The 144179-nt window shown below is 29.4% G+C and overlaps 32 protein-coding genes across 32 annotated transcripts in view; 18 read left to right on the forward strand and 14 right to left on the reverse strand.

Annotated features, from left to right (window-relative positions):
* Window positions 1–15981: 15981 nt before the first annotated feature.
* GO595_007713 (uncharacterized protein) lies at window positions 15982–17832 on the forward strand (the record flags this gene model as incomplete). Its single annotated transcript, XM_067921207.1, has 1 exon — window positions 15982–17832. One exon carries the CDS (start codon window positions 15982–15984, stop codon window positions 17830–17832), a length of 1851 nt encoding a protein of 616 aa, XP_067772089.1.
* Window positions 17833–22716: 4884 nt separating this feature from the next.
* On the reverse strand, window positions 22717–24552 carry GO595_007714 (Dynamin central region family protein; the record flags this gene model as incomplete). The annotated part of the gene is made up of 1 exon (XM_067921208.1): window positions 22717–24552. The coding sequence occupies one exon, from the start codon at window positions 24550–24552 to the stop codon at window positions 22717–22719; it is 1836 nt and encodes a 611-aa protein (XP_067772090.1).
* A 128-nt stretch (window positions 24553–24680) lies between these two features.
* Window positions 24681–25013, forward strand: GO595_007715 (40S ribosomal protein S25; the record flags this gene model as incomplete). The annotated part of the gene is made up of 1 exon (XM_067921209.1): window positions 24681–25013. The coding sequence occupies one exon, from the start codon at window positions 24681–24683 to the stop codon at window positions 25011–25013; it is 333 nt and encodes a 110-aa protein (XP_067772091.1).
* Window positions 25014–30002: 4989 nt separating this feature from the next.
* GO595_007716 (ribosomal protein L21e) lies at window positions 30003–30488 on the forward strand (the record flags this gene model as incomplete). The annotated part of the gene is made up of 1 exon (XM_067921210.1): window positions 30003–30488. The coding sequence occupies one exon, from the start codon at window positions 30003–30005 to the stop codon at window positions 30486–30488; it is 486 nt and encodes a 161-aa protein (XP_067772092.1).
* A 184-nt stretch (window positions 30489–30672) lies between these two features.
* GO595_007717 (AGC family protein kinase) lies at window positions 30673–31893 on the forward strand (the record flags this gene model as incomplete). Its single annotated transcript, XM_067921211.1, has 1 exon — window positions 30673–31893. The coding sequence occupies one exon, from the start codon at window positions 30673–30675 to the stop codon at window positions 31891–31893; it is 1221 nt and encodes a 406-aa protein (XP_067772093.1).
* A 457-nt stretch (window positions 31894–32350) lies between these two features.
* Window positions 32351–34375, reverse strand: GO595_007718 (serine/threonine-protein kinase Nek1-like; the record flags this gene model as incomplete). The annotated part of the gene is made up of 1 exon (XM_067921212.1): window positions 32351–34375. The coding sequence occupies one exon, from the start codon at window positions 34373–34375 to the stop codon at window positions 32351–32353; it is 2025 nt and encodes a 674-aa protein (XP_067772094.1).
* A 311-nt stretch (window positions 34376–34686) lies between these two features.
* On the reverse strand, window positions 34687–35361 carry GO595_007719 (small GTP-binding protein; the record flags this gene model as incomplete). The annotated part of the gene is made up of 1 exon (XM_067921213.1): window positions 34687–35361. One exon carries the CDS (start codon window positions 35359–35361, stop codon window positions 34687–34689), a length of 675 nt encoding a protein of 224 aa, XP_067772095.1.
* Window positions 35362–35468: 107 nt separating this feature from the next.
* GO595_007720 (small GTP-binding protein) lies at window positions 35469–36104 on the forward strand (the record flags this gene model as incomplete). The annotated part of the gene is made up of 1 exon (XM_067921215.1): window positions 35469–36104. One exon carries the CDS (start codon window positions 35469–35471, stop codon window positions 36102–36104), a length of 636 nt encoding a protein of 211 aa, XP_067772096.1.
* Window positions 36105–39451: 3347 nt separating this feature from the next.
* Window positions 39452–39853, reverse strand: GO595_007721 (uncharacterized protein; the record flags this gene model as incomplete). Its single annotated transcript, XM_067921216.1, has 1 exon — window positions 39452–39853. One exon carries the CDS (start codon window positions 39851–39853, stop codon window positions 39452–39454), a length of 402 nt encoding a protein of 133 aa, XP_067772097.1.
* A 1175-nt stretch (window positions 39854–41028) lies between these two features.
* On the reverse strand, window positions 41029–42735 carry GO595_007722 (IBR domain containing protein; the record flags this gene model as incomplete). Its single annotated transcript, XM_067921217.1, has 1 exon — window positions 41029–42735. The coding sequence occupies one exon, from the start codon at window positions 42733–42735 to the stop codon at window positions 41029–41031; it is 1707 nt and encodes a 568-aa protein (XP_067772098.1).
* A 6625-nt stretch (window positions 42736–49360) lies between these two features.
* GO595_007723 (PSP1 C-terminal conserved region family protein) lies at window positions 49361–50170 on the reverse strand (the record flags this gene model as incomplete). Its single annotated transcript, XM_067921218.1, has 1 exon — window positions 49361–50170. One exon carries the CDS (start codon window positions 50168–50170, stop codon window positions 49361–49363), a length of 810 nt encoding a protein of 269 aa, XP_067772099.1.
* Window positions 50171–56309: 6139 nt separating this feature from the next.
* Window positions 56310–56924, reverse strand: GO595_007724 (small GTP-binding protein; the record flags this gene model as incomplete). Its single annotated transcript, XM_067921219.1, has 1 exon — window positions 56310–56924. The coding sequence occupies one exon, from the start codon at window positions 56922–56924 to the stop codon at window positions 56310–56312; it is 615 nt and encodes a 204-aa protein (XP_067772100.1).
* Window positions 56925–61993: 5069 nt separating this feature from the next.
* On the reverse strand, window positions 61994–64855 carry GO595_007725 (XRN 5'-3' exonuclease N-terminus family protein; the record flags this gene model as incomplete). Its single annotated transcript, XM_067921220.1, has 1 exon — window positions 61994–64855. The coding sequence occupies one exon, from the start codon at window positions 64853–64855 to the stop codon at window positions 61994–61996; it is 2862 nt and encodes a 953-aa protein (XP_067772101.1).
* A 1358-nt stretch (window positions 64856–66213) lies between these two features.
* GO595_007726 (uncharacterized protein) lies at window positions 66214–67434 on the forward strand (the record flags this gene model as incomplete). Its single annotated transcript, XM_067921221.1, has 1 exon — window positions 66214–67434. One exon carries the CDS (start codon window positions 66214–66216, stop codon window positions 67432–67434), a length of 1221 nt encoding a protein of 406 aa, XP_067772102.1.
* Window positions 67435–67617: 183 nt separating this feature from the next.
* On the forward strand, window positions 67618–68316 carry GO595_007727 (transformer-2 alpha; the record flags this gene model as incomplete). Its single annotated transcript, XM_067921222.1, has 1 exon — window positions 67618–68316. The coding sequence occupies one exon, from the start codon at window positions 67618–67620 to the stop codon at window positions 68314–68316; it is 699 nt and encodes a 232-aa protein (XP_067772103.1).
* Window positions 68317–82004: 13688 nt separating this feature from the next.
* Window positions 82005–83813, reverse strand: GO595_007728 (RhoGAP domain containing protein; the record flags this gene model as incomplete). Its single annotated transcript, XM_067921223.1, has 1 exon — window positions 82005–83813. The coding sequence occupies one exon, from the start codon at window positions 83811–83813 to the stop codon at window positions 82005–82007; it is 1809 nt and encodes a 602-aa protein (XP_067772104.1).
* Window positions 83814–84883: 1070 nt separating this feature from the next.
* GO595_007729 (rRNA 2'-O-methyltransferase fibrillarin) lies at window positions 84884–85801 on the forward strand (the record flags this gene model as incomplete). The annotated part of the gene is made up of 1 exon (XM_067921224.1): window positions 84884–85801. The coding sequence occupies one exon, from the start codon at window positions 84884–84886 to the stop codon at window positions 85799–85801; it is 918 nt and encodes a 305-aa protein (XP_067772105.1).
* A 204-nt stretch (window positions 85802–86005) lies between these two features.
* GO595_007730 (putative alpha-actinin) lies at window positions 86006–87957 on the forward strand (the record flags this gene model as incomplete). The annotated part of the gene is made up of 2 exons (XM_067921226.1): window positions 86006–86923; window positions 87085–87957. The coding sequence occupies 2 exons, from the start codon at window positions 86006–86008 to the stop codon at window positions 87955–87957; spliced, it is 1791 nt and encodes a 596-aa protein (XP_067772106.1).
* Window positions 87958–88370: 413 nt separating this feature from the next.
* On the forward strand, window positions 88371–89336 carry GO595_007731 (putative alpha-actinin; the record flags this gene model as incomplete). Its single annotated transcript, XM_067921227.1, has 2 exons — window positions 88371–88509; window positions 88576–89336. 2 exons carry the CDS (start codon window positions 88371–88373, stop codon window positions 89334–89336), a joined length of 900 nt encoding a protein of 299 aa, XP_067772107.1.
* An 8207-nt stretch (window positions 89337–97543) lies between these two features.
* GO595_007732 (actin) lies at window positions 97544–98554 on the reverse strand (the record flags this gene model as incomplete). Its single annotated transcript, XM_067921228.1, has 1 exon — window positions 97544–98554. One exon carries the CDS (start codon window positions 98552–98554, stop codon window positions 97544–97546), a length of 1011 nt encoding a protein of 336 aa, XP_067772108.1.
* Window positions 98555–101795: 3241 nt separating this feature from the next.
* On the forward strand, window positions 101796–102791 carry GO595_007733 (NAD-dependent protein deacetylase sirtuin-2; the record flags this gene model as incomplete). Its single annotated transcript, XM_067921229.1, has 1 exon — window positions 101796–102791. One exon carries the CDS (start codon window positions 101796–101798, stop codon window positions 102789–102791), a length of 996 nt encoding a protein of 331 aa, XP_067772109.1.
* A 267-nt stretch (window positions 102792–103058) lies between these two features.
* Window positions 103059–103283, reverse strand: GO595_007734 (histone H4-3; the record flags this gene model as incomplete). The annotated part of the gene is made up of 1 exon (XM_067921230.1): window positions 103059–103283. The coding sequence occupies one exon, from the start codon at window positions 103281–103283 to the stop codon at window positions 103059–103061; it is 225 nt and encodes a 74-aa protein (XP_067772110.1).
* A 259-nt stretch (window positions 103284–103542) lies between these two features.
* Window positions 103543–103959, forward strand: GO595_007735 (histone H3.2; the record flags this gene model as incomplete). The annotated part of the gene is made up of 1 exon (XM_067921231.1): window positions 103543–103959. One exon carries the CDS (start codon window positions 103543–103545, stop codon window positions 103957–103959), a length of 417 nt encoding a protein of 138 aa, XP_067772111.1.
* A 1452-nt stretch (window positions 103960–105411) lies between these two features.
* Window positions 105412–106041, forward strand: GO595_007736 (UDP-N-acetylglucosamine transferase subunit ALG14-like; the record flags this gene model as incomplete). Its single annotated transcript, XM_067921232.1, has 1 exon — window positions 105412–106041. One exon carries the CDS (start codon window positions 105412–105414, stop codon window positions 106039–106041), a length of 630 nt encoding a protein of 209 aa, XP_067772112.1.
* Window positions 106042–106499: 458 nt separating this feature from the next.
* Window positions 106500–108242, forward strand: GO595_007737 (uncharacterized protein; the record flags this gene model as incomplete). The annotated part of the gene is made up of 1 exon (XM_067921233.1): window positions 106500–108242. One exon carries the CDS (start codon window positions 106500–106502, stop codon window positions 108240–108242), a length of 1743 nt encoding a protein of 580 aa, XP_067772113.1.
* A 306-nt stretch (window positions 108243–108548) lies between these two features.
* On the forward strand, window positions 108549–109520 carry GO595_007738 (uncharacterized protein; the record flags this gene model as incomplete). Its single annotated transcript, XM_067921234.1, has 1 exon — window positions 108549–109520. The coding sequence occupies one exon, from the start codon at window positions 108549–108551 to the stop codon at window positions 109518–109520; it is 972 nt and encodes a 323-aa protein (XP_067772114.1).
* A 219-nt stretch (window positions 109521–109739) lies between these two features.
* On the reverse strand, window positions 109740–110291 carry GO595_007739 (Thioredoxin family protein; the record flags this gene model as incomplete). The annotated part of the gene is made up of 1 exon (XM_067921235.1): window positions 109740–110291. The coding sequence occupies one exon, from the start codon at window positions 110289–110291 to the stop codon at window positions 109740–109742; it is 552 nt and encodes a 183-aa protein (XP_067772115.1).
* A 3504-nt stretch (window positions 110292–113795) lies between these two features.
* GO595_007740 (metallophosphoesterase domain-containing protein 1-like) lies at window positions 113796–114554 on the forward strand (the record flags this gene model as incomplete). Its single annotated transcript, XM_067921237.1, has 1 exon — window positions 113796–114554. One exon carries the CDS (start codon window positions 113796–113798, stop codon window positions 114552–114554), a length of 759 nt encoding a protein of 252 aa, XP_067772116.1.
* A 3537-nt stretch (window positions 114555–118091) lies between these two features.
* On the reverse strand, window positions 118092–118700 carry GO595_007741 (Pkinase-domain-containing protein; the record flags this gene model as incomplete). The annotated part of the gene is made up of 1 exon (XM_067921238.1): window positions 118092–118700. The coding sequence occupies one exon, from the start codon at window positions 118698–118700 to the stop codon at window positions 118092–118094; it is 609 nt and encodes a 202-aa protein (XP_067772117.1).
* Window positions 118701–124576: 5876 nt separating this feature from the next.
* On the forward strand, window positions 124577–129571 carry GO595_007742 (uncharacterized protein; the record flags this gene model as incomplete). Its single annotated transcript, XM_067921239.1, has 2 exons — window positions 124577–124657; window positions 124763–129571. 2 exons carry the CDS (start codon window positions 124577–124579, stop codon window positions 129569–129571), a joined length of 4890 nt encoding a protein of 1629 aa, XP_067772118.1.
* A 345-nt stretch (window positions 129572–129916) lies between these two features.
* Window positions 129917–130552, reverse strand: GO595_007743 (uncharacterized protein; the record flags this gene model as incomplete). The annotated part of the gene is made up of 1 exon (XM_067921240.1): window positions 129917–130552. One exon carries the CDS (start codon window positions 130550–130552, stop codon window positions 129917–129919), a length of 636 nt encoding a protein of 211 aa, XP_067772119.1.
* Window positions 130553–136681: 6129 nt separating this feature from the next.
* Window positions 136682–144179, forward strand: part of GO595_007744 (Serine-rich repeat protein) — a gene marked incomplete at both ends in the record, with an annotated part of 7613 nt that continues 115 nt past the window's right edge. Inside the window, 2 exons of the mRNA XM_067921241.1 lie at window positions 136682–136792; window positions 137242–144179. The exon at window positions 137242–144179 is cut by the window's right edge and continues 115 nt beyond it. Of these exons, the coding sequence (XP_067772120.1) occupies window positions 136682–136792; window positions 137242–144179 (7049 nt within the window). The remainder of the gene's footprint in view (window positions 136793–137241) is intronic.

A 144179-nucleotide genomic window follows, 5' to 3' on the forward strand; every position in this document is an offset into this window, starting at 1 on the left:
TTTTGCGATTAGAAATTGTAATCTATTAATTAAAGTTTGATTGTGTTCGGTAAACGCTTTAATTACTTTTTGTGATGACTTAGTGTCAAATACATTTCGTATAGTTTTTTCGTATTTGTTTCGGCTGATTTCATCAAAAGCATTTTTATACATGTCATAGTATTCATCCAACAATTCCGTATAATTCTTATTGACAAATTCATGAACAAATTCATTAAGATTTCTTATAACATCTTTGTTTGAATGAGGAATCGACAAAAACTCAATCAATCTTTTTCTTTCTTCTTCTTGCTCTTTCTGTAAACATTTTTTCTTTCCATTCAACTAATGTAAATTTTTGTTGGTGAGCTAATCGATCGTAAACTACTATTTGCTCTTGGAGTTCTTGTTCCATTTCTTTGTATATGTGATTCTCACGATAATATTTATTTATTAATCTATCTTCAATTATTTCGGGAAGGTTCTTTTGCATGTTCTTTAAATTTTCAATATCTTCTAAATCATCTTTATCTAATTCATATTTTCCGATAATAGCGTCGTATTGTTTTAATTTCTTTTCGATTTTATGATCTAAAGTATCGTATTGTTCATCAAAGTTTTCATTAACGTAAGTTTCAATTGCTTCTTTGTCGAATAGTTTTAATTTCTCTTCACTGTGTTTAATGACGCTTTCGAAATGCTCTATGTTCCATAAAAGAGAATTATAATAATTTGATTGTGGTTTGAAAACCTCAATCGGACAATCATTAATAGTACATTTCATTAAACTTTTGATTTTTTTCTGAGCAAACAAGCGTTTTTCTGAACTACAACATCAAGAAACAGCACTAAATACAACATTCAACATAAAAATAAGCCTTTTCCGTCAATTAATCATCATCAGCAGCAGTAAACATGTAAAATTCACGTCATATCATCAAGTTAGAATTCAACCTCAAAAATATATGGACTTTTACGAAAAGGCTTTCTGAATTTTTAATGGTAGGTTAAGTTAAGTTAGGTTAGGTTGTTAAGTAGCAGTAGAAATATTTTAACAACAACACACAACTTTCCACATAGGATTAACATCAAAAACACAACATTCAACATAAAAATAAGCCTTTTCCGTCAATTAATCATCATCAGCAGCAGTAAACATGTAAAAATTCACGTCATATCATCAAGTTAGAATTCAACCTCAAAAAATATATGGACTTTTACGAAAAGGCTTTTCTCGAATTTTTAATGGTAGGTTAAGTTAAGTTAGGTTAGGTTGTTAAGTAGCAGTAGAAATATTTTTAACAACAACACACAACTTTCCACATAGGATTAACATCAAAACACAACTTTCGACATAGAATTAACAGCAACTTTTCCGTGAACTTATAGTTAGCAGCTCCAGTAAACATGTAAAATTCACGTCATATCATCAAGTTAGAATTCAACCTCAAAAATATATGGACTTTTACGAAAAGGCTTTCTCGAATTTTTAATGGTAGGTTAAGTTAAGTTAGGTTAGGTTGTTAAGTAGCAGTAGAAATATTTTAACAACAAAACACTAAAATCCACATAGGATTAACAACAACTCAGCCGGATTCATGCATCACACATTTTAAATATAAATGTCATCATGAATTTAAATATATTTTATTACTTTCAATCAAAACCAACCGATTTATGATAATTCAATCGATTTTAGCCGTTCATCCTTTAGTTTATGTAGCGCGAGTGGGAGCGAGTGCGTAGCACGAAGCTCACATAGCGCTGTGTGTGTGTGTTTAGAGCAATAACTGATACATTAAGTTTTCAAGCAAAAGGCGGTAAAACAATTATTTTTAATAATAACGGCAATATAACAACAAATAGTATTAATAATATATCTGTTGACAGTTTTTCTTTAATAACACATAATCATGATGATAGATATTCATTAATAGATCATATACATAGTGATTATTTAACAAGTGCTAATTTAGATAATATTAATAATAAATTAACTGGTATTTATTATAACGAAGAATTATTAGAAACTAATGAGGAAGAAGAAGAGGATATTTATGAAAAATATACATTAATAAATCAAGATCTTATTGTTAACGGTAAAATTAATGAAATTGATACTAATAATATAGCACTTATTGAAGACGGTATTTTAACTATTTCTGATGTAATATTATTTGAGAATGGTGTTAATATATCAACTTACGATAATATCACCGATGAAGGAATTACTGAAAACAATTTATTAATTAATTTTCCAAACGGTAATAGTATTATGTTAGAAGACAGTGGACATACTTATGGGATAGTTAATGTTGATGGAGTATTAACATCAGAATACTATTTAACAAAACAAATGATTATAGATGATGATGAGATACAAGAATTATTAACAGGAGCGCCTGGAGAAGATGGTGAAGGATATAAGAAGAACTGGTTAGAATACTTATTAGATGCCTTTTCTTTTGCTATGTCATTAGCAGAATTTGCTGAACTGGCAAGTAAAGTATATAACAGTATTAAAAACAGTTCTTGGGCTATGTCGTTAATTAGCAGATTGAAGAATGTGGTTACAGGAGCCAGGGGTTACATACCTATACCTACAGTAAGATCCGTTGTATTTGATGAATATGATATATCAACAGATGAAAATTTAGATGATTTAGAAGGTCCTGATGATACTGATATCGATAATGATTTTAATGAATATAACTATTTAATAAATCTGTTTCCTGAAATGAATACTATATTTAAGAACTTAAAATATTATTATAAAGATGTTTCTAAAGGACAGAGAACTAATGAATTAGGTATGTTATTAGTTGACTGTCAGATATATAAACGTTTTATAAATCATACTCATGATAATTACTTAATAAGCTCTGATTTAAATAATTATACAGGAATTACTTATCATAAGGATTTATTAGAAACAATTATTAATGAAGAAGAGGAGGAAGAAGATGTTTATGAAATATATACTGATATAAATCAAAATTTAAAAATAAATGGTGATATAGAATGTAATTTAATTAACGGTATTGATTTAGATGAATTATCAATAATTAGTAATGATATATTTAATATTAACAATAAGCTAACAGGAATTACTTTTAATAAAGATTATATAGAAACTAATGAAGAAGAAGATGTTTATGAAATATATACTGATATAAATCAAGATTTAAAGGTAAATGGTAATATAGAAGTTAATTCTGTTAACAATATACCTGTTGATAATTTTTCATTAATAAATCATACTCATGATCAGTATTTAACTAATGATAATTTAACTGATATAAATAAGGCTTTAACAGGAATATCATATAATGAATACGGCGTTTGGACAAAGGTTGAACGAGATTTATTAGTAGATAATGATATTTCCTGCAGAATATTAACATCAAAACGAAATATAAATATTGATTGCAGCAAATATCCAGATGATACAAATATTTATAAAGGATTATTCATTTATAAATCTAATGCAGTAACAGGTAATTCTATCAGAATGGAAATAGGTGTATTACCATATGGCGATGATTGTAGTATAATAGAACATTACGTAGGTTCTGATGATAATATTGATACTTGTTTAAGATTTAAAACTTGTGGCGGTAATTATGTAAGTATATTTAGAAACGGTAATATTAGTTGTAATTCTATTAACGGAATTGATACTAATAATATTTCATTAACAACACATAATCATGACGATAAATATTCATTAATAAATCATACTCATAGTTATAATGATATTACTGATAAACCAACAACTTTTCCGCCAAGTTCTCATAATCATGATGAAAAATATGCTTTAATAGATCATTATCATGATGAAAAATATTCTTTAATAAATCATACTCATACAGAATTTGATAATGATATTACTGTTAACGGTAAGATTAATAATTATTATTTGAATAACGGTTCTTCAGCAGGAAATTATTTAAACACATTGCCTTGTATAGCTACTATTAAAAGTGATGGTGTTATGGAAGTAGGTTGTTATATAGATTTTCATGATAATAATGAATTTAACAGTGATTACTCTTGGAGAATAACATCTACTGATTCATTAGAGTTTAAAAGAAACGGTTCTAAATCAATTACTTTTAATAATAACGGCAATATTCAATGTAATACTGTTAACGGAATTAACTTAAATAATTTAGCATTAATAAGTCATACTCATGAACCAAATGATATAGTTCCTTATCAAAATGCTGTATTAAGAACAGGTAGATTTTTAGATTTCGTATATCATGATCAATCAACAGAAGCACCTGGAACATATACTTGGAGAATAACTTCTTATCAAAATGAATTAGGGTTTTGGCATTATTCTAATGATACTTATAGAAAAGCAATTATTAGCAGTTCAGGAGGAGGTCAAATTAATAAAACAATTATACATAACAGTCCTATTTCTGAAAATGATAATATTAATAATTTCACTATTGGAAAACCTGTGTTTATAACAGGAAATGTTTATAAATTAACTTCTGACAAAAATAATGTTAATAAATACACTTCTACAACGGATATTACTAACTGTATACCTTCTGTTAAAAGTACAGGTTCTTATAAAGAATTTATAGGAATATGTGTTGATAAAGCATGCTGCTAACAGTGTTTTTTCAAATAGGAGATACTATAAAACAAGATATTAGTATTAATCAAGATACTATAGATTTTGCTACTCATGGTGATTATTATTTTAACGTTAATGATTCTAGTAAATATTCTGTTGGCGATATAATATTATTTGACGGCAGTATTTTAGATGATGATACTGTATTAACAACAAAAATAAACAGTATGATTATTGGAAAAATAACTTCAATAATTGATAATAATACAGTAGCTGTTTTTAAAGGATAATTAAAAATAATATATTTGAAATCTCTTATTTTTAATCATTGTCAATATGTTCTGTTTGATGATATATATTTTTATACTCATCTTTTAATATATAATACCACTTTCTTTCACCAGAAGTTTGACGTTTTCTATAACACTTATCTTTTAATTGAAGTTGAAAAGACCTTTCTTTAATATCATATGGTTTATTATATAATACTTCTGAACATAACCAACCCTCACATAATTTATCATAATTATCACATATGAATTGTTCTACAGGGTTTCTAGAAGCTTCTATTAAATCTTGTTTAGATTCAGTTATAGGTATGATTCTAGGATTATAATTATTAATATCTCTGTTCATAAAATATGTTAATAAATGATTATAAAACTCAGTAGTAAAACTGTTATATAAATTATTCCAATAATCATGATTGTCCTTATATTTACCGTTACATAATAATACGACATATCTTCTGTCACCTGATTCTATTTTTACAGGATAACTGTTATTAGTAACGAATATACAATTAGCAACGTTTTCAGAAGTTCTTCTAGGTTGATTTTTTTCATTAATTCTAATAGTTTTATCAGTAATAATTGATTTTAAAGCATCAAAATTAGCAAGTCTGTCTTCACCAACATTTTTTAATTCATTTAATACTAATAACATCTTACTTTCAACAACGCTGTTAAAATTACCTGTTAATTCACCTATTTGATTAATATTTTTTTCACTATATCCGCTTAATAATTCACAAATAACGTCAGTAAATGTATTCTTACCAATACCTTGCAATCCTTTTAAAACAATTGCAGTTTCAGTTTTTTTACCGGGATTTTGTATTATATATGATACCCAATTTAATAAATAATTATATATATCATTATTATTATCAGCAATAACTTCATGAATAAGACTTAAGTATTTAGATATTATATCTATGTTTATTTTATCAACAGATTTGTATTTATATCCTTGAAATATAGAAAATATACCTTTATTGTTATTACTATAGAATCTAACTCCCTTTATAGTTAGTTTTGATTGATATGCTATAAAAAGCGTCGTAAGCAGTGATTGTTTTTCTATCATCTTTCCAAAGTTTAATCATTTTAAGCAATTCTTTCATATTAGTATTTGTCATATAACCAATAACATATTTATCATTATGAATATCAAACGTTTTAATAATAAACATTAAATTATTACTTTCTACAAATCTAATTACTTTGCTTAGATCTTCAACAATATCCTTAAAACATTTATATATATGTTTCTCAGCTTTCTCACGTATATTTGTCATGCTAAAATCGTCATTAAGTATTATATCATGTATAACAATATCGTCAACATCATTTTTGATGAATTTTTTATAAAAATCGTTATTATAAAGTTTGATTATTTTAATTAAAACTCCGTAATGAGTTTGTAAATGCATATATCTCTCTTTAGCATTATAAAAGTTAGATTTAGCATTAGGCGTTAAGTTACAATTATTATATATAAAGTCATATGCTTCATTTATTACTTCATTTGGTAAACTATTAATAGCTTGAAATAGTGGAAATAGTGTTATTTCTTTTGATAAAGGTATATCACCAGAATCATTATGTATTTCAAGACCTTCTAAACCATACATTAATGTTCTAGCAAAACCGACAGTGATATTGTCAGAGTTATTATACATCTTAATAATATTTTGAACTTCCTGTGGTTGTTCTATAGTTATTTTTTATATCTAAATCCTTTAATATATCATTAACATTTCTGATAATAATACTGTCATAATTACCTCTAATAAATTCATATGTTGAAATAGGTAATTTATGTGATGAATCTCTATATTTTGAACCCGCCATTACAATTAATGAACGTTTATTTTCATCATAACAATTAAATATATCTATATCAAATTCATTAGATTTATAACATTTAATCATTCTGTTATTATTAGCAATAAATTCATCAGTATTACAGTATATATGTAAACCGCCTGAAGCTGTTTTTTACAATAATATCATCATCAGATAACTTAGATAAAATATTATTACGTATTTTATCTTTAGTATCGTTATCTAAAGATTTATTTATATCAATATCTATTACTGATAAATTTTTAATTTTATTATTTAATAAAGCTTTGCCTGTAACAGTATTTCTTCCGGGTTGTCTTTTGTCGTGTTTATTGTAATTATATAAGTTGATGATATTATTACCAATACGTTCTTTTAATGTTGTCGGAGTCTGCGACATGATCTATTTTTATAAGAGGAAAAAAAATGAAATTATATAAAAACAATACTGTTTTTTAAAAGTAATATTTTTGATATATATTTTTCCAAACATATTAATATATATATATATTTTGAAACATAATACTTATGAAAACAATACTTATAAAAACAATACTTATGAAAACAATACTTATGAAAACAATACTTATGAAAACAATACTTATAAACATATTATTTTTCAACAATCAATATTACAGCAGATTTATAGTAAATCTATAGTATTTCTTCAAAGTCCTTGATGTCCCTGTCTGTCCGTAGACATATAACTTCTCTTAAAACTTACCCGCAACACGACAATTTACGCAATTACGCAACAAAAATATTATTAACAATATAATTACAAACAACATAAGTTTTAAAAAATGTTGTGTAAAAATATATGTATTAAAAGTATGTTATTTTTGGTTATTTTTATAGTATTTCTTCAAAGTCCTTGATGTCCCTGTCTGTCCGTAGACATATAACTTCTCTTAAAACTTACCCGCAACACGACAATTTACGCAATTACGCAACATAACAACAATAATATATATATATATTGCGTAATATATATTGCTAACAATTATTATAATAATAACCCTTTATAAAAGACGTAGACAGACAATATATATATATTATATTTTCAACAATTTATATTTCAACAATTTATATTTCAACAATTTATATATTAATAATATTATGTCTGACTATGTCTTTTATAAAAGGGTATTATTAAAATAATTTGTAGCAATATATATTATACAACATCATATGTTTGAAAATTGCGTGTTGCGTAGTTGCGTGTTGCGGGTAAGTTTTAAGAGAAGTGTTCGTCCATAAGACAACCGTGGACACAAGGACTTTGAAGAATATATTTTGAAAATTCAACTTTCGAAAACCTAATATTTATCATTATCATGTTAGGATATATATTTTGAAAATTGCGTGTTGCGTAGTTGCGTGTTGCGGGTAAGTTTTAAGAGAAGTGTTCGTCCATAAGACAACCGTGGACACAAGGACTTTGAAGAATATATTTTGAAAATTCAACTTTCGAAAACCTAATATTTATCATTATCATGTAAGGATATATATGTTTGAAAATTCAACTTTCGAAAACCTAATATTTATCATTATCATGTTAGGATATATGCTTTCAAAATTTAATTTTATTCTCGAAGCGAATGAGAATGAGCTGAGAGCACACACCGAGCGAAGCGAAGTGCACATAGAAACGAAGTGGAGATGTGCTGTGTGTGTGTGTCGAGAAATATACTTATATAACACCTAAAAGAATGAATAAATTTATAAACATATATAATAATAGTTATCATTCTGCAATAAAATGTTCTCCTAATGAAATGTTTAATAATAAAGACTTAGAAAAAGAGTATATATTTAAGTGTTTAAAATTAGCAGAAAAACAACAAAAAATTAAAGATTTAATTATTCCAGTAGGTTCTTATGTTAGATATATATTACCTAGAAATGACGGTATACATAAAAAACGTTATCAAATAAGTAGAGAAATGTATAAAATAGATGATCGTAAAGGTAATATGTATACATTAATTGCTAAAGACGGAACTGTTATAACAAAACCCAGATATCAATTAATTATTGTTAAAAATGATAAACATAAACCAAAGTTTGCTAATACTATACCTAATAAATGGAATGGTTCTATAGAAAAGATATTATCATATGATAAAGCTAAAAATAAATATACTGTATTATTTAAAGTTCCGGGTAGTAAACCTTATAAAGACATTATACCAGCAAGTTATTTACGTGGAAATACTCCTCAAAAAATAAGTGATATTGAAAAGCAATATTTCAAACAACAGCCTTGAAATGTTAAAATAAAGGAAGTGAATATTTTTGATATATATTTTTCCAAACATATTAATATATATATATATTTTGAAACATAATACTTATGAAAACAATACTTATGAAAACAATACTTATGAAAACAATACTTATGAAAACAATACTTATGAAAACAATACTTATAAAAACAATACTTATAAAAACAATACTTATGAAAACAATACTTATAAACATATTATTTTTCAACAATCAATATTACAGCAGATTTATAGTAAATCTATAGTATTTCTTCAAAGTCCTTGATGTCCCTGTCTGTCCGTAGACATATAACTTCATCTAAAACTTACCCGCAACACGACAATTTACGCAATTACGCAACATAACAACAATAATATATATATATATTGCGTAATATATATTGCTAACAATTATTATAATAATAACCCTTTATAAAAGACGTAGACAGACAATATATATATATATTATATTTTCAACAATTTATATTTCAACAATTTATATTTCAACAATTTATATGTTAATAATATTATGTCTGACTATGTCTTTTATAAAAGGGTATTATTAAAATAATTTGTAGCAATATATATTATACAACATCATATGTTTGAAAATTGCGTGTTGCGTAGTTGCGTGTTGCGGGTAAGTTTTAAGAGAAGTGTTCGTCCATAAGACAACCGTGGACACAAGGACTTTGAAGAATATATTTTGAAAATTCAACTTTCGAAAACCTAATATTTATCATTATCATGTTAGATATATATTTTGAAAATTCAACTTTCGAAAACCTAATATTTATCATTATCATGTTAGGATATATACTTCAAAATTTAATTTTATTCTCGAAGCGAATGAGAATGAGCTGAGAGCACACACCGAGCGAAGCGAAGTGCACATAGAAACGAAGTGGAGATGTGCTGTGTGTGTGTGTGTGCTTATAATGAAACCTTTTTGAAGTAAATTTGTGTCTACTTTTGAAGTCTGCAATAAAGCCATTTGAACAGCTGAATGACTTAATATCTTCATCTGATGCATGAATACTTAAATAGTATTCAATTGCAATTTCTTTGAAATCTTCGTTTGTAAATAAGTTCCCATCTTCAATAATGCCTGTAATGTACGATACAAGTTCGTTTTCTTCACAATCAGAAAATATCCTTTTATTCTTACCCAAATAATTATTTTGAGGAGACCAGGCGGGATCATTCCTATAGCATTTCCCTTAATGTATGAAGTGTTGAGGCAGGTATTCCGGTGCGCTTGCTAAGAGATGGAATTAATTTTTCTATTTCGAAACTCTACGCACATCAACATCCATATATCACTGTTGATATGTTGCTAATGATTCCTATATGGAGTTCTTGAGTATAACTTCGGTAAACGATTCATTAATAAAATCCGGTCAAAAACACAGATAAAATGATAAAGAATATGCTCCATTGAAAATTCTCAAAAATAAATAATGAAAATTAGAAAATTATAATTAATTATTTATTTATAATACATAAAATGCACAACATTTATTGGCGTTTATCGTTGTTGAAATCTTTTTTTTGTTGAATTTTTCTCGTTTGTTGATTTCTTCTGGTTGTTGATTTCTTCTTGTTGTTAAATTCTTCTCGTTTGTTAAATTCTTCTTGTTTGTTGATTTCTTCTTGTTGTTGATTTCTTCTGGTTGTTGATTTCTTCTTGTTGTTAAATTCTTCTCGTTTGTTAAATTCTTCTTGTTTGTTGATTTCTTCTTGTTGTTGATTTCTTCTGGTTGTTGATTTCTTCTTGTTGTTAAATTCTTCTCGTTTGTTAAATTCTTCTTGTTTGTTGATTTCTTCTTGTTGTTGATTTCTTCTGGTTGTTGATTTCTTCTTGTTGTTAAATTCTTCTCGTTTGTTAAATTCTTCTTGTTTGTTGATTTCTTCTTGTTGTTGATTTCTTCTTGTTGTTGATTTCTTCTTGTTGTTGATTTCTTCTTGTTGTTAAATTCTTCTCGTTTGTTAAATTCTTCTTGTTGTTAAAATCTTCTCGTTTGCTGAGATTGCTGATTTATTCTCAGTACACACTACAGCGTAGTCTCTGGGCCATGAGCAGACCGAGCCCCGGCACTCCGCTCTTACCCTACCACGAAGATCTCCTAGGGGTCCAGGACACGAATCGTGTGTTTACCGAGAGAACATTCATGGAGATGACCTCACACCATTTTTATCAATTTTCAATGCCTGAAACTTTTTCTTTTCATCGTTTATCTTTGAGTTAAAATCAATGATTTATAAATTTTGAATTAACGGTTGCTTTTTTCCACTTTCAATACCATCACAATCTTCTCAATTTTTTGTGTAGGCAATTTTTTACGAAAGTAAGCGACAGAAGGGTATACTCGAATCGTTAAATTTTGTACGTTAGTTTTTATGAGGTTTACTTGAAAAAATCGAAGATTTTTTGGAAAAAATTCAAAATTTTTCATTACATAATTTATTTCCAAGAACAAAAAGTAATTTCCGGAAAACTATAGATATATCTATTATCGAATATTATTATATATTGAGAATAGCTGTTGTGTAGGTAAGATAATGGTGAATCATTTATAATATATATTTTTTTACCTATAATTGCAGAATGTTTTAAAATTAATACTGAATAGTTTATTTTCATTCCAAAAGAATTTAGAAGGGCATTACATATTCTAACTTTATTAAAGTTTTATTGATTTTTATTTAACATTTAGTTGTAAAAATTTGTTTGATTAATGTTCGAACCAAAAATCATCCTAAATCCAAATGATCCACTTCATCTCAATGAATAATCGAGTTTATAATAAATTACATATATGATTTAATTACCCTTTGTTTGAATATGTCTGGAAATGCAAGCAAATTTTAAAATTTGTTTCATGGAGTTCTAAATTTCACTTTTTTTATCCATATATATTTTTGGGCAATCAGAAATGAACGATCAATATTTGAAAGGAATTGAATGTATCGTCTTTCTCAATAAATTTTGATTGATTTTTTATCGGACAAAGGGTAATTTCTTGTTGTAAAAAAATATTGTACTTGAAGTTACTGATAACAGTGAGTTTAACCCGGAACATAAAAAACAAATTATTTTGATAATTTGATATATGTTTTAATAATTTTATATATGTTTTAATAATTTTATATATGTTTTAATAATTTGAAACAGCACTTCATATAGCAGTTAGAAATAATAATATAGAAATAGTAAAATTACTTTTAGATAAAGGAATTGATGTTAATGCAAAAACTATTCATTTGAATAATTTGGAATATGTTTTAATAATTTATAATATGTTTTAATAATTTGGAATATGTTTTAATAATTTGAAACAGCACTTCATATAGCAGTTAGAAATAATAATATAGAAATAGTAAAATTACTTTTAGATAAAGGAATTGATGTTAATGCAAAAACTATTCATTTGAATAATTTGGAATATGTTTTAATAATTTATAATATGTTTTAATAATTTGGAATATGTTTTAATAATTTGACACAGCACTTCATATAGCAGTTAGAAATAATAATATAGAAATAGTAAAATTACTTTTAGATAAAGGAATTGATGTTAATGCAAAATATATTCATTTGAACAATTTGGAATATGTTTTAATAATTTATAATATGTTTTAATAATTTGGAATATGTTTTAATAATTTGGAATATGTTTTAATAATTTATAATATGTTTTAATAATTTGGAATATGTTTTAATAATTTGACACAGCACTTCATATAGCAGTTAGAAATAATAATATAGAAATAGTAAAATTACTTTTAGATAAAGGGAATTGATGTTAATGCAAAAACTATTCATTTGAATAATTTGGAATATGTTTTAATAATTTATAATATGTTTTAATAATTTGGAATATGTTTTAATAATTTGAAACAGCACTTCATATAGCAGTTAGAAATAATAATATAGAAATAGTAAAATTACTTTTTAGATAAAAGGAATTGATGTTAATGCAAAATATATTCATTTGAATAATTTGGAATATGTTTTAATAATTTGAAATATGTTTTAATAATTTGACACAGCACTTCATATAGCAGTTAGAAATAATAATATAGAAATAGTAAAATTACTTTTAGATAAAGATGGAATTGATGTTAATGCAAAGATATTCATTTGAATAATTTTATATATGTTTTAATAATTTGGAATATGTTTTAATAATTTGGAATATGTTTTAATAATTTGGAATATGTTTTAATAATTTGGAATATGTTTTAATAATTTATAATATGTTTTAATAATTTGAAACAGCACTTCATATAGCAGTTAGAAATAATAATATAGAAATAGTAAAATTACTTTTAGATAAAGGAATTGATGTTAATGCAAAATATATTCATTTGAATAATTTGGAATATGTTTTAATAATTTGAAACAGCACTTCATATAGCAGTTAGAAATAATAATATAGAAATAGTAAAATTACTTTTAGATAAAGGAATTGATGTTAATGCAAAATATATTCATTTGAATAATTTGGAATATGTTTTAATAATTTGAAACAGCACTTCATATAGCAGTTAGAAATAATAATATAGAAATAGTAAAATTACTTTTAGATAAAGGAATTGATGTTAATGCAAAAACTATTCATTTGGATAATTTAGAATATGTTTTAATAATTTGGAATATGTTTTAATAATTTGGAATATGTTTTAATAATTTGAAACAGCACTTCATATAGCAGTTAGAAATAATAATATAGAAATAGTAAAATTACTTTTAGATAAAGGAATTGATGTTAATGCAAAATATATTCATTTGAATAATTTGGAATATGTTTTAATAATTTGAAATATGTTTTAATAATTTGACACAGCACTTCATATAGCAGTTAGAAATAATAATATAGAAATAGTAAAATTACTTTTAGATAAAGATGGAATTGATGTTAATGCAAAAGATATTCATTTGAATAATTTTATATATGTTTTAATAATTTGGAATATGTTTTAATAATTTGGAATATGTTTTAATAATTTGGAATATGTTTTAATAATTTGGAATATGTTTTAATAATTTATAATATGTTTTAATAATTTGAAACAGCACTTCATATAGCAGTTAGAAATAATAATATAGAAATAGTAAAATTACTTTTAGATAAAGGAATTGATGTTAATGCAAAAACTATTCATTTGAATAATTTTATATATGTTTTAATAATTTGAAATATGTTTTAATAATTTAGAATATGTTTTAATAATTTAGAATATGTTTTAATAATTTAAAATATGTTTTAATAATTTATAATATGTTTTAATAATTTGAAATATGTTTTAATAATTTGACACAGCACTTCATATAGCAGTTAGAAATAATAATATAGAAATAGTAAAATTACTTTTAGATAAAGGAATTGATGTTAATGCAAAAACTATTCATTTGAATAATTTGGAATATGTTTTAATAATTTGGAATATGTTTTAATAATTTGGAATATGTTTTAATAATTTGAAATATGTTTTAATAATTTTATATATGTTTTAATAATTTGAAACATCACTTCATATATCAGTTAGAAATAATAATATAGAAATAGTAAAATTACTTTTAGATAAAGATGGAATTGATGTTAATACAAAAAACATTCATTTGAATCATTTATAATATGTTTTAATAATTTGGAATTTATTTCATCAATATTTTACCTCAATTGAAATTGCACAACAAATAGGTTACATAGAATTAGTAAATTTGCTTCAAGAAAAAAAAAAAAAATGAAAATTCCAATTCAGAATCATCTTCTATACTGATAAAGAATTCACAGTAGTAAACCGTATTCTTATTCTGAAAACCAGTCATGACTTGTAAATAGGATTTCCTATCCGCTGTCCACTTATTTTTGAAAATATCAGTAAACATTAAATCTTCATTTCCAATAAGAAATGGAAATGAAGCATGAATTGCTAATAATCAAAATCAGCTCGAAGATCAAATGTATATAGAAAAGATTAGAAAGAAAAATATCAAAACAAAAGCTGATACAAACATACAAACATATGAAAATCATCAAAATAACAATATACATTATAACACTTTACCTATTGCCAAATGTATTCATAAAACAAAATATAAATACATAAAGACGATAATATTATAAAGTGCACAACAAGAAAACCTCAATAAAAAATTGCTGGAAACAACATGACAAAGATCATGCAGGATTTTTTATAATAATTGCTTTGGGTTCAATGACTTTTTGATATCTGTACTTGTTTATTTAATGCTTTAAAAATATTTTTGGATCTTTTAGTTTTATATTATAATGTGGTCACCTTTCGGATGTTGAATTTTGTTTACAAACAACTAAATAATGTCTATATTTTTTGTTATGATATCATAAGAGCTGCTTTAAATGTTTAAAAGAAATTCCATAATTTTTGTTTTCGTTAATATGCATATATAAATTTTTGAAACTAAACATTTTATCTTTATCATTTTTATTAATATGTTTTAATCACTTATGTTTGGTAAAAATTCTATGCATTTCATCGTTAATATCTTTGAAATTACTATTAATATATCTTATAAAAGAATTATATTTCAAAATTCTACTCATATATTTATTTAAAAAATCTAATAATTCAACGATTTTATAGAAAATAAAAAAATGAGCTTCTCTGTAGAGCTTAATTCACTAATAATGTTGACAAACACACAAACCACATAATATTGTTTATTCCTTATCACCACAAATTCAACAATGGAAATAATTTTGAAAATTGAGATTTTTTATATTGTTCTTTATTAATCTTCCATGTAATATAATTTCTGATTAGAATTTCAATTTTTTGTATACAATCATTTCATTGTAATTAATTTTAAAATCATGTAGAAATGCCTTTTGTAAATTATTGTGAGGCTGAAATACATTTCTGATATTAATAAATTAAAGGCCTTTAATTTAACAAATGATAACATTACAATAAACCGTTTAAATTTTCAATGTCACTTTTTGCACGTTATTAAATCCAATAAATGCTTTTCTGGGAAAATGATGAAGCACAAACCCAGAAACGCATTTCAGCTCAAAAGCAATATGCAGAAGAACTACGCAAACAAATAGAAGAAAAACAGAAACAAACAAAAACGCCTGATTATCAAATTAAAAGAAATCAAACTCCACCTATATTGCAACCAACACAGCGTTCTAATCCACCTCAAACAACTCAAATTAAAAATCAATCATATCAAACGCGTACTCCAATTGAAAATCAAAGAGTTGCTTCTCCAAGATTAGATCCTCTTCCAAATTTACAACCAATTTCAGCTGATACATCACCATCAGTAATACGTTTTTCAGATCGTCTGAATTGGCTTGAAAAATCGCTTGATCAACATCACTCAATTCTTCAATCGTCTGTAGATATATCAACAAAAATTGAACGTTCTACAATTCCATCCTTCAACGATGCCATAGGACAACTTCGGTCTGCTGTTGATCGCATTATTTCAAATGACATTCCTTTAAAACTTAATCCAATAACAAATGAATTACAAAAACTCGAAGATAAAATCGCAACACACAATTCTAATTGCACAGCTTCAATGCAAGATCTTAAAGATTCATTTACATCCGCGACTAATACTTTTACTCAGACACAATCAAAATTTTCAGAATTTACAGATTCCATCAAAAACCTTATCATTGAGTTAAAAACGGAAACTACGCAAGTGCGCGACACTCGCGAGCATATAACCAATGACATTTCCAATGTTGATTCGATGATTTCCACAATTGATGAATCAATCAGAAGTCTTAATGCATCACTTCAAAGCCTCGAAAATAGTTCAGCAAATGAATCTTCAAATGCTGAACAACAAATCAATAGTTCAGTTCAATCACAATCACTTCAATTTGCGCAATCATTAAAAACCGAAACCGAGACACTTAATCAATCATTTTCGACTGTACACAGTCAAATTGCAGAAGCCAACCAACGATGTACATCATTGATTTCCACTCTCCAAAGTTCATTTAGCGAAATAACGAACAACTTTAACCAAAGCATTGAAACTCTTTCATCGTCCTTTCAAACGTCCATTGAAACAATTCATAGTGATTCATCAAAACAATTCAATGAAATTTCAGAGCGAGTGAATTCAATACTTAACGAAACCGAAACCAATTTCAATACAATTCAAAACGAATCTGCGACAACTTTAACTACATTAAATGAAAGCATCAAAAAGATTCGTACTGAAATTGAAGACGGATTAAAATCTGAGATTGAAATCCGTAAAAATAATGAATATGAAATTGTTCAACATTATGACAATTTCAAGTCATTAATAATTAATGAAATGAAACTTCAAATAAATCAATTAGAAAATGTTTGCATTAATGAAACGAAGAATTTTTCTGCTAATTGTTCGAACAATATTTATAATTTAATGAAAGAAATTAATGAGTTAAAAGAAAAGACGAAAATTATCGAAAACTTAAATCCGAAAGTTAATGCGACCGAAAATATGATAAATCAAATCAATAACATATTGATCAGTAAAGTCGGAGAAATGAGTTTGAACTCGAGCAAAATACAAAGCGAAATGGAAAAAATGGAAATCGAAAACTTAAACGAATTTAACGAATATAAAACGAAATCAGAAAATTTGTTAAAACATAAAATCGAATTGAATTTGGTCCCAAAGAAAACAGTCGAAGAAGAATTGGAAAGACTACAAAGCAAATGCGAAAATAAGTTAAAATATGTCGAAAGACAAATCACAATAGTGTTCGCTTGTTTGGCAAAGCTGAACGAAATTGCGAACGGTGACGCACAAAGCGGCGCATTGATAATTGAGGAAATGTCGAAAATGAAATTGTAAATGTTTTTATGTGTTTTTATTTTTGATTATTTGAAATGAAAAATGAAATAATTAAATCAAATCAGAAATTTAAAAAATTATTTCTCATTCTATGAATTACATACAAAAGCTTTTACAATGCTTCAAATCGAAGCGACGCCAAAACTTTAAACAGAAAAATTTGATTCCATAATATAATTTGGGAGTGATTACTTCATATATAAAACAGCTGAACACGATCATAAGTCGTTGAAAATGTTTATTTGCGTACTTTATTGATCGTCGCGATACATTTCGATAAAGTATACAATTCGATCGTCGCGCGACAATTTTTTTGAATGCTTTTACGGTACAATTGAATTATTTTTAACCGTTTTCGAATTAATTCAATTTTGAAAAAGGTTTTTTTTTGGTTGCCGCCAATTTTTTAGGGGAAGAATTCATGAGTCTTGAAGAATTACAAAAAAAGGAACTCGAATTAAAGCAAAAAGAAGAAGAATTAAACAAGCGCGAACTAGAAATCAAGAAAAAAGAACAAGAACTTCAATCAATTCCTATGAGCGGAAACACAAGTTCTGAAACCATTGGATTGAATTCCCAATTATTTAATGACTATGCAAAGATATTCATTCTTAAGACTATTAATGAACAAGATTCTGATATTTAATTTTACAATTTGGAATTTATCCACATTTTTTAATACTTTATTAATAAATGCATGCGCTAATGGACAAATAGATGTAGTTAAACTTTTACTAAGTCAAATGGGAATTAATGTTAACGCCAAAAATATTTTTTCAAACCATTTAATATTTGTTTTTAGTTTTTGATATTTCAACAAATTTTTTGGAATATTTTTATGTTATTTGAATCTGCTCTTCTGTGTGCAGTTTCCCACAACTACATTGAAATTGTTAAATTACTTCTTGAGTGTAATGGAATAAATATTAACATTTGCAATATTTCATTTTTCAATTTAATACCTTTATTAAACATATGAAATATCATTTTAATATTTAAAATTCCATTAAATAAAATGAAACACCATTTTTATGCGCAGCGAAATTTGGTTACGTTGAAATGGTGAAACTTCTTCTTCAACAAAAAGGAATTGGAATTAATATGCAAAATAGTGATGTTTAACATAAGCATTCGGATTATATTGCAATTGTTTAATACAGCAATTATCGAAGCAGTGATTAAAGATCGCTACGAAGTTGTGAAGTTCTTGAAGGATGTAAAAGGAATTAAACTTGATTTTGTTTTTTGATTTGTTTTAAAGTTCAATCTTTTGTTTTGGTATTTGTTTCAAATATTTAAATCTGCAATTGAAGAGGCTAAAAAAAGAAAGAACAATAGGATGATCAATTTGCTTCAAAATGCCGAAGCTAAAAAATAAGAGTAAAAAAAAATCTTAATTTTATTCTGTTTTTAAATAAAAATATGAGTGATTAGCTAAAAATTTTTATTTAAAGTAGGTACAAAGTTTAATAATGTAAAACAGATTACTTTAAATTTTAATTAATTATAATAAAATAAATATGTAAAAAAATTATTGCAATTATTGTTAACATTTTTGTTCTTAATTCAAATGGCTTTGTGGTCGCCAAAGATCTAATGAGTTTTGTTATTTTTATTTCTAATTTGTTGTAATGCATATATCCTTATAATGAAATTGATGATTTATCATCAATAGATAGGCCATTAATGTCCTTTGTTTAATAATACAACCAAATGTTATGCTATGGGAGACCCTGTATGTTGTGTAACTTGTTCCCTAAAGATATTTTCAGAACATCTTGAAAAGAAGTAAATTTTGAACTTTTTCATTAAAATACCCTCGCATTTTGATAAAAAGTAGATTTAATTGTTTTGTCACTTCACCCGTTTTGTGCTGGTTGTTTCCAAAAAATTATACAAATTTGACTATATTATTTTCAGATGTTTTGAAATCGTTAAAATTTTATCAACTGATATTACGAATCAATTTTTGTGTAAATATGATGCAAAGAAGTCAGAAGGAAAGAAGAGGAATTATTTACTAAATTTATTTAACAATTTACGAAGTCATCTTATGGCAGACAGCTTGTATATAGATAGTAATTATTTGGTGTTATTATTAAGTAATTACTTATTATAACGAAATATTTTGTTTATATTTTAGATTAATAATAGAGACAGGATCTATGGGATTTGACGTTTCTTCTTCGTTCAAGGATCAGATTATTTTTTCATATTAAAAATATATTATGATAGTTGAAATCTATATGAAACATAAGTATATCGTTTCTTGTTTTATCTGGAACTCAAAATGCAGAATATTGTACAATTTAGTATGAAATTTTATAGGAAAGATCAGGAAAAAACTTTTTTATTTTCATAGTAAAATCTTCCAATGCCATTGTGATTATTGTCCCAAAGCCTTACGATTGTGATTTCATGATGATTTCATGACAAAGAGATGACGAAACAACAGAAGAACAAAATCTTCAGTTGCTCTTTCTCTCAAATACATTGAAAAAGCACGACACAAATGTAATGTTTTCTGCTTACAAAAATGTCAAATTCATTGGTCAGTTGACTCAATATCTTCTCACACATAAATTCAAGTGTCAAATCATCTCAATTTTGAAAATTTTCTGGTAATCATTATTCAATTTTCCCTCTCACTCTCTGAAAACAAATAGCAAAACGCTGAAAAATTTTTCGGCCATTCTGCTTAGAGTAGATCTTAATGATTTAATGTTTACGTCTCCTACTTACTTATACCTATTAAAATTCGGTCCAAAAAATGTTGACAAATCACGATTATACATCAATTATCAAATTTGATTATTATAATTAAACCTTAAAATGGCCAAAACAAGAAGATATTATCCATGGCACTAGCGTAGACATGTTGTAATTGGCTTATTAAAAGAATTTATCTAAAATACATGGTTTATTCAAACAAAAGTTTTATGTAATACTTTGCCTTGCTTTAAATCCGGTTTCTTAAGTATAGAAGAAGAGCCATCATTCAGTCTACTATGAACAATTCTTCCATGAGATAATGAAGATGGAACCAATGATCTACTAAACATTGTATTTTTCATCGTCATTTCTTTATTCGAAGAACTGACTCCAATGTAACTATACTTTGGCACGTTTTCAAAAATCGGTTCTCTTGTTAGCATTGCCAAAGATTCTCTTTTCAATGGGTTCACATTAGTCATTGCACGAATCAGTTTACAAAATCCCGGCTCAGCATAAGAAGGAAATGAAAAAATACCAATTTTAATTTCCATTTCTAATTCTATTTTGTCGTGCACGTTCCATGGAAGTTTTCCAAATGCAATTGCATAAAATGTTATTCCTAAAGACCAAATATCAGCTAAAAAAGGATCTATGTTTTGTCTGCTTATTACTTCGGGCGCCATATATGGTAATGAACCTGCGAAACTATTATCATGTTCGCCTTTTTCGATCTTTTTACTCAATCCAAAATCTGCAAGTTTAGGTCTGCCGTAACTATCTAAGAGTATGTTAGCAGGTTTTATATCTCTGTGACTAACATTTTGTTCGTGACAATGTAAAAGTGCTTTTATTATTTGTGAACATATAGAATATAATTTTGGTGGTTTAATCGGTCCTTCCTTCTCAACCATTTCCTTTAATGATCCACCACTACAATATTCGAGTACAATATATAAATTTGTTCGAGATTCATCAAAAAAAAATTCATACATTGATATAATATTTGGATGACATAATCTAATTAATGTTGTAGCTTCATTTTTTGTCTCGTCAAATGAAGATGCAGGATAATTAATTCTTTTGATACAAAAATCCTGATTATATTTATCTGAGCTAACTAAAAAAACAGAGCCAAATCCTCCTTTACCAATCATCTTTTTATAATGGTAATGATGTTCTGGTAATGTTTCTTGTATTTCGATAAGGCTGATAATGGGATGTATCCCCATTTTCATCGTGCAAATTCTGGAAATTTCTTTTTCAAATTTGATAGTGTATATCAGAAATTCAGAATTTCAAAGAAACGATACTTTATGAAACCTAAAAACAATCACTTTTTGAATTAAAATTAATTTGCTTCGTCAGAAAAATCAAAATAATTTTATTGCTTTATGGTTTTAGAATATAGGAATATAAATATAAAAAAAATTACAAACCATCAAATGGTTGGAATATCTTCGAAATAAATCTTAACAATAATCTAATGTAAAAGATAAAGTTCGTCCAATTCAAAAAGATGACCAAACTATAACCGCTTGTTTCCTATCAATTTTTTGACAGCCTGTAACGTTATTATATTGAAATTAAACTGTATAAATTACTTTTTCTGATAAAGGTTACCTGAAGGTTATTTATTAAAAAATTCTCCATTTCAGACCATACCCATTGAGCCTTTTATCAAGACATTGAACAAGAAGCTGAATTATAAGATATAGAACATGAAATCATGGGGAACCTGGATACTTTGTTAATGCATATGGGATACGAAAATCAAAATTCTATTAGAATAAGCAAAGAAAACAATAAGACAACAACTACAACATAAAAATATTTTTTCTTATTATCAATTTGCTAAAAAAATTTTTTTAAATTTCTTTCAAACCATAAATTCGTCTCATACAAAAGCTTTAAAAGTATGTTTTAGCTATGGTAAATATTTCCATGATTTTAGTACAAACTATTTTGATTTTAAGAAAATACCTCGAAATCATATCAAAAGAAAAAACGAAATTACAATAAATCCATTAACGCCATGAACTAAAATACAATGTTTGAACATTTCAAACATCAAAATAACCAATAAAAAATTTCATTTTCTTCTTTTTTTATCAAAACGATAAAAAATTTATAAACCACAGAAAAATTCAATACAGGCCGATGATTCTTTATTTAAATGTTTACTTGCCTTACCTTGTTGAGAATTGTTTGAGCTTGTTTCAATTTATCTAAAACAGCCAAACATTTGTTTCTATTAGCTGTGATTCTTGGATCTTCTTTCATTATATCATCAGCTAAACCAGAACTATAAATCTTATTCAATAGTATATCATGAAGTTTCTTAGAGCTACCTTCGACTAACATCAAAACTATAGCTTTAGGTACCAAATCAGCGATTTGGATACGGATTAATTCGAAATATCTTGCACATCTTGACATTAAGATTTTCGTATTTTCAACCTCGATTTGATTTTGAGTTTTCTTCTTAGGCACTGATTCTTTTTGTTTCTTTTCTTGTAATACGGCGGCGCCTCTAAAGTCATGTCTTGCAGTATTGATAAATATCTTTTCATTATCAATAACGGTATTCACGAATTGAATTGTTGGTTCTACGCAGTTGTTAACAAGGTCTTCAACTACATTACGAATCGCATCTTTAACTTGTGGGTAATGTTCAAGCTCCGGAAATGTGACCTGAGAATGGATATTCAAAATTTCATTTGCCACTGAATTGATAGCTTTTAATGCTGGCGGTCGAAGTTTTTCAATGTAACGGCGAATAATGCTCTCAAATGCTTGATGCGGCGCATAGATTGGGACAGTGATACCGCAATGATTCTTCATTAAGAACCAGATCTCACGTGGGTTTGCTTTGGAAACTGATGGTACTTCAGAGATTTCTTTTTGGAATTGAGTGGTGAAGATATGTTGAATACGGGCACCACCCTTTAAATCATCATTAATCTCATTTCCAACTCTACCTGCAATTAAGTCTTCGAACCCAGACTTATATGATGTAATTATCTTAAGAACAATTTCTCGTGGATTTAATTGGGTACTTGATGGATCTGAACCATATTTCTTAAGTTCGTTTTCTTTGTCTTGAATTAATTGGTTAACACGCGTACGTAATGATGGAATTGATTTACGAATATGTTCAACTAAAATACGTGTTAAGGTATCAGAGAGTACTTTGGTACCGCAACGATCTAACATGTTTCGATAGATAGGATTACTTGAGAAGTATTCGGATTCGGATTTGAGTTGAGCGCGCATTGATTTATTGGAATCAATATCTCTTTGAGAACGATTAATAACAGCAATATAACCCATTCTAAGTGGATAAATGGAGTTATTAAGGATACTAGAAGCATCTGTACCGGCATCCATAAGATCAATTTTTGTGATGACGCCAATGGTACGTTCACCTTCTGGATCAACTTGATGAGCAATACGAAGGGAATCAGAGTTGGCTATATCTTGGTTAGCTGGAGAAATGGCAAGAATAATTGAATTCTTCGGTGTGATGTATTGAAGAACCATAGTATGGATTTGTTCAACAATGGCAGGGTCTTGGCCTTCAACAGCAACTTTGGTAAGACCTGGAAGATCAACCATAGTAAGTGTTGGAACATTTGTAGATCTAATGCAAAGATTAATTGGTTGTGGACTAACATTACGGCCTTTGCCTGTAGTTCTATCTGTTTCTTCGCTAATTTCTTTACACATATCCTTGAAATTAGTAAATTTTTGACCTTTCTTATGAAGGAATTCACCATATTCTTCTTCTCCATCTTGAATATGAACAAGCTGTAGGACAAGCGGTCTACGAGTGACAATACCAGAACCTCTTGGTAAGAAGTCATGACCTACAATTGATTCAAGAACTGAAGATTTACCAGAACTTTGAGACCCAACAACGACGATTTGAGGTAAATCTATAAGCTGGCCGCCGATTGTGTTGAAAACATCTTGGAGTTCATTGATAATTGCAACAAGTTTATTCATTATTGATGACGGTTTGTATCAAACCAAAGTAACCGGTGGTCGAACGTTAATTTTGACTAATTTATTTCGTAAAATGTGCCGAATTTTATCGTCGTGGGAATGACGGTTATGGTCATCCTTTTTGTAATATGCCTCAAGTAAAGAAGAAGTGGACAAAGACTACAAACAAGGAAAAGAGGGATTGGGCAACAGTCCTTCTTTCCGAAGTTGCAGAAGAAATCGAAAAGGCCGTCCCACGTAGTAAACTTATCACACCATCTAAACTTGCAGATCGTTATAAGATTTCCCTTACAGTTGCTCGTCAAGTTTTGAAGCAACTTGAAGCTGATGGTAAGATTGTTTGCTTAATCAAGCATTCAAAGCTTGTAGCTTATGGTCGTCCTGCTGGTGCTAAAGAAGAAGTTGTTGAAGAAGCACCAAAGGCTGAAGCAGCACCAAAGGGTAGGAAAGGAAAGAAATAAACAATGGTATCATCTAATCATTTATTGTTTTTTAAATCCGAAGCATGCTCCACCTTGTGAAACAGCTACTATAAGTTCTGCATCATTAGATATTGCAATACTATTCACAGTATCTTTAAACATTCCAATTCTTTGTTTTGGATTCCATTTAGGAAGATTAAATGCTTGAATAAATGAACATTCAGATCCACCAGCAACAACTAGGTCATGGCCCTTACAAAACTTAGCTGCATATAATTGACAGAAATCAGAATTACTCCAATCTGTAAAAGAGACACATTCCCCATTTCGGGTGTCCCATATCTCTAACGGTCGCTTTTGGCGCCAGGAGCCCGTTAAGAGAAACGTTCCTTTTGAATCAATACTATCACCACAAATAAATGGACCTCCAAAACTTTGTACTGATTCACCAGCTCTAATATCCCATTGAAGTACACGTGAATCCCAACCTGCGCTATAAAATATATTAGGATTTTCATCATTAACAACACTATAAATTCGTGATGAATGTAATTTGGAAGAATTATTCTGTTTTAACTTAATCAGATTCTGAGTTTTTGTTTCATATATTCGTACAGATTTGTCTTTACCTGCAGTAATGAAATGAGTACCATCAGATGAAAAATCTGTTGTATATATATTATTGTCTTCGTTAAAACTAAAAAGGGTTTTATTTTCTGTAAATTTAAATAAACTAATTTTTCCAAAAGATGATACTGATAATAAAATATTTGGTTCTTGAGGATGGAATTTTGATGAAGTAATAATAGAATCTTTATTAGATACTTTAAGAGCATATGAAATTCGTCCAGTATTTGGAGAAAGAATTTGAACCATTCCATTCCATAACGAAATTGCAACATCTGTTGATACTGAAGAAATTGAAACATGATGTATTGGTGTTTCATTTGTATTATAAATCCATTTTGGTGTTTGGTCATATGTAATTTTTTCCATTTTTTTAATGCATTTGAATACTAAACCGTTTATTTTTCTGGGGTTTAGAAATACGTTTTAAAATTTCAAAACCGTCAAAAATTGAATGCGATTGTACGTATCTCGAAAAATAGATTATCTTGAAAATAATGCATGACTTAAAAACACTTAATAACTAAAATTTAAGTCACAATTTAAAATAATTGTTGGTTTAATGATAATTAATAAAGATATTTGAATTTAAAAATTCTTTAGACCGTTTTGTTTCAATGAAATTATTTCTGTCACATTATTTCAATGAAAACAGATTCCTTTTTAGTGATGAAAAAATCGAAATTTTTTTTAACAACATTCGGTTCGCACTGGTTCGGCTAGCCGATGCCCATTTGGGAAACTATCTAATAACAACCAGCTCACCTCATGTTTTTGATATTTATTTATTAGAGATCTTCAAACTGAAAAATAAGCATATTCTGATGAATTTTTTGATTTTTATTAATTCCCTATCATCACTTAAGTAAAAATCTGTTTTTAAATTAAGAACAGATCAAAATGGGAATTTCGAAATCAATTTTTTTCAAAATCATGTTTCATTGTTAATTGCGAATTTTTGGACAAATTTCTGTGTTTTAAACTCAGTTACCGATCAAAAGTATTCAAAAAGCCACAAAGTATAGTTTCAATTCATAATTCGATATAAAGTTTCATGAAAAAATTATCATTGTCTTCGTTTTGCATAATCTTTAAATTCTTAAAAACAACTTTAAGTACTGTTGTACTTAGGGGATGCTTGTACAAAAAAATATTATTTTTACAAAAAACAAGTTTTTAGTAAGCATAATTCTTTGATAAATTCTCTGAAATAACATCAATTGTCCAATCAACTTTTTGGTTGTTCTCATATCTAAATGGAAGCTGTTCAATATATTGATGAAAATATCTTTTAATAAGGAAATCCATTACTAATGGTTCTTTTGATGCGATTACTAAGAAAACAATAAAAAATTGTGCAGCCTCAAAAGAAGTATTTGGTTCATATATATAATTTAAAATGTTTGCATAATAATCTGGATTACATTCAAAGTTTTCTATAGTTTTGATCATATACACATTAAATTTACCAATTACTCTATTAATTTTGTTTTTCTTTCTTTGTATTTGTTCAAGTAGTTTTTCAAATAATGTTTCATTTATTAACTTCAAAAGAGATTTTTCATTATATGATTTAACGATCTTAAATGCAGATATACAAAATTCTTCATTTTCATTTGTGAATCCTTCAATTAAAATTGGATCTAATAAAGAATGATCAAGGAAAGGATTATTTGATAATAAATATGAAATTGTATGAGCAATTTCTTTATTTTTATATTTTATATATGTATTTATTAATATTGCCCAAATTGTTTCTAAAATAGATTTTTGCGGAATTTTTAATGATTCAATTAACTTTAAACCATATATCATATTTTCCGTTTTTATTGATTCAATGATTAAATCCCAAAAATTTCCATGTGAAATAGATGTGCATAAAGTTTTTGATCTTGATAACACATAAAGCAAAGGAACAATTGGACCTCTTTGATTATATTTTAAACAATTAGTGATAATATATTTAAAAATTATATTTCCCATTATTAATGAGATACCAACTGATTGATTGACTAAAGCTATAGCAATTCTTTCCAAATGTTTTCTTAATGAACTTTTCTTTTCATTTTTTATTTCATCAATTCCTATAATTTCGATAACTTTCTCGTGATTATTTTCAGTCATTTTAGAAAGATATCTAAGGAAAATACCAATAGTAGTAATTGATAAATATGATATTTTTTCTAATTCAGAAATCGGTCCATATATTTCCATCATTGAAGAAAAGAATACTATTAAATATTGACCATGTAATTGATTAAATATTTTTAAAATTAATGATATTGGTATTCTATTATAATTTGATTCTATTAAGGAAATAATAGCATTAAGAGAACCATAAGATTGAGGTAAACTTAAAAATTTCTTTATCATGTTTTCAATATTACTAATTCTTTCTGCAATAATTTTTATTGATGTTTCAACATATTGAGGTTGTATATTAATTAAAGGTAATATTTCATCAATTACTTGTTCAGGAGATATAATATCAATTAAATCTTCTCTATTAAGTATAGTTTTAAATAAACCAAATGCAATACTTTGAGTTTTTATAGAAATTGTTTGACTCATAAAAGATAATAAATCATGAAATAATTCAATTGATAATGGATAATCTATTTGATAAAGTTGTTGAAGAACTTTTGGTGTTATTGGATCTAATGGATCAAGTGAATGAATTTTCTTTACAATTGAATCAGCTTCTTTTCTATGGAATTCACTTGCTTGTTTAAGAATTTGTAAATGTTTAGGTTTTGTATCCATTACCCACTCTTTAAATTCTTTCATATTTGTATCCCCAAATGTTATAACACCATTTTCTAATTTTTCTCTTATGATTGACATCTTTGGACGAGATCCTGGTTTTCTATCCCAACAACTTCTAATAAGTGATTCTATTGATTTTGGTGTATCATTTGGTATTTCTGGTCGAATGTTTTGATTATAAACAAGTGCTGCAACTTGAACAGAACTCATGGAATAATATGGAAGCTTTTCAGTAACCATTTCCCATAAAACAACTCCATATGAATATGTATCAGCTGCAACTGTATAAGGATTTGTACTTTGTATTAAAACTTCAGGTGCAGTCCATTGAACAGTTCCAAGTTCTGTTGTCATATTCATACCAATAATTCTTGATATACCAAAATCACATATAATTGCATTATAATCTTGATCAAGAAGTACATTTTGTGATTTGAAATCACGATGAATATATCTCATTTCAGCTAAATATTCAAGTCCACGAGCCATTCCTGTAGCAATTTTAAGTTTCATTATGTTTGTAAGTTTTACTTTTTTACTATGAAGTATTTCATAAAGAGAACCATTTCCTACATATTTAGTAGCAATACAAAAAGGAGGAGTTACAGTCACACCAATAAATTGAAGAATATTTGGATGATTTAGTTTTAATAAAGCATCTAATTCTCTTTGTAAACTTAATATATTACGATATCCAAGTTGAACAAGTTTTAATTCTTTTATTGCAATTGATTCTTTTGTTGGTTTAAATGTAGCTAATGAAACTTTTGCATATGCACCGACACCAATTTGTTTTATTATTTGGAATTGTTGATGTTGAATAATTCCATTCATTGATTTATCTTTGTATGATGATAGTTCACTAATAATTAATTTTATATCATCTATTTTATTATTTATTGCATTAGATATAGGAATTGGTAATGTATTTGTTAAAGAAGAAAATGTTTTTCCAATTTGAATAATATCAAGATAATGTGCATAATATAAGGAATTTATATCTTTAAATGTATCAAAAAATAATGATGTTGATTGTAATTCCCATGATTTCCATAATAATTCAAGATCTTTATATTGTTGATTAATAGAATTCATTAAAAAATAACTCAAAAAATTCTCTTTTGTATATTCAGAACAAAAAGATATAAACGCAGAACATGTTTGTAAAAATTCAAATAAAACAGGACCTATTGTTGGATTAAACTTATTTTTAAGTAACTCAAATGAAGTCTTGAATTTTTGGAGATTAGATAGAATAAGAGAAATTTTAGAAAGACCAAATGAAATTTTTGGAATTATTTTCTCAATACATCCATAAGTAACTTTAAAAGAATCAGACCATTGCTGGTAATCAAACAATAAATTCATCTCTTTATATAAAATCACAAAGATTTATAATTTTTATGATATAAATATGTTTTTTTAACATGGTTTTATTGAATTTAATTTTTGTAGAAGTTTTAAATGAAACTTATAAATTTCTTTTTTTAAAAATAGTTGTAATATTTCAAAATAAAAATTAATATGAAATGAATAAGTATTCGTTGATTAAATTGCTGTGTTTATTATAATAAGAAAAAGAAATATTTTGTAATTTGGAATAACGGTTTCGGCGGTTTGGCCGACCTTTTCCGAATGGGTCATACAGCAGGTCTTCGTTGGGGAACACGCTATCTTTTCGCTAGAAAGTTCAGGAAGCATGGAATGCCAGCCCCATCACAACAACTCCGTACTTTCAGAATTGGTGATATCGTTGATGTTCATGTCAACTCAGCTGTTATGAAGGGTATGCCACATCGTCTTTACAACGGTCGCACAGGTACAGTTTGGAACGTTTCACCACATGCAGTTGGTCTTTTAATTTACCGCCGTGTCAATAATCATATTGCACCAAAACGTATCTACGTTCGCACAGAGCACATTCAACACTCAAAGTGCAGAGATGATTTCAAGAATCGTGTTGCACAAACACAAAAGCTTAAGAAAGAAGCCAAAGAAAAGGGAATCAAGCTTGATAAATCAGCTCTCAAGCGTCTTCCAGCACAACCAAAGGAAGCACACGTTGTGAAACCAGAAGTTATCAAGGCTGTTTGCTTCACACCATTCCGTGAAACCTGGTAAAAAAAAAAATAATAATCTTATTAATATCTTTCCGAAAATTTGTAAAACCATTTTGTGTTGGATAAATTCGAATGAGTAAATGTTGAATTTGTTGATTATATTATTTGCTTTGAAGAGTTTTACAATTAATTTTTTATTTTGACAAATTTGCCAAATTAAACGTTCTGTCAATTCAAGCAAGAAAATGACTTCAGCCACAGAAGAAGTACTAAAAGAAGGATGGCTTTTTAAGCAAGCAGGCAAAATGTTTAAGACATGGAATAGAAGATATTTTAAGCTAACATCGCAAGAACTTCAATATGATAAAGCGCCAAAAACTCCAATGAAAAATTCCATCAAATTAACAAAAATCAGTTACGTTGCTCTCGCTCCTGATTGTAAAAGACAACCTGCATTTAAATTCGAAATTCCAGATGTAAAAACTTATTATTTTGTGACAGAAGCTCCTAGTGAAGCTACAGCTTGGGTAAATGCTATTGAGTGTTACAGAACATCTGATGTAGATATGAAGGATATTCAAATATCTGATTTTGAAGTTGATACTCATTTACATCAATCACAAAATTGTTCAATCCAACGTGTGAAGAACAAGCTCAACCAACAATTTTATGTCATCAAACGTTATGGGCGTTTTGCATTTGCAGGTAGAGTTGATGAAATAGTTAACAAAGAGAAAGAATTTTTATCCATTGGAAATCCATTTGTTACATCTCTTCGTCAAATCTTATGTAATGACATGGAAGTTTGTATGATATATGATTATGTACCAAATGGATGTTTATTTACACGACTCTTAGAAGAAGGCAAATTCGACGAGAAGTCGACTGCCTTTTACAGCGCAGAAATCTTATTAGCTTTATCTTATCTTCATCAACATGGAGCTCTTGCAGGAAAGCTCACTCCAAATAGTATTTTAATTTGTCCTGATGGCCATATTAAAGTTACTGAGCCTGGTCCACAAACAATAAATCCCATGGAATCGAACGAATACACTGCTCCTGAACTTCTTGATCCTCAATCATCTGATCCAACCGTTTTAGGGGGGCCCCAACAAGTAACCGCAAAAACCGATATATATAATTTCGGTTTACTTGTTTATTATATGCTTTGTGGAATGCCACCATTTTATGATGACGATAAAGAAATACAAAAGAAGCTCATACGAGAATGTCGTATTTTTTATCCTCATCATGTATCTGATAATGCACGATCTTTCATATCTGAATTAATGAATGTTGACCCTGAGAAAAGACCTGATTTAGAGAAGATTAAGACATTAAAGTTCTTCTCTGGCATCTCATGGGAAATGGCATCTGCAAAACAACTTGCGCCCCCATTCATCCCATCAAAACAATACTTAACTCTGAACGAATACGAGAGAAATAACTCAGAACATTTTTGTTGAATTGCGTATTTAATAAATTTAAGTAATTTCTACTTTTTTTTGGTATGGTACTTTGCCGATCAGGATTCAACTTTTTGAATACTATGGTCCAGAATGTTTGAATTGACTGTGCTTTGTTCGGCCGTATATGCATACAATTTGAATTCCATTTTTTTGAGACGCCTTGAGTTTCATCTGGTAAAAATTCATATCGGTTTGTCACTTTTCCTAGAATATTACTCTTAAAAAATTGTAGTCCAAAGAGAAATTTGTCAAAATTGAATTTTTTTAATTAATTTATTTTTTATTGATATGATTGTCTTCAAATTTAAAGGAAAAATCCATTCCGAATGAATTGTTTTAATTTTGATCAAAATTAATCTCTTTCAGTATTAACAGAGAAAATGGTCACTGGAACTGTTTTCAATGGGAAATCAATTTAATGTAAATCTAAATACGACCAAAGATTTCTTTATGCTTATTTATTTTCGTGTTTCTTTTGATTTTCCAATTTTGCTGCTATTTTTGCGGCTCCATTTAGCGCAATATAGTCGGAGCAAATACCGGAATATGGTTCTTTACCAAAGTATCTCTTTATCATTTTTTTAACGCAAACAATATGCGATGAACCTCCCGAAAGTAAAATTTCGTCGACGTTTTCTTTAGACATATTTGCCTTTCGAAGTATATTTGTAAGATGTCCTTCTAATACATCAACAATAGCTGTTTGTATTAATCGTTTGAAGTCTTTACGCTTAAAGTCTTCTTGGATGAATTCATCTTGCTGATTTTGCCAATAAATTTTTGCATGCTTTAAAGACGATAATTGTCTTTTGGCACTTTCGCATTGACTTAACAAATATTTTGATTGTATTGGGTCACTTTTCACATCGAATTGATGCTTTTCTAGGATAATTTTTGCGAAATGCTCAAATATTATTTGATCTATTAGATCACCGCCAATGTATTCATCACTTTCTATTGCTTTGATGAAATAGTTATAGTTATTATTGATGTAATTATTATTAACCACAGTTTTGTTTTCATTTATGAAATCAATGTTAACTAAACTAATCTCAAGTTCTCGACCAAAATCAAACACCAAAATATTTATATTCTCTTTGGTGATACGCTCCCATCGTGCATTAATATATGCGTCAATCGAACATATTGGATTTTCAATAACACGAAGTGGCATTAAACCTGCCATGTTGGCTGCGTCATTAACGGATATCTTTTGTTCTTGATAAAATAATGCTGGTATTGTTATAACAGCATATTTGACTTTCTGATCATTAAGATAAAGCTCAGCGATTCGTTTCATTTCTTTGATTAAAATCGCTAACAGGCGCTCAGGGTAAATATCAACTTGTTCATTGTTATATATAACACGAATTTGTGCTTTGCCACCGTCAACAACATCAAAACCCCATTGATCCATTTTTTCTTTGACATCATCATAATCTTTTCCTAAAATTTTCATTATGTCATATACAAAATTTTTTGGCGTTTCATGTAACATTTCCTTGGCAGTTTTGCCTATGTAAATGTCTTTGCTGTTATCAGAAAAATAGAAACATAATAAAGTGGAACGGCTTTGGTATTCATTTTGAACAACTACAATGGAATTATCTTGGTGTATGGCAACTGAACATGAATGGTTGGAAATTTGAATAGCAATAATCGGAGATACGTCTTGCTTGATTGAGTCAAAAATTGGGGTAGATAGTATCTCTTTTGCTGAAGGTCGTTCTTCAGGATCGATTACAAGCATTGATTCAATTAAATTACGAAAAACTTCGTTCACTATTTCGGGGATTTCGTTTAGATCACCACTAACAACTCTGTTGCCCAAAGCATATATATTTTGGGCATCAAAAGCATGTTTTAATGTACATAATTCATATAGAATACATCCTAATCCCCAAATATCGACCTTATTATTATATTCTTTACCTTCAAAAATTTCGGGCGATAGATAGAGTGGTGTTCCGATTTGTGTATGGGCTAATTCTTGTGTGGATTGAAGAGATCTTGAAATGCCAAAATCACCTAATTTAATTGTACCATCACTATTTAAAAAGATATTGCTTGGTTTAATGTCTCTGTGAATAACTTTTTTTGAATGGATATATTCAACTGCTTTCAAAATTTGAAAAAAATAATCGAGAATAATATTATCCGGTATCCTACATTTGTATTCCTTGAACCTTTTGATTTTTCCCAATAAATCTCCACCATCTACATAATCCATGACGATATGAAATGTGTGATCTTCTTTATCTTTAAAACTTGTGATATACTTAACAACATTTGGGTGGTCATCTAGAGACTTGAAAAGTTCGACTTCTTTTAGAATTTTTTCCTCACTAAATTTATCATTTTCGAGATTGAATGTTTTAAAAACGCATACTTTATTGGTTGATTTTTCTTTTGCAAGAAACGCTTTACAGGTGGCACCAAAGTTGAGGTATTTTATTATTTCGAAGTTATTTTTCATCATCTCCACAAACAATATAATTAAAAATGCCAAAACATAAATTGTTGTAACCGTTATCATTTCAGAAGTTTACTTGCAAATGCATCCAAGCTGTTTTTAGAAACAAGTTTTTTTTTAATAAACCTTATCAATACTTTTTGTTATCAAATCTATTATTTCCTTTAGCTTGTTCAAACGAAAATAAAGCAAAAATTAGAACTTTATTATTTGAAAAAAAAAATAATTTTGAACATGTTCAAAGAAGCCTATGATCTTGTGTGTGAGCTGTTCTGAAAGAACCAAAAAATTATCCACTATAAATTTTATGTATCTAATTAGCAGCAACGTTTCGTTTTTGTTTGCTCTTCAACAACAGGGCTACCCTCATTAGGATCAGTTGTTTTTTCATTTGTTTCCACCTTGTTCATTTTATATGTTTGGTAAACTTGTCTTGCAATTTTGTCAAATGCTTCAACAACATTTGTGTTGTTTTTAGCTGATGTTTCAATGTACTCTATTTCAAGAGAGTCTGCGAATTCTTGTGCTTCTTGGTTGGTAACTTTTCTTTGTTCGACTAGATCAACCTTATTTCCAATCAACATAATTTTTACACTTTGATCGCAAAGACCTTGTGCATCCTCAATCCATTTGCCAATGTCATCAAAAGATTTGTGATTGTCAATTGAAAAAACAACGAAAACTCCAACAGCATTTCGATAATAAGGCTTGCAAACAGCTTTGAATCTTTCTTGACCAGCAGTATCCCAAATTTGAAGAGAAACATCATCTCCAAAAATATTAAGAACTTTTTTGTAACAATCAACTCCAATTGTTTCAAAACATTCATCAAATGTATTTTTACATATGCGAGTTACAAGACTGGTTTTCCCTACTTGAGTGTCTCCAATGATTAGAATTTTAAAATTTGGAATGGACATTTTTGATTTTTGTGGTTCTTCGTCCTGAATGTTATCAACGGTAATTGAATATGCACATAGAATTTTTTGCATTAGAAATTCAGAAGTATAAAATTTATTGAACGATTAAAATCAAGTCAACCATCTTTCAAAAAGTTGCTTTGCACTATTCTCAAATTTTTTTTTACATTTGAACTCAAATGGACCAAGCAAAAGCCCTTTCTTTTAAATTCATTGTTATTGGTGAAACCAGAGTAGGTAAAACATGTTTGACAAAACGACTTATTAATAGTGATGCTGATTTCGAAGATATTGAAGGTGATACTTTTCAAACAGTAAGCGTTGATGTTTTTGAAAAAAAAATTGACATCAACAATGAAACAATTAGACTTGAAATTTGGGACACGGCTGGCCAAGAAAAATATGGTGCCATTGCAAAACAATATTATCGCGAGGCAAAAGGTATCCTTGTTGTTTTTGCAATTGATGACCATAAAACATTTGAAAGGGCCAAAGAATTTTATGCCGGTGTTGAAAACCAATGTGATACAGATCAAATAAGAGTCATATTAGTTGGAAACAAAGTGGATTTAATCGATAAAAGACAAGTTACATATGAAGAAGCAAGTGGATATGCGAATTCTATAAATGTAGACTACATTGAGACCTCTGCCAAAAACAATACAAATGTTGCAGAAGCATTTGAAAAAATTGCAAGGCAAATATATACTTTATATAAAGAGAATAACGTTGTGGTAAATAATAAAATTGATGATCAGGCTACCGTAGACCTAAAACAAGAAAACGAAAAAGAAAAGAAGAGGGAATGTTGCTAATAATCACATTTCACATGTAGCTGAGTAAAAAACACGAATTCGAAAGAAAATATTTCGGTAATTGTTTGTCATTAGTGAAAAAAACTTTTTAAATTTTGAAATACTAAAAAAGAATCTTCAAATTTTCATGATCAGTTCAAGTCGAAGAGAATTATTGATACAGTTACATAATAACAACAACACTTTAGAATGAAAAGCATATTAGCCATCGTTACTTACTTTAGAATGATCAAAAATTATATATTGAATGAATAAATATGATAGGAGATCACTCAATTTTTTGTCGTTCAAAATTGAAATGTTTATTTTTTACATTGGTTAAATCGCTTTAATAAACAACATAAAAATTAACTCTAATACATTCGTACACTCATCAAAATACTTAAATATACTACTTGAACTTCAACAAATAGTTTTTGATTTAAATGATAAAAACTTTGAATTATCAATTGAACAAACAATCAAAATTTTTGATATAAATTGTCCATTTTCATGTAATTTGATTATAAGCAAATTAATTTTTTTTTTGCATTTTATTCCCAAATAAAAGCAAATGATATTTATATAAGTTATTTAGAAAAAATTCAAACAAAAGAAGAAGAAATCGATAAAAATAATGCAATGATTATTAAAATTTTTAATGATTATATAAGTAGAATTGATTTACAAGAATCATGTTGTTTAATTGATAGAATGCTTCAAAAAAAATTAATTGATGAAAATATTGTTAAGTCCATCCCTTTAATATATTTTGCACACTATTAAACAGAAGAAGAAAACAAACGGAGGAAATACTCTGATTGCATTATTTTTGGATTGGGAACTTCATAAAAAATATGTTAAAGAAGGTTAATCCAAATAAAATTGCTGTAATAATTCGAAATGATGAAATAGAGAAACTTCAAGAAATATCAACACAAACAAATTTTGATTTTAATCAAATAATTGAACCATCACTTTATGAAAGTTGTTCATTTATTAATCAATATGATGTTAAATTAATTGATTATGCTGCATTTTTTGGATCAGTTAAATGTTTTAAATATTTGCATATGAATGGTGCAAATGTAAATAAAACAGGTAAATATGCAATTGCAGGTGGAAATGAAGAAATCATTCATTTATGTGAACAAAATCATTCATCATTTATAAATGCATATGAAATGGCAATTAAATTTCATCGAAATGATATCTTTAAATATATTTATGAAAATAATATCGGAGTTGGTGATTTGGAATATTTGGGAAATTTATGTATTAAATTTTATAATTTTGAACTTTTTAAAATTTAATTAATGAAGGTTTGAAAATTAATGATGATTTAATTAACAAATCAGTAAAAGTTGGAAATATTTTTCTTGTTAAATAATTTCTTCAAAATAATCCGATTCCAATGCAAATTTTAATCCATGCTTCATTATCAGCAACAGAGAACATTGAACTTATCAAATTTATTTTAGAGCAAAAAGACATTGATATTAATGCTAAAGATATTTCATTTTTTTATTTAATTTATTTTAATGTATTGAAACTCCAATATATTATTTGGATTTTGTTTAAATGATTTCATACTGCTCTTATGATGGCATCAAAAAATGGTTACTCAGAAATCGTTAAATTACTTATTGAACAAAAGGGAATAGATATCAATGCTCAAGATATTAAATTATATTATTTATAATTTATTATAGAAATTTAGTGTTTCAAAATGATATTTGGAATTTGATTAAAATATTTAATACAGCACTTATTTGTGCAACTGAAAAAGGAAATTTTGAAATAGTTAAATTACTTCTTGAACAAAAAGGAATTGATGTTAATGCTAAAGATATTTATTCGTTTTATTTAATATTTATTTTAATAATTTAGTGTTTCAAAATAATAATTGGATATTGATTTAAATATTTAATATAGCACTTATTTGTGCAAATGAAAAAGGAAATTTTGAAATAGTTAACTTACTTCTTAAACAAAAAGGAATTGATGCAATACAATCGCAGAATATTGAAACTATTAAATTAATGCTTGAACAAAAAAGTATAGATGTTAATGCTAAAAATATTCACTTATTTTATTTTTTATTTGTTTTAATAATTTCTTATTTCAAAATAATGATTGGAAATCATTTAAATTATTTCAAACAGTACTTATTAGAGCATCTGAAAAAGGTTATACAGAAATAGTTAAATTACTTCTTGAACAAGAAGGAATTGATATTAACGCTAAAGATATTTATTTGTTTTATTTAGAGTTGATTTTATTATGATAATGTTTCATAATAAAATTTGGTGATTATTTAAATTATTTAAAACAGCACTTATGAAAGCATCTGAAAATGGTAAAATAGAAATCGCTAAATTAATACACGATAGAAAATCCTTTGTTTAGATTATATATATATTTAGTATTAATTAAAAAATTAAAGCAATTATTAATATTTTATGTGATCTTTTATGAATTAATTTTATATTTTTAAATTAATGATAATATATACCAAGTTTTTAATAAATTAAATTATTACATTATATTCATAAAACCACCAAGTTTGCTATATTTAATATGCTTAAGGATTTTTTTATATTTTAGGATTATTATGTATTGACAACTTAATAAGTTGATCTTAATAAAACTTCATAAAGCGATGGCTAATTCCAATAAAACTATGGATTAAAAAGAAACTGCGAGAAAAGTCAAACCAAACATAATATCAACACAGTATTCCATTACTAAGCTGCAAAGCATCGAAAAAAATTATATTTGATTTAAGTGAAAGTAATATCGATAAGTCAGTTGAAAAAGCGCTCGATTATTTTGATGGGTCATTTACACTTTCATTTAATCTTTTAGTGTGTAGATTGTTATACTCGTGCTTTGTAGTACATTTCCAACAAGCAGATTCATATCTTAAATATTTAAAATCTTTTGAACTTGAAGAAGAAAAAATTAAAAATCTAAAGAAACAGAAACCAATAAAAATTTTCACAATGTTTCTCATATCTTTAAATTCTCAAGAAGCTCAATATCTACTTGAAAAGCTTGTTATCTTATGCATCGTTTTAAAGATAAATGTTTATGTGAATACTTTAAGTCCTGGTGAAAGAATACATGACAAGAAATTTATTGAATTAAACGAATGATTTCAATATGGAACAGATACTTATTTAAATGTGCATCAATTACTGTTTTTGGTGCTTCTTCAAATAGTGAAATATTAGGTTCATATAAATAAAGTACAGTTAAAATATAAATGAATTGAATTGTTAATTTTATTATTTCAAGATAATTAAAAATTATAATATAATACAGACAATTTTTTTAACACTGATTCGATAAGAATATGTTTGAGATTAATTTGTAGATGCCTTGATCTGTTCAAGAAAATTCCTCATCTCAAGAGGTTGCCCAAGGAACTCTCTCATGTCGTCTGGAAGTGATTGAACTAATGCAAAATTTGCAGTTTCTTCACATATAAACGCAAGATATAATGGAGAAGATGATATCAAAACAACAGAACAGTCTTCTCCCTCAATTACCATTGATTGTGATTCACCAAAGCCAAGCTTCCCAAGGCGATCGAAATATTTTGGAAAAGATCGTACTAATGTTATATCAGATTCTTTTTGTGGTCCAGAAGATTCAGCTAATATTGATCCTTGTATATCAGATATATAGATCTTTTTAATTCCAGTGACAGATTCGCATATTGAGTCTAGGAATGTTTTTGGCTGGATTTGTGCGCCTTGTTCCATTGAAATGAGTAAACTTGTCAAAAAGTGGCTTATCCAAAAATGAAAAAAAAGTTATTTGTTTTCCAGCTCCGATTTCATGTTCACATGATAATGGATTATTGATACAACTTACATGATATTGCTGTAATTTTATTTGTAATCAGAACTCTAAAATTAAATTATTTGAATTATTCATCAATGTTTTCTTCTTATTTTTATTAAAAAAATCATCTGCTATGTATGAACGCTATTAGCACATACTACCGGTATAATAACATTCATTATTAAAGCATTTTTAATGTTTACAAACAAAAAAAAAGTTTTTATTGAGAAAGTAACCAATCAAGATAATAGAATGTGCAATTTTCACCACATTCTGGTTTGATTTCAAAAGATGTACATTTTGGAATTGTTACCATATCAAATCTCTCAATAATCTTTTGTTCTTGTCCAAAATTAGTTGATGCTTTCCCATCGATTAGAATCAGTAAAATCATATTGTTATTATTTGTTTCAAAAGATAATGAATCTTGTATGGAATATTTTCGAAAACTGTTCATTTTACCTTCTGGGTACTGCCCTGCTGCAGCCATTACAAATTTTCTGATGTTAACATCATGAGAAGTTGCGGTATCTTTGATCTCAGCGAATTTTTTTATTGTGGCCATTTGGTGCTCTAGCAGCCGTTTAATGAAATTTGAATGAAGAATGGGGCGGGTCAAAATTTGAATACAACGATATTTAAAAAGTTTTAAATTTTATGGTTTTTCATTTGTTTTTTGTTCTTCAAATGCTTTTTACTTTAAAAACCAATAATAAAATTATGGTTACTTTGTGTTTTATAAATGTTAATACTTGTTTTTGATTTACTTCGAACCATTGATCAATCGTTTTTAGAAAACTTAACTTTAAAAAAATATTACATTATTGTTATAGCAGCAATATCGCCTTTCTTTATTCTGTCATTTGTCCTCCATTGTTTTTGCCAAAGTGATAAAAATAAAGAGACACCAGAAGCAAGTCAAAACATGGAATTTAATGAAGAAAAATATTCAGTATCAAGAAAAGATGAATTCATCAATTCCAATGATCAAGAAGACGAAGTTCACAGTGATTAAAACCTTTTAATAAAACATCACTCCAAATTCCTATAAATGAAAAAGTTTTTACTAATAATCAAATTAATTCTTTAATATTTAATGTGAGTATTGGTCAACATGCTTATTTAACACCTCCGTTGTTGATATCAACAAATTCACCGCGTCTCTTAACTCCTTTTGCGTAAGGACAACTTTGTTCTCTATCAGAAACGTCACAGTTTCGATGTTCTTTTCGACGTCTCTTTGCACAAACTCGAAAAGATTCAGTTCAGTTGAGCCCGGAACCATATAAAACGCGTGCGGATAACTCCAAATAAGAACTGAACGCGCTGTATCAATTGCGCGAAATGCATCAGAACATAGTTCGAATGCTTCATCGAAAACAAAGTTTTTATTATAGCTAAATCGTTTCATTAAGTTTTCGGAAATTTTCTCTCGGATTTTATGCTCTTGTTTAGAGCTTGTGATATGGTTCACATAACGTGCGTAATAATGGCCAAGGCGGCGGAGATTTAATTCGGGTTTGTCTTGTGGTTGTTTATCCATATCAGAATCAAAATCTGTATATTGATTACAAGAATAAGCATCGCCTGTATGGGTCTTCCAGTCATGGCCACAGATCCAACAAAATTCATAGCCACAGCCTCCAGCTTCTTTTCGACATGTCATATGATTACAGCCACCATTTTTTTCTATACGAGATTTACACTTGGGACATGGCTTTGTGTTTTTATATATCCATTCCCCTTGAACGGCATCTTGGTTAATTTCCCGCCATCTGATGAGATTTTCACATGAAAGTGGAGCATGTGCTTCTTCCCCACATTTCCAGCAAACCCGTTGTCCACATGTACATGTAGCGACATTACAAAGACCAACAGAATTGATAGTAAGAAGATTTTGGCAATGTGAATTAAGACAATGCCGATATTGATTACTTTTGACTATCTCACTTTCAAGGACAAATTGTTGGAAATTCTTTGCCAAATCAGGGCATAATGTTTCGACATCATGTGTGGTTACACGGCATTTGCAACCCAAAATCTGGCAAAATATTTCGGGGTGCCCCGTTGCGATGTTTTGTTTGATGTGAGTCTTCCAGCATTCGGTGCATATATAGTGATTACAAGGAAGAGCTAGAAAAGGAGAATCATCACAACAACAAATAGGACATTCATCTGGTGGGGGAACATCTGGAGGAACTGGATGAAGATGTATTGGGTCTGAAGCTTGCTCTGGAGTGATGCCAATAGTTGAAAGAACATCGTGATCTGAATAATCTTGAAATAATTGATTATCGTTATAAGCATAGTTTTGTAAGAGAATACTTGCTACTTCTGGATGAATAAATAATGTTTGTGAAACATTTTTTAAAATTTTTTCTTGATTTTCAACTAATTGAGATATGGTTACCACAGGTGTAATTTTTGTATATTCGATTTCTTCTTCTTCAATTTCACTGATAATGTCTTCTTCTTCTTGAAAATTTTGTTGCACATTTTCTTCAACGGGAAAAAATATTTGCGAATGTAAAAAATCATTAGTTTCGTCATAGTCAGCATTTGTAAAAATATTTTTGTAATTCGAACGTAATTGTTCTAATTCTGGATTTTCTTTACAGTGCTCATCGATTTCTTTTAATATGTCATAGAATAAATTTTTTGGGAACCAATTATTCTCATTATAATAATTAATAATGGATTGATAAAATTCTTCATTTGTACTTATCAAAAAATCACGTACTTCTTGAGCTACTTTGCGTATAAAATCAAAGTCACCATAAATATCGACATCATCGCTCATTCCAACGAATTCACCTTTTGTGGACGATACAAATTTTGTGTTGTTTATATTTGAAAAATAGCCAAAAAAACAAATAAAAAATTAAAGGCAGGGTTACATGTAAAATTCTTCTTTGTTATGTAATAAGAAACATATTTTAAGGAGATATGATTTTTTGAGGTACAAAGAATACAAAGACCCTCATAATTTTAAATTGCATGATTACTTATTGAAAAAAATAAAAAGTTGAAACTATACAAAGGTATAATTTTTCCTACAAGAATCCTTGGAATATATTTAAATTGTTCACTGCTCTGGAAGTTTCGAAGATCTAACAAAATCAAAAATTAAAATGTAACTTTTTGATAAATTTACTCGATGTTTCTGCGTTCACATGTAACAATTTTCCAAGGAAAGAATATTAAATCATTAGACTTAAAATCTAATCATACAAAAGACTTTATATTATTTTTCTATATACCATTTTGTGATCAAAAAAAAAAAAATCGAATTGTAATTATTTATAAATTTTTTTTCAAAACACAAGTTTTAATTTCTTTTGATTTAAAAAAGGCATTAGAAAAGATGATTAGTATATTTATATAAGTACAAGAATTAAATCGCTTTGTTGTACCCATAAAAGTGGATTGAATGCGAAACGATTAAATATAGTTCAAATTTTGGGCTTGACAAAATCTCTGATGAACAACCATACAATCATATTCGAAGCTGTATTTTCCAGACTAATTGAATCATTTGCGAGTAATGTTTATAGTGTTCTCAGCGATTTTGAACAGAAAAACCCATTAATTCCATCAGCAGCGAAGAGTGATCTCATTCTTGAGGACATTTTTCGACAGTTTCCGAGAGAAATTCCTTTATACATCGAAATAATTGATCAGCTAACTTTATTAAGTAAATGTAATACAGAAGTTATTTTACATTACCTATGCAAAATGACCAAGCGAATATTAAAAGGAGCACGTGATACACCTCTTGGTGTTTTACAAGGAATGTCCACAAGCTTTGATCCTAACAATCGGCACCACATATTATTATTTCATTATTTTTCATTATTTTTTCTTACAGATTTAATATGTCACATTTGTGTCAATTCTCCACCTCATGATCAAAAAGTATGTATTGAAATATCACGAGTAGGTTATAACATCGCTATATCTCAACCACTTTTACCCAATGTTTGGAAAACATTAATTAATCAATGGTCTGTCATTTACTCTATTCTTTCCGAAAATGCGTTTGGGTCAATTTCCACCATTTTTTCCATGTTTAATCCATCGCTGTCTTTTTCACTTCCACTCCGTTTAATGCGATTTGCACGATTTGATTCCGATGATTCGATGGGTCAATTTTTTTTCACAGAAGTCTTTACGATATTACAAAAACATGGGAAGAAACGAACTATTACAAACTCTATTTTAGAATCTCTTTCATATTTAGTAGTAACATTACCATTTTCTGAAAACATATTACAAAAACTCGCGTTAATATCATATGGACTTCGACATGACAAAAGTTTATATCTAAATGCATTTCTCCTTTTTACTGCCGTTGCGATTCGTTATCAAAAGATTTGGAGTCGTTGCATAAAATCATTTCAACGGAAAATTTTACCGAAAGCAGCAAAAAGAAGTAAATTAAAAACCGTCTTGCAAATATTCAAAATATTGATGTATGGTAGAGACGTCGATCCTAATTGGATGTTTTGGGTATGGGGCCGTAATTCACGTGCTTCACCATTATCTTATATCAAATATAACAGTTCGGTTCAATTCAATCAAGGCGAAAATTTCAATTTTTTTTCATCGTTCATAACGTACTTTTACCAAAAAAGTGACTTTTCGGTATGCCCCAAATCGTTTATGGAAGTTTTAGTACATTTTGCATCATTAGACTTTGATTCATTTATGAAGTTAATTGTACCCAAATTTATTAACTTACCTAGTAATGATTCACGTTTTTTATCATTTATGATGTCAGTTTCATTAATTAATTCTAATGATTTCAAACAAAATGCATTTAAATTATATAGTGAACAACAAATTAAACAATTTAATAACTTAATTAAACAAAGAGTTATCTCAATATTAACGTTATGTGAAGGACGAAATGAAAAAAAAGGAGTTTGCATAACAAATAGCGAAGTCTTTTTAGCTTCATTAATTGAAGAAGCAGATCAAAAGTTAACGCAATTGTTTTCTGATTGGGGCATTGAACAATTTGGTAAATTATTAATCAAATTAAATCGATGTGAACAAAACACAAATCGAATTCCTTTGTTAGAGAACATATTACCATCCGTACGCTTTGTTTTTTCGGAAGAAGATTTCATGAATCCGTCGATAATGCGAATATTAATTGAGTTAAGTTTCCATCAAAATATAAAAATTGCAACAGCTGCATATCATATTTCGAAAAATGTTTTATCGAATTTACCAAATGTATCACAATATTTAACAATTTTATGTTCATTTTTAAAATCGGACATTGATCCAGAAGCGATTTTTATAGTCTTGACATTAATATCAGATACATTTCAACATATTAAAGAAGAAATTAAAGATGAATTAATGTATGACATTGAATATGTTACATTTATGCAATTATCATCAATATATCCTAATACACGACATTTATCTTTTTTGATATTACAACAATTACATGAAATATTACAAAGTAATTGTATTTATCATATAATATTTAGTAAAATGAATCAAATCAAAAAAATAGTAAAAACTAAAGTGTTATTACATAAAATACCAAATTTACCTGACGTTAATCCATTACCTTCGAATTATATTAACTTCGAAACTTCATTAATATCACATTATTATGATATATGGATATTCTTTTTATCGGAGATTATGAATTGTTTAATATTATCGAATTATTATCAATTATTAAGTCGAATTGATAAATATAAAACTTCTTTCTTCGACTTAATCTTAAATGAATCGAAAAATCGAAATCCAAGTGACATTGGATTATTATTAATTATATTATCATCACAATATTATATATCTAAACGACATCGATTATCATTTGAAAACAAAAAAACTTCATTAAATATTGAAACTAAAAATACTTCACGTTCTTTAGTAATAAATGTATTAACACAAATATTACAAAATGAAAATGATCGAATTTGTCAAATGGGATTTAATGTATTACCACATTTAAATGTATTATTATATTCATTAGTGATTGAACTGATCTCAAAAGTATCTATTGATCGATTATCTGATGCTACATTTGTATTAACGTTAATATTACGATCACCAGATTTAGATAAACATTTTTTTAAGCGTAATATTCGAAAGATTATTCAATTCATGAGTATTATGCAATATTATTTCATTAAAAAGAAATTAAATGGTTCGAGAAATATACAATGGACACCTGAAAGTGAGACTAAACTTTCATGGGAATCTTCTTTATTAAGGAATTATTGTTTAATTGTTTCAGTGTCATTTAGTTGGTTCACTGATCCAATTTCTGATGATATATGGCCTTTATCATTACGTGAAATGGTTTTTCGATTTTTATTAAATTGGTCAATGACTAAAACTGTTTCATTAACATCATTAAGAGCTTATGCATCTAATGCTTTAGTTACTATAACAAAACTTGGTACATATTTTAATGATTCTTTAATATTCGATGAGAAAACAGTTTCATTTTTCGGTAAATTAGAATTCGATGGAATGCCAGTGTTAGCAAACATCTTAAATTTTCATTTAGATTTATTATTAGAAACTTATATCATTGCTTGTTATACACAACCTCGAAGTATAGCTGATTGTTTTTTCGAGGCTATAATTCAATGTATACAAGTGAAGAATAGTAAATTCATTTATCCTTCAAGTGGTTCATTATTATTATTAATTGGAGTTTTTTATATTAGAGAACATCCAAATGCACGTGAATTACTAAATAAATATATATTAATAATCGAATCGATAAATAAAAATGTCGATTTTAAAGTGTTAAAAGAATCAATACAAAAGAATCAATTCATTAATATATTACCAAAATATTTCACATTTGCAATTGAAGCAATTTTTTCATCATTTTTTAAGTTATTAAAAATGAAGAATTTACATGTGCCAATTAAAGAAATTATCGAAGCAATTCGTCCTTGGACATTAGTAATTCGATTATTACCTAAACAAAGTATATGTGCACAAGAAGTTACATCGATATTTAGTTATTTTACACCATATCAATTCTTACGTAATTTAATGGAAACAACAGAAATCGTCGATGATGATCAATTTAGAACTATTGCTTCAATATGGGTATCATTAGTTAAATCTCCTGATCATACTGATATTGTTCCATTATTTATATTTAATTGGAATAATATTGAAACAAAACAAAAACTTTTCGGAGTTCTTTTGGATTCGTATCCTGAAAATATAACAGAGAAATTATCTATACGTTGTTCTTTTTCTTTTTTTTATCATGTGACTAAATGTTTAAAACAATCGTTTACTTCTGAGTTATGGATATCCCCATTATTAGTACAAGTGTTTACTAAGAGTTGGGATATATTATTACCTTTAATCCCTTCTGTGATTCATTTTAGTATAATATTTAGAGATAATCAATTAGTTAAACCACTTTTCGAAGTGTTTTGTAATAAACTTGATATTGATTTACCTGATAATGAAATCTCTTTAACAATATTTAGAGATATTATCGATCAATTAATTATAAAAATAGATTCGATTTCATCCGAATATGTAATTTCTTGGGGTAATGAAGCATTAAAATGGATAATAGGTTCTTCCGACTTAAAACTTACAACAATTTCTTTCATTACTTATAATCGTATTAGAAAACCTAATGATATAATTGTGATAAATAGTATTGTACGTACTGTTTATTATTTTTTGAATTCAAATGAGAAATATGATTCGAAACTTTTGTCGGAATTAGTAACTGAATCATTTATATTTTATAATGAAGTCTTTTCTGGTAATGAGAAATTTGTTTTTGATTATGTTTGTACATTTTTGGATTGTCGTTTATTTGTTGAGAATAGTTTAATTCATGCGTTAAATATCTTTAAGAAATGTTTTTTATTTCCTGGAACACATAAAAAAGCTTATGAGAATTCGACATCTATAATTCGACCTTTATTACCTAAACTTGAAACTGATACTGAGATTCAAGCGTTAGTTGATGAAATAATTAAAGGTATTAAATCGGAAGAAATTATGATGATAATTGCACCTATTAAAATGAATCGGCCGCAATTATTTACTTCTTGTCCTAACGTTAATGAGCTTTTATCGAATGTTAGTGATAGTGCATTATGTAAATCATTATTACATTATTCAATGATGTTAAAATATTGTTCACGACCTGTAATGAATTCTATTTTCGAAATTTCGGCTTTAATAGTTTCGAAAATAATAAATGAAAATAATTTAACTTCTCTTTCGAAGATATATCAAAACGCATTACATTCGATATCGAAATGTTCTTCTGCGTTACATTTCATTCGTGTAATCGCAAATAGAGAACCGAAAGTTGCGACTTTAGGTGTAATTGATATATATGAATGGGATCGAAGTATTGAAGACGTAATTCGAGGATTACGAATTTTAATTGTTCCCGACGATTCACCAATTGTTACTATCACTGATTGTTATTCATATATAACTGTGACTCGATTTTTAAGTTCAGATTCTTCACCAAAAATTTTGCCGTTCGCTACACAAAGTGAAATTATCACCGGAATGATGCGAGTGAATAAGGCGCATAGATCTCATAAACAATTGGCTATCAGAAGATCACCGCAAAATTATAGACTAAAATCAACGAGTTTAATCGCAAAGGAAAAATTCGATGATAACTTAATAGGTGTAGAAGATAAATTGACGCCGCTGTTACACCCGAAAAAATTGATATTTCAGCCGGAAAAATTGACGTTCCATCATAAGAACTCAAGAAAATTGACTTTCGAAATGGATGTCATACATAAAAACAAAAGAACTTCAATTAATTTGTGAATAAAAATTTCAGACGTGTTAATGTTTTGTTAAAAATAGAAATTTTTGGAAATTAATAAGTCATTAAATAAATATTGAAAGAAACTTTTATATGAATTTCAGATTTACATGATGTTTAAAAAAATAACTGATAAAAACAAAAATAATTTGATTGCACATTATATTGATAAAAAAATATAGAAGTTATTAATTGGTTCAGAGATATTTTTGAAAAGCAAACTTACTTGATAAAATAATAATATCTCTCGAAACAATAAATTTTATTAAATAATTTCATATCGAATTTTGTTGGTGTTACTCCGAAACTGAAGTAGTGAGGTATTTTAAACAATCATTTCAATTTATGATAAAAATGATTAACAAACTAATACTCAGTACATGAGTTTATAATAAGATTCTAAAGTTTCAAAAAATTTATTCGAAAAAATATCGCAAAAAAGTGACATCGGCCTGTGCAAAAGTTTTTTATCGTGTATTCAGAATTGAACGCAGAAAACACGTTTATTTACTTCAATTTATGCCACTGTTGTAAAATTTTCAGCCGCGGGGAAGATGTTTTATCGTCTTTAAGTCATTCAAAAAGTGGGAAATTTAAATGTATTTTATCAAAAACGGTTTTTGAATGTGGGGCTGATAGGCCTTTGTGGCTGCATCACAAAAGAGTTGTTAACTGGTGTTGTTCCATCATGCCAAACCATCCAAATTCGTGTGCCATATATCTTAAACAAAGATCTAACTAAATTTCGAAAATCAACATATGAATCAGCTGTATAATAAAAAATTAATTTTTTCCCATCAAATTGGAAAACAGCTCCAGTGATCTTCATAGGAAGGCCCATTTCACGTGCTTTTAGTTGACATAATTCCATTGCTTTTGCTTCTCGTTCTGCTTTTTGTGGTAATTGTGAGATTTCGCTTTGAACTGCTTTTCGAACAATAGATTTTGCACTCTTTAAGTCACGTGCTGGAGGCTTTTGAACTTCGCTTACAATTTTACCTACATCATAACCTCTGTCTGCTTCAGTAAGAACATAATCTCCACTTTGGAGTGATAAAGTTGCTGGTGCTTTAAAAACAACAGTACGAAATGGGTGGAATTGAACCTGATAATGTTTCACATTCAAGGGGCCACCTTCTGGTTCGATTTCGCCAGTAAATGCCATATCTTCATATGATTCTTGTGGCATGTCCATAAATTGCATTTGCGGTGCAGATTCCGGAAATGGCAATGTTCTATTACTACGATAATTTTGCCCAATTGAAGAAGGAAATTGGAGCTGTGTTCTCTGATTTGAATCATTTGATATATCAGTATCCCAAATGTCTCTAAGGGAAGATGGGAGTAGTGAAAATTGAGGCTGTTCATTGGGCGTTTCATCTGGCTCCTCGCTATAGAAGCCCCAATCCTTGCTCATTGATATGAAAAGTGACCGCCTGAATTTCAATTCAAATTTACATCGTTTTCAGCCAATTTTGTCAGCAAATTGCTTCGATTTCAATAGAGTAAACTATACAAAATATGATTTGAATGCCTGCCACGACAGAACGTTCTGTAAATCGTTTGCACAGTTTATAAAAAGTTTCAGTTTCTGAACTATCAATTTTGGAGCAGGTGAAGAACTTTTTCAAATTATATTATCAATGGTTACATATTCGGAATCTTATTTTTACATTATTAAAAATAAAATGAATTATAAATAAATTTTTTTTATGATAAATATTATCATGATATAAAAAAGGCTTTTCAAATATCAGAGATTGATCATCTCGTGAATTTTATCTATCATTTCTGTATCTGTATATCATAGGCCAATGGGTGCATACATTAAGAAGTATGTAAGAGACTTATCCTTATAAATATGTTGTGAAAAATTGTCTCCGATGAACTGCTTGAAAGAATTATATGATGATCTTTGTACCAGATAATTATATCCAAAAACACATAAGATTTCAACTTTTACAATTGGAATAGATAGGAAATTGTTGAAAATGAAAATCTCTTCAAACAACAGATTCTTCAAAAAAGCATTTAAATGATATTATTTCACATTAATAAATATTTTTTGATAAACAAATACCAAAACGATTAAATATTTCACAATATTCCACTTTTTGATCGTTGTTTAATCGTATTAACTAATTACATATTTTTTTAAACGCGATTTACTCAATCAAAAAATATTGTCACTGAACCATTACATCATTTTCTACATGTCATCATCATCCCGCTGTAGCAAACATGTAATCACTTCGTTATCATTTACATATTTTGTCACATATTCAACGCTTCGGTTATGAACGAATTCCCAACTTCCACTTATGCAATCCAAACACGTGTAAAAATTCCAATTCTTTTCTTTGTTTCGCATCAACAAACCAAAAATGATTAAACGCATCACGTCACTTTGTAATTCGTAACAGCACAACTCTAAGCCGTCTTTTCCATCCGACAAACAAATTTGTCCTTCAACACTGCGAAAACCCATCATACATCGATGATAATCACTAAATGAGGGCCTTAAAAAAACGGAAACAACATTTGTTTTGTTTGGGATTTCATTTAATATAATCGAAAGCGTTGTCACATTAGAATGCCACGATGAAACTTTTGAAGATTTAATTACGTTATCTATTTTCCCAAACATTGGAACTAATTTTCCTTGTTTTTCTTCATAAAGAATATAACGTAATTCTATATTTGAAAATGTACATGCTGTTCGAATGTTTAATATTTCGATGATATCGACATAGAGAATATAATGTCAGCGGAGAATTCTTGTCGATGTAATATCGAAAATTGATGTGAAATGATTGTTGCAACTGCTTCTTTAATTGATGTAAATGAATTTGAGTTATTAATATTAATTGTTTCAAATGATCGTTTTTTGTTTCTGACATGTAAATATGTGGGAAATATTACAAAGTGGTCTGGTGTAATTTCGACTGTGCATGATGATATGATTTTACCAACTTGTTTGAGTTCGGATTCATAAACCCCATCATAAGGACCACCTAAAAAGTTAAGAGTAACATCTCCGATGTAACCTACTGGAGGAAGATGCAAAGAAAAATATCATGAAATCTTGTGAAATGAGTGAAAAGTTTCCCGGTTTAAATTTGAAGAGATTAGTAGGACCTGATGGACCTAGAAATATGTTTTTATTTGTGTCCGGTGCGCGACAAAAAACATTGTATTTTAGTGGATAGCATGTTATAGACTTAGGTGAATTTAAATCAAGTATATAAGAAAATATGGTAACTGGTTGAACAATGGAAGCTGGGAAATACGTAAGATAAGAAAAAAATATAATGGTAACTTTTGTATTTTGGATCAATGGGAAAATTTGTTGGTGGAAGACAATACTTTATTGTCATTTGAAATGGATGATTACAATAAGTAAATTCATAAGTTAGAATTTTATTACAATTTTCTGGAGTTAATTCAAGTTTAACCTTGACAATACAGAATAATCATTACAAAGAAATAATTCCAAGTTGTTAGAACAAACAAATGGTATAGATAAATTTTGAAAACCAATCGTTTCTCCCCATGTAAAAGATTTTATATCCCAATGTATCCGTGGTAACGCCCGCAAACCTTCAGAATCTGAGCAACAAGAAAGGTAAACTTCCAACATTCCTTCTTTTAATTAAACGATAGCTATTTGTTTGGCTTGCTTCACAAAAGTAAATATTCAAAATTGAGAAGTTTACGAATGCTCTTGTAAAAAAATATCTTGCTTAACATAATTAAAGTAAATTTACTTGTAAATTTCTGCATTTTTGAATTGTTTATTTTTCATAATTTATTTCCTTAAAGAGTGCATTATCATAATGAATACTCAATAAAAAAAAATCAAATTATATACAAATTATTAAACTATAATTATAAATCCTATGTTCATCGAAAAATATCAAAAAACCGAATTTATCAAAAAAATGAATAATTATTTGATTTTTAATTTTTTAAAAAAATCAATGCTCAAAATAATCTCTATATCATGGTAGATATGTTTTATGAATTTAAAATGTTTTTGCTAAAATATATGAAGAGAAAAAGTATATTTAATTTGGTGCTCATCTGTACCCATATAGGGTTTCATCTTTTAAGACATCATGTGAAAAAGGTTTAAATTTTAGAGTGACTGGCCCAAGTAATTGATATGCTTAAAAAACAACACTAAAAATTGAAACTAATCCCAAAAAATGGAAAGCACGATACGACTCAATATCTGTAAAAATTTTTACAGTTGAATATAATCGTACTTCACAATTTTTTTTCTCCGGAGTAAACTAGTCATTTGCTTTCCATTTTCGGGAAAATCGGTTTTTATAGTTTAAAATGGGAGAATTCAATCTTCATAAAAATAAAATGAGCAAAAATTGTCTGTGTAGGTGTTTTTTTTTTTGGTCTTTTGTCTTATTTTTATTGATACCAACCCATTTCAATAATTAATTAGTACATCATCATTGCATTGGGGATTGTGTGAGCGTCATTGGCTGATCCTGAGTAACGTGTATGCTTTTCAAAGCTAGTTGTTAGCTGCGCATGATCGTGGGAAAAGATTTGCTGTTTGTCTTTATTCTATCGTTCTCAATCGTGAGGGGTTTTTCATGCCAACCACATAAACGGTTTTTTATCAGAAAAATTGTTTCGAAATATGTAAATTACACAATTTCATATCGTTGTTTCAAAAATTTGTTTAAACAAAGATTTGAGGCAAAAAGTGTGTCAGTCCAATATTTTTTATGGCGGATACATTATCCAACCTTAACACATCTGGAGAAATAAATTATTATCAAAATGTTAATGATGTTTTCAGGGACAGTGTGATTGCATCTATTGATGAAAAAGATTTTATTTCTTATTCTGAACCTGACATCCAGGAACCTACAAGCAATTCTAATATATGTTCTGCAGAACAAACAAAAAGGACAGATCAAATTAGAAAAGAAATTAATGATTCTAATTTTAGTTGGAAAGAAACCAAATTATATCAGTTCCTTTCCGATTATAATATTAAGATTACACGTAAAAAATACCTTTTGTTAAAGGACACATTGAATAAAATCAATACGCCCATGTATCAAAAATACACATTTCGTGAGGGTACTAGAGATCAATTAATTCGCAATTATTTATTGAGTGATGCATGTGAAAAAGATCCACAAGAGTTAATTAATGCTATTTTGAATCTAAAAAAGAAAAATTTATTATAAATTTATAAAATTCATAGTCAGGAATCAACCCTTTATCATTACAAATATAACCTTTACTTAAGAACACAGTAGCTTATTCGTAGTGTTGATGAATAATGCTCAGCTCCGAGAAAAATTGGATTTGTCTAAAAAATAATTACCGATCAAAATTTCAATAGTTTAAATCGGTTAACATTGAAAAAGTACTATCGTTGATTTAAAAAAAATTTTAGCTCAAACCTGAAGAACTATTTTTGTACAGTATATTTATACTATAAAGAACCTGCAATTTGAATTACAGAAAATTATTAAATATTTAGTTTGTTTCATTTTTTGATGAATTTTTTTTCTAGAAATGACATATTTTAATAAAATAGTTCGATTAACTGAATGTAACATATATGAGATTTTATTAGGCGTATGTAAAATTTTGGGATAGAAACTTTTGCTTTTGAATTTAATTAGAAGCAAAATCCCAAAAATTAAATAAATTATAATACAGGTAATAAATTAAACCGTTATGTTTATGCATGAAACGGTCCAGACAATGGTCTAATTGCAAGTACAACACTTTAGCACTCTCTAAGGCCATTTGAGTTCGTCAAAAAAAATTGGATCAATAAACATCAACACCATCAAAAATTTCTATTTTCAATTTTAAGCACTATGTATAATGAGATATATTCGAAATAAAAAATTTCCGCACAATAAACTTCAGAAAATTGAGAAGCCCTTAACGTACAGGGGTTTTACAATCGGACGCGACCCTCAAGGGTCATTATTAAAAATGATAATATTATCTTTGTCTTATGCCAATATATTCTAATAAGACATAAAACTCAATTTTACTGATCTGAATATATTTATATAATTAGATTTAAAAAGAATTTATCGAAGAATTTATCCGAATTAATGAAAAAGAGTATGTTTTCATTAATATTATTTAATTTTTAACAAAAATATCTAGGCATTTTAAAGTAACTGTAAATTAGATTGTAATCATGCAGCTCAATTCATAATAATTTTAACATTGCATAAAAAAATCAAAAAATTAGAAAAAATCACATCTTAATTTGGCACTTCACCTTGTTTTGAAACAAAAATTTCTTATTCTTAACAATTTAAATAATGCTGATATATATGAAAAAAAATATCATTTATATTAATACATTAAAAATAAAATCACATCGCCATTCAATATATAAAGATTCATTTGAATTAACATTGAAATGTTTGATTTTTTCACATATTTTCACTTTTTCTCCAAATATTGAAAAACAATCAAGATAAAATTTTTGATGTTTACATTGGAGACCTTGAAGGGTTTTATTATTCAAAGGATTTTTGATAATCCTTAGAAAAAAGAGAAAAATTGATCAGATCGAGATCCCAAAATGATGCAGTCGAAATTGCCTAAAAATTTATATTTAAACTCAATACCCGAAGTTACCCATACATTTTGATTTTCAACGAAAAACTATTGAGGAAATTAGAGTTGAAGTGCCTCTGTAAATCATTAAAGCTGAAACTTTTTCTAATATAAAAAATGAGATCAAATGTAACCAATACAGGAACTTTCAAATTCTTGAAAGGATTGGAAAGAATTCCACAAGTTAAAGTCAATGTTGGTGTGTGGTCTGAATAATCATTTTAAAAAAACTGACTTTGGACATTTCCTGATGGTCCAAACCCTTCTCACATCAAATACAAACCTACAAAGTTTTCTATTTTTTCTAGAGAATGCGAATATAATGACAAAATTTATGAATTTCTTATTGAAGATTTAGTATTTTCAGAACATATGTGCACATGGGGTCATGCCATGATACTTTATATCTCGCGTGTATGTCGTGAAAGTTATACTTATGCAATTTCAGATATATTACCACAAATGATGGAACATGGTCCCACAATACCACGTGTTTTAGTGGTGGATGACTGTAAAAAAACCAAAGAAAGTTGGGTAGTTTATGAAGAAGAAATTCAAAAAATCTTTAAAGACGGGAAATTCAAATATTTGGTTAATTGTGATGTTGATGAGTTGTTTGGCTGTGAAGAAGTTATATTATATTGTGTGAAACGTATGAAAGATATGAAAAAAAACAAACAAATAAGCATCACATGTTTCAACATGAAATTTGTAAAATATCTTAATAAAATATAATCTACTTTAAAGTATTACAAAAATCAACTTCAAATGCTTCGAGTCATCATCATATACCCAAATCAAAAAGAATGATTCCAAAGAATAAATTGCAAAATCACATGAAGTATAAGAGAATCTTATGACAGCATCTTTAAAGAATGAAAAATATGATATTATGGTGAGATAATTTTTATGAAATTGAAATGAGATTATGAACCACCACAACAACCCTTAGATTTATTTGGTTCCGAGTTCGTAATATCCACATTAGTGGTTTCTTCTGCTGTTTTTGATTGATTATGAGTTTCCTTTGATTGAACAAATTCATGTGCTACCATTTGAATAAGTTCATTAACACCACTTCCAGTCTTTGCACTAATTTCATAGAACGATGCATGAATCTCTTCTGCTTTGGCTATTCCTTCATCTATTGGGACTCCATCTCCTTCGCGTGGCAGATCAATTTTGTTACCAATCAAAAATAATAGAACATTGGTTCCACTATTCTCAGTTAGGCTAGTAACCCAGTAATCAATGATTTCAAAAGTCTTCCTATCAGCTACTGAATACACGATAAAGCCTATTTGTGCATCACGACAATAAATTGGTGAGAGGCACCTATACCTTTCTTGTCCAGCTGTATCCCAGATTTGTAGCTTTACTTCTTTGTCATCAACTTCAATTGTTCGGTATGAATAACTTGCTCCAACTGTTGTTGAAATTTGATCATCATATGTGTCAGTTATAATCCGATTCAAGAGTGATGTCTTACCGACTGAGGTGTCCCCAAGAAGTACAACTTTTGCGCTAAAACTTTTTTTCATCTCTTCTGCAACGATTGGACGGTTATTTAAAATAACATTTTTCTCTGGTTTATTAAAATAAATTTTTGAATTTGAAATTTGACAATAACTTAATTTTTGCCAAAATTCAAATCATTGTGGAAACAATCAAGAAATGTGAGATGTATCCTTCATTATTATTAATTATAATCTTCAAATATTTTATTTCTATGTGAAGGAGAAGTTCATCAAATTTTTACCTGGTTTTATTATCAATAATTTAATCATTTTCAAAATTGTATCATTGACTTATATAAAAAATGTTAAATTTTTGATTTGACATAATCATATTTATATCTATTTTAATTTTTCCTCATTGCACGACCACAATTCATTTTGAACAATTTTATTTGTAATTAATTATTTTAGCTTTCGAAAAGCGAAACATAGCAAATATTAATTTTGTCTCTTTTTCATCTGCATTTAGTGTTTATTTAAATCTAGAATTTGTTTTTCATAAGTAAGATGCATAGATTTTGACGATTGAAATTCGACTTTTTAAGAGGATATTTCAAAGCTGGATAGCGGTTAGTATGTATCGTGTTATTCAAAAAGATCTATCGTAAAATTTATAAAAATTAAAATATATACAATATGAATTTATACTACAAAGTCATGACGGATCAATTACACAACCGCAGACCAAACCTCCAAATCCTCTCAATCGATTTTTAAAAAGTAAATTTCGAACGATATAAAACGATCCCACTTTTTAAAAGAAATTATTATTCTATCAATTTGATTTTCAATAAAAATATAAATGACACCTATTTTGAATGAAAATAGAAAATGAAATACAATTTGGCAAAATACAGTCCGATTAAAAGACATTAAAAAAGTGGTGAGTGTCACAATAACTTATTGAATACTTTATGAATGTGTAAACTATTCATTGATCAAAGTTGAAATTTGAGTAAAACTATATTACGTCATATATATACCTAAAGTTTATTAGAATGATTTAGATATGATTATGACCGAAATTTATATGATAGCATTAAATTCGAATCTTATATATAAATATTCATTATTTCTGATATTTTTTTTCTGTTGTAATGAAATATGATATAAAAATATTCTTCGATCCATCAAATTTGTATTTATATAATTCTAATAGTTCAAATATCATGAAATAATTATATTGTATTTAAACAAAGCGGATTTATAACAAGTCTATTTCGATAATTGGATATCATCCTTTTATCATTTCGATGAATTTGGATTTAAATAATATATCATTCGAATTATATCTGTATTTATATTTTTTGATGCTATCATATGCACTGTTTTACATGTTTATAAGTAATTCCAAATGTTTATATGAAATATCTATATTTCCGAATATAATTTGAAAATACCAAATGATTAAAATGAATACAAAAGAAAATAAATATCTATAGTATTAATATCATATTATTTTTGTTCCATAAGTAATTTAACTATTTATGCATGACCACTTGAAGATGCCCATTATGCTGCTTATAATATTTAAGATAAAATTACTAAAGTGTTTTTTTCATAGAATAAATAAATATCATTAGCATTTATACCACCGATTTCTTTTTGTACTTTTGCAACTGCATAATGACCTTGTCATATTGCACAATTTCATATAAATTACAAAAGATATAACACAGTAAATATTCATGAGGTACAAATAGGTTGAGCATTAATATTAATCCCTTCATGTTCAATAAGTAATTTAACTATTTCTAAATGACCAAATTCACATGCTCTCATTAGTGCTGTCCAAAATATTAAAAACAAACACCAATTATTTGATTGAAAACCAAAATTGTTAAAATCGACTTTAAACAAAACAAATTAAAACCTTGATCATTAACATCAATTTCTTTTTGCTCAAGAAGTAATTTAACAATGTCTATATTACCTTGTTGAGATGCCTAAATAAGTGCTGTTTGAAATAATTCAAACAATTTCCAAATATTTACCAAAACATCATAAAATTAGTCAAAAAAATCCATAACATCATGAACAAACTTCTTTATCATTGATTTTTATTCCTTTTTGATCAAGAAGTAGTTCAACAATTTCTCTATGTCCAAGATAAGATGCTGTTATATGTGCTGTATCAAATAATTTAAATCATTTCCAAATATAATTATAAAATATCAAATTATATAAATAAATTCGATTTCATAATTAAAAAATGTACTAGCATTAATATTAATCTTTTTTTGTTTAAGAAGTAGTTCAACAATTTCTCTATGTCCAAGATAAGATGCTGTTATAAGTGCGGTTGAAAAAACATTATATGAATATTGGAATAACGAGTGAAACATGAAAATAAAGAAAATAACAAGATTAAAAACAAATTATATCCTTTAGAATTAATGTCATATTTCTCATGATTGAGAATATATTTAATAAGTTCTATATTCCCTGAATTTGCAGCATAAGAAATGATATCTTTTGGTAATTTATTTTCTCTTAAAAAATCTTTTTATAAGAAGAAAATTACCATACTGCGCCAAATTATTGATTATTGATTCATCAATTTCCATCCCTTTATCTAGTAAAACTGAAAAAAGTTCATAATTATTGTATTTAATACATATCAGTCCTAAAATGTTCATATCTATTTCCGTAAGTTTCTCTTCATAAAGATATTTAAATATATCATTTCGATGAAATTGAATTGCTGTTTCAAATGCACTTTCAAATGATGAATGATTCTGTTCACATAAATGAATGATTTCTTCATTCCCACCTGCAATTGCATATTTACCTGTGTTTTCTACATTTGCGCCATTCATAAGTAAATATTTAAAACATTTGATTGAAGAAAAAAATGCTGCATAATCAATTAATGTAACATTTTCATGATTAATAAATGAACAACTTTCATAAAGTGATGGTTCAATTGTTTGATTAAAATCAAAATTTGTTTGTGATGATATTTCTTGAAGTTTTTCTATTTCATCATTCCGAATTATTAAAGCAATTTCATTTGGATTATATCCTTCTTTTAGTAATTTCTTATGAAGCTCCCAATCATTTTTTGAAAGATTTTCGATATTTTTAACAAATTTATCCCAAAACATAACAATGCTCATCGAATGAAACCCAGAAATACTTCCATGATTCTTTAAATGTTCAACTTCTTCAGCATTTTTATAATGAATAAAATATAAAAAATGATCATTATCTAATTCACTGGGTGAAATTAAATTTTTATCAATCATCTTTTGAAAAATATAACATATTCCATCGTGTTTATAAAAATTATTTAATGAATTTCGGAAAATTTCTATAATATTGATTTCATTTTTGATTTCTTGATTTAATTCAATAAGAAATTGTAGTATTAAATCCGCATTATATCCTCTTGAATAGTAAAAAGAAAAAATAATCATGCATATTATTGTATATAAAGAATTTTCTTGACTTTCTCCAATTAACGTTGTAATTATTTGAACCGTTTCCCCAATATTATCTTCTTTTAAATTATATATATTATTTTCTATTTTCGAAATTATATCCATTCTTTGCTTCGTGAAGTTATGAACTTTTATAATTATTCCCAAACCCGGGGCACCCCATATATTTATGATAAATCTTGTCTGTGTAATCGATACACTATTGTGTTTCTGCTAATTTGAAAGAATTTTTAACCTCATGATTATTTTTAGTTTTGATAAGAAACATTGAAAATAAATGGAATAATTACCAGTCTTTACATCACAATTCAATTGAAGATCGAAAAATTCTATAAAACAAAAGAGTAAAATATACAACATAATTTGTTCATTACCCTGATGTTCATAATTACAAATATCTCAATAAATTCAATCCTTAAATTCGAATTGCTTGATCTCAGCAAGCAGCTTCTTGTGAAACTTTTTGTGTTGTTTATTCCATTCATTAATAAAAATAAACCTTTTAATATTTACGTTTAAAAAAGTTTATGTCTCTTTCTGTTACTCAACAACTCCATATCATAAAAGAGCGACTTAGGGAATTTAGGAAAGAAATAGATGAATCAAGATTTTCAGCAAAACCAAAAAATAAAAATTACAATGAAATATATTCAAAGAAAAAATCACAATTCATAAATTTTTCAGACATGTCAAGTTCTAGCGATGTTTTTAATGACATAAAGTATAATAAATATTCTTCAGATTCAATACAAGAAGAAAAAAAGCCATATCCAAAACCACCAAAATCTAATAAAATTAAAAATGAAACCCCATATTTCAAACACCATAAAAGCACCAACAAAAACTCATATCTTTCTGATTCATCGGAAAGTATTTTATCATATCGAAAACATTTACCTCAAGCAATGTTTTCTTTCGACTCAAATTCAAGTATCTTTTCATCAAATTCAAGTACGTACTCATCAGATTCAATTGTTGAATGTCCAAATTGCGGATTTCGCTTCAAAAATTCGGATTATTCTACCACTTATAGCAGTTCATTTGATTCAGATTCTTCATTTTCAAGTTCGGAAGACAAATTTTTGATCTCAAAAAAAATTACATCATCTGATTCATCAATTGATGATAGTTCGACACTTCTATATGACCACAGGAATCGAATACTTTATTCTTCAGACAGTTTTTCATCATCTGATTATATATTTCCCAAAAAATCGTTCAAGCATATACATGAGTATTCGACAAAATCTTTTTCTAGCGATACAACTGACAATAAAACGAAACTTGAAATAAGTTATCAGCCGAAAAATTATTTCGAATTTAATGCTGAAGAAGATACAAATGATACAAATGAAAGTGATGACGAAGAAATCAATGAAATTCATGAAAAAATCAACAAATTGTACATCGAAGAAGAAGAAGAAACAAATAGTTCAAGTTCTGTTTTCAAGACGGACGAAGTTTCGTTTGATGTTTCAGATATATCAAATATTTCGATTGATGAAAATGGAGTTCAACAACAAAAACTTAATAATGAACTCGATTTCTCATCTTAAGACAGAGTAACGCGGAAACATTCTTTATAATGTTAATAAAATATTAAACAAATTTCTGTTTATTTTAATCTATAAAAGAACAGATAATATATTATTAGTATGGCGGATATCCGGTGTTCGGCTGCTGGTATTTGCCTTGGGGATATCCGTTAGGCGGATACTGGCTCATGCGCTGATATTGATCTGGATGCGGTGGCTGCTTACGATCATAAGGCGGTTGTTCAGAATTATAACCGTTGGTTGGGGTGCCCCTTCTATCGTAGCCATTATTTATTGGTGGTTGATTGTATGGGGGCTGGTTTTGATATCCGCCATACGGAGGTTGCTGTCTGTTATAACCATCGTATGGTTGCTGTCTCCTATCATAGTTACCGTTTACCGGCGGTTGCATTCTATCGTAGCCGTTATACGGCGGTTGTCTTCTATCGTAGCTATCGTTCATTGGTGGCGGTGGGTTATATGGAGGTTGATTTCCACCATAACCACCATACGGAGGCTGCTGTCTATTATAACCATCGTATGGTGGCTGTTTCCTATCATAGTTATTATTTATTGGAGGACCGTTTACCGGCGGTTGCATTATATCGTAACCGTTATATGGCGGTTGAACTTGATTATAACCGTCGTGCGGGGGTTGTCTCCTATCGTAGCCATCGTTCATTGGCGGTTGGTGAGTTCCTCTTTGCAAGTAACCGTTTGGATGATTGCGATGATTTTGTTCGCCCAAAGGCTTCGAGTCTATCATTGGCGGAGGGCGTTCCTGAATTTCTTGTTCTTGGTCATTTTGGTTTTGATGCATAAATTTCATTTTTTGTACGAGAATTGATCTTGAGTTCATTGTCGTTCCAGGCAAATAGCCCGGAATTTGAAGAGGCAGCTCAACAGACTCAGCGAATGTGTCCTCGTCGATAGTTCCTCTATCATAAAATGCGTCATATCGATTCAAGTTATGTCTATGCTCAATCGCAGAAGGAGGAAATACAACTCCGCGATTTAGGTATGACATAAATTGATTTGGTTCAACGTGTGGAAATTCGAATTCGAATTCGCACGAGACATTTTTGTCATAATCGATTCCTTGAATTCGATACATTTTCCCAAATGACGGACGATTTAAGTTTATAGTTTCCAAATGTTTCGGCGGCGCTAAATCTTTGTGCACGAATATTTTTGTCTTCCCAAATGTGTTTCTCTTTATTTCATCCGCTGTTAATGATAAATCGGATTTTTCCAAAACTTTTTTCATTTTAACTTCATCTATAAACGGCACATGCACAACTCCATGCCATGTTGCTGTACTCCCTCCTAAATCAACAGTAAACTTCGTTGGATAAAACTCATGAAGTTCAGACTTAGGATCCGTCATTAAATATTTCATCACTGGGGGTAAACAATGTGCACTTTGCGGCGGCAAAACCGCCATTAATTGTTCAAGCGGTTTGAACGGTTCTGACAGTTCGAATTGGAAATTTTTTGGATCCAAATCAATTGTATCGAAATCAGATGCTAAAGGAGCGTAATGATACGGGTAATACCAATTCCATGAGGGTACTCCATGTAAGTAATAATTTAATATCCACACCATTCCTTTTGCATATTCAGTCACTACTTTTGGTACACAAGTCATATAAACATCAGCATCGAATTGGAACTTCATACAGTAATACATTGGCTTTAACTCCTTAATCGAATGCAAAGGCGCGTCTTGATTTGGTTTTTGTCGCTTTTGTTCTTCATCTTTCTCTTTCTCGCAATAGACAGGATTATCAGTGTTACTTATCTTGTTGACATATTCTTGTGCTTCTTTTGCTTGCGGCGATGGATAAAGAATCGTTTCGAGTCCTTTCACTTCGCCCTTGTCGAATTCTTTCATTATTTGTGAGAACGCAGGGATGTTAACAGCGCCGTTCTGTGTTAAGTATCCTAACTTAGGTAACAAGCGTCGATATGTCGAGATGACGGCTTGAATAGCTCCGGAATGAATAGAGAACCCTGGAATCGATGGAATGAAATCGTTTCCAGCGCCAAAACATAAGAAAATAAAGTCATCAAGTGCATTCTCAAAGTCCCATTGAAACCTTAAGTTCGGTGGTTGTAAATCACGCTCTAAATATTGCCTTAAAACCCACAAAGAAACAAAATGAAAAAATTCAGGTCCAATATCTTCGCGCTCGGGATTCTTCTCACCACTCATATCAATAACATTCTCTCGTAATAAAAAAAAATACGGCTCATGAGATGCTAAGCCTAAAAAAATTAAATCGGCATCTAGTCCATAAATAACATGACGACAGTTCGGATCGTATTTCGGCTGAATTCGTTGGCTTCGAATAAAACTCATGATCTTGTGCTCGCCTTCGCCTGGAACTGAGGCATCGGAAAGAATTACCATAATACGATGCCAGCCAGGATCATCGCGTTGTTGTTTTGCGATAAAAGATCGAAGATGTGTTGTAAGACGTTCAAAAAATGGACTCCCTGGAGTAATAACATTGCTGTCATGCTTCTTAAGATAATCAGGGTCATTAAGTATCTCTAATTCTGCAGTATCATTGTTTTCTTCTGCATCATGTTTCATCTTAATGAGTTTATAAGCATTGTCTTTGGCTGACCGATAACGTCGCATACGTTGTTGATTCATCTTGGCACGTGGTGCAACACCATCAATGGCCATAAATAATAGCATGCGTGGTCGGACAATATTAAAAACACGTAAAATGTATCTGTCAATGTTGTCAAAAATTTCTTCCTCGGAACGTGGGGGAGCAACACCATCTGGATGAAAACATGGATGAATAATTCCATTCATATCCAAATATAAACAATCAAATTCACGATCTCCTTCTGTGTTAGGGTTAGGTTTCGATGAGTCTCTGTCGGATTTCTTTTCGATACAGTTAGAAATAATTGCAGGGTATTTCCTTTGTAGCCATTTGAAAAACGCGGGTACTCCCATCTTATGGCAAAAATAAAATATCAGAAAAATATTGACATTTATATTTTTAGAACGAAAAAAGAAATCAATTTTATTCTTTACTCTAATTATTAAAAATGTTACATAATGAAGAATTAAAATGTAAATAAAGAATATTTTGAAAAATTAAAAAAATGTGTTTCAAATCAATTTCAATTTTTTTTTAAATTACTAAATCTAAAAACATGGTAATAGTTAAAATAATTTTACAAAATATTATAAGTTAATCTGTTGCTGGATGTGGAAGATGAAGCTTAAAATTCTGACTTGAAATTATAGTGGATACAATTCCTTTAATAATTGGCCCAAGAAGTGGAACTCTTGAAGGAGAAAAATCTATTTTCTTAAAGAATATAATTGAAAGATTGAAATCAAAAATTATATTGTCAATGAATTGAACATCAATATCACTGTCACTGTTACCTGGCCAAGAAACAAGCAATTCACCACCAAATTTGATTAAATCAACTTCTATCTTTATGTGATTTCCAAATGAAAGATCGAAAGATGGACCAGTTTCCCATTCTATTGGAACAAGAATCCGTACGTCATCTGCTTCTTTCATTTCAAGGGTCGCAACGTGTTTAACTATGGGATTGTTTCCCATCGATAGTAACTTGAAATGATTGGGATGTATTTTTGAATTAACTAGTTCACTGATTTTATTCATAGCTTCTTCGGACTGGAGATGTGTTATGAAACGATTTGTTACAAAATTCAACCATTCAGTAGATTCAACTTTTGATTTATATGGGATTGATTTATTTCCAAATAACTTGGATTTGTATGGTACTGTTAATCGAAGGAGAATAAGAAGTAAAATGCAGCAAAAAATTGATATGCAAAAACCACTAAAAAATGAATCCATTTCTTTTTTCAAAAACAAATGGACAAAAAGTGACCAATAAATAAAAGTGGCATTTTAAGAAATTATTTGATTTCTTCTTGTTAAATTAAAATTAAAAAATTATCTAAATTCTAAATCTTTAATCTAGACACCTTCTTTTGTCACACATAAATATGTTTCCTATAGTTTTTAAAAACTATAAAAAAGATTTTATGTTCAATCCATACTACTCGTATTTTCCAACAATTATGATAAAGAATTTATTTCTTGTTTATTAACATCAATTTATTTGGTATATAATATGAATTAAAATAATTGATTAGATCAGAAATTTTTTTTTCATTTAAAAACTTATAATTAAAAAATGAATTTTTGGTGAATTAATCATATCCCATATAAAATTATTAATAATTATTAATTAGGAACTTAAATACAGCACAAAGATTGGTGACCGTTTAAAACACATTGTTTATATAACCGTTCTAAAATAAATATGGAGCCAACTCCAAATGAAGATAATCGGTCTGCAGAAGCATCAGTTCCGAACATCCCAATTCCAGAACCGGAACCAGAAGTCGAATCTGAGGTTTCTACGCAACAAGATTCATCATCTCAACAGATCTCAACACCAGGTACCATGGCTAATTGTACCAAAACATTAATTGATTATTTTTCTGTCAATAGCACTCAACGATGCACCACCGAGAATGCAATTTCATGTCTCAAACAACTTATCCAACACATGTCACGTTATTATTATTTTCATTTTCTTCAACTTAAGCTTCGTAAAATTCTTTTCGTCCTTACTGATTGCCCCAACGAACCTAGAACTGAGAAATACTGTTCACGTACCTTTCTTAACATATCTGATATTCTTTTGGATATTCCACATAACTTCAACAAAGATCATATGATCAAAGAACTCATTTCCTCAACTCCTTATGATCGTGACTCAAAAACCATGGACTTCCAATGGCGATTACAATATGCGTTCGAAGAAGCAATATTTAATTCCGACTCACAACTTGAAACTTTCTTACAACAGTTTTATTCCACCATAGATCTCAGTCAAATTTGGGCTCAATTTGTAGCCTTTACTGATCAATGTGAAAAATATTTTCGAAATAAATACAGTATCCCAGAAGATCTCCCACAAATATCATCGTTTTGTTCACGTGCGTTATACCAACGTTACATGTTAACACATCCTTTATTTCCAAAACCAATAGTAAATACACAATTTTTGACACAAGTCTCAAAATTACGCAAACTTACTGGCTCTGGATTTGGGGCTAAAGAGAAATTTATGCCACCAGGCTCATTTAATACACCTGTTACATTATGTCCCGGATTATATCGACGTTCTGTATCTGAATGTAATATGTTACCTTTTGCTTGTATTCCGGATGACTTATTCAGAATAATATGCAATATGCATGACTTTTTATTTGAAGAATTGGTTAGAATTATGTATGTCAGAGCTCATGTAAGAACTTCTTTAGCTGATTTTAGACCTACAGTCCAAGTTGGTCAAGAAGATATTTTACCTATAATGATATTAGTTTTGGTTTTAGCTGATATACCTAATTTACCGGAAATTGTAGATTTCTTTAATGAATATAGTACACATAATCAAGTAAATTCTAAAACAGGTTTATATATGGCCAATATTGCAATGGCTTTTGGCGCTATTATGAATTGGGAATTCGAATAAATAAACAATATTATTTCTTAAATAATAAACGCATATAAATTTACAGTTATTAAACGTTCGACATAACAATGACAAACGGTCAATGCTCTCAATTTTACATTAAAAAAGTTGAATGGAAAATGGTCGGTTTCATCCCGAAAGAGGTTAACTGCACTTTTTTCCTCAGTGGTCTAACATTTTGCAATGGAAGATCAAAAATATGAAAAGACAAAATCAGAAAAAGCAATTTGGGTAGGAAACCTTTCAAAAACAACAAATGAAGATGATCTTAAACAATATTTTTCCAAATTTGGTGAAATTCAATTGGTCGAAATTCCTTATGGCAAAAGACACGGACGTCGTAATTACGGTTATGTTCATTTTAAAGATACTGCATCTGTTCAAAAAGCTATTGATGAAGCTAACGAAAAAACATTAAACAATCAAACTATTCATGTCAAAAATGCTTACGATGCACATTTTGATATTGAGAGTTACCGAAAAAGTCAAGAAGCTAAAAGATCAGGTGGCTCAATGCCCCCAAGAAGAAGAGAATATCCATACGATAATTATCCTAGTAGGGAACGATATGAACGTAGGCCACCACCAGGAAGGCCAGGTGACTACCCAATGGATGACATATATATGAGAAGAGGATATTATGACGATTATCACCGAAGGGATCTCCCACCACCAGATTATCGAGAACCAAGGTATCTTGATAGGAGGCCTGAACCATACCTGGATGAACCAAATTATCCTTATCCTTATGAATATCGATCAAGGCCAAGAGAACAATACCGCGATTTACCGCCAATGGATCGACCCATGGATCGACCCATGGATCGAAGACCCCCTTACGATTCAAGACCACCTCGAGAATTTATGGGACCAAGATATTAAAAAACAAGAAATGTGACAATTCGTGTAAACTATTCAAATGACCCCAAACAATTTTTGATAAAATATCGATATTGTATTTGGTTATGAGTATTGATTCACTTTAAAATAAATAACATACCCTTTAAGGAATAACTTTTATTTAGTTAAATAGAAATCTTTTTAATCAATGATTTCAATATTTCAATGTTTATAATACTTAAAATGTGATTACATTAAGCCTTGGTTATCTTCCATATCAAATAATTAAAATTTGAGATGAAATTTTCCTAAATTATCATGTTAAAATCTGCTTTTGACAAAAATAAAAATGATGACATAACATCCATGGCATCACTTGTACTTGAACAAACGATTTCTTTGGGTTGTTTATCATCTTTTAAGGTTATATAGATTTTTGAATTATTGGGAAGGAAGTTTGATATGGTAGAAAAGGAAATAATTTGATCAAACGGAAAAGTTTGTGTATCTAAGTTTAAACCATGTTTAGTAAGAGTTAGCCTTTTTTTCTGTTTTGACAAATTCATAAATCCTGATGCTATTTCACAATCATATGATAGATCTTTTTTGAAATTCTTTGAATTGTATGAGTCAAGGAATTGTTTTGTTCCATTTTTAATTGTTTCATAAAGATGAAGTAATTCAACTCTATTTGTAGTTGTAAGTGTAAAAGAATACATTCCAACCGCACCTGATAATTCAATAAAAATGTTGTTCTGGAATCCATCTTCTGTTGTTGTTATAGACAAGCATTTTAAATGAAGAGGAAAAAAATACTGAATTGCTATAGATACTTTTTTATAGAAAAACATCCAAAACCCCTTGATCTCCACCCATAAGTTGTCTACATTGGCATTTGAAGTAAATTTAAGCGAAACAAACCCTTTAAAAGAATTTTCCATATTTTTAACATCACATTTCATATTGTCCCATTTGTGTTGTTTATTATCGTTCTTTCTCAATTTTGGTTGTGTATGCTATTTATTAAGCAAGAAGGAATATATTTTATGTAAAAAATAATAACAATAGCAAATCTAAGGGCATCATTGTCTGAAGAAAAAGCACACACTATGAAAACAGAATACATGTAGAAATTTCTAATGATACATATATCAATAGATAGAAATGGATATTTTTTGAACTTACTATATAATTTTTTCCTAAAATCTTGTAAAAAAAAATAATTTTTTTTGTTTATTCATAACTTTTCAATATTAAAAATGTGATAAATTTATTTATGCTCGGAATCTTGGTGAGAAACTGGGGATCTTGGAATGGAATATGAGATATGAAAACAAGCACCAAATTGGAGAAGTTAATGCAAATTTTGAAATAAGTAATTCTAAATCTGATTTGCTTCTATTATCTGGGAGAGACAAAGTATAGGCTGCAGCAATTAAAGATGCAGCAGTAAGAGAAAACATGAGAGAAGCTACAATACCTTCAGCCAAAAACTGATTACCCAAAGAATTTAAATCAATCCATGATGGAATTGGCCTACCATCTCGTCCACGAATATAACCGATCATTGGCATCCCGCGAACATGACAAAATATAAAACCTGCGCAAATGATAAAAAATGAAAAGAAAAGGATAATCATTGTTATCAAAGTATTTGGTAACCTAATTGTACTAAATGGTGTGTAAATTGGTGTAGGTCTAAACCATTTTTGAAATGGGTAAAGAGCAATTTCCGTAAAACCCATTAATCAAAACAAAGTTTTTCAATTTTTAATTTCTAACGGTCTCGAAATGAGTCAGCAAAAATATGAAAATGTTATCACGAAATTCGTGTGCTTTTTATGTCTTTTTTCATGTTTACATTTGATACACAAAATAACATAAATCAGATAAAAACAACGTAAATCTTGAAGAATTAAATCGGAGCAAATAAAATTTAATTAAATATATTTTAAAATTTAGATAATTTTAAAATTGATTGATTTTGAATTTTTAATTATTTTTTTTAATGAATTCATTAACATAGAGAATAATATATTTCAAACAGTTTTTACTAACATACATATTAAATTTGATTATATTCCTGAAAATCTTTCGCAAAAGGATCTTCTTCAACATGTGTGACAGGTGAAACCACCAAAAGGTCATTTGGTGTTTCCATTTCTTCTTTATTTGTACTACTTGATGCGAATGAATTTACATTTTCCTTACGATTTCTGACATGAACAATCAAAACAATGAGTAAACAAATCAAAAGCACTGCAATAACAACGCAGACAATTATAATGATCAAGTTCGTATTCTCATTTTTATCATTTGTGTTAACATTTGATTTATAAAACATTAAGAAAACTGAATAAAAGTTATAATATGTCGAATATCGAACAATTCCATATTCATAAAATATAAGTTCCGTGAATGTGGAAATGAATGTTGAATTAATATATGTAAACAAAAATGTGTCAGAGAGAAATGTGTTTATCGGAGCCATTGTCATTGTGACTCCATATGAATGGGTAAAAACAAAAGAATGTGTTAAATCAGCAAAATTTGTTAAATCAGATGAATGTGTTAAATCAGAAAAATTCGTTAAATCAGATGAAGATGTTGTTGGTTCGTCTTCACCATCGCTAACAATAATTGCAAATTCATATTGTTTTACAGATTCCAATTCTGATATATTAAAGAATTCTTTATTTGAATATTGGCCGTATGAACATGTTAATGAAAATCCATTATCCAATTTTTGTGGAAAGATGTACATTTTATATGTTTTTGAGTGAGCCAAAGTGTTTTCTTCAAATATGTTATTAGTAATATCCCAATCATCTAATTGCAATGATTCTTCATCAATTGAAGCAATCCCATTTAATGCATTGAATGTACCATTATGCTTTAAACCATTTATGGAAAATTTCCATAAATTCATTTGTTCTGTTTCATAAATTATTTTCAACTCAATATATGCCATGCAACTTTGGAATGCAAATGAAATGTTTTCTGACTCACTAAAAAGAGTCAAATTCGAATACATAAAATTTATCATTTGTTGTCTTTCATTAGTTTGCATTATACTTGTGTCCATTTTCATTAAATAATCTTCTGGTAAATCTTTCTGATATGGAAAATATGATGAAATTAAAACCTTTTCATCAATTTGTGGCTTTATAATATACATTGGGTTATCTAATGGCATGAAATTACTATTTTCATTTATAATGTATGGGATATTCCTATACAATTCGCACATATTGCTATTAGGTGAATTAGTTACTGTAATTCCAATAGTATCATCAATTTCCCAATTATGAGTTTCTGTTGTTGCAATTACTTTAGAATCTGTCGCGATTTTAATATTACCAGTGATCCAAAAATCATTTTCCATTCCATTATTTAATCCAACTAATACTTCTGATAAGTCCTCATGAATGTGTTGTGTAAGTCCATTTGTATATTCAATAAATAAATCAATGTATTGTGTGTCGCCAATAGTACCGAGAAGTCTTGTTTTAGAGATGAAAGTGTCGCTGTTGGAAGTAAAATTCAAAAAGATACTCATTGGTTCTCCACAGATTATTTCATTCCAGAGATCATATTGACCAGCTATTCCATAAATATTAGCAGTGAAAGAACAAATTATATTGGGATCGCCTTCCATTATTTCAAGATCAAATCCAACTCGTTGATTAATCTTGGAATTTACTTGTAAAATATCATCTGCTGGAATCAAAATTCTTTCAGTTCCTGAAAATAAATAGCCAGGAATTGGTTCAATAGTTCCATTAGAAGTGATGTTTACATATGCAATGTCATTAATAACTTGAAATCCATTAGGTAAATTGTAAATAAGTATGGTATATTCTCCAGGATCAAACAAATCTGGGCATAGAAAATAACTTGTTGTTGAAGTGTATTTTATTTCATCAACATTGACTATAAATAATTCAGGAATTTCTGATGATATATCAGTAGAAATATGTATTGATAATTCGCCTTTATCTGGATGTGGAGTACTCCAATTGGATAAAACAGTAACAGAGTGTGAAACATTCATGAGAGTTGCTAAAAAGAAGAAAGAAATCATTTTTCAAAAAATTTGAAAGACTTCATCTAACGGTTTATTTTTTGATAGTATTTGTTTGAAATCTCAGAGCTCGAAGTAAATATTTAAAACATTTAACTGAAGAAAAAAATGCTGCATAATCAATTAATGTAACATTTTCATGATTAATAAATGAACAACTTTCATAAAGTGATGGTTTAATTGTTTGATTAAAATCAAAATTTGTTTGTGATGATATTTCTTGAAGTTTTTCTACTTCATCATTTCGAATTGTTTTTGCTATTTCATTTGGATTATGTCCTTCTTTAACATATTGCTTATGAAGTTCAAAATCATTGTGTGAAAGTTCTTCATAACTTTTATTGCGATGTTATTTTCATTTTAACTCAATGGTAAGCAGCCATGTCTTGATGTTGATCTGGATGATGCAGTTGCATATGGCGCAGCAGTACAAGCAGCAATTATCAAAGGTGATAGCTCAGATACAGTGAAAGATATTTTGTCATTAGATGTTGCATCACTTTCATTTTGTTTCAAAAAAGCGGGTGGAATGCTAATTCCATTGAACACAACAATTCCAGTGAAGAAGTCAAATGTCTTCAGTCCTGTGTATGTTAGTCGTCTACAATCTTTTTTAAATCGGATGCTATTAGTGTCAGTTCGTAAGACATCATCTGGATATTATGATTCTTTCATGAAAATTTAGATTCATGTATATTAGATTTTATATTGACGAAGATATTAGAAATCTATTATTGTGATGTAAAAAATTAATCAGTTAGTGCTATAGAATTTAATCAAGTAGATTATATGACATTATTTGCTTCAATTGCAATTGAACATATCCGATAAGACTGAGATTTCTATCGTTTAATTTTGGGGTGGCCTAGCCGTCTTTCAAAAACATTTTCTCACTTATCCTGTTTCAATTATAAGATAAATGGGAAATAGTCAAACGCAAATCAAAGAAGAAAATATAGATTCAATAGGAATGTTACAACAAATAGAAAATTATATCTTTAAAATGAACGAAAATAATATTCCAGAAACAGTTGAATCAACATTATTTATTAAAACCCATCAATATCCATATTCATTTAAGCTTATAATTTGTCAATTACTTTATTCGTATTTTTTAATGGGAAATGAAAATATTCAATTAGTTTTTGAATATATAAAATTATTTAAAATGAAAGAAGAAGAATTATATAATCAAAAAAAAGATACAAATAATGAAACGAAAGAAGATAATATCATTAATATTTTTACAGATTTTCTTTTTAATTTTAAAACACAAGAATCGAATTATATTCTCGAAAGATTAATTGAAAATAAAATAATTGAAGAAAATAAGATTAGATATATAAACTCGTTGTTATTTATTCACTATAAAAGAAAAAGCGAAATTAAAAATATAAAATCTAATTTTCTACAATCAATTTTAGATAATTACAAAGAGCTTTCAAAGAATGATTTTGAACTTCATAAGAAATTAATTAAAGAAGTACATAATCCAAAAGAAATAGCAAAAACAATTCGAAATGATGAAGTAGAAAAACTTCAAGAAATATCATCACAAACAAATTTTGATTTTAATCAAAAAATTAAACCATCACTTTATGAAAGTTGTTCATTTATAAATGAAGAAAATGTTACATTAATTGATTATGCAGCATTTTTTTCTTCAGTTCAATGTTTTAAATATTTACTTATGAATGGTGCTAATGTAGAAAATACAGGTAAATATGCAGTTGCAAGTGGGAATGAAGAAATCATTCATTTATGTGAACAAAATCATTCAACATTTGAAGGTGCATATGAAGCAGCAATTATATTTCATCGAAATGATATTTTTAAATACATCTATGAAAATAAATCAGAAAATATTATGCATACTGATTTATTAATTGAATGTGTTTTTTATTATAATTTTGAAATACTTTCATTTCTAATTGATAAAGAAAATAAAAATTTTGAGGAACTTATCAAAACTTCGATTAAAACTGGAAATATATTTTTATTTAAATATTTTGTAAATAATAATATAGATAAAATCCCTAAAAATGTTTTAAGTTTAATTTTAATTGCAAGAAATAAAGAACTTTTTAAAGATATTCTTAAAAATAAATTTATATTGATTAAAAGTAATGATGATATTTAATTAATTTATTTATAGTTTTATATCAAAAATTTAATGTATCAAAAATTTAATTAACGTTTTATTTAATTATTTTATTTACAAATTATAAATAATTTTAATTTTAGTTCTACAGAAATGTATAAGTTCTTATTTGAGCAAAATAAAATCAAAATTAATGCTTACACAGCACTTATGGTAGCATCTTCAAAAGGTTATACAGAAATAGTTAAATTACTTCTAGAACAAGAAGGAATTGATATTAATGCTAAAGATATTTATTCGTTTTGTTTGAAATTTATTTTAATAATTTCTTATTTCAAAATAATATTTGGAAATGATTTAAATTATTTGGAACAGCACTTATTTATGCATCTGAAAATGGTCATACAGAAGTAGTTAAATTACTTCTTGAACAAGAAGGAATTGATGTTAATGCTAAAAATATTTATTTGTTTTATATAAAATTTATTTTAATAATTCTGGATTTCAAAATAATATTTGGAAATTATATTAAATAATTAGAACAGCACTTATATATGCTTCTATATACCATAAAACAGAGATAGTTAAACTACTTCTTGAACAAGAAGGAATTGATATTAATGCTAAGGATAAAATTTATTTTAATAATTCTGGATTTCAAAATAATATTTGGAAATTATATTAAATAATTAGAACAGCACTTATATATGCTTCTATATACCATAAAACAGAGATAGTTAAACTACTTCTTGAACAAGAAGGAATTGATATTAATGCTAAGGATAAAATTTATTTTAATAATTTTATGTTTCAAAATAATATTTGAAAATTATTTAAATTATTTTGGACAGCACTTATTTTAGCGTCTGCAAATTGTCATACAAAAATAGTCAAATTACTTCTTGGACAAGAAGGAATTGACGCTAATGCTAAAAATATTTGTTTGTTTTGTTGAATATTTATTTTAACAATTCTATATTTCAAAATAATAATTGGAGATTATTTAAATTATTTGATACAGCACTTATGAAAGCATCTGAAAAAGGCTATATAGAAATAGTTAAATTACTTCTTGAACAAGAAGGAATTGATATTAATATTAAAAATATCCAATTACTAAATAAATTATTTCTTATATAATTTTGATATAGTTTCATAAGATTTGGAATTTAATTTCAATAATTGAAACATCACTTACATTGGCATCAGAAAAAGGATATATAGAAATAGTTAAATTACTTCTTGAACAAAATGGAATTGATATTAATCCTCAAGATATTAAATTGAATAATAACGAATATCAAAAAATATTTTTATGATTTTATTAAATATTATATGAATAAATTATATAATCAAAACACCACTTATATGGGCATCAGAGAGAGGTTTTATAGAAATAGTTAAAGTTTTACTTAAACAAAAAAGAATTAATATTAACATGAAAGATATTTCAATAAATCAAGTAATGACTTAATTCATCATTTTGTAATTGAAAATAATATTTGGAGATTATTTATATTTTATAATACAGCACTAATTTGGGCATCTATTAATGGAAATGTAAAAATAGTTAAAATATTACTTAAACAAAATAACATTGATATTAATGCTAAAAATTTATATATTTTTCAAGTAATATTCATATAAATTATTTTTGATTTCGATATAATATTTGGAATTTATTTATATTCATTAAAACAGCAATTATAAAAGCCATTGAAAATGAAAGAATAAAAGTTATTAAATTACTATTAAAAAAAGATAATCTTGATATAAATATATGTGATATTAAAATATTTCATATTAATTTCATCTTAAATAATTAAAATCATAAAATATAATTTGGAATTTATTATGATTAAATGAAACAATTTTCAAATATGCATTAAAAAAGGGAAATAGTGAAATCATAAATTTACTAGAAAAATATAAATAATTTTTATAAACTGTTTTTTCTAAAATTCAAAAATATTTATCATATTTTTGTATAAATTTTAATACTCTCGTAATCTCAAATCCGTTTGGAAAGGTTTTCATCCCAGTAGGCTTGGGACAAGTAAATCATACAATTTTTTTTTGAGTGACTGTTGAAGTATGGATATATTGATGAGGGGAAAAAAAAAAAACGCTTACTCGCGCACCTCATATTTTTGATCTTTTATTTTCGAAAATTCTAATTTTTACTTTATTATTTATAAAATTGATTATTTTCATACATTAGCAGGACTGATATCAATTTTTAAATTAACATATTAACTAATTTTTTCAATCCCAATATTTATCTCATTCTACTCTTAACTCTTTTTATCATTTTATGTTTATATCTTAATGAGTTTGTTTTAAAGATTTCTTATTGTTTGCAAAGCAAACCAAACAGCATGAAGCGCATTCTTGTTCAAATTGAAATTAATGTTAAAAATTTTGGCATTATCCAATGTCTAAAGGAAATTGATTTATGATCAAACAATGGGGAACATTTTATCAATCAAGTAAATGATTTTTGATTTGGAAAAAGAAATCTCTATCATTAAACAAAATTAATTCAACAATGAATTTGATCAAAGCTATGAATTATATTTTAGTTATCCAATTCGATAAGCTATACAAACCAAAAATGAAATTCGAATTTCGCACAACATAAATTGGTGACTTTTTCTGTGTAATTTACGGTTATCAAAAATTCAATTTCTAAATAAATTTTATGTTTTTAATATAAATTAATTATTTCGTTTGTGTTTCTTTGATTCACAATGGCTTTACTATCATTATCCAATTTCCATTTCAGCCATCTTGTCGTTTTGAGGACACAATCGTTGTACTTCTTTGCACATATCTTACGCTCAAAAATTCTCGATTCGCTCGTACACTTATGCTTCCCATGATCCAAATGGAACACAGGAGGATTTCCTTGGTAATTGATCGCATAGTCCAAGTTCATCATCATTCCAATTATATAATTATCCCATGTACAATATCCAACTTCGAAATTCGGAATAGTGGTGAAATTCAACTTCTTTTGGTGCCGCGAAAACACATAAATGTCTGCACCAACAGTTAAAGGGTAATGTTCCCGACTTAAAAACACTTCTTCAATCTTATCATATGGTGTATCCAAAAGTGATTCGTTTTGTTCATCTAAATTTACGCGATGTATCCCGATAAACGTGTCTTCTTTGAATATGCGCGTTATATTTTTAGTTACTTCAAACCAGCGATCTGGTACAATTATATCGGAATTAATGAAAGCAACATAATCAGTGGTAGAATGGTTAAGCCCTTGAATAAACCAATCGCGAACAAGTGGATTTCCACGAGGGCCAACTTTTAGTGGATGATCAATTAGTTTTACTTCCTTTGGATATAACTGTTTTATCGTATCATTTAACTCGTTGGTAAATAACAAAACTTCAACGTCAGATCTTCTTGTCCAAGAATTTAATGCATATAAATGTAATTTTAGTTTGTATTTTGTTGAATAGGTGGGCGAGGGAATGGTTATTAATGTTAGAAACTTGTTGCTAAAATTAGAATAATTTTGATAAATTGAAAAATTCAAATATGAAAAGTTCTGACGATTAAGAAGTCCCAGGAAAACCAACAATACTATTAAAAACGTAAACGATATGTTTCCAATAACCATGAGGCCCGGAGAAGAAGTTGGCCGCATTTTTTATAACCTCTTTATTTTCGTTAAATTTTCCCTTTTCATAAACATTTTTGAATATGATTTTTTGATACCGGTGACTTTTTTAACCATATTAACATGATACACCATATTAACATGGTGTAAGCAACAATGAATACCAAGGAGAGGAAAACATAATAATGGCGTATTGGTGTTTTTGTTTTCAATTGAATTTTTCAGAAAATTATTGAAGTAATTAGGTGATGTGATCTCATTCAATTTTCCAAAGTGACAAAAATATGGAGAGCACAGAAAACAAGGACAAACTATTGAAAAATCTCGGGACTGCTTTTCTAATTGAGAAATATTTATTGAAAAATTTGGAGTTTTTTAATAGTTTATAATGGGTTTTTAAAACAGCTTACACAAAGCGCCGTAGTTTCTAAATTTTTACTTTTTTGAAAAAATGCTCGATATTTGGATGAAATATGATCAAATAACATCATAATCAGCACTTCAAATGACATTTCCAAGTCAATTAATAGATAACTTTTATTCAAATCATATTTCATGTTTTTTAATACATTAATTTCGAAACAATTTGCAAAACAAATGTAACCTATAACAAGACAAAAAAATTTTGCTCCATATTTGCTTCAAATAATTAAAAATTTTCCGAAATATTCTTAAAGTTTACATTAAATTCATATATTGCATGTTTTAATATCAAAATCAAAGAGCTTGATTAAACTTATTGTTCATATTTTATTACAGAAAGTATAAACTCAAATTATATTATCAAAAAATCAAACAAGTATTAATTCAGTGCTTCATATATAAAAATCACAATTGCAATATTCAATGTTCTCATAAGTGTAGCCTGAATTAATTTATATTCGTGAAATTGAATATTGCATTCCAGTTATTTAATTTAATATTTTTTGTATCGTATTTTCAAAAATTGAGTCAATGGTCGGCCATATCACCCACAAACATTCATACGAAAAATAACTTCTGAGTTCGAATTTTATATCGTCTCATTCAAAATTTTATTTCAAAAACACAATTTTTGTGCATCGACACTTTTTCGTTTATTCTGAATTTCCACAAATTTTATCATTCATGTCAGCCCCTTTACCACGTGAACAACTCGACATAATCAAACAAATGATAACTCTTCAACATATGAAAGAAGGGGAAAATGCGTATCTAATATCAACAGAATGGTTAAAATCATGGAAAAGATATGTTGGTTATGGCTCATCTGCATCAGGAGATCATCCCGGGCAAATTATAAATACGCATTTATTATTTCAAGGGAATATTCTTCATAAAAGTGTTAAAGAACATTTACATTTTGAAGTTTTGACCTTTCCAATTTGGTCTCTTCTTCATAAATGGTATGGAGGCGGACCTGAAATATCAGTTGAAGTTGTTACGCATCCATTTAAAGGACATTTAATACCATTAATTACATTAACCAATTTTATTATATATTATCAAGAAGAATATAAAAAAGTTTCGATATCAATTTTCAAAAAGGTTAAAGAATTAAAAGTGTTATCATGTAATGAATATGGTGTTGATCCTGATAACTTTGTCTTACGTGATTATTGGAATTTAAAAGTTGGGAAATATTTAAATGAAAACATTACAATTATCGAAAATGTTCTATCAGCAGATCAAGAATTGATATTAGAAAGAATTAATGAACAACGAATCAATGAGAAAACAATTTCAGCTGTTCCTGAAGCTATTACATCATTAACATATCAAAATCGGAATAAGATAACAATCACGAAACTAATTAATAATCAATCAGTCACTAAATCTTTATCACATCATATCGAATTCCAAACATCGACTTCATATTCTAATGCAAATGGCGTTTGTGGACTTCAAAACATTGGTAATTCATGTTTCTTTAATGCTTCACTTCAATGTTTATTTCATACGCAACCATTAATTGAATATTTTAATGATGATAAATGGAGAATTAAAGTTAAACATTCCAATACTTATGGGAACATTGTAAGTTCTTTTGTTTTATTAATGAAAGAATATTGGTCAGGTAACTTAAATGTAATAGCGCCACGAGAATTACGTAATGTAATTAATCGATATGCACCACAATTTGCTTCTTATCAACAACAAGATGCACAAGAAATGCTTTGTTTTATATTGGAGTCAATTCATAATGATTTAAATCAAACTTCTGAACAATTCATTGAAAAAAATGATCAAATAACACAAGAAAATGTTTGGGAAAACTTTTTGTTGTTGAATAATAGTATTATAATTAATTTATTTTATGGAATGTTTAAGTCACAAATTCATTGTCCAAATTGTAAAAATCATAAAACAAAATTCGAACCATTTATGTGCTTAAGTTTATCTGTTCCTTCTGATGACATTAAATCATCGCCTTATTTCTTATTCATTCCTTATGACCCACAAAAACCAAAACGACAAATGCGAATGAAAATTCTTTTAAATGAAAAATCAGAAGAAAAAATTTTGCAACGTTTAAGAGAAGAAACTCAAATACCAAATCTTTATGTTGTTTATGCGGAAATATCAAATACTAAACAAACAATAAAATGGTTAAATAAGCCTAAACAAGTACAATTTGATTATACATTAAATGTCTTCCAAATTCCAGATCCAAATAAATTTTATTCAATAGTTTTCTTAAATGGACCAAAGAAGAAATATATTGATGGACCATTTCTTATAGAGATAAAAAGAGATATGAATAAGAAAGAAATACAACGAATATGTATGAAACATTTTGATTATTTATGGGATAATAAATATAAAACTAAATTATATACAAATACAAAAGAAATTAATCAAATGAAAATATTTTTCGATAAATTTAATCATAAAAAGAAAAAGAAAACTCAAAAAATTATTATTTCAATAAGTTCATTATATCGATCTTTATCAAAACATTCTTCATTATTAAAACAAGATCAAAGTATTATAGCTAAACGACATATCAAAGCAAAAATAAATCCATTTTATACATCCGATATAAATTGGAATTGTTTATTTAGAGAAACAAAAGAACTTTCGATTCATGGAAGTGGTTCTGGTTCGATAACATTAGATGAATTAATCGAAAAATGTTTTAGAACAACGAAATTGGACACCGCAAATTTATGGGAATGTCCCCATTGTAATGAGTATGTACAAGCAGAGAAAAACTTGTGCATATGTAAAATGCCAAAGATATTAATGATACATTTGAAGAGATTCCAACAAACTTTACAAGGAATACATCGAAAGATAGAAACAAACGTGATATATCCATTGGAGTTGAAAATGGGTAAATATTTGTGCGATGGAAATGGAGTCGCAAATTATAAATTGTTCGGTGTCATAGAGCACATCGGATGTATGAACAATGGACACTACATAGCAAAGAACTGCATAAACGGAAACTGGTTCTTGTTCAACGACTCAAGCGCGAGAAGATGCAACGAAGCAAACGTCCACTCGCCGAAGGCGTATATATTGATGTATCAACTGGTGTAAAAAATGTTTTGTTTTGTGTTTGTTGTGAATGAAAATGAACTGAATTAAAGTGTTCCGTAATGAGAAATTTCGTATTGATATGAAATTGTATAAAAGTGGGAAAGGAAAAATGTTTTAAACATGTTTTAGGTGGATATGAATTCACTTTTCTAAAAAAAAAAAAAAAAAAAAAAAAAAAAAAAAAAAAAAAAAAAAAAAAAAAAAAAAAAAAAAAAAAAAAAAAAAAAAAAACCTTTCTTAACAAGATAAGTCTTTTATGTATTAAATACCCAAGCCTCCAAATGATATTAAATGCTTTGGCATCTCATGAGATCACATAAAACATTCCAAACATTTAATTTATTAATTGAATTACAAGTGCACTTGTACAGTACAAATTCTTATTTCACCTGATACATCTCTTCCACATTTTTACAATGATAAATTTCATCTGTTTGCCACGAGTTCATCAGATATTCCATGAAATCTGTTGCGAGTGTTTTCAGTTGCTCCAATACTTCTGGCGAACGAAACTTTTCAGCAGCAGACACAAGACACGGGCCAAATGTGCCCGATAATATTTGGATGTTTGCTCCTGTTTCACTTTTATGTTCCACAAGTTCTTTCAGGAATCCAACCAAATACATTAATGTGTACACATTTATCTTAGGCATTAAATCGATAATGTCATCAAACTTTTTATCTTGTGACATTCGAATGAACTCATCAAACAACGAAATCGGAATTACCGAATCGGGCAATAACTCAAACCATTTCAAAAGGATATTAGACAGCTCATGAACGCCAGCTGATGCGATTATTTCGATTGTTCGACTTTTCTGGTTAACAACTGAATAAACTAATTCTTTGTCGAACCCGTCATCCATAAACACTCCCCATGTTTCAAAGCATCGCTTTTCTTTCATAGAACTAACAACATAAAACTCAATAAATGGAATCGGCAATTTCGAATTTTGCGCTTTCTGATTCCACATTTGTTCAACTAATGTAACGTTGAAGTATTGCGTTTCAGCTTTAAGTATCTCAAAGAATCCGCGTTTCTTACCAACTAAAAATCGTGTTTCAAACCGAATAAGTGTTAAAACTGCAATATCAATGATTTGCGCTTGCTTACACTTTAAACATGTGGTCGCAATATGCGCAGCAATACGTAAATGATTTCGTGTGCTGACGGGAAAAAGTGAGGAGACCGTTAAGAAAAGTTCCCATGTTCGAAGTAAACAGTCGTTTGACGCGTTTGATGTCGTCTGCTTGACAAGCTGATAAAACATTTCGTCAACGAGATTCTGGTGCTTGTCGAGAATGGATATGATGGATTGAAGGGTAGAATCAGGTTGCTCGTTTTTCAGAGAATATTTGATGATCAATTTGGAGAGAGTCGCGGATTCTTTCTTAAGATTGTTGGGAGTGGACTTAAGAAGTGGCTTCTTTAATGGTGTTTGAGAAAAACTTATAAGTTCTTGAATTGGTATTAACTTCTTTTGAAGAACTCCACCTGTGGAATGTTGACGGAAATTGGCCTTGGCAAACTCTAAGATGTTATACTGGGCAAGATATGATAGAATACAACTTGTCTCTTGAATTTGTCCAAGATGAAATGTTTCTGAAATAATTGAGTTGATCGAAAAAACATCTTCAATATCAATGGCTGGATATGGTCCCTTTGGAGGAACTTCTTCTGTTTCACTTTTAAGTTCTGGAATTGGACATTGATTATCTTCAACACTTGAAGAAATTTTGAAAGTAGAAACTGCCTTCTTTTGAGCAAAAGTGTTATTCTTTAATTTAGAAGCGCTAGATTCATTTTGATTCGCTTGAAATAGAGCACTTTTTGAATGACTCTTTTGATTGGAATTAGAACCAATAAAATAAGTAGGACTTCCTTTGGTTATCTTTGGTTTTGGTGGTTTTCCATAAGAATTTTTCTCACCATCTGATATTATTTGTGCAGTTTTGCTGGAAATTTGTGGTCTTTGAAACACAGCTTTTTCAGGATCAAAGCCAACAACAGATGATAAAGGAGGCGGAACAAGGAAATTTTCATTATCTGAAAGTTTAAGACTATTATATGATGATTGATTATTGCTTGTATCATTTGTATCACTTGGAAAAACGGCATCAATGACTACATCTGAGTCTCCTTCGCTTTGTAAGCTATGAGGCTCAAAATCAAACCTTCTTTTGCTCATTTTTTTGACATGGTTTACACAAAGTAAACAATTGAATTGCAATTTTTCAATGCTTTTGAAAGTTTTCCTGCTCTTAAAAATGAAGCCGATATGAGGTGACTTCACTTCAGTACAAAATTTCGTTATTTCAATGAGAAGTTTTTCGTTAATTTTTTTAATTGATTATTTTTTTAATACACAAACATAAGAAATAAGTAATATTATGGTTAAAGAGTGCAAACGTTATCTATAAAATCGAATGTTTTGTATATATTTTGGCTACAAATAGAAAAATTGTGAAGGAGTCATCATGGTTTTTTTAATAAATTTTATTTATATTTTATATTTATAATAAACACATATTGGCTAACATGTTTTGCAATTTATACTCTATTTTATGTACACAAAATAATAATATTTTCATTTTATTCACTCATGTTTTTTCTGTCGTTATTTGGCTTTCAATTACACCAAAAGTGACTTTAACCTTAGCTAAGATGCTAAATATGCTTCAATTCGTTATTTTTGATTCAAAAAAGTTGCTAAGCAATTGAAATAATTAATTATTATTTAAAATGATTATATCTATGAATTAGGTCTATAAATCAAAATAAAACACAAGATCCAATATTATTGTTTTAAAGTTTCATATTTAAATTTGATAGGAATCTATTGATAAATTATCGAGAAATGAAGGATTTCATAAATAGAAGCTTTTTTGCTTTTTTCTTATTTTAGATACATTATTGTTTCAATTTTAATAAATATTATAAATTATCCAAATAATAAACACATTACAAGAAAAGTAAACGATAAATTATATTAAAGAAAAAACTTGAAATTTATGGTGATTATGGTAAAAATGTATTATTTTTTCAAAAATTAAAAGAAAGATATTTTAATTACAAATAAGTGTAACATGTTTATCTTGAGTAGTACTACTTTTATCTGTGATAATACCTTATTATTTTCATTAGAATAATAAAAACATAATTAACGTACAAAAAAGACGTTAAGTCACTTCAATTCCATATATATAGAAACCGTTTAATGTGGTCGATTCCTTAATTCCATACTTTACAAAATCCAAAATGGACCGAGGAAGAGGCCGTGGAGGAAATAGGGATAATGGATCACGCGGTGGTCGTGGTGGCGGCGGCCGTGGAGGATTTAAAGATAAAAAATTCAATGGTGATCGAAAAGGCGGAAATGGCGGAAAATTTGATAAAGGTCGTGGCGGTCGCAACGATCGTGGTGGCAATAATCGTGGCAATCGTGGATCACGTGGAGGAAACAATGATAATAACAATCGTCTTACAATTGAACCATCACCTTTTGAAGGTGTTTTCAAATGCCATTCTAAAGCTGATTACTTAGTTACAAAGAACCTTACCCCTGGTAAGAGTGTTTATGGAGAAAAACTCATGTCAGTTGATGGACCAGAAGGACCTGTTGAATATCGTGAATGGAATCCATACCGCTCCAAGATAGGTGCTTGCATTCTTAGTGGTTTGGAAAATATGGGTATCAAACCTGGAAGCAAAGTATTATATCTTGGTGCATCAACAGGTACAACTATTTCACATGTTTCCGATATTGTTGGTCTTAATGGCCGTGTTTATGGTGTTGAATTTTCTCATATAGTAGCACGCGAATTTGTTAATTTAGCAAAGATGAGACCTAACATAGTCCCAATTATCGAAGACGCAAGACACCCAGAAAAGTACAGAATGTGCGTTCCTATGGTTGATTGCCTTTTTGCTGATGTTGCACAACCTGATCAAGCGCGCATCTTCATAATCAATGCAAAACATTTCCTCAAGAATGGTGGATTCTTCATGTTTTGCATCAAGGCAAGTTGCGTAGACTCAACATTAGAACCTAAAGAAGTTTTTCAGACTCAGACAGAAGAGTTGAAGAAAGAAGGTTTCGTGCCTGAGGAAGAAATAGACTTGGAAACGTATCACAGAGGGCACGCAATGGTAATAGGAACCTACAGACCAAACTAAAATAAATAAATATCAGAAATTTTGCTAAAAAATTTTACGAATGTATTAACATTTTTTGTGCTCTAACGAAGATTTGTCAAAAATAATTAATCAATTTTCATCATATTATTACTTTTTTATGAGAAGATCTCTAATTGTTAAATTTGAAATCGGGTGCCCCAGAGTACGTTTAGACTCAAAATCATTAAAATTTTAATTTTCTAAATGGAACGCGGTAATCAAATTGCCGCACTAAGAAAACACTCAACAAAAATAAACCCTCAGGTTTCCGTCAAGCCAGTAACAAAAACTAATCCTAAACCACTACCAATTGAAATTGTTGATATACCAAAAAGCGAAACTCCATTACAATCTCAAAAACGCTCACTTACTCAAAAGCTTGTTCATCTTAACACTGAGTATTCAATTGAAGAGCGTAAGAAAGAAAAGCTTCAATCAGATCTTTCACAATCACGTTCCCGAACAAAAAGTAATTTCGACTCTTCCACTGAACTCCGTTTAAAAATGATGAGTTCTAGGCTTGACGATCTTCGTAACAATTATGACGAAAATCTTCATCAACTTGATCGTCTCCGCCATCAACTTGATACACTTCGCGCATCTCTTTACACAAAATCTTCTCCACCTAACAACGCTCTCCCATTTCACCACTGCATCACACCACTCAGCGCTCGTGAGCTTTCAATGCTTCCTCCTCGTCACACTCGCGCGTTAACTCTTCAACCTGCAACTTCACACGCATCGATGCGAACTGTTGACGTGAACAATCTGAGCCAACTGTTATATTTCACTAATACACTTGAGCATGAGAACGAATCACTAACGCAAATCATTTCTGCTCGTCGTACATCATTAAGCGAATTACGTTCTGAAGTCACACAACTCGAGTCGCAGTATGATGAGTTGTTGAAACAATGTAATGCAAATGAAAATGAGCAAATCAAAGAACTTGTGAAAATTTCTTCAGACATAAGCGCAGCACAAGAAGAAGTTAAATCGCTTCAAAGCGCTTTGTCTGATGAAAAGTCTCAATTTGAATGTGCAAAAAATAATATTTTGGATCTCGCAGCAGCGCTCAATTGCGATGGCTGCGAAATTAACTCAAACGACGACGTCATAAAAGTGTTATCAATAATCGAAAAATCTGTTTCGGAACTTCAGCAGCAATAAAACATTTTTTTGTTGAGTAAACATGGCTATTCAATACATCAAAGATAAGGGTATCAAGCTCACAAACATCCAAGCCGATGATATTGTCGATAAGAACCTTAAGCTTACATTAGGTCTCACGTGTATGCATCAACAAGTTCCAAATCGAAGATATCTCTGTTGAAGAAGCAACAGCACGTGATGCTCTTCTTATCTGGTGTAAGAAGAACACCCAAGGCTATGATGGTGTTAACATCACTAACTTCACCACATCATGGTCCTCAGGTCTTGCTTTCTGCGCATTAATCAACCACTTCCGTCCAGAACTTCTTGACTACAACTCACTTGACAAAGAAAACCATGCCGATAACTGCAAGAAAGCATTCGAAGCCTGCGAGAAACTTGGTATCACAGTCTTCCTTGATGTTGAAGATCTTGTTGACACAACACCAGATGACAAATCTGTTGTTACACAAGTTTCCGAATTCTTCCACTTCTTTGCTTCCGAAACTAAGGTTCTTGCCTTAGCTGAGAAGGCCAAGAAGATTGTTGGAATCCAAAAGCAAATCTACGAACTTAAGAACAACTATGATGAACAAGCCAAGGTTTTCATGGATGCTCTTAACGAAGCTAAGAACAACTTATTAGCTGATGATTATGAACAAACAGTTCCAAGCGTTAAAGACAAACTTGTCAAAGTTGTTAAGTTCGGTCGTGATGAACGTCCAAAGCTTGTTGAACTTCGCGGTACAGCCATCAGAACATGGACACAATTAGTATCAAACTGCAATTCACACAATCGTCAAATCCCAACACCACCAGAAGGCCTCGAACCAGAAACACTCACCAAGGCACTCGAAGAAACCGAACAAATCCAAGGCAACAGGAGCACCGAACTTAAGGAAATTTTTCATAACCTTCAAAAGTCAAAGATTGATGACTTCAATGAGAAGTGCGATGCAATTGCCAACAAGTGCAATGAAATCCGTGAGAAGTCCGAACAATAAGATATCCTTAATGATCTTCTTGAAGAAGCCAAAGGACTTTCAGCATCAGAACTTCAAGCACCATATGATGAACTTGTTCAACTTCAATTAAACACACGCGCCAAGTACACAGTTTACTCCATCCAAAGCGAAATCGATCAACTCGTTTCACTCTTAACACGTCTCATTGACCAAAAGAGAGCACGTGATATCGAAAAGGAGAACAAGGCTAAGATCGATGCATACAATGAAAAGGCACAAGACCTTAAGGTATCACTCGAAATCGAAGGCTAACTCGAACAACGCCGTGAACACTTCATCAACAAGATCAAGGAAATCACCGAAAAGAGAGAAGGTATCAACAATCTTACCATAAGCTTGAACAAGAAAGTCTTCACCTTGAAATCGAAAACACACCACAAGTTATCTCATCAATGTACGCATGTGTTCTTGCACAAGCTACAAACTCATTGAATGAGATCTACAACACAATGGTTCAAAGCTATGATGCTAAAGCAGCAGAATTCATCGAGCGCATCAAGCCAATCGAAACATCTGCCAAAGAACTCGAAGGTTGACTTGAAGACAAGAAGCAAAAGCTCGAAGAACTTCTTGGCCAAGCAAAAGCAATCACACCAGAAATCGAACAACTTGATGCACCATTCGAAGAACTTACACAATACAAACTCAACTACAAGGCTAAGGCATCGCCAACAGATGTACTCGCTTCAGCAGATGCACTTGTTGCTACAATCAATCACTTGATCCAACACAACGAAGGTGAAATCATTGAAACAAGAAACAGCTCAAAGATCTCAGAATACAACGAGAAGGCTAATGTCATTCTTGAAACCGCTAAAGCACTTGAAGCATCACTCGATGGATTTCCAGAATCTAACGAAGAGAAGTTAACAGCACTCTTCGAGAAGCAAAAGGAAGTTGAAGCCGAAAAAGGCAAAGTCGAAGAAATCCTTCCATTATACGAAGAAATTGAAAAGGATTCACTCGAAACTGAAGTCGAGAACTCACCGTCAGCCATTTCACAATTCTTCGCTAACACATTAAGACATAGATCCAAGAAGCAGACAAAGCAATTGCAGCTGCTAAGGGTCTCGAAATCTCTGAAGAACAACTTAACGAATTCCGTGAAACATTCGACCACTTCGACAAGGACAAGAGCAAGACGCTCGAGCCATACGAACTTAACGCGTGCCTTACATCACTCGGTGAGACTTCTACTGAAGATGAATGCAAGGAAATCATCAAGAAGTACACCGGCGAACAAGAGAAACTCGACTTCGATAACTACGTCAAGTACATGCTCGACAGATTCTCTAAGGCAGAATCAGCAGACGCAACTAAGGAGGTATTCAGAGCTATCGCACACAATAGCCCAATAATCAACGACGAACAATTAGCAAGATACTTCAGCCCAGAAGACGCTGAATACCTTAAATCTGTTATGACACCAGTAGAAGGAGGTTATGACTTCCAACAATGGGTTGACTCAATCTACCAATAAATTGATCACATACATTCAATCGTTTAATTTATTTTTTTCTCTTCAAAGTACTTAAATCGTCGTATTCAGATTTTGTTGAACTTTCTCAGAGAACTCTTAGAAGAATATAAATTTGATCTTTAGTGTTAGTGGATGTTAAGTCATTTTCGATATGTGGGACTGCTTTAATAAATTTATATATATGTAATATAAAATAAATTTGGTTGTCAAAAAGCAATTCTTGTGTTTTTTATATTATTTCAAACAGCACTTATTAGAGCATCTTTATATAAAATTTTGTATTTAAATTGATCCGACTTTAATTCAAAATGTTTACCAAAAAATTGTGAAGAATTGAAGTGATTTATTTTTCCACATGAAACCAAATGAACATTGCAACTGGGAAACACTTCGATCAATAAATCAAGCAATTTTTAGTTTGAATGAAGAAAATTTGTCTAAATCTTTAGGTTTAATAATCAACAAATTTGATGAAATCCATATTTTATCTTATGATTTAATGATTATTCAAATGATATATTATTCCTTTGTAATTAAAAACAATGATGTAGATTTATTTTTTAATATTATAAAAGAAATAAGAACATTTGAAGAGAGTCATCAAATCAAATCTAATATATTTGATATATTTGGTCGATTTCTTAACAATGAGCATACACATGAATCATATTATCTTCTTGAAACTATGATTGAACATAATTTTCTTGAACCAAACATTGTAAAAAACAAACAGGATGTTTATTTTGCACATTATATGTCTAAAGAAGAATTAGCAATTTTAAGGGAACATGATTTTGTCAATTATGAAGAACTTTCAAAGAATGATTGGGAATTACATAAGAAATTAATTAGAGAAGGACATAATGCAAATGAAATTGCAAAAATAATTCGAAATGATGAAATTGAAAAACTTCAAGAAATAACATCACAAAATGATTTTGACTTTAATCAAGAAATTGAACTATCACTTTATGAAAGATGCTCATTCATTAATCGGTATAATGTTTTATTAATTGATTATGCAGCATTTTTTTCTTCAGTAAAATGTTTTAAATATTTACTTATAAATGGTGCAAGTGTAGAAAATACAGGCAAATATGCTCTTGCAGGTGGAAATGAAGAAATTATTCATTTATGTGAACAAAATCATTCATCATTTCAAAATGCATATGAAACAACAATTAAGTTTCATCGAAATGATATCTTTAAATATTTTTATGATAATAAAATTATTGAAATTAATAATTTAGAAGATATAGGAGAAAAATGGGTTTCATATTTTAATTATGAAATTTTTACATATCTAGAAAAAGAAGGAATGAAAATTAATGAAAATATCATTAACAAAGCAGCAATAATTGGAAACATATTTCTTATTAAACATTTTCTTGAAAGTAATAAAATTCCTAAATATATATTGGTATTTTCAGCAGGATCAATAAATATTGAACTTGTTAAATATATTTAAATACAAGAAGGAATTGATATTAATGCTAAAGATATTTATTTTAATAATTTTATGATATTTCAAAATAATATTTGGAAAATATTTAAATTATTTAATACTGCACTTATGTGTGCATTTTTTTTTTGGTCATACAGAAATAGTTAAATTACTTCTTGAACAAGAAGGAATTGATATTAATGCTAAAAATATTTATATGTTTTATTTGAAATTTATTTTAATAATTTTATATTTTTAAATAATATTTGGAAATTATTTAAATTATTTGAAACAGCACTTATGAAAGCATCTGAAAGAGGTTATACAGAAATAGTTAAATTACTTCTTGAATAAGAAGGAATTGATGATAATACCAAAAATATTTATTTGTTTTGTTTTATGTTTATTTTAATAATTTAATGTTTCAAAATAATATTTGGAAATTATTTAATACAGCACTTATATGTGCATCTGAAAATGGACATATAGAAATAGTTAAATTACTTCTTTCATTTGAAGGACCACGGTGAAATTTCACTAATTTTGTTGTCATATTTGAGAGATATCGTTGCCACATTTGAATGATATACAATTTAATTGACTAAGTTGGTTGCCATATTTCAGTAAATGATTATCGGCTTCATTCAAATATGGCAACAGACTTAGTCAAATACCGAACGATAAAATATCTCGGAAATTGTTTGGTTATTGTTTTGAAAATTAGCACTTTTGTATTTGTGATTTAACATTTTGCAAAAAAATAAAAAAAAAGTATAGTCAAATTAATTTGAAAAACTAATGTTAAAGTTATTATTTAATGGTTATTAATATCAAATCATCGAAGGAAATTTATGGCTTCTTCTTCATTGTTATTACTTATCATTCAAACTTGCTATCTCAAAAAAATTTAATCTTCCACTAAATTCTTTCAGAATTTTTGAAGTTTTATCTTTTCTTTTTGTTTTATAGTTAAATTACTTTAATTAGTTTTATCTTTTTCTAATAGAAAAATAATTGCTTCATGAATATTATATTTTGAGAATTTTCATACGTCATTTTCATATTTTGACATTAACACAAAAATGAATATATTCAATGATCATAAATTATACTAATGACAAAAGGAAAAAAAAAAAGCAACGAAAGATTTTTTTGGAGGTTGTATATCATTGACTCTAAACCAATTTACTTTCTTTTCATTAAAGTTTGAAACTACTTTATTCAATATTTTTTAAATCAATTTAAACGGAATGTTAGATTTACGTTATTTACATTATGGTTTATGCTTCAAAACACTCATTTCAAAAATAGTTTTACAGTAAATAAACATTTTTAAATTTATTTTCATTTTTATTTATAGCATTAATTTTTTGTTTATATTGAACTCATTAATTTTCTTCATCATTTATAAATTGATTTGTTTCTTGATTTATTACTTTCGGTTTACTTTTTAAATTTGAATAAGTTATTTTACCATTGGCACTTATTTTTTTATTGATCGATGATTAGTTCCATGTCAATAAAGTGTAAGCGTGAAAGTTATATTCTGTGATGTTTTTTAAGCCATATGTTGTTTGATATTTATCATTACAAAATATAAAAATATATAATATTGAAAATTATATTTGTTCAATAAATTTTTCTTCTTGAAAATCTTCAGCAAATGGATCTTCTTCAATATTTATGTTACTTATTCCCGTAGTAAATGTATTTGTCGTTTCGTTTTCATTTTGTTCTGATTTATCATTTTCATAAATTTCTTCTTTTTTATTTCGAATATGTTTCAAAAATATAATTAATAATGTGATAATAGCTATTACTATAACAATTACACAAACAGAAATGATAATAATTTTCGTTTTATTATCGTTGTTTTGATTATCATTAACATTAGTGTAAAACATTGTAAAGAAATTGGAATAATAATTATAATAAGTCGAATAAATAACAATCGTATAATTGTAATAAATAAATTCTGTTTCAATATATGAAAATGTCGAATTGTTTATATATAATGAATATGTTTTCGTTTTTGTTTCATAAATAGTTAATGAATGTGTAATTGATAATGTAATTGTTAATGTGTATGAAAATGAAAATGATAATGAAATATCACTTTGAAGTGATGCAGTAAATGTATTTGAATTAGAAAATGTATTCGATTGACTAAATGAATATAATTCTGATAATGATATTGAATCTGACTGTGAATATGTATTTGATTGACTAAATGAATGCGTTGGAAGTGGTTCACATGTTCCTTCTGTGTTGTCTTTGGCAACATCTAAACTTCCAAATTTACTTCCGACGTATGTTGCATATGTGATAACACTTGTTGAAACATTAAAAAATGCACCTTCACTAATTTCTGGTTCTGAATCTCCATAATAATAAATGCATTGAAGATTATAACAATTACCAAATGCTGAACTTCCAATATTTTTTTATTCCATATCCAAGTGTTAATAAAGTTAAATTAGAACATAATGCAAATGCATAATTTCCAATTGTTGTAACTGAATTTGGAATTGTAATGTTTTTGATTGATGAACACATTGAAAATGCTGAACCACCAATTTCTGTAACATTTTCTCCAATGATAATCGTAACTAATTTAGAACATGACGAAAATGCATAAATTCCAATAGATGATACTGAATTACCAAAATTAACTGAAACAACTGATGACCAATTTGAAAATGCATCACCTGGAATTGAATAAATATTTTCACTGATAATTATATATTTCACAATATTTTTATATTGAGAAATTTCATTAAATTCATTTGAATATATGATTGTAAGTGTTAAATTATCTCCATTATATATTTGATAAGAACTCATGAAAAACATAACAAAAATTAAAATATTTTCAGTTTTTTTCTTTTCGTTTGCTTTCAATGTATATTTGGTCGTTAATATTTTCTGAACTGAAATTGTGTTTTTCTGATAGAATTTGATATGAATAACCGAAAATATCATTGAAAAAACGATGGTTAAATGAGGTAAAACATTCAAAATGTTTGGTTTTTCTTCGTTGTAGTTTCGCATCATCAAAAAATGTGAAAATTCACGTTTTATAGGATATACATCTTCATAAGATTTGTTATATGTTTTATCAGATTTACCATTTTTGACAAATATATCAATTTCAAAGTATTTTCCCAAAATGTTTGAAAAATATGTTCTTGGAATTTTTTGTTTGTTATTAAAATTCTGATGTACAACTATTGTAGATTTACTGTATGATATCAAATTTAAAAATAATTTGTTTATCAAAACTTTATAATTATTGTTAAATCTTTTAAATTTTTTGTTCATAATTTCATTAATTGATACATCTTCATCACATTTGTAAGTCATAGCTTTCTTGTTTTCGTGGTTTTGTATTTGTAATATTTCTTTTTGAATGATATAAGGTGTAATAAGCTTTGTATCGGTTACAAATCGTTTCATCATGATCAAAATGCTGAACAAAAGAAAGATCTTCATGTTTCAGCTTGTAATATATCTATAGACCTTCACCAATTACACATCGGCTATCTCAAAAGTTTAAAATCTCACGGTTAAACTTTTAAAAACCTGTTGTTTTATTGTCGTTTTTCAAACCGATTTTGAGATATTTGAATCGATTTTTTAAGACGACAATCAAAGAAACAGCTTTATAACATTATAAATACACTTTTAAATAACATAATGAATATATGTTATAGAACAGAATTTATGCTTTAATTTGGTGTGCCGTTCATTTATCAAAGATGTTTTTATCACATAAAATTAATACTTTTTTAAAACATTGGCAATTCTGTTATTTCTTGCTATTATAGTTTATTATATATATATATATATAATAAACAAAATATAAAGAGCTCTTTATGTACATAAATCAATTACATTGTATCTTTAATTTAAAAGATATTTTTTGATTTTGAGAATAATGAACTCAAGTAAAGTTTATCAAAATTCATTCAAAAGCTTTTGAACATTTAATGTATTGACAATCATGATTCAAAATTATTGATCGTTTGCAACAATGTTTACCTTATTATATTCAAAGTCAGTGAATATTATTCAAACATCATAAAATCCAAAATTTCATATTTAAATAAACTAATTCAAAACATTTTAAAGTCAAAATGATATTATCGTTAATATGAATTTATTTTATTTTATATGACAACACATAATTTTTGTATAAAAATTATATCAAAAAATGTTTATTATTACACATTTTATTCATAGCCAATTGTCTTCATCTTCTTTCGCAATATCTTCAACTAAACTATTTACTTCTTCGATTTGCTTTGTACTTGACGTTGTCGTGTCCTTAAATTGTAACTTTGAAATCGATTTTTCTTTCTTATTATTACTTCTCACTAAAAATATAACAATTCCAACAATGATCAAAACAAATGCAAATGATCCGCAAATAATTCCAATCAAAGCATTCGTCGTAATTCCTTTTGGTGAATTTTCATTGGAAGTGTAAAACATTGTAAAGAAATTGGAATAATAATTATAATAAGTCGAATATATAACAATCGTATAATTGTAATAAATAAATTCTGTTTCAATATATGAAAATGTCGAATTGTTTATATATAATGAATATGTTTTCGTTTTTGTTTCATAAATAGTTAATGAATGTGTAATTGATAATGTAATTGTTAATGTGTATGAAAATGAAAATGAAAATGAAATATCACTTTGTAATGATGCAGTAAATGTATTTGATTGACTAAATGAATGCGTTGGAAGTGGTTCACATGTTCCTTCTGTGTTGTCTTTGGCAACATCTAAACTTCCAAATTTACTTCCGACGTATGTTGCATATGTGATAACACTTGTTGAAACATTAAAAAATGCACCTTCACTAATTTCTGGTTCTGAATCTCCATAATAATAAATGCATTGAAGATTATAACAATTACCAAATGCTGAACTTCCAATATTTTTTATTCCATATCCAAGTGTTAATAAAGTTAAATTAGAACATAATGCAAATGCATAATTTCCAATTGTTGTAACTGAATTTGGAATTGTAATGTTTTTGATTGATGAACACATTGAAAATGCTGAACCACCAATTTCTGTAACATTTTCTCCAATTATAATCGTAACTAATTTAGAACATGACGAAAATGCATAAATTCCAATAGATGATACTGAATTACCAAAATTAACTGAAACAACTGATGACCATTCTGAAAATGCATCACCTGGAATTGAATAAATATTTTCACTGATAATTATATATTTCACAATATTTTTATATTGAGAAATTTCATTAAATTCATTTGAATATATGATTGTAAGTGTTAAATTATCTCCATTATATATTTGATAAGAACTCATGAAAAACATAACAAAAATTAAAATATTTTCAGTTTTTTTCTTTTCGTTTGCTTTCAATTTATTCATTAAAAATTTGATTTCATAAAATAAAAAAAATCCCAAAATAAAAAAGTTATACATTAGAACTTGAGCATTTTCATTGAATTTGAACATTTTCTTCATGAAATTATTATTCATTGAAATTGGTAAATGAGCTTTTAATGAAAAATGATTATATGTCAAAGAAAAGAATTTGAAATAATGTTTAACATATGACATCAGTAACTTTAATAAAGAGGAATGATGCTGATATTCTTCTGTGATATAATTAAATGTATTTGATTCATTCGCTTTTAGCATAATATAATTTGTGACTTTAATGGATACACACTCTTTGTTATGGGATGAGAATGGTAAACATGTATGTCCTTTGGATTCTAAAGTGAAATAAGTGGAATGTTTGAGAGTTTGAGAAATAGATAATTGATCACTAGAAATCTTTGAACCTGAATTTTTTGGAGAGGTTTGTAATGAGCAAAAGAAACACATGGGTAAAGCCAAAAAGAAAGAACACATTTGCGATAAAACTTGAGAAACTTGCTAATAAATCAGTCAAAAACGATACAGAGAGTTTCAACCGGTTCGCGTTTTCGTCGGTTCATTGGTTTAACATTTGTTGATGCATGTTTTGTTGTTTTTGCGATCGGAAGCTGTTTACAAAGCTGAAAACGTAATATTTTTATTGAAAAGTGACAGAAAGTCCCCTCATTTCAATTGCCAAAACAACAACAAAAAAAAAAAAAATGAAAGAAAGTGATATCGTTCGACTTATGAAAGAAAAACGCTCAAAAAGTTTGCTTCGACACAATTACGTATTGAATTTTGGGGAGCTCCCCTAGTAAAACTCTAAACGGCTGCGTTTTTGTTTACCAACTGATTTAACTTTCATGAACTAATAATTTGTCATCATTTTTGTACTGAATCAACCAAGAAATACATATAATCTCGGCTTCATTTCCGCTAACAATTTCACAATTCCAAGAATAAGCTTCGCGTTGTTCGGTGAGCAAACAAAAAGAAATTTTAAAAAAGAACTCATTGAGAATAAATAAAAATATTAAAACGTTAACAGAATACTTTACTCAATAAATCATAGAAAAAGTAAAATGCAAAAGATGCAAATTGTTTAGAAGCACTTGCGGTGGACAATTCCTGGACCAGCTTCGTTGTATTCGTCACGTGTGATAACCATTTGTGGGAATGTGGCAAGGGAGGCGAGGATGGAGCCACCGATCCAAACTGCGTATTTACGTTCTGGTGGGGGCGACGACTTTGATCTTCATTGTTGGTGGTGCGAGGCGGACCATTTCCTTCTCCATACGTTCTGGGAGACCTTCGAACATTGTGGTACCACCAGAAAGAACAATGTTAGCGTAGAGATCCTTACGGACATCAATATCGCATGCCATGATGGAGTTGAAGAGGGTTTGGTCGATACCTTCGAATTCGAAACCATTGAAGTGTGGCTTGAAAAGAAGTTCTGGGCACCTGAAGCGCTCGTTGGCGATGGTGATGACGTTGCCATCTGGAAGTGTGTATGAGATGTCGCATTCGGATGTTGTGGCGGCCTTGTTCATTTCTTCGTCGAAATCAAGAGCAACATATGCATGCTTCTCCTTGATATCACGAACAATTTCCTTTTCGGCGGATGTTGTGAAGGTGTAACCACGTTCGTTGAGGATCTTTTGGAGGTAGGCTGTGAGATCACGACCGGCGAGGTTGATACGCATGATGGCGTGTGGAAGGGAGTAGCCTTCGTAGATTGGAACTGTGTGGGAAACACCATCACCTGCATCGAAAACGATACCGGTTGTACGACCTGATGAGTAAAGGGAAAGAACGGCTTGGATACCAACATAGAATGCTGGAACGTTGAATGTTTCGAATTGGAGTTGGATCATCTTTTCACGGTTGGCCTTTGGGTTCATTGGGGCTTCTGTAAGAAGAACTGGATGTTCAGCTGGGTCAACACGTAATTCGTTGTAGAATGTGTGGTGCCAGATCTTTTCCATATCGTCCCAGTTGGTAACGATACCGTGTTCAATTGGGTACTTAAGGATAAGGATACCTGCCTTAGCACATGCTTCATCACCAACATATGTATCCTTGTTTTGACCACCAGCGATTGTTTGGACATACTTTGGACGACCAACAATTGATGGGAAAACTGAGCGTGGTGCTTCATCACCAGCAAAACCAGCCTTGCACATACCGGAACCATTATCGATAACTAATGTTTGAACTTCGTCTTCAGCCATTAGATGAAAGTGAAGTGAACTAACAAATGCACTTTTTCAATTGAATTTTTGGGACAAATCGAAAAGAATTCTTGAAGAATAGTGTCAACATATTTTCATTCAAATAAATGTGACAGGAAATTTGTCACAAAATTATAAGAAGATAAGGAACAAATTCCTTCCTAAAAATCTAATGTTTACTTTATCAAAACTTATTTGTTTTGATTTGAAAATGTTAATTAAGTGGAAGTTTTGATTTGTATCCAAAATATTAGACAATGAAACATACCATCATAAAAATCACACCGATTATTATATCTTTAGCTTATTTTGTAGATAACATTTGGGCTTTGATTATTTCATTGATTTGGTTTTCGTCTAATCCAAAATATCAATATATTGAAATTTCAAATAATGGAAAATTTAACATAATCATTAAAGATTATACAACTCATTCAATTATTCAAATAGGTTTCATTTCAACTGAGTTGTCTTTAGCAGTGATTACATTGATTTTATTCTTAGCTCAATCAAAATATTGTTTTATGTTTTTTTATTGTATCACTTTTTTGGTTAGTATTGGTACTATTTCTATGCATGGGATTATTGTTCATATTACTTCCACACAAATTTGTTTTCGCAATTTTCAAAGTAAATTTCCTAATAATTGTTTTACTGCTCACGAAAATAATATAAGTATTTTACCGTTTTCTATTTTCATACATTTTTTTATGGCTCTTTATTTTTGGATCTTTGTTCATGCAGTATCCCAAGGAGATCAAGAGGCAACATCATCATCAAACGAAGAATATGTCGTGTACCCTAACAATGAAATCCAAATGGATCATTATTATCAGCAACCTCTACATGATTATCAACCTGAAATCATTCTTTCTAAATAAACAATTCAACTATAGCAATTTAATAAGTTGGTTTTAAAGCCAAAATTATAAATTTTGTTTTTGTATTTAAAATAATAATCAATTAATTGCTTATGAATGAGAATTTATTTATCAGATTTTCAATCAAAAAATTACGACCGGAATAATTTTTTTCAATTGCAACAAATAATTCAATATAAATGTTTCTGTCGCCTAATGGGGCAACTTTTTCCAAAATTTATTGTTGCTTCAATATTAATCTTAACAACCAGTCTAATCTCACTATTAAAATTTACACCAGAAACAAATGACTATTTTAAAAAACTTTGGGGATTCCAAAATACATTTCAATCAAATTTTCATTACAATTTGTCAGAAACAATTTTTATCAAAAGACTTCGTCAAAAGGCTTTACCTCAATATTACTCTTATTCCCAGGCTTGTCCAAATTCTGACATTATTAGACCTTTTACTCATGAATGCAAGAATATCACAAGTTCTTTTGAAACATCTTTGTTTGCTATCTCTCCTCTCTCATTGCTTAACGGACAACTTAAAAACTTAAATTACCAGTCTCTTCTAGATTTCAATTTCAAAGGAGTTGAAATCGGTCGAATTGCAGAAAACGTAATTTCACCACTAATTAGCTCATATTTAGTTACTGGCAATTCCACATATTTAAAAATAGCAAGTTCCCTTGGTCATACACTTCTTAATTCTTTCACAGGACCAATACCAAATCCATTTTTTGGAATAAACAAAGGACATTTTGGCTCAAGCGATGTCTATATTGAGGATGTTTCATCTATTTTCCCTATTTTTTCATCACTTTTCGACCTCACTAAAGACAAAGAATTTTACACATCAGTTCTTTCTTTTGTTAACAAAATAAAATCTGGAATTAAAGATGGAAAACTTGCATCTAAATATTCACTTAATACTAACAAACCAATTTTTGAAGAAAAATATATTATTCCTTATAAAATTTTAAGTGATTTGTATAAAATATCACAAATTTTGCCAGGTTTAAATACAGATAAAATAATAGAATCTGTAGTACCTACTACTATTATACAAGACCCATTAATTATCATCGATAATAAGGGAGCAAAAACATTTTCGATTGAAACGTGTTTACTTGCACCGATTTTAACTTCAAAATATCATTTTTTGAATACATTACAAGAAAAGTGTCTGCAACTCATAAAAAATAATAAATTGCCCATTCGAATGAAAGGGACTAATGTAGATAGTGGTAATTTTGATTTAATTTCAAGCTTTAGATTTGAAGGAGAAATTTTGGAGTTGATGTGGAAAATAGGTAAAACAAATGAATTAAAAAATTTTGTACTTAACTCTATTGATAAATGTTCAAAAAATAATTTGGTGTCTGGAATGTATAACATAACACAAAATAAATTGGATAACATACTTCATCCACAGTTCTTTTCGAGATGGGTTTTGGATCCAATTTTAGTTGAATTGGGATATAAATATGACGATGTGGTGCTATCCGAAACAGGCAATTTGTTAAAAATTAAAAAATAAAATATGTATATAACTTAATTTTTTCCATGAAAAAAAAAATGTGTTATTTTGTTTCAAGTTTTTTACATGTGATTAAAATACACAAAGAGACAAAGATAGAATAAAATGAAAATTTTGTTGGCATATCTTACTTTACCATTATTTTCATTATGTTTTGGTTTTATAAAAAAATTTGTTCGTTCATAAAATATTATCCAACGTTCTTAAAATCTTATTCAGTTACTTTCATTGAATCTGAAACTAAATATATTTATGTCGATTTTATATATTGTAATTATAATTAAGAATATTTTATTTATTATTCAATTTTTTTTTTTTATATTTCTTATATAGAAAATGTAATAATAAATTTTGATGATAATAATACATTAATTATCATTATAATTGTAATTATAATAATCATAAATATTAATGATTAAATATCAAAATAATAAGCGAAAACAAAATGAAGAAGAAATGATTAATTCAGATGAAAATAATAATAACAATAAACAAAATATATAATACATTTTCAGTTGGTATTAATAAATCAAATATCGAAGAAAATCCATTTGCAGATGATTTCAAAGAAGAAAAATTTATAAATCAGATATAAATAAACATATTTTAAGAACAAAATAATTTATTTATTTATTCTTATTTTATTAATTTAATACAAACCTTTTTGTTATTTGGCAAATATTATGTTCCTTCTATTATATATTATATGCTTGTTTCTATATGCTAAAAGATTTTCTCATCATATGCCACAAGTTTGTTCAAATAATACACCACTTTTTTGGAAATCATTGAAAAAGTCAGTCCAATTGAATCGATTCGTGGTCAAATCTCTAATGACAATTCCTGCAAGTATTCCAATATCAAAACTCACAAAAGAAGAAATTGAAAGTTTAAAACCAGGACTAGTGGATGGACTCTCTTCCCTGGATATGGATGGTGTTGCAAAATATATTAAAAATAAAGCAAATAAAATCATCTTGATGATAGGCGCAGGCTTATCAACAGCAGCTGGAATCCCGGATTTCAGGACACCTGGTACAGGATTATATTATAACCTACAAAAATTTAATTTACCAACCCCTGAAAGTGTATTTTCAATTGATTATTTTGATCAACATCCAGAAGCATTTTTCCAACTTGCAAAAGACACGCTCCCAGGAAGATACAAGCCAACAAAAGGTCATTATTTTTGTACTTTACTCCAAAGGAAAGGCATTTTAAAGAAAATTTACACACAAAATATCGATGGGCTTGAAGCATGTGCTGGTGTTTCACCAGAAAAAATTATCTATGCTCACGGTTCATATTACACATCGCATTGCAGAAAATGTCACAAATTATTCAAGCTTGAAGATATCAGATCCAAGTATGACACAGGAGAAGTTATACACTGTGATGCTCCCAATTGTGATGGTGTTGTTAAGCCCGATGTTGTTTTCTTTGGAGAAAGTCTTCCTGACGAATTCTATGATAATTATCAAGAAGATTTTGACGAATGTGATCTCCTCATTGTAATAGGTACATCATTGGTTGTCTATCCATTTGCTGGCTTGATCCACGAGGTCAAAGACACTGTTCCACGAGTTTTGATAAATAACCAAAAAGTGGCAACTTGCGAAGAAAACGTAACGGTCACCAAAGATGAAAATGGAAAACTTACAGCAAAGGAATTAAGAACGAGACAAAAATTCTTTAAATTTGATCACATTTTAAATAGAAGAGATGTTTATTTGGGCGGGGATTGTCAAAAGGCAATTTCTGATCTGGTCGAAGCAATCGGCTGGTCAAATGAATTCGAAGCACTGGTGAATGAGAAAAATGAAAATTAAAATCTTTTTATCATTGTTTTAAGTCTTTTAATTTTCTTATAATATCAATCAATGTATTTTTATACACAAAAATACAACTTCAAACTCGAACTTTGTTTCCATTTTAGTGAACACATTTGTTTTTGAACATATAAATCAAAGTAAATTAACATAATTATATTTGATTTTGAAATTTATTAAACAACTTAGAAACCATAAAGTGTTCTACCTTGGCGCTTAAGAGCATAAACAACATCCATTGCTGTAACAGTCTTCCTTCTTGCATGTTCAGTATATGTAACAGAATCGCGAATAACATTTTTCAAGGAAGTGACGAAGAACGCCACGGATTTCTTCATAAATATCACCACTAATACGTTTGACACCACCTCGACGGGCTAATCTTCTGATAGCAGGCTTTGTAATTCCTTGAATGTTTTCACGCATAACTTTCCTATGACGTTTTGCACCTCCCTTACCGAGACCTTTACCACCTTTTCCACGACCTGACATTTGGTTAAATGATGTATTGATGTTTCTTCTGTTTTTCTTCTCAAATTTAGCGGTCTTTTTGGTGTCATTTTGAACCCTAATTTATTCAATTAGAAAATCCCGGTAATATTATTGAAATTTTAGTGGAAAATATTGTCATTTTAGACCCATAATTTTAAAGTATATATTAAAATGAAATTCCTTTCAAAATAAATAGGAGTGTAATGGCAAAAAATTGATTTCGGATTTTTCCCTCCATTTCCAGAAGTTCATTTTCCAAATGGCTCGTACAAAACAAACAGCTCGTAAATCTACTGGTGGTAAGACTCCACGTAAATCACTCGGTGCTAAGGCAGCTCGTAAGTCAACACCAGTTGTTGATTCACAAGGTGCTAAGAAGCAACATCGTTTCAGACCAGGTACAGTTGCTCTTCGTGAAATTCGTAAATATCAAAAGAGCACAGACCTTTTAATCCGTAAGCTTCCATTCCAACGTCTTGTTCGTGAAATCGCATCAGGATTCCGTGGTGATCTTCGTTTCCAATCATCAGCAATTGCAGCTCTTCAAGAAGCATCAGAAGCTTATCTTGTAGGACTCTTTGAAGATACAAACCTTTGTGCAATTCATGCAAACCGTGTTACAATCATGGAACGTGATGTTCAACTTGCACAACGCATTCGTGGTGAACGCAACTAAACTCGAACAAATCAATAAATAGTTATCTTTCTCGGACAAATTTTTCTTCACAACTTTCTCGAAATGTATCTACATATTATATAATATTAAGTTTTCGATTGTGAACTTTACTCATACGTACGAGTATATATATATAATTTGATCGGCATGTAAATTGAGTATGTTTGTTTGGGAAATCAACGGTTTTTGATTTCAGGTACAAACTGTATAAATATTTTAAATAATTATTGAATACAACAAGTTATATAAAAATATTATAATATTATTCATTAAATATTTATACAAATTTCATATAAAATTATCATTAAATTCTTCAAAACAATTAAATTACTGCTTCACTTCGGGAATTACTTTACTTGGAAATTCGAAGTTAATCCGAATTAAGACCAAAAAGATATATAAATACACATTTGGGATCGAAGATAAAACAAAAACACAATCTAATTTATTTAAGACAATTTCAAGTGTGCCAAATATCAGTTTCGTTTTGGAGGGAATAGAGAATTCTCTGCATCTTTCATTCTTCCTTCAGTTACAACTGAGTTACTTAATGCGTTAAATATTACAACAGCAGCTCAATCGCCGCCAACATTACGTTATCGATTATTATTAATGTTAACAGCATTACAGATATTAAATACAGAAAATTATGATGAAAGGTTAAATATTTCCTGACCAGAAGTTATTGAAACATTAACAGAACATGAATCTAAAACACATGAAGCTTAATGAATGTATTTTAATATTATTGCAAGTGATTTCATAAAATAAGGACAACTAACTCAACTTGGACCAATTGGTCTACTTTTGGAAACCTTAATCTGGTGGCATAAAAGTATTCAGAATCCGATCCCATTATATCTTTTTTGGATGTGCATTTAATAGCATCCATTGATTACTAAAAAATTACCAAATAACATATATGGTTGTGAGAAATGGTACCCTATCGTTATGTAACGGTTTAAACAAAATTTTTCATGAACTTTCATACAACGCACTTTGGTAACCCTGTGATATCTGTTAAGAACACACTTTGATTTTAACTTTTTGGAAGCGATAGAAATTTATCATCATCTAATAGACCATTTCTTATAATTATTTATGGAAAACTGCAAACAGGGAAAAGTTCTATTTTAAATCAATTAATCAATGGCCCTAGTCTAGGTTGTTATTGTAATAAGGGTGAACCGATTAAAATCGAACATACAACAAATTTTTATCGAAAACATTTAATAAATGGTAAAACACTTTGTGAATAAATAAATTTGATATTTTCATTATTTAAATCTTTTGTAAAACAAAAGATTTTCAGAGAATACGAGTGAAAATATGCTTGTGAATTGCAAACCATGTACAAATTGTCTACACCAATTAATAAGTAAACGGCTATGTGAACTTTTTCTGAAATAAATAAACCTTTTGATACAACAACTTGACAAACAAGAAAACAAAATGAACTATTTATTGGTAATTTTTTTTACTCTTCTAATACTCGTGTTATTCCGCCTTTATAAGTGTCTTCCCGGCTTATGCCCTAAAAAGCGTTATGAAACAAAACCAATTGATGTTCTTGTTGTATTGGGTTCTGGTGGCCATACTGGCGAAATGATGCCTCTTGTTCATTCTCTAGTACAGTCTCCTAACTATAAGAAATTTATTTTTGTCTTTTCTGATACTGATCAATTATCTAAAAAGCATCCACTTATTCCAAAAGACTCACAATTTATCTCAATACCTAGAGCACGAAAAGTTGGACAATCATTTTTTACATCGTTTTTTACAACAATTTATAGTTTTATTGCAACATTGCCAGTAATGTTTACAAAGCCACAATTACTCCTTGTCAATGGACCTGGCGTTTGTTATCCAGTTGTTCTAACAATTTTCTTAGGTAACATGCTTGGAATCACAAATTGTTCGATTGTTTTTATCGAAAGTGTTTGCCGAGTGAAATCTCTTTCCCTTACTGGAAAACTAATATACCCATTATGTGACCTATTTTTTGTGTATTGGCCTGATTTACTTAAATTTAAGAAAAGAGCTCAACTTCTTGATTTATATGGGTTAAACAAAAATAAATAAACTGTATTTAAGCTTTTGTCTGTTTAAAAAGAATGATGAAAGAATTGTGGGTATCCACAAAAACGTATATATTGGAGATATAGACACGTAGTGTACTTTCTTTTTGAATTTTTTTCGTAACATTTCTCCATAAAATATTTTATGGAAAAACTTCATACATCGAACAATATTCATGATTTTAAGCATGTCAAAAAATCATACCATATTTTGTTATATGGGAATGTGATGCAAATAATAAATTATGAAATGAATTGTAATTGCTTCATTAAATTGATGTGCAAAATTATTTTAACTTAGCCTTATATTAAGTATGATTTACAAAGGGTAATTTCATTATCTGCATCACATTAAACAAATCAAATCCAAAGAATTCCATTTTTTCTTGTGTATGATGTAAGGCATTGAAAAATGGCAGTTTTACCGATGATGTAAACTATTGAATTGTGTTGTCAGCATTTATGGTGGAAACCCTTCCCTCTTCGCAAGAGCCACCACAATTTATAGACTCAACAACCACGAACCAAAATGAACTAAGTCCAAATGAATTCTCTGATGGCGCATATAATTTCAAAGACTTTGAAGAAGATGAAGAAGAATCTGTTGATCAACAACGAACATTTATTCTCCCAAGTGAACTTACGCCACAACCAATTATTCGGAAACATGAGCCAATTCTTATTAGTTATGATCTACTTAACGATAATTTTCCATTTGGCGATATTTCCTCTTTGTCTTCATTTGATCCTACACAATGGTATAATTTTATACCCGAAAGGTTTGGTTTAACATCAACATTAGCTTATACATATGATCCTTCTAATTCTAAAATTAATATTATGTTAAAACGTACAAATAATTTCTCAGTGCAAAATGTTCCATCATTTTCTTATGCTATACCAAATGATGAAGAATCAATTTTATTTTCTTGTAATGATGGTTTTAGAATTTTAGAAAACGATATGATCTTTAATATATCAAGTAAATTTAAGAATGCTAAGAAAATGATAGTTGATCCACTTGATGAAAAAAGATTCTTTTTTTTATCTTCAGAAGACAATAATCTTTATGTATTCCAAATGATTCAAAATAATTTCCATACGATTTTCGTGCAGGCGAACGTTTACGACTTTGATGTGTCAAAGAAATACTTGTTAACAGTCTCGTCCGGGAAAGTTTCATGTATTCAGCGCGGTGATACATCTATTTTGCCTTTATGGTTTTTAGATTATATTGAAGGCTCACGAGTGTATTTGAATGATAATTATTATTTCATTTTCTATCAAAATGAAGTTCGAATTTACAATATAACCGATACGAACCTTGTCCAACTAATACCAAATGTATTAAAAGTAGCCAAAAGCGGTGAAAATATTATGTTTTTAATTGGAGATGGAAGATTACTTTATAATCATTTTCTTTTTGATTTTTCTGAACCAATTATTTCTGTTGCTATTGATGATGGAGTTATTTCTGCTTGGTCTTCTATTGAAGAAGAGCCAACAATATTAAGGTTCGAAAATAAATCCAAACAAAATATTTCGAAATCAGATTTAATATCAATGAAAACTTTGATATATGAAACAACAGAAAGATTTTATCAAACAATAACCAAAATGATTTCTAAACAAGATGATAAGCATGAAGAAATGATGAAAAATACAATTAGCATGTTAAACGATAGTTACAAAGAAGTTGAAGCATTGTCTATAGCAATGCAAACGCAATTAGATTTGCTGAAACACGAATACATGAAGCAAAACGAAAAACTGCCATTGCAAGCTCAGATTGAAAGGTATATGAAAACTGGCGAAATTGAAAAGGCATTGGAAATTTCGTGTAAACTACCCAATAACCAGTTTTTGGAATTCTGTGCAAAAGATAACACACTCGAAACGGTCGTTCGACGGTTACCAGCGGCGGTTATATTAATGCTAATTAAAAAAATGGTGATAACAATCAAATGCGATAATGGGCCGTATAATATTGGCGTGTGGATTTCAAAGCTCGTTCTGGTTTTGTTAGGAAAGAAGGACGAAACAAAGAGTTTGAAATATGAATTAGAAGATACAATTTCAACTATCATAGCAAAGAATAGATTCATTTTAAACTCTGATGATAAACATCGAGTTGATCAATGGTTAGTGGAAGAGTTAATGAATATTGCAAATCTTTTGAAAAACATTGTTAATGACTCTCATTGATTAAAGAATTTCAACAACTTTTCTTTTTTGTTTTAGAATATAATAATAAAAAATATGACACAAAAAAAATAGATTTCAAATTAAAATAATTTTTCATAATAAATCTTTAGTCACGAAAAGAGTGATTTCATGAATTTGGATAAACTCAGTGTTTTTTTATTAAAAATGAATTCTGAGCATATGAGAAAACTTATGGAGTCACGATTTTCCCATAATGATGCATTCAATTTTTCAAGGCTAAGAAAAAATAGGTCTTTATTGAAAAGTTCCTTTTTATTTATTTGAATACTTTACTTCTTAAAATCGATGAATGGAGCACAACCACAAACAGAATCATTTGAAACACTAAGTGACGCAATTTCATATGTTTTCAAGCAGGAACAAACATCCCTTCTCAGTCTCGACAGAATTTGCGAAGTTTTGTCAAGCCCTGATTTGTTTATCAAAAATAAAAAACGTGTTGTTTCCTGTGCATCTATACCACGTAGAAGAATTTCCAGTACCCTATCATCTTCAGATTTATTTGTCAGGGCTGGCCCTCCTCGAACTTGTTTATGGGCAATATGCCCACATAATCCACTATATGTGAGTGACGGAGCAATTGCCGCCTCTATTGAACAAATGCTTGCAAGTAATGGTCCAATGACTCTTGAAGAACTTGTAAACACAACAGAATTAACTAGTGCTGATGTGCAATTATTCGAGCGTTTTTTATCAACAAACGCAACAGAATTCACTCTTCTTGATAATGGAAAATATTGGTTTACAAACCAACCTGTTCCCACTCAGCACGACTTTGAAAGTATATCAAATGCGTTAGTTTTTGCATTTCATGCTTTTCCTCAGGGCGCTTCAGTCGAAGAACTTCACTGGTATTTATGCTTATCTACAGTGTCTCAGACAAAACCAATTACACGACGATGTGTTTCACGTGAATTATCCAGAAGGCAAGATTTGTTTTTACATCTTTCTAGAGCCCGTTACACATTAATCGAGCACACAAAGAACCCTGTTGTCCAGGAAACGAAGGAAACACCAGCGCCCAATAACAGCTCTGCTCCGTTTAACTTTGTCATCCCACAAATTTTCCCACAAAATTTGAACGATAGTATCGTTCAGAAAGATTTTCAGACGCCGATTAACGGTTTCGATCAACCGTTTAGTAATCCTTTCGACTTTCAAGAAAGTAAATTGCACCAGGAAGTACAGAATGATGATGAAGATTACTTTGACCCGGTTAACTTTTTTGGCAATGATTTCCAGTTTTCTTTTGATTGATTGTTATAAAATCTGTATTAACTTTATTTTTGCATGAATATTAATTCGCTATTTTCATAAAAAAATTTGGAAACATAATGTTCTAATCGACGATTGTATTTTAAACAAATCTTTCTCATTTACAAATGATACTTTTTTAATTGAAAAAAAGAACGTCATAAATGATTAAAAATTGGAATAAAAAGATGTAGGTTTTGTTTAGCAAAAGATTTAAATTTCTTACAATTCTTTGTTTGGTTCAAATTGCTTTCTGAAGAATTCTGCAGCTTCCCTAATGGTCAGCTTTCCTTTGTAGCATGTAATCTCTTCACCCTTTTTCACATATATTCCAGGGAAATTCTCAAGCTTGAGCTCATCAAAAAGTTTTTGATCATTTGAAACAAAAAATTTGACATCACTCATTCCTAACTTCTTTTCGATTCCTGCCCAAATTTTTGGGATCGTTGGCTTTTCAGTGAACAAAATAGCTGCATTTTCAGAAATAGATTGCGTGTAATTATTACGATCAACAACAATAGCTGTATCTTGTAAGAAAGCGGACACCCAATTAACAAGTAGACGTGCAAGTTGCATTTCACGATATTCATAAATTGTTCCATTGGTAAAGAATAAAAGTCTTGGTACACCTTCTGTGTGAAGTTCTTGGCATGCTGTTCTGTTCAAAGAGCAATCAAGTTCTGCCCAGTTAGTTATTCCATCACCAAGTTCAGATGCTTGATTCCAAGTTGGTAATAATCGAACACAATGTTGGCATGATTCGCTATGCAACATTACAAAATAGCTTTTATTATCATTTGGTGGAAGACCTTCTAAGTGGACGATATTGGGTCCAAAATTAAAATGAGAAGTAATAAAAACCAAGAAACAAAAGAACATTTGGTTGGATTTTCTGAATAACCGTCAACCGAAATTTAATTTCATCCTCGCTTTTATCTAAAACATTTTTGAATACTTTATTTGGAGTACCCCGTTAGAAAGCGGTTATCAATATTTTAACCTTATCTTTAACTATTAAAATGTAATATTATATTCAAGTTTTCTTTTTGAAAAATTCTCGTGTTTTTGAAAGTAATCCTGACGATTTCGAGATATTTCCATTTTAACATTTTGAATTCATTTAGCAGCTTTATTGAATAGATTTTACGGTTAGAATTTGAAACGGAAAAAGTGACATTGAACATAAGGTAGTTATCATTTATCAAAACGAGATATTGTTGTTGTTGTACTTTAATAAAATTTAGCTTATATCAAAATGCTCATTTCACATGAACATTTTTTGCCAATCAAAAAAAAAAGATGGAATTTTTAGAATTTGAATTTAGCGCATATCAATTTAATTATTTCTTTGTGATTAAATTTCGAAGCTATTAGAAGTGCTGTTTGAAGTTTTTTGAATAATTTCCAAATAATGTTATAAAATTTTATTTTATTTAAATGAATTTTAAATAATATAGTTAATTATTTTTAGCATTAACATCAATTTCTTTTTGTTCGACAAGAGCTTTCACAACTTCATAATTACCTTTGAATGCTGCTGAATGAAGTGATGTCCAAAATATTATTCATAATTTCCAAATGTTATACAAAAATAAGAAACAATTAAAATAAATATCATAGAAAACAAATTAATATTTTTAGCATTTATATCAATTCCTTTTAGTTCAAGGAGTAACTGAACTACTTCTAAATGGCCATTTAAAGATGCAAGAATAAGTGCTGTATTAAATAATTTATATAATTTCCAAACATTATTTTTAAAAATAAAATTATTAAAATAAATATTAATTAAAACATAAAAATATTTTTAGCATTTATATCAATTCCTTTTTGTTCAAGTAGTAATTCAACGACTTCTAAATAACTATACGAAGATGCTAAAATAAGTGCTGTATAAAATAATTCAAATATTTTCGATATATTATTTTGAAATACTGAAATAATAAAATAATCATGGAATATTTTCTACAAAAACTATTTCTAGCATTAATATTTATTCCTTCTTGTTTAATAAGCAAACCAACTATTTCTGTACTACCATTTTCAGATGCATAAATAAGTGCTGATTTCTATATTTTAAGTAATTTCCAAATAATGTTTTTAGATTTTATTTTATTTATATAAAAATTAAGCAAAAGAAACAAATATCTTGAGTATTAATATCAATCCCATTTTTTTTAAGAAGTGATTTAACGATTTTTGCATGACCCTTTTCTGAAGCACATGTAAGTGCTGTTTGAAATAATTTGTATAATTTCCTAATATTTTTTAGGAATTTCAAATTATTAAAATAAATATCAAATGAAATAAAAAAATATTTTTGGCATTAATATCAATTTCTTTTTGTTTTAAAAGTAATTTAACTATTTCCAAATGACCTTGATAAGATGCAAGAATAAGTGCAGTATTAAATAATTTAAATTTTTTCCAAATAGTATTTTGGAATACTGAAAAATTGAAATAAACATGAAACTAAATTTACAAAAATTATTTTTAATATTGACATTAATCTCTGTTTGTTCAAGAAGTAACTTAACTATTTCTATGTAACCATTTTCAGATGCATAAACAAGCGCAGCTTTTTATAATTTAAATAATTTCCAAATAATATTTTGAAATATCAAATTATTAAAATAAATATCAAATAAAACAAATAAATATCTTTAGCATTCATATCAATTCCTTCTTGTTCAAGAAGTAATTTAACTATTTCCAAATGACCTTGATAAGATGCAAGAATAAGTGCAGTATTAAATAATTTAAATTTTTTCCAAATAAAATTTTGAAAAATAAAATTGTTGATATAGATTTGATTTTAAACATAAAAACACTTTTAGCATTAATATCAATTTCTTTTTTCTTAATAAGTAATTTAACTATTTTTAAATATCCAAAAAAAGATGCTGTCATAAGTGATGTATTAAACAACTTAAATAAATCCCAAATTTTATTTAAAAATGATGTAAAGTTGAAACAAATTTCAAATCAAACTAATAAATATTTTTGTAATTAATATCAATTTTTTTGTGTTCTAAAATGAACTTAACTAATTCATTATTTCCTGATTCTGTAGAATAAATTAAAATATCTTTTGGAATTGGATTAAATTCAAGAAAATATTTGACAAGAAATATGTTTCCAATTTTTGCTGATTCATTAATAATACCATCATTGACTTGCAACCCCTCTTCAAGTAAAAATGAAAAAATTTCATAATTATGATATAAAATACAAAACTTTCCTAATTCTTCTAAATTATTATTTTTAAAAACTTTGTTTTCATAAAGATATTTAAAGATATTATTTTTATGAAATTGAATTGCTGTTTCATATGCATATTCAAATGATGAATGATTTTGTTCACATAAATGAATAATTTCAAGATTTCCACTTGCAACAGCATATTTTCCTGTGTTATTTACATTTGCACCATTCGTAAGTAAATATTTAAAACATTTAACTGATCCAAAAAATGCTGCATAATTAATTAATGTTACATTGCTTTCATTAATAAATGAACATCTTTCATAAAGTGATGGCTCAATTCTTTGATTAAAATCGAAATTTGCTTGTGGTGATATTTCTTGAAGTTTTTCGATTTCATCATTTCGAATTATCTTTGCAATTTCATTTGGATTAACTCCTTCTTCAATTAATTGCTTATGAAGCTCCCAATTGTTTTTTGAAAGTTCATCATAATTTTCAATAATTGATTCTAAAAATTCAGAATATATAAATTTTTTAATTTCTTCTTTCGACATGTAATGTGCAAAATAGAGATTGCTTTTGTTAATTTTTGGCTCAATAAAATGTAGTTCATACATTTTTTCAAGAAGCCAAAATGACTCATGTGTATTTTTGTTAATGAGGAAAATTGTAATGACATCAATTATTTTCGATTTTATTTTGTTTTTCTCATATTTTTCAATTTCTTTAATTAAGTTCAAATAAATATTAAAATCATTAATTCGCAAATCAAATATTGTATACAACATTTGGGAAATCATTAAATTAAAAGATAATGAATAATTTTTTTCATATTTGTTGATGATGGAGTTTCTTAATTGATTAAAATTTAAATCATTTAAATCAAAAAACATTCTATTTATAAGTATGAGTGTTTCCAATTGGTCTTGATTTGACATGTAAAAATGGCTTGAAACTCACTTTTTGACTGCTTTATGTAATTTTTTTGCGGCCATCTATACACTCAAAAGCTCAAGAGTTCAAATGGCGGTTTCCCACTTTTTATGTGGAGCTCCTTTGGCTTAGGGTTTGATGAGCAAGTTCCAAGCGATCCAAGTAACAGATTTTTCAACGCCCAAACCTGAAAACGCCATTAGAGTCTTCTGTTTTTCGGATACGCATGGTCTTCATGCAGACATCCCTCGAGAACATATTGTCCCCGCAGATATTGGAATAATGGTTGGTGACTTTACAGGATATGGCAATGTTACTGATGTTGACAGCTTTCGTGATTGGTATCTTCAATTGCCATTTACCCACAAAATTGTCATTGCAGGTAACCATGAGATTTCTTTTGATGAGGCCAATCGTGAATCAATCACACCAATGTGGAATGACCGATTTACGGTCCCAGTGGAGACTATCAAATCACATATTTATCATGAAGGATTGATCTATGCTGAACATTCCACAATTGAACTTATGGGTCTTAAGATCTTCTGTTCACCATACACTCCTTTCTTCTGTAACTGGGCCTTTCCAGTACCAAGCAATGATGATAAATTTTGGGATGCGATTCCATATGGCACAGATATTATCGCAACGCATGGTCCACCCCGCGGCATCCTTGACATCACAGCAGGCAATTTCCCCGTGAATTGTGGAGACCCATTACTCGCGAGACGTGTTTCCCAGGTCAAACCAGCGCTCCACATATTCGGACACATACACGAAACGTACGGAATCAAAGTTAGTAAAGCGTTTGGAACGACGTTTGCGAATGTTTCTGTTGCAAACTTCCATTATAAAATTGTGAACAAGCCATTTGTATTCGATATGGTTCCTAAATAAATTAAGTAAAATTTTAATACGATTATGCACATCAATTGTTGTAATTGAGAATAAAAAATTTTATCGGTATAAAAAATAATTCATACATTTTAATATTAAATTTTATGTAAAAAATTATTAAATCTGTCTGTTTATTTAGAACTCATGAATTTTTTAAGCCTTAATAATTGTATTATTTCCGGGTTATCAGTCAAAGTCGATGCATAATCATAAACAATATTTTCTTGCTTTATAAGTAACTTTATAACATCAATGTAACATCCTTGGCAAGCATATGCAAGAGCAGTTTTAAAAGACACAAAAAAAATTCCAAATATAACGTCAAAATATCAATTTTTTCAAATAAACATCAAAAATTAATATCAAATAGTTTTCGCATTTATATCAATATCTTTATGATCAAGAAGTAACTGTACCACATTAATAGATCCGTTCCTACATGCTGACATTAGTGCTGTCCAAAATATTTTTTGAAAATTCCAAATATAAATTCAAAACATTGAAATTATTAAAGAAACAGCAAATAAAATATTGATATAGTTTTAGCATTAATATCAATTTGTTCTTGTTCAAGAAGTAATTTTACAACTTCTGCATCTCCTTTCGAACAAGCAAGCATTAATAATGTAATAAATTGTTGGATTAATCTCCAAATTATTTGATAAGACATAAAATATTTTATTATAATTTTGATAAGATGAAATAAACATCTCTCTCATTGATATTAATTCCTTTTTGTTGAAGAAGTAATTTAACAATATTAGTATTATTATTTTTACAAGTAATCATAAGTGGCGAGTTAAATAATTTGAATAATTTCCAAATAATATATGAAAACAGCTTAAAATCAAAATAAATTTTATATAAAATAAATTGATATCATTAACATTCACATCAATTTCATCTTGTTCAAGAAGTAATTTTATTATTTCTTCATGATTATTTAAACAAGCAATTAAAAGAGGTGTTCTTTTTAATTTAATTAAATTCCAAACATTTCTTTTAAACATCAAAATTTTTATATAAATTTTAAATAAAAAATAAAAATATCTTTTTCATTAACATCAATTTTCTTTGTATCCAAAAGTAATTTGACAATTTCAGTATAACCATTTGAACATGCAATATTTAGTGGTGTCATAAATAATTTGAAGAAATTCTAAATTATTAAATGAAACATGAATTAATACAATTATACTTTATCTAAAGTAAATTAATATCTTTTAAGTTTAAATCAATTTCTTTATGTGTAAGAAGCAAAGAAACAATTTTTGGTTTATTATTTTCTACTGCAATGATTAATGCTGTTTTAAATATATCAAACAAATTCCAAATAGTGAAAACAATCATTAAACTCTTAAAATAAATATTATTCAATAAAAATTAACTTTTTTTTCATTTATGTTTAAACCATTTTGTTCAAGAAGCAATTTAACAATTTGTGAATGGCCTCTTTTACATTCATTCATGAGTAATGTGGAAAATAATATAAATAAATTCCATATAAACCATAAAAAAATCAAAACTTTTAATGAAACATTAGATAAAATGCTAAAACATGTTTATAATTAATATCAATTCCTTTAATTGAAAGTAATAATTTAATGGCTTCCGGATTATTGCTGTTTGAAGCAATTTTAAGCAATTTAAAAAATATTAAAAACAAATTCCAAATAAAAAATAGAAACATGTAACACATTAAACTAACAACAAATAAAAAGAAAAAATATGTCTTGTATTGATTTCAATATTAGTTTGTTTCAATAATAAATGCATAATCTTTGTATCACCTTTTGAACAAGCCCACATAAAAGCATCCCAAAAACAAAAAAACAAATTTTAAATATTAAGATAATATATCAAATAAAAATTAAAAACATTAGAAAAATATATAAAACATCTTTTATATTAATATCTATATTTTTAGTCGATAGTAATAATTTTGCTATCTCAAAATAACCATTTGAACAAGCCAACATTAGTGGTGTACAAAATATTTAAAATAAATTCCAAAAAGTAAATAAAATAAACACCAATTAAATCATTTAAACATTTTTTGCATTATAATCAATATCTCTAAACTTAAAAGTATATTCAATAACTTCAATATTTCCGGATAAAACAGAATTTAATAAAATATTTTTAGGTAAATTAGAATTCTTTAGTGCATATTTCATTAATATATATATATTACCATTCTTTGCAGATTCTTGAACCATCATTTCATTAATGTTTAGTCCTTCATTTTCCAAGAAAAACAATATATCATAATTATCATATTCAACACAAAGTTTCCCGAGTTCATTTATATCTTTCATTTTGGAAATTTGAAATTCAGAAAGATAAAAAAATATTTCGTTTCGGTGAAACATAATAGCAGTTTCATACGCTTCTTCAAATGTTGCAGCGTTTTTTGAACATAATTGGATAATTTCATGATTTTGACCTGCAACTGCAAATTTTCCTGTGTTTGTAACAGTTGCTCCATTTTCTAAAAGAAATTGAAAACATTTAATCGATCCAAAGAATGCTGCATAATCAATTAATGAAATATTAAATTGATTAACAAAAGAATGTCTTTCATATAAAGATGGTTCAATATTTTGATTCAAATTAAAATTCATTTGTGATGAAATTTCACGAAGTTTTTTAAAATCATCATTTTTAATGATTTGTGCAATTTTAGTTGAATTTGTTCCTTCATTAACATAAATTTTATGAAGTGCCCAATTATCTTTAGAGAGTTCTTCTATATTTGCTAAAAATTGCTTACTAAAAGGAACGCGTTTTAATTGAAGAATCTCATCATACTTCATGTGATGTGAAAATAACAAAGATTGTTTTGATTTAAGAAATGTCTCATCAATAAGTTGATTTTCATACATTTTTTCTAGAATAAATTTTACTTCTTGTGAATCTATTTTATTAATAAGTTGCAAGAAAATTTTAGTTATCTTTTGATCATAATGAACTGCTTCTCCTTCAATAGATTCCATCGCTAATAAATATTTAATAAAAATATTATAATCTTTGTTTTGTGAAATAATTGCTGTATAAACTAATCGGCAAATAGCTAATCTGAATGAATATGGGTGAATTGCATCAAAGTAATTACAAGTTGATTTTGCAGATTCTTCAATGTTATCATCAGTTAATTCGAAAATTATTTTCTGTAATGACCTAAGATTCTTTATATAATTGCCTTCAAGATTCTCTTGAGAGTTCATGCAAAATGATTTTAAAATTGAATACATTACTTTATATAAATGTCAAATGCAACTTCTTTTTGGAAATTGAAAAGTTTATATGTGAACTGAAACAATTTACGCTCAGTTTAAACAGGGAATGTTCTCGTTTAAACAAAATAGTTAGCACACATATGAGCACATTCACAAAGCTTGTTTTTTTTTTTTTTCAAGTAGTGTGTTCGTTTCAGAAATTTAGATTAATTAAAATATATTTTTTTAATTAAAACACATTATACATCAAAAGTTTTTGAATATAATTATTACATATAATATTAATCCGATAGCATTTTTATACAATATTTTTGGAGATCTTAATCCGCTCCTGTTCGCGTAGAATCCATTCCTTTCCGAGAAATTCTATAAAAAATTGGTGCGTTAAGCATTGTTCAGCGCGTGGTCGTTTGTTTGGGTCCTTATTGAGCATTTGCGAAATCAATGCTCGCAAAGAAAAAGGATAGTTTTTCCATTCCTTTTCTTGGAAACTAAGCCTTATATTGGCTGCATCTTTTCGCATTTCTTCGATTTTTTTGAGAACAAGTAGTTCTTTCTTTGTGATAAGATAGAAAAATGTGGCACCTAGAGACCATATATCTGATTCAAGACCGTGCGGCTGAAGAGATAATAACTCTGGAGATGAGTATGTGTAGGTCATTGCGTGACAACGACATAGATGATCTATTGAATTTAATTTGTTAGCATGCCCAAAATCAATGATCTTTGGTTGAGGATCATCAAAGTCATTGATTTTAAGAACAATATTACCAGGTTTAATGTCTCCATGGAGAATTGACATAGAATGAAGATATTCAATCCCTTCGAGAGTTCTGAACATAATTTTAGCAATAGCTAATGGGTTAGATATCTTAATGTCCAAGAGTGAACACCTTGCTCTTGGCATCAAAAGAACTCTGAATTCTTGAAAATCAAAAAAATCAAATAAAGGCATAATGTATGGGTGCCTTAAAGAACTCTGTATTGAGCATTCTCTTTCTATTCTTTCTTCTGTCGTGTTTTTGTGATTAATAAGTTTAATTACCATCTTTTGAGATGTAAGAGGAGCTTGCACTGCATACACAATAGAGTTTTGTGTCCGATCGATAGGTACCATCAATCGAAAGTGTTTTATACGAGAAGGTGGGTTAGACTGCATAAAAATAATTTACAGCGCATTACAGAAAAACAAAATCTTACTTCACAAAATTAAAATAGTAGAAAACTCCTTTGGAGATAGAATCATACTTTTATAATTAAAATTTTAAAAGAAATGTTAAACCTAGAATTTGATATAAAATGTAACAAAACTAATTATATATAATAAAAAAGATATCTTTATTCTTTTTATCGATTTAAATTGTATTTAAACTGGCCATTCAGTATTCAAATTCTATGAAATAAATTTTACGGAAAATTGTTAACCGTAATTATTAAAATGTAAATATCAAGATTAATATCTAAAATTTGATTTAATATTTCATTAAATTAAATGTAATAAATTATTGTTTTAATATTAAAACATAAAATATAATTAACATTAATGAAAAATGTTACATGCAAGAATGAAAAAACGATAAAAATTGAATGAAGTTGGTTTTGTGCAAAGGAGGTTACCGATGGAAAATTTCATAAATTTTCGGCAAGGTTAAAAAAACCTTATGCATATACTTAAAAATTTCATACACCTTAATGATATAATTTATTCCAATGACTTTGAAAATCTATATTTCATCAATATATAATTTTTTAATGAAGGTTTTCTACTCAACTGAAATTTGATTTCAACAACTTATTCCTCTTTTCATTTATTCATTGTTAAAGCAAAGTATCTTAGCATATCATCAGATCTGAAGATAATAATAAAATTAAGTTTTTCTAAATAGAATTCCATTTAATTATCAAACATTACTTGCAAAAGTTTTTGTGAAGACAAAACTTTTCCTTTGTTCTGTCTTCTTTTGAAAGAATGACTTATTGCTTATCCTGCTAATAAATCATCCATGCGAAACTGTTGGATGTTTTAATGATGAAGGTCTATGTATGTTTACAATCTTTCCCGATTTTGCTTTACGAGGAGCAGCACAATTATTATTTTGAACACCATCAAATATTGGCATAGAATAAGCTTTGATAACTGTACTCTTTTATTTGGATCAATATCTGTCATTGATATTATTAGTTGACAAAATTCTTCATCAGCATTTGACGGAAATAAAAGAACACCTTTTTGTATTGCTATATCTAATTCTTCATTATTGTTAACAATCCAAGGAAGTCTTCCAAATGCAAGAGCATAAAATGTTATTCCTAGTGCCCAAATATCTGATAAAAAAGGATCGCTCTTTTGTCTTTTAATAATTTCTGGTGCCATAAAGGGACGGGAACCTGCAATATTTGATAACATTTGACCTTTTTTTATTTTTTGGCTAAGTCCAAAGTCCGAAAGTTTTGGTCTTCCATAATTATCTAATAGAATGTTTGCTGGTTTTATATCTCTATGTGCAACATTCTTTTCATGACAATAGATGAGTGCATTCATTATTTGGTAACTAAAAGAATATAATTGTGGAGGATCTAATGGACCTTCTTTCTCTATTAAATCTTTTAGAGAACCATTTTCACAATATTCTAATACAATATATAAAGTATTGTAACTTTCATCAAAAAAAAATTCATACATTGATATAATATTTGGATGACATAAATGAAATAATGTCGTAGCTTCATTTTTGGTTTCTATAAGTTCTGTTTCTATCTGTTTGATTCTTTTGATGCAAAATTCTTGATTATATTTAATCGATCGTACAAGAAATACTGACCCATAACCACCTACACCAATAGGCCTTACATATTGATAATGATGTTCAGGGAGGACTTTATAAACTTCTGCAAGACTAATTTGGACAACTGGATTCAGATACATAAAATTTCTGGTAAATTCGATGTCTTTTACAAACCCCAGAAAAACCGACAATGATTTAAATAGAGCATCATTGAAATCGCTGCTTTTTGAATAATGGCAGTTTACCAAAAATAAAAAACAATTTTACTGTAATATAATATGAGAAAAATATGTAAAAAATGCAAAAATAATTCATTATAATAATAGTATTTTTGTAGTTTTGTACGAATTTTATTTGTCATTGAAGAGTGAAGAAATAAAAATATTTTAACCTACAATTCCAAGCAGAAAAAACATTGTTAAAATGCGTTGTATTCAACTTAACCGATTTCTGGTTTGAAAAGACCTCATTCAATTTTTGAGGGTAAAATTTATGATCATCAATATCAGTCATTTTTTGAGAATTAACGGTCATTCCTGTAAATTTAACGTTAAATTGACCTGAATAACCGTAAAAATATCTCAAAAAGTTGGGTAATGACGGTTGAATCACTCTAAATGGAAAACAAAGTAAATGAAAGTCAATTAAAACGAATTATTGAGTTCGTGAAGGCGCAAAATATTATTCGTGATTTAGATAAGAAAAACATAGAAGAATCGGCTTCGATAATATTGAATTTATTTGATAATAATTTCATGCTATCAATAAATCTGATCATTAGTCAATTGGTTTATTCAGCTTTTTTTTCAAGGATAATTGACTATACTTTATGTTTAGAATTTATAAAAATTATTCAACAAAAAGAAAATAATAAAACCCAAACAATTACAAATGTTTTTACTCAATTTCTTCTTGACTCAGATACACAAGACTCAAATTATTTACTTGAAAAGATGATAGAAACTTATATTATAAATTCAGATATCGTTAAGAACAAAAACCCCTATATTTATACATTATAAAGCCAAAAACGATATCAAACTTTCAATCAAAATCTACAATTTTATAATGAGATAAATGATAATATTGAAGAAATATCAAAGAATGATTGGGAACTTCATAAGAAGTATATTAAAGAAGGAGTTAATAAGAATGAATTATCAAAAATAATTCGAAATGATGAAATAGAAAAACTTCAAGAAATATCATCACAAACAAATTTTAATATTATTCAAACAATTGAGCCATCATTTTACGAAAGATGTTCATTTGTTAATGATTATAATGTTACATTAATTGATTATGCAGCATTTTTTGGATCAATTAAATGTTTTAAATATTTACTTATGAATGGTGCAAAATTAGAAAACACAGGTAAATATGCAGTTGCAGGTGGAAATGAAGAAATCATTTATTTATGTGGGCAGAATTATTCAACATTTCGAAATGCATATTACACAACGATTATTTGTCATCGAAATGATTTTCAAAACCATGATTTTCTATAGAAAATTTGATGATGGACTTAAAAATATACTTGCAATTAAATGAATTGAATCAAATAATTATATTCTTCTATCATTTCTTGAAGATAATGATTTCAAGATTAAAGATTAAAGGAAATGAAGAAATTATTAAAATACTTTCTCAAGATGGTATTGATATAAATGAAAAAACATTTTTTTGTATAATTTAATAATCATTTAAAATATTTTATGTAATTAAATACTATTTGGAATTCAATTAATTGACTTCTAACGGCACCTGCAAGAAATAACGAGCCCAAAAAAAGCACAAAATTAATTCAAAAGAAAAAAAAAAATTAAAACCGTAGTAAAAAAGTCGAAATAATTTTTATATACGTATATGCATTAATGTATGATACATCTGAAGAAAATTGGTTTAATAAAAATTAAAAGAATTTTATAAATAATTTAAATTTTGAAGAATTTGTTGAGCTTCATATATAAAGTAGTAAATAGAAGAGAGAAGATTTTTATATGAACCTGTATGATTTTATTTAATAATAGATCGTAATTACATTGAAAAAACAGGTGAAACTTTAAATTAACGAAAATTCCTTGAACACTGAAAAATTAAACATGTCTGTTCGAAATAATTTGAATGGCTTTGTTTGCTAAAAGAACGTTAATATATAACCGTTCAAAGATGTTGAGCCAGGCACCCCTACGGTTTTTACTTCACCTGGGATATTTTTTGTTGTGCACAACAACACTTTAATGCTGAGTGGTAGCGTAACTCATGAAACAATAAATATCAGAATGAATGGGAAGTGTTACTCGTGATCAAGAAGCTAGTTTTTGATTTGAGTGAAGAAAATATCACTCAGTCAGCAAAAGCGATAATTGACAAATTTGAAAAAAATCATAATAATTATTATCCATATGATATATACTTTATTTGTTCTAAGGGGGAAAGATTTTGATTTATATTTGAAATTTTTAAACAACAAAATTTTTCGATTTAATATATGAAACTTGATCAAAAAATTAGTGATTAATATGTAAGTCACAAAGCCCACAAACTCAGTGAAATTGGCCGTAACTTTTTGATTATTTAAATGGCCATATATAATAAATGTCGTTTTACTTCAATCAAATTTGTATGCATTTTATTGGTATAGGAAGCCAAATAAATGCTCAAATGCTCATCAATTCATTCAAAATCCAACCATAATAATAGAAAAACCTTTATCAACAACAAAACGATACGTATCACCCGGGCGACCGTTCATTCGTAATCGTTTTACCAAGATTTAAATGTAAATTGAATTAAAAGTGATGTTTGGGGCTTAAGACATCTAGGCAATGTCAACCCTAATCTGTTAATGGATTAGAACGGTTCTTCATCGTCACAAAATAAACGGTTTCTATTTATATCGTTATTGGGTACCCCATGTATCACTTTTCTTTAACCTCAAAAATTTTCTTGTAGGTCATTAAGGACAAGCTGAGTATATAGCTACATATAGCCAGAAACGTTTTTAAATAAACTCTTTTATTGCCACCTGAAATTCTAAAAATATGGCAAGCACGTATGCAAAAAAATGTGCTAAAAAGTGACTTTTTTCACCACAAAAAACTCTATCGGAGCAGTTATTATCGTGATCACAAAAAGTTGTTTTAATATAAAAGTGACTTTTTTCATTCTTCACCTAAAACATAATAAAATGGAGAACGTTAAGTCACTTCACGTTTTCATAAATAAAATTCCATTAAGGATGTATTGAACATGCGTGCCAATCGATGTAACGTGGTTTTTCCCGCAAAAATTTTAATTTGCATAAAATACTCCATGTGCCATTCGAATCTAGGACCATTTTGAAGAAAAAAAAAACGTTGAAAAAACGTTAAAAAACGTTGATAGAGAACAGTTCATTTGTCAATTTTTGAATAAGTTTTTGCGTTTTTGGATTTGCTTCACGCATGTTTTGATTCGAAAAGATTGCTTGTTAATACACTGGTAATCAATGTAGGTATCATTACGCCGATTTTACAAATGTAAAAATAGGTTGTTACTTATTGGAGATAACTTTTGCAAAAGTAAAGGACATTCAATGGTGTTCAAAAAAATCTCATTCAAAAAGTAAGTATAAACTTCACGAAATTGTATTCTGAGATTATCGTACATCAAGGTGAAGGTGATGGATTTTGGATAATAATCAATAAGAAAAAGGATTTTCAGAAAAAATAATTTAAAAAAAATTTTCATTTCGCCTGCTTTTCCTTCATTGTTGTATGAGTATAATATAAAAAACCAATAACAGATGTAAAATCAATGAAGAAATTAATATTAAAAATTTTTGGATAAATAAATTTTAGATAACCCACAATGTTGTTTGTTCTTGGGTATGTTGATCGAGTTGAAATTTTAGTTTTCTTTATGGATGGAGAAAAAAAATACCATTAATCTACCACTTTTCAATCAAACGATTTGTCAATCAACCACTTTTCAATAGGAAACCACAAACAAAAAAATGAGTGGCTTTGAGAACTTTGCGACATGCATTTCAAGGTACAAAATCAAAGAACTTTCTGAAATTATACCCGAAGAGAAAGTATCCTCTATTCTTGACTTAAGTGGGTTTTATATCCAACGAACAAAAATACATTTGCAAAGACTCCTTCCTGTGCTTCAAATGATTCACGAATTGATTCCTAAGGTAGTAGAAGGTCCCCAAACTATGATATCATCATATTATAAGAGGATTACATGCTTGGCAGGAAATCTTAAAAATTCAGCAGCTGAGCAGGATAAATTATTACCTCCAGAACTTGCGTGTTTTGGTATTGTTTCAGAAGCGTTCGGTTATTTAGGTCAATTCCACGAATATATCCCAAAATTAATTTCTCAATCAGAATCAACTAAAATGGCTTCATACGTTCCTGCTTTACTGGAATCTCTTGAAACAGTTTCAGCAACATTCAAAAAGGCTCTAGACTTGATTCCAAAATGTGAGCAATATTCAATGGAAAAGTCACCAAAAGTTGATCTTACTCAACATCCTTATGCTCATACTGCAGCGGCTATTATCAATATCACCGAAAATTCAGTTGTAGATTTCAATTTCTTACTTCAAAATGATTCAATTCAATCATCACCTCAACACCAACAATTACTCCAAATGTGGGCAGGATTTCTTTTCCAGTTTACTGACGCCGTTTTTTCACAAGCTTTACAAGATTCATCAACTATTAATGCAGTTTTATCAACTCTTTCTGCCATAACTCCAAACCTAATCTCAACGGTTGCTTCTATACAAAGCTTTGCCGAAAGCTCAGATGAGCTTGCTTCAATTGCTGTCAATGCAATCATTTTAACAAATCTCTTAAATGTTATTGAATCAGCAGAATCAATGGCATCTGTGAAATCCATAATCACGAAAGCACTTTCTGCATATAGCAATACAGAAGATATGAACACATATTCCGAAGACCTCAACAAAATGCTTGACTCATTTACAAAAAGTGCCAACAGTTTTGATCCTTTAATTGTCAAAACCGCCCAAGCAACGATATCAGACAAAATCAAAAATGGTAAAGAGAATCCAAAACTTGCAGCCATTTCAGCCTTCCAAATTGTTCGTTCATTTTTACAAACGACATCTGATTCTGAAACAAGTGAATTTCTTTTAATTCAAACAGCGATATTTGAGAACCAAATTGTCCGTAGCTTACTTCAAAGATCACACCAAATCTCTAAAGGCATCAAGCAGTTATATGAATCCAATTTAATTGAATTCAATGAGCAAGCATTAGGTCAAATTAATTACTTCACTACAATTCTTCTTTCTATTCCCGACATTTCTACTGATGATCCAAATTACCAAATCTTAGTTAAATGTATTGCAGGATGTATAACATCAATTCCAATTGCACTTGGCAGTTTAAAGGAAGAATGTGCAAATGAAGAATTACAAAAGACAATTGATGAATATATCAAATTATCTGAAGAAATATCTGATGAATTCCTTAAGTTATCACATGAACTTATAATGTGTATCATGACTGTCGTTATAATGCGTGCAAGTGTTGCAAGCACAACATTATCATTCCTTAAGATGTCAAACATAAAACTTCCAGATGAAATTAATGAAATTTCAAACACATTACGTCTTTTATTGAAAGAAATTCCACAACTTTTATTATGCGACTTACAAAAAGCAATGTCAATTAAAGATTGTTTAGTACAATTATCATTATCAATTGGTAGTTTTAGAGAATCATTGAAATCAATTTCATCTGATTCACCACTTATTAAAATAGCTGAATCATCAATCTCAATATTCACTAAACCAATTCCTTCACTTACAAGTTCATTAAATCTTTATTTAGACTTCCAAAGAAGTGATACTTTTGTATCTGCTTTAGTAGGTTTAATTTCAGCATCATATAAAAACATTCAAAATTCGCCACATGAAATTGAACAAAAGCCAGAATCAACAATTGATAAATTGGCTACATCATTCTCACAATTAGCTACAGCATTTGGAATGGCCGAAAAAGCAGGACAAGAAGGAGAATCTGTTTCAAGTATCTCACAAGCAGCAAAGCAAACTATGGATTCTATTTGGAAATTATGCGTTGATTTAGCTAATGGTAATCCAGTTGATATAGCACAATTAAAGCAATATCTTCAAGTTCTAAATGATGTTTTAAGTAATGTCGTAAATTCACATAAATTACGTATGCCATCAATCGAATGCGATATGCCTGAAGAAATTAAACAACTTAAGAAATATGAAGCAATTGCAAATTCACTTGCACCTCCTCTGAAAGATGTTGCAACCGATTTATTAAAGAAACATAAGAAAATGGATGATCCATTCTCGAAAGATATACTTAAGAATTGGTTTGAAACTGTTAATGAAGAATTTGATGCTAATTCAGCACCTGATGAATTTGCTAAAAGTATATCTGATATGCTACGAAATGATAGTCCTACACAAGATCAAATTAACGCATTTATGAAAGATTTCTCAAAGATGTCTGTTGCCATATTTAATGAACATTATGGAGAACCTTATGACAGTATGATACGAAAATGTCATGATGATATCATTGATTTAATACAAAAATTCTATAAATCTGGATTCAAAGATAAATCAGCATTATTAGAAATGTATGCTAAATTGCAACAAATTATTGCTATTAAGAAATTATTATTACTATCTGAAAATGAAAGAAATGAATTATACAAACAAGATTTAGAAAGATTATTAAAGTATTTACATACTGTACGTTCTAAAACAACCGATTCTACTTATGATGAAATAGGTGAAACTTTAAGATTATTAAAAGAAGTTGAAATGTTATTATTTATGAATGGTACTAAAGCTGAAGAACTTGAAAAGATGCTTAGTGATTTATATAAGACTTTAACTAATAAAGAATTTAACTTTGATATCATAACAGAAGCAATTCGTTCATTTACTGAAAAGCATTTACTTGAAAATCCAAATACATTTAATTCAATTAAAACAGTTAAAGATAATAATGTTTTACTTGATATGATTTATAATAAAGCAGAAAACTTTAGAAAAGAAGGAACATCAATATTAAAGTCAATTAAAAGTAAAGATAAAACTACACAAGAAATACTTATTAAGACACTTCGTAATATGGGTAAATATTCATTTGAAGGTTCAGCAATTGCATTTCATTCTTTAGATATTGCAGGTTTACAAGAAACAATTAATAGTAAATCTTCAATTCGTGCATTTGTTAAAATCCTTTCAACATTTTCTAAGTTTTCACCTATCGTACGTAAATTATTATCTGATAAAGAAGAAAATATTGGAATGGACTTAAGAAAGATGATACGTAAAATGGCCAAACAATTCGATGCATTAATCAATCTTGTCGAATCACCTCAAAAACCAAACGATGAATTATCAGAATTTGATAAACTTCGTTTAAAGATGTTATCTGATTTAGTTAATATTTCATATTCAATTGATGGATTAAATTGTTTAGCTACAAATGCAATTGTACCTGAAATGTATGAAGAAGAGAAAAATATAATTCTCGAAGAACTTAAAAAACATCGAAGTGAATTTGAAGCATCTTCTAAAGAAGTAATTGATAGAGCTGTCTGTGAAACCAAAGATGAATTCCAAGAATTAATTAATCAATTTTACACAGAATTAGACGTATTAAATGAAAAAGCAAATAATGTTAACTTCCTTGATGAATTCCCAGCTCAACCAGTATTAGATGAAAGTGAAAAAGTTTGTTCATTAATATCTAAAATTACTAAAGTTGCACAATCACTTATCGATCATATTATCATTCAACCAGATCCAACGTCAGCAGCATTATTGCCAGATGATTTCATAATACCAGAACCACCTGAAACAGCACCATCATTACAAGAGGCATTTGATTTATTAAAACAAGCATATGCGAAGATGAATGGCGATATTAAAACATTCGAAAATGGAATAGCTGATCCATATGCATTAAGTGAAACATTATTAAGTTGTATTAATACATTAAAACTTAATTCTGATGATTTCGTCGGTACAGCATTAACAGTATCAGTAGCAACTAAAGACCCATTAAAACAAGTCGAACAACATACAGCTATACATGCATTTTCTAATGCATTTAATGCTGTACGTGATGCATTACGTTCGAGGTTAATGCGTGCATCAGAATTTGGCGAAGAAATGGATGATGCATTAGCAAATATGAGAGCATGTCTTGAAAGAGTTATGGAAATAGCAGAGGAATCATTACGTAGTGAACAAGAAGCACTTCTACAACAACAAAATCAAGCTGAAGAAGACGATTCAAATGATGATGAAGTTACACGTGCATTAAAGAGCACTGCAAACTCAATCCAAGAAATGACTGATAGACTTAAACAATTCAGTGAACAAATAGATAGCAGTGTGGATATGTCCAATATCGATATAGATAATATTGATGCTGATTCATTACCTGCTTATGTTATATCTGAAGCTAATCCAATTCTTGAAGCTACAAGGAAAATCGTTATCAGAGCACAAGAAATTACTGCTGAAAGAGTTGCTAACTTCGGAAGGATTCAAAACGAAGGTTTACTCATTAATTCTGCACGTGATTTATCTGAAGCTGCTGCATTGCTAATTATTTCCGCTGAAATTTTAATTGCTGGCGAAGATAAAGAGGCTAATTGGAAGGTGATCTCTGCTGCAAGAATAGTAAAGGCTTCAGTGAGTGGTCTCGTTGCTCAAGTGCTTGTGGATGGTGGTGATCCAGAAAATATTATGCAACAACAAATTAAAGTGGTACAAATCCATACTGATAATATCGTTAAAAGAGCGTTGATGATAATTAAGGATAAAATGGACGCTGAAGAAGCACAAATTAAGCAAAGTCCTTCGCTAATGATTAGAAAGCTGAACCTGCAAAATAGAATTAATAACGTAAGAAAGGAATTGGAGAGTGAAGAAAAGGTTTTGTACCAGTTCAGAAAGAGATTTTAAGTAAAATCATGACTCCGATTTCTTGATTAATTTTTTAAGAATAAATACTCAATTTAAATGTTGTTAAATTTACTGATTATGTCTAGACATTTGGAGATTTTTGGATTGAAGCATTGACACTTGTAAATTAAAGAGAAATTTATAATTTTTTGTAAAACATTTCATATTGTATTGTTACAAAAATTGCTGATTAAAAATATCTTTTGTGTATGTTGGCATCGTATAACTAAATTAATTTATAAAGTAAAACAAAAGAAATATCTTAAAAAAATTAACTAAAAAAAACATTAATATTTATATATAATTTATAACATTTTATAAAATTTCTATTTTTATTACAAAAAATTATTCCGGTGAAAATTGGAAATTGTCACAAAAGAACGCATCTGGATTGAACACATCTTCATCGTTTGTAAATGAAGAAACTGATGTCGACGTTGATGTTGAGTTAGAGATGGATCTGTTGCAAGCAGGTGAACCTGCAATTGCATATTTCAGACGATGTATTTGTACAAAGAGATCTGAACGACGAACAAGTTCATGAGATATACACATTTTGGTAATTGGAAGACCATTATGCTTTGATAAACAAAGAAACCAACTAAGTTCTTCAACGGTTGCACCTTCAGGAAAAAAGTTGAATGCAAAAACTAGAGCTTGTTCAATATTATCAAATTCGGATGCAACAGGTTGTGGTTGATTACTAAACCAAATGCACCCAGAAGGAAGCTGAGTAAATTCATTGGAGTGAACAGCAAGAACACGCTCAATAATAGTAACATCTGCTCCTGGCAAATTTATAGCTGATACAAGTTGCTCAAGTGAAAGCGGTCCAGATTGTGAAAGCAATTGTTCAACGGTGACTGCAATTGCAGCATCACATTGAAATAACGGATTATTTGGCCGAAGAGCCCATGTCTTATTATGTGAATTACCTGCTCGAACGAATAAATCAGAGGAGTCTAGTGCATTTGCGATCATTCTTTTTGTTAAGGTTTTTGCTGGAATTGTCTCTTTTTTTAATGTCTGGAATGTAAAATTGTTATCTTGAATAAATAAAAATATTCGATCAACACTTAGTAACGATGTCTGAAGTTGCTGAAAAATATTTAAAATGAGCAAAGGAAGAGACTCAAAAGTCTTCTCCATTGTCAAATTTGTTCTTTTGTATTGAACGACTTTATTCAAAATTTAACTTGAGGCATAAAAATACAAATAATTTCATTGAATAAAATAATATCATAAAAAATATGTTATATTTAAATTTAATGTCATCATGCATATATAATAAACATTGTTATGCTTAAAAAATTGAGTTATATATGAGACAATTATTGTTATCATGATTCAATACTATTCAAATTTGAAAAGGCGATTCTGGTGTAAACTATAACGAAAACAAAAATCCAAAATTTACAGGTCTATATACGTGTAAATGGACATAAAGGAGATAACATTTAAATTTTGATTCCTGCATTTTATGATGATGAATTATTGATCATTTTATTTACTAATATATGAAATTCATATGATATAATCTGACAGAAAAATTTAATAATCATAGATATACAATATACTTATTTCCTAATTCCGAAAATTTAAAAGTAATATTCAAAATAATGAAAAAATTGATATTATGATATATTTTATAAATACTAAAATTGTGATAATATATTGATAAATAAACTGTAATCAAGAGTACCAATGCATTTATTCCATGATTCAAATAGTCGAAAAAGTCAAATCAATCGCACCAATCTTCGACAACAATAACAATCGAAGTACTAATACTTCACCAAATCGTAATCTTATGCAGAATAGAATTAATAACAGAGTTAATCAAGTGATCAAACAAATGTTTTCATTGTTTCAAGAGAAGATATGAATCTATGTAAAAGAGAAACAGCTGCAATCGAATCTTCAACAATTGAAATGTTAAGTCACATTTATGATTTCATATAAGAAATTATCATCCGATTTTTAATAAAATTATTGTTTGAGAAGAACATATAAATAAGAAACATGATAAAAATTAAATAGAAAAAAGCAGATAATAAAAAATATTCTTTTAGTCAAAGCCTAATTAAAGAACCCTCCATGTTTCCTTTTCATATGAGTATAACAATCTTTTCCTGTTTTAAAAGGTCCTGCGCCACATTTATAACACCAATGCGCTCCACATACACATGTAATATGATTACAGCCCGTAATTTTCTCAGTTGGATAACCACATTGTGGACATCTTTTTCCTTTCCATTGAAATATATTACATTTATCTTTTTGATGCCATTCATTAGAATTCAAGCAAAAGCACATATTACAAGAAGGAATAACACAATTTATTTGTCCTTCTCTTGGCTTCTTTAATATTATTCTTGGATGGTAAGGACAAAATGTTTCAGTTTCAGGATGTACATGCAACGCTTGATAACATACTGCTGTAAGCCACGCTTTTCCTTTGTCAGCAGTCATAACATTTTTCGAGATAAGCCATAACAAATGCGCTAAAGGTACTTTTGGCCATGATTCTTCACCCTCATCATTATCATAAACTATAGATAATAAAGGAAGAAGATTAGTAACTGATTGAAGCTTTTCGAAATCAATTCCATTTTCTTCAACGAAGAAAGAATTTGTTGCATAACTTAATTGATCCAATGTACATTCCATACATAAATATTTAGTTTCAGGTTCTTTATCTTTATAAAATACTGTTATTGGTGAAGCAGATATTAATGGGGTATCACAATAATTAATACATCCAAAGACATCATCAGGAGTAAATTCTTCTTTGCTATAAAGTTTTAAGTATTTCGAAATACATTTGTTGATTTTATCTTCTTCAGTTACTTTCGCAATAATCGAATGAATTTGTTCATCATATATCCAATTTTTATGATCTCGACAAATTTCTTCTATAGAACTACTTTCAATAATTGATGGAATTTGAAAGATTTTCTCTTTAAATGATATTGCTGTTTCTTTGTTATTTAAAATTTGATATGCTTTTGATACATCTTCTTTAGTACCATACCATTGACCTTCGCCATTCATTTTTATTGATGTAAGTTGATTCTTCTTAAGCCAACTATTTATTTTTCTTTGATATGGAGAGGTTTTTAATAAATTTGAAGATGCAATTGTTTTTGGTATATGAAATTGTACAATGTTTTCATTACCAAAGATTTTCATTAGTTCATTAACAACTACAATTGCAAATTTTGAATCTAAAACAATACATTCGATATAACCTTTTCCAAATTTTTTCATTGGTGTATATTTTGTTTGATCAACTATTAGAAATGTAAATAATTTTAATACATTTTCGACATTTTTAACGAATTTCGTCATTCCCATTTGATTATTATTTGTATGAATAATGCGTAATGTAACTGTTTGAATGAATTCAAATGACACGCTTTGAATTCCCCATTTTTTGTAATATTGTTGAATTTGATTTCCGATTTTCACAATGTTTTCTGGCGATGGATCAAGAATAGGATTATTTGTACTATATACATTATATCCAAAGCCTTGTTCTAATATTCCATTATATTTTTCTATATCTTCTTGGTTTTTAAATATATCATTGACTGTGTCAATTCTTTTTCCTCTTATCGTTTCAATGTTGGCTCTCATTTCAGCAATTTTTTGAAGCATTTCTTCTTCGCTTGATTCAAGTTTTTGAATTTTCTCTAACTTTTGATTAATTTTATTACAATGCGCTTCAATTTCTATCTTCTTCATTTCATCAGTTTCGATCTCATTCATTTCTTTTAAACGTTCAAGTCTTAATAATAATGATTCTTTTTGATTTATCACTTTTTTGTTTTTCTCATATGTAGAAATACATGTATTTAAATTATATTTGAGATCTCTATAGTCTTTTAGAGTGAAATAAGTTGGTCCAGTTCCACATTTAATTGAACTAACTGGTAATTTTTGTTTAGGGGAAAGAGAATAAAAATGTGTTTCGTTTTCATAGAGTGCATCAATTACTTGTTTTATAGTTGAATGATATCTATTACTAAAATTATTTGGAAGTGTTCCAGAAAGTGTGATTTGTGGTGTATTTTTGATGATAAAGAAATCATGTATATGCTCGCATTTTATGATTTGTTGGTCAAATGAATTAGCAATGTTAACATTTGTTTGGATTTCATCATCTTCATTAGATAATTCCCAATTACATTCATTTATAAATATTGGATCAGTTTCTTCATCTCGATCAATTAATAAAACAAGTCGACTTTTATCTTTATTATGTTTTGCAAATACATATGGACAATTTGTTGTAGTGGAGATTGAATTTATATCACTTTCTTCATTTGCTTCATCAAGAGAAAATGAAAGTGCTTCACCAGTAATAGCTATACGAAAGAGATTATTATTATTTCTTAAAAAATTAATCTTATGCTCAAATAAATACTCAATGATTTCTTTTGTAAGGTTATAACATTGTGGAACTTTATTTTTGTTATTTAATAAGAAGAGATTTGTATAATAACTTGAAGACCCATTAACAAAAATTTCTATACAACATTTTGGATTTAGATTTTTGACAATAATTGATTTGGGAGTAAATGGAAGAAGAGCTTCTGAAATTTTAATAGCTTTTTCTATTCTTTCAATTGAGACATTTTCTTTAGTTGGTGTAGGAATGAAAGAATGAATCACTTTATTACCCCATTTCGATGAATGAATTTTTAATGCATCATTTGAAAGACTTTCTTCGTTATATTTCCATATAGGAAGTAAAATCTTTTCTTCGAAGCATTTCTCAAGTTGAATATTTAAAAGAGCCGAAAAGAAATCAGATTCAGTAAAAAGTGGAGATTCCAAACAGACCGGCTCAATTTTTTGAATGCTATCGTTTTGTTCAAAATTGAACAAAGTTGGGAAAATTCCAATGTTTACACCAGGCTCGATTGAAGTTGACAACAAAAAGAAAGCCGAAGTTGGAACTTCGAGACCTTTTTGTCCTAGCCTTTTGTTAAGGTGAATGAAACTCCCTTCTACTGTTTTGTATACAAACGTAAGATTGTTCAACGCATTGGTAACAGAAACTAAAACTCCGAAATGAGACCTTTGGAGATCATTGTTTCTTTTTAAAGCGGAGGTAATCATGTTATGAACGAACTCAAGTATGTTAATCTCTTTGATGTAAATAATAAGTCTTCTCCAAGAGTTAATCTCATCTTCTTCTTTGAACAAACGAAGGATTTTTCCAATGATTTTTTTTGAAATGTTGAAATCAAATCCATTTCCCTCCCATTTGTCAGGTGAATTATACTCGTTTGTTTCAATTATCTCAAGAAATGAATATAAAATAGTGATAATATCCGATTCTTTGCAATAATTTCTAATAAAGGTCTCGGCTTCAGTGGAAATAAAAAGATTTTTTGAATTTTCTATCAAAAGAGAAATCAAATGAAGAAGTATTAGAGATAAATTTTTGTCTTTATAATCATTATTAAGGAACATATCAGAATGAAGTTGTTCAATGTTGTTTAATATGTTAATGTCTTTTTCATTGGGAGAAAAGCGTTTTTGTTTTCTTGATTTAATTTTAGAATCACTATTTTTTTCTCTTGGTGGACGCTTTTCTTTTCCGGGTTTAGGGGATCGTATGTTTTCTTCTTTAGGGAGACGAAACCTTTTTGAAGTTTTTGCGTTGTTTGTAGGATTTTCCTCATTTAATGTATTCTTTCCTGAATCTTTTTCTGTAGAATCTTGGAAATCATCTCCAATTTCGTTTTTCTGTCTTTTAATTCTTGGACCATTTCTTTCTTTAGGTAATTTTGGTTCCTTATTTTGTCTTCTTTGATTCATATTCCTTCTACGATTAGATTGATTGTCATCTTTGCTCTCACTCTCCTTATCTGATTGATTACGGCGAGAGTTAGGCCGAGATTCATTTTTTCTTGGTTTCATATTGAAAATTTGTCAAGTTCGTTATAAAGTCACTCTTAAGAAAGAGAGATCCTAAGAACTTTCATCTAATTTATACCGTGTTGTTGTTGCAGATTTCGAAATAAAAAGAAAAATTGATATATATATCCTAGATTTTCTCACGAAATCAAATTTAAAACATAAGATGATCAAATTCTACTATGGAATTAATACCAAAAGGGTGGTTCAAAATATGTAGCTTTCCAATTTCTTACAACGTCAATCCCCAGAAAATAAAACTTGATTTTTTTTTAAATTCTTTTTTATTTTAACAAATTTTGACTCAGTTTGTGAAGTTAATATTTAACTTATGTTGAGTTTTACTGTTGTTTTCCATCACATTTGAAATATAATAAATTTCATACTAACCCGTAACACAACAATGGTGTTTGTATCAATTATTTTTTCTGTTTCAGATAATCAAAAAAAGTTTTAAAACAGTCAATTTTCTGCATCTATGTATATTAAATGTAGGCCCTACATGCGTAATATTTGTATTTCATACATCAGATAGTAAGCATTTTTATATGTTCTATATTCGATGGAAATCCACTAATATAAATAGTGAAGAAGGATTTGAACGAGTTAAAAATTAAATCAAAGTATATTCAAACAATTAGTGAAATGATTACCAAAATAAAAGAAGATCAGACAGAATCGATTACAAATATTATATAAGCAAAACATTTTGATTATTCAACAATAGATACACTTAATTATATTAAGCTTGATAATATTTGATAAAAATTTTGATGAAATTATAAAACACTCAGAAAATCAAGTTGAAGCAGTATCTACGTTTCTTAAATTTCTTATAACAAGTGGAAAATATTGTAAAGAACATGAAATTAACTTAATTAAATCGATTTTTGCATATTAGATTAAAAACTTTAATGAGATGCATATGAATATTATTGTAGGAAATCCAAATGAAATTATTAAATATCATATAATTGTGGAAATGATCATAGAACCAATCTTGATGATGATGCCAATTTCACCAAATGAATTTCAAAATTTGTGATATTTTTATCAAAAATTTTCCACAAGAGCACCAGAAAATAAACAAAAAAAAAAATCACAAATTCATCAGGTAACAATTTCCAAATTTATATAAAGACATTGCCTTTCCAGTCAATGTCTTTAGGTGTATTAAATATGGATAGAATAGAAGATGTAAATAAGAAAATCCAAGATATAGAAGGAGTACCACCAGATCAACGAAGATTAATATATGCAGGAAAGAAACTGGAAGATAGAAATGCATTAGTACAATATAATGTAGCAAATAATGCTACTTTACACTTAGTTTTTAGGTTAAGTGGAAGTATATAATAATTTCGATTTTAATATTTTTTAAAATTATTATTCAAACTTTCTTTAAACAATTATAACTGAAATATGCTTCAAAATTGATTGTCTTTGCCATTCTATTACACTGTATAATACATTAAAAGATTAATATTAATCATTACATATAATTTCCATGATTTAATAGATCATTAATATTACTACGATTTTGTTTATTATCTTTTTTATTATATTTAAATATTAAATCGAACATTATTATGTGATATAGAGTACATACGAAAACATTATATACAACTTATACGGTGAATGAACGCATTACAATACACTCCCCCCCCCACACCCACACACCACTTACCACAGTATCCACATTTAACACCCACACTCCCCCCCCACACCACTTACCACAGTATCCACATGTACCACCCACACTTCCCCCCACACCCACACACCACTTCCCACAGTATCCACATTTAACACCCACACTCCCCCCCCCACACACACCCCACAGTATCCACACGTACCACCCACCCACACGTACCACCCACCCACACACGTACCACCCACCCACACGTACCACCCACCCACACACGTACCACCCACCCACACCTACCACCCACACACACGTACCACCCACCCACACGTACCACCCACCCACACAGTACCACCCACACACACGTACCACCCACCCACACTCCCCCCCCACCCACACGTACCACCCACACACGTACCACCCACCCACACGTACCACCCACCCACACGTACCACCCACACACACGTACCACCCACACACCTACCACCCACCCACACGTACCACCCACCCACACGTACCACCCACCCACACGTACCCACCCACCCACACGTACCACCCACCCACACGTACCACCCACCCACACTTACCACCCACACACAAGCACCACCCACCCACACGTACCACCCACCCACACGTACCACCCACCCACACGTACCACCCACCCACACGTACCACCCACCCACACGTACCACCTACACACACACGTACCACCCACCCACACGTACCACCCACCCACACGTACCACCCACCCACACAGTACCACCCACCCACACAGTACCACCCACACGTACCACCCACCCACACAGTACCACCCACACGTACCACCTACACACACGTACCACCTACACACACGTACCACCTACACACACGTACCACCTACACACACGTACCACCTACACACACGTACCACCTACACACAAGTACCACACACACACGTACCACCTACACACACGTACCACCTACACACACGTACCACCTACACACACGTACCACCCACACACACGTACCACCCACACACACGTACCACCCACACACACGTACCACCTACACACACGTACCACCTACACACACGTACCACCTACACACACGTACCACCTACACACACGTACCACCTACACACAAGTACCACCCACACACACAAGTACCACACACACAAGTACCACACACACAAGTACCACACACACACAAGTACCACACACACAAGTACCACACACACAAGTACCACACACACAAGTACCACACACACACAAGTACCACACACACACAAGTACCACACACAAGTACCACACACACAAGTACCACACACACACAAGTACCACACACACACACACAAGTACCACACACACACAAGTACCACACACACAAGTACCACACACACAAGTACCACACACACACAAGTACCACACACACAAGTACCACACACACACAAGTACCACACACACACAAGTACCACACACACACAAGTACCACACACACAAGTACCACACACACAAGTACCACACACACAAGTACCACACACACACACAAGTACCACACACACAAGTACCACACACACACAAGTACCACACACACACAAGTACCACACACACAAGTACCACACACACAAGTACCACACACACACAAGTACCACACACACAAGTACCACACACACACAAGTACCACACACACAAGTACCACACACACACAAGTACCACACACACACAAGTACCACACACACAAGTACCACACACACAAGTACCACACACACACAAGTACCACACACACAAGTACCACACACACAAGTACCACACACACAAGTACCACACACACACAAGTACCACACACACAAGTACCACACACACAAGTACCACACACACAAGTACCACACACACAAGTACCACACACACACAAGTCCCACACACACAAGTACCACACACACAAGTACCACACACACAAGTACCACACACACAAGTACCACACACACAAGTACCACACACACACAAGTACCACACACACACAAGTACCACACACACAAGTACCACACACACAAGTACCACACACACAAGTACCCCACACACACAAGTACCACACACACACAAGTACCACACACACAAGTACCACACACACACAAGTACCACACACACAAGTACCACACACACAAGTACCACACACACACAAGTACCACACACACACAAGTACCACACACACAAGTACCACACACACACAAGTACCACACACACAAGTACCACACACACACAAGTACCACACACACAAGCACCACACACACAAGTACCACACACACAAGTACCACACACACACAAGTACCACACACACAAGTACCACACACACAAGTACCACACACACAAGTACCACACACACACAAGTACCACACACACAAGTACCACACACACACAAGTACCACACACACAAGTACCACACACACACAAGTACCACACACACAAGTACCACACACACAAGTACCACACACAAGTACCACACACACACAAGTACCACACACACAAGTACCACACACACAAGTACCACACACACACAAGTACCACACACACAAGTACCACACACACAAGTACCACACACACAAGTACCACACACACACAAGTACCACACACACACAAGTACCACACACACAAGTACCACACACACAAGTACCACACACACAAGTACCACACACACAAGTACCACACACACAAGTACCACACACACAAGTACCACACACACAAGTACCACACACACACAAGTACCACACACACAAGTACCACACACACAAGTACCACACACACAAGCACCACACACACACAAGTACCACACACACACAAGTACCACACACACAAGTACCACACACACAAGTACCACACACACACAAGTACCCACACACACACAAGTACCACACACACAAGTACCACACACACAAGTACCACACACACAAGTACCACACACACAAGTACCACACACACAAGTACCACACACACAAGTACCACACACACAAGTACCACACACACACAAGTACCACACACACAAGTACCACACACACAAGTACCCACACACACAAGTACCACACACACAAGTACCACACACACAAGTACCACACACACAAGTACCACACACACAAGTACCACACACACAAGTACCACACACACAAGTACCACACACACACAAGTACCACACACACACAAGTACCACACACACAAGTACCACACACACAAGTACCACACACACAAGTACCACACACACAAGTACCACACACACACAAGTACCACACACACAAGTACCACACACACAAGTACCACACACACAAGTACCACACACACAAGTACCACACACACAAGTACCACACACACAAGTACCACACACACAAGTACCACACACACAAGTACCACACACACAAGTACCACACACACACAAGTACCACACACACAAGTACCACACACACAAGTACCACACACACAAGTACCACACACACAAGTACCCCACACACACAAGTACCACACACACAAGTACCACACACACACAAGTACCACACACACAAGTACCACACACACACAAGTACCACACACACAAGTACCACACACACACAAGTACCACACACACAAGTACCACACACACAAGTACCACACACACAAGTACCCACACACACAAGTACCACACACACACAAGTACCACACACACAAGTACCACACACACACAAGTACCACACACACAAGTACCACACACACAAGTACCACACACACAAGTACCACACACACAAGTACCCACACACACAAGTACCACACACACAAGTACCACACACACACAAGTACCACACACACAAGTACCACACACACAAGTACCACACACACAAGTACCACACACACAAGTACCACACACACAAGTACCACACACACAAGTACCCCACACACACAAGTACCACACACACAAGTACCACACACACAAGTACCACACACACAAAGTACCACACACACAAGTACCACACACACAAGTACCACACACACAAGTACCACACACACAAGTACCACACACACAAGTACCACACACACAAGTACCACACACACAAGTACCACACACACAAGTACCACACACACAAGTACCACACACACAAGTACCACACACACAAGTACCACACACACAAGTACCACACACACAAGTACCACACACACAAGTACCACACACACAAGTACCACACACACAAGTACCACACACACACAAGTACCACACACACAAGTACCACACACACAAGTACCACACACACAAGTACCACACACACACAAGTACCACACACACAAGTACCACACACACAAGTACCACACACACACAAGTACCACACACACAAGTACCACACACACAAGTACCACACACACAAGTACCACACACACAAGTACCACACACACAAGTACCACACACACAAGTACCACACACACAAGTACCACACACACAAGTACCACACACACAAGTACCACACACACAAGTACCACACACACACAAGTACCACACACACAAGTACCACACACACAAGTACCACACACACAAGTACCACACACACAAGTACCACACACACAAGTACCACACACACAAGTACCACACACACAAGTACCACACACACAAGTACCACACACACAAGTACCACACACACAAGTACCACACACACAAGTACCACACACACAAGTACCACACACACAAGTACCACACACACAAGTACCACACACACAAGTACCACACACACAAGTACCACACACACAAGTACCACACACACAAGTACCACACACACAAGTACCACACACACACAAGTACCACACACACAAGTACCACACACACAAGTACCACACACACAAGTACCACACACACAAGTACCACACACACACAAGTACCACACACACAAGTACCACACACACAAGTACCACACACACAAGTACCACACACACAAGTACCACACACACAAGTACCACACACACAAGTACCACACACACAAGTACCCCACACACACAAGTACCACACACACAAGTACCACACACACAAGTACCACACACACACAAGTACCACACACACAAGTACCACACACACAAGTACCACACACACAAGTACCACACACACAAGTACCACACACACAAGTACCACACACACAAGTACCACACACACAAGTACCACACACACAAGTACCACACACACACAAGTACCACACACACAAGTACCACACACACACAAGTACCACACACACAAGTACCACACACACAAGTACCACACACACACAAGTACCACACACACAAGTACCACACACACAAGTACCACACACACAAGTACCACACACACAAGTACCACACACACAAGTACCACACACACAAGTACCACACACACAAGTACCACACACACAAGTACCACACACACAAGTACCACACACACAGGTACCACACACACAAGTACCACACACACAAGTACCACACACACAAGTACCACACACACAAGTACCACACACACAGTACCACACACACAAGTACCACACACACAAGTACCACACACACAAGTACCACACACACAAGTACCACACACACAAGTACCACACACACAAGTACCACACACACAAGTACCACACACACAAGTACCACACACACAAGTACCACACACACAAGTACCACACACACAAGTACCACACACACAAGTACCACACACACAAGTACCACACACACAAGTACCACACACACAAGTACCACACACACAAGTACCACACACACAAGTACCACACACACAAGTACCACACACACAAGTACCACACACACAAGTACCACACACACAAGTACCACACACACAAGTACCACACACACAAGTACCACACACACAAGTACCACACACACAAGTACCACACACACAAGTACCACACACACAAGTACCACACACACAAGTACCACACACACAAGTACCACACACACAAGTACCACACACACAAGTACCACACACACAAGTACCACACACACAAGTACCACACACACAAGTACCACACACACAAGTACCACACACACAAGTACCACACACACAAGCACCACACACACAAGTACCACACACACAAGTACCACACACACAAGTACCACACACACAAGTACCACACACACAAGTACCACACACACAAGTACCACACACACAAGTACCACACACACAAGTACCACACACACAAGTACCACACACACAAGTACCACACACACACAAGTACCACACACACAAGCACCACACACACAAGTACCACACACACAAGTACCACACACACAAGCACCACACACACAAGCACCACACACACAAGTACCACACACACAAGTACCACACACACAAGTACCACACACACAAGCACCACACACACAAGTACCACACACACAAGTACCACACACACAAGTACCACACACACAAGTACCACACACACAAGTACCACACACACAAGTACCACACACACACAAGTACCACACACACAAGTACCACACACACAAGTACCACACACACAAGTACCACACACACAAGTACCACACACACAAGTACCACACACACAAGTACCACACACACAAGTACCACACACACAAGTACCACACACACAAGTACCACACACACAAGTACCACACACACAAGTACCACACACACAAGTACCACACACACAAGTACCACACACACACAAGTACCACACACACAAGTACCACACACACAAGTACCACACACACAAGTACCACACACACAAGTACCACACACACAAGTACCACACACACAAGTACCACACACACAAGTACCACACACACAAGTACCACACACACAAGTACCACACACACAAGTACCACACACACAAGTACCACACACACAAGTACCACACACACAAGCACCACACACACAAGCACCACACACACAAGTACCACACACACAAGTACCACACACACAAGTACCACACACACAAGTACCACACACACAAGTACCACACACACAAGTACCACACACACAAGTACCACACACACAAGTACCACACACACACACAAGTACCACACACACAAGTACCACACACACAAGTACCACACACACAAG

The sequence above is a fragment of the Histomonas meleagridis genome, assembly GCF_020186115.1.
Source record: "Histomonas meleagridis strain 2922-C6/04-10x chromosome Unknown contig_57, whole genome shotgun sequence".
In the NCBI taxonomy this organism is placed as follows: domain Eukaryota; phylum Parabasalia; order Tritrichomonadida; family Dientamoebidae; genus Histomonas; species Histomonas meleagridis.